This window comes from Hypanus sabinus, chromosome 28 (genome assembly GCF_030144855.1).
Source record: "Hypanus sabinus isolate sHypSab1 chromosome 28, sHypSab1.hap1, whole genome shotgun sequence".
NCBI lineage: Eukaryota > Metazoa > Chordata > Chondrichthyes > Myliobatiformes > Dasyatidae > Hypanus > Hypanus sabinus.
In genome coordinates, this window is record NC_082733.1 from 22,047,483 (window position 1) to 22,191,661 (window position 144,179).

At 39.5% G+C, this 144,179-nt stretch overlaps 1 long non-coding RNA gene across 1 annotated transcript; it reads left to right on the top strand.

Moving 5' to 3' along the window:
• The first annotated feature begins 19,841 nt into the window (after positions 1 to 19,841).
• LOC132382345 (uncharacterized) lies at positions 19,842 to 94,779 on the top strand. The gene is made up of 3 exons (XR_009508287.1): positions 19,842 to 19,967; positions 72,129 to 72,315; positions 92,864 to 94,779. It is a non-coding gene; the product is annotated as an uncharacterized LOC132382345 (long non-coding RNA).
• The last annotated feature ends 49,400 nt before the right edge of the window (positions 94,780 to 144,179 follow it).

Here is a 144,179-nt window from a genome sequence, read left to right on the forward strand (position 1 = left end):
TTGTGCCCATTATAACCCTGGTAAGAGCACAAATCCACAGCTGGCAGATCAACCACAGCCGAGGGGACCCTGGGAAAACATCTAGATGGACTTCACTGGGCTCCTGCCAAAAATCAGGGGGAAACACTACTCTCTAGTGATTGGGGATCACTTCAACCAATGGGTAGAGGCTTTCCCAACAAGGGACCGCACCACCAGCACCGCTTCATGGATTCAAGTTCAGAAAATCCTCCCAAGGTAGGGAACCCCACTTCAGGTTGATTCAGATCGGGGAGCACACTTCACAGGGAGAGTGATGAAGGAAATGTCAAGACAATCCTTAGAGATTCAAGAACGGTTCCAAGTATACTACCCCCCTCAGAGTTCAGGGATGGTAGAAAGGATGAACCGAACAATCAGGATCACCTAAGCCAAAGCGACAGCTGAGACGGGAAAGACGTGGGTTGATGTATTGCCAGGAATCCTGATGAGATTACGAGAAACTCCTAACTGCACGCTGGGTTCCAGCACCTATGAATTATTGATGGGGTGAGCGATGTGACTCCCTTATGGGGTGACTACAGGTTGAGGGGAGGCTGGGGCTTACAGGGATAGAATGGCACAGTATGTGAAAGGCCTTTGTAACTAGCTTAAAGAGTTCAAGGACTAAGCAAAATAATAACAGCATATTGCTGATCACAGAGAGCTGGAGGGAAATGAGATAGTCCTCCCATAGCCGGGCGACCAATTCGTGGTGAGGGTGCTGCCTGAAAGCGCAGGGTTTGCTCCCAGATTGATAGGACCACGGGTGGTACTTTTTACAAGTAACACTCGAGTCTGTGTGCAGACTCAGCGAGGCAGCCAGTGGAAACACTGGACTCAGGTTAAACCACACGACTCACCTTCTCGTTAAGAGGGGGATCAAGTGTACCCAGTAACTATGTAATTATGGAGAACCTCTGAGGCGAACACCAGCCGGCCACAGCAGACCTGACCACAGTTGATGAAAACACACCCGCAGGAATCGTGAATTCAGAAGACACTGAGAGCATGCCAAAAAACCATGAACAGCATGCTAAAGTGTAATGGTAATGGTACTTCGTAATGAAGACTGGTTGCTGAAGGTAGGTGATTAGTTGAACAGCATAGAACAGAAAAGATATTGGGGGGAAAATAGATGGGGAGGGATTTAAGTTAAAGCAGAGTCAGCAAGTTCCACAACTTCGATGACATTTCAGACTGAGAAAGATACTCAGATGACTGCATCTGAAGGCAGTCACCCCCAGCCTGAATGGGGAGGGAATACAAATGAGCTGGGCCCTGTCAGCAGTCGGGCCAGTGATTGACTGGACAGTTCAGAAGTGGGGTGCCACCGGGGAGAGGTCCTTGCTGTCATTCAAATAGAGGCCACCCCAACTCCTTCCTGTATATTGATGAGAGGTCCTGTAAGCCTGATGCACTTACCTGCTGGTGGCCCTGGAAAGAGAGAGTTTTAGCTACAAGAGAATCAAGGGCTGAAGACAAGAAATGTGATTAAGCTGCACTCAGCCAGCAGGAGAAGAGCCAAAAGGAGTACAAATGAAGCCGCATTTCAAAAGACTGTTGTTCAAATTTCTGGAACGATTGCTCTGCTTATCATTTTGTAGGTAGTGATTAAGAATGATATGGCAGTTGTAGATGCACATAAATTAATTGGGGGGGGGGGGCATTTTTACTGCCCTATTTGAATAGATCCTCTTTAAGGATGGCCTTTCTTGGTACAAATTTACTTTTGTCCAGGAGGGCCAAACGGAGGGATTGTTAGTGATTTTTGGGTTTAGGACATAACCACTTAGCTACCAGTCTTCACATCTGAAAATGTATTGTGGATTTAATTTGGAGTGCAGCTCTGAACAATGGGTTCCGAAAAGCCGTGAATCCCAGACCAGACAATGCTGATTAAAATTCATTTGGAAGTCTGTGGTGTGGATGTGAATCAGGAGGTGTGAAGGTTGTATGTAGTTTCAAAGAAAGCATTGTCCATACATTGTAAATATGGAGTTGTCCTTTGATATTTGGCACATAAAATATTGAGCCCACGTTGGGCCAGCAGCAAACTCAATTGTTAAATACATATGTCCTAAACCCAAAAATCGCTTCAACACTCGTAAACTAGTGAAGGTAACTTCACACACCTCAACACTAAACAGATTCCACAACATATGGGCCCACTTTCAAGGACTGTACAACTCATGTTTTCAATATTATTTATTATGTATTTCTTTTTATAATGATCATTTTTTTGCATTTGCACAGTTTGTCATCTTTTGTACATTGGTTGTTTGTCCACCTTTGTGTGTATTTTTTATTGATTCTTAGTATCTGCTGTGAATGTCCGCAAAAACAGATTTTTCAGGGTAGTATATGGTGACATTATATATATACTTCGATAATAAATTTGCTTTGAACTTTGAATAAGAGGGAAAATTGATAGAAATATATCAAATGATGAGGGGTATAGATAGGATCCATGCAAAGAGGTTTTGTTCCACTGAGGTTCGGTGATACTGGAGCTAGAGGTAATAGGTTGAGACTTAAAGGTTAAATACTTAAGGGAAACCTGACAGGGAATTTCATCATGCAGAGAGTGGAATGAGATTCCAGAGGAAGTAGTCAATGCAGGTCTGATTTCAACACTTGAGAAACATTTGGGTGTGTGCATGCATGGGAGGGGTATGGAGGGCTATGGTCCAAATGCGGGTCAGTGGATCTAGGCAGAATAACAGTTCAGTACACTAGATGGGCTGAAGAGCCTCTTTCTGCTTTGTAGTGCTCTATGACTTTGTATAATTATGACAGAGATGAAACATTAACTGTTTCTCTTTTCACAAATGCTGCCTGATCTACTGAGTGTGGGCAGCATTTTCTGGTTTTCTTTCATATTTCCTCCAGTGATAATTTTTAAACATTGTCAGATATACAGTACCTTCAACAAGTAAGATTTCAAACACTACTAATGCATGAGAATGAATATGGATGATAAATAACAAAAGGTGATACAGGTTCTTGGAGAAAACTTTGGAGCATCACAAAAGGCACTGGAGGATCTTCATGGGGTCACACTGCATCTGTGGAGAGAAATGGACATTTGATGTTTCAAGTCTGGAGAAAATGGTGGGTTTTAATCAGAATCTGAAAGAAAGAGAGGGATGAGGAAACAAAAAATGTATAAGTATTTAACAGAAAGTGTGGTGTAGACAGATGAAAGCACAACTAACAGTGTTGATTCAAAGTGAGTGACATTGCATTAGAAAGAACAGAATGTTTGGGAAGAATAGGCATTTGTTAAGATGAGCTGTAGAACAATCAGTCCACAATTAGCCTTCACCATCTTCCCTTATCTAATTCCATTTTCATAAATCCTTATTTCTTCTGACCCATGTGTTTACACTGTTTTCTATTAAATGCAAATATACTATCTGGCTTTTTCACTCGATATGGCCCATTTGTGAATTTGAATACACTTTTATCAGCCAAATGTAGAATGCTGCAATTGCCGTGAGTCAGGAATAAAGCACAAAATGCAGAGAATACTCAATGGTTCAGGCAGTATCTATGGAGAGAGAAGCAAAAAATTCACCTCAATGACCTTCCATCAGATTTCATAGTTATTTGGAACAAAAACATTGGAAATGAAAAAGCATTTTTCAGTGACAGATGGACAAAGAGCATATTGTTTCTGGGCAAGGAATGGAAGGTGTTAAAGGAACTGGGAATAAGGGTGGAGGGACAATTCATCGAGGAACTGAGTTATTGAACAGAAGTATAGGATCTGGGAAGTTCAAGGCCAGGCTGAGAGTTTGGGAAGTGTTACAACTTAAGAGAGAAATACTATTCAATAGACTTTTCAACATGGTGGGAAAAAATAAGTAGTTTGGAATGACACACCAAGCAAAAGAGATGAAAATTCATGATACCTATGCTCTCCCTCACAGGTAGTAAGCGCATTACAAGTATTGATTTGATGCCATAATGATAAAAAAAGCAATGGACAAACAAGAGTTAAGACTACTATTGCACAGCAATGACAATTGACATCTTATACGTTTCCAAAGACGTGTTTAAAGCAATTTAGGCTCATGCATTATTTATTGATTCCATTTAAATCTATTATGTTTAAAGAAGCTAAAAGTTTCATTAAATACAAGCTAATGGGAAACTACATAATGATAGCTTCACTCTGATCATTTCAGTAAGTGTTTGCAGATAGCATAGGCTAGGTATAGAGCACCAGAAACTCACAGTAAGATGGGGGGACTGGTGGGCTGGGGGTGGAATTATCAACATATTTTGACAGTTGCCCCAAGGGGGTAAAACAGCATGCAGTGCATTTGTGAGATACAGTTCTTATCTGTTAATGGAAAAGAGTTGTTTAATTCACATTACATCTGCAGCAGATGCAAACACTTGTTCAGTGGTTCACAGCAGTTGTAATTAATTAACACGTACCATAGGTTACACACATTTACTGTGGCGAAATTCCTCAACAAAAAAGAAATGGTAGGATGCCGTCTTTTCTCTGCAATTAACAAACTGCTAATAGAAATGTGTTCATGGAAATTACACATTTCCAAGATACACATTTCCGTAATTGATTTACAGATCATTAATTACAAGGAAGTGCAAGACTTCTTCCTATTTTTCTTAATAGTGGAATCGTGGCCTTAATTTTGTTTCATTATATTTTGGTCAAACATATCCTACCACTGTTGAACTAGATTTTAACTTGGGGGAAGCAATATTATCAATTTGAGTAAAGAATTCAGCCAGGGTAGAGAGGTGTCAGGTTTAACATCAGGGCAGTGATGAGTTCCTTAAAGATCAAAGACTGGCCAGAGTTCTTGCCCCTTACTGGTTTGTTGCAACCTACCTTGGGGGGGGGGGGGCACACATCTGTGTGAATTGTAATTGAGGACATTAACTGATCAGGATCATACACTGATAATGGCTGTTTTGTCTTTGGTGAGAGCGGAAACTGAGTGAATTGGAAGTAACCCCCAAATACACCTTTGTAAGAGAAAGGTGGGGGTGGTGAGAAAGAGAAAATTGGTGGAGAAAAATTGGCAAGAAAGAAAAAGATTAAAAACTGGACCCAATATGCAGTAAATAGCCTCAAAATAATTGCATTGGTGGACTTCTCAGATCATGTGACCTCACAGGAAATTTCTGAGATGAATATGTTTCACTTCCTGTCACTGTCTGTCCCCTCACACACTCTCAAGGACTCAGACAATCTAGTTTTGTAAATAGAACTGTGCTTTATATTTCTCTATTACCTCTAGCTGGCCATATCAATAATGCAGGAAACGCATCTGTCCAGCGAGATGAGATTATTTTTCTGATTTCGGCTGACAGTTATGGTAATAGTTTGGCAAACAATCTACTCCTTCGACAATGACCGCAGATTACAGCTGTTTTTAAATCTCAGCAGCTCATGAAAGCCTATGATTGATTAGACTCTTGGAGACAGAAACATACAGCCTTCACATTTCATGAATGTTTAACCCTTTCTGTGATTTATTTTGGCAGCTGTAATTCAAAAACATTTGCTTGTTATTATTTTGAAATTGGCGACCAAATTAATTACTGCTCCTTTTTATTTCTTCCTCAATATTTCATTCTTAATTTTTCATATTAATCAGACACTTTGGAACCATTGCTAGGTTGGGTTAAATGATAGAGTTCAAGCCCACCTGGCAAGACGGCTCCAAGATAGCTGAAGGGGGTAAAGTGAGCTAACCATCCAATTTTGACTACTCAAAAGCACCATTACAAAATTTATTTTTAACTTTTTACTTGGGGGTGGGTGTGATTGCCTCCAGATTTGAATACAAGCTGATCTGGGTAATTGCTACTGTAAAACTAAGTAAGGCATTGCAGTTTTCCTCAAGCTCTGCAGAAGTATTTGCCTTTGAACAAGTGTGGGTATGAAGCAACCACAGGAGAAAAATGATTTACTGAAACACAAGATATTTGTATCACAACTGTTATGAAAGATACTGAAGGTAAGTCCTTTGACAGATGACACTAAAAAGAAATCACTGGCTTTCTTATCATCTGCTTTTTCCTTGGGTAAGATCTGGATATGGAAACTTTCCATTACTAGCTGCTGGAGACATTTTTTATCATTGCCTCCAGTAGGAAGTGGATATTGAGCACCATGGGATTTTTTTTATGCTTTCTATCCAATTTCAAGTGCTGTGGCTAGAAAGTGTCTCACTTTCAATTAAAGTTACATAAACCACATAAACCAGAATAGGGTCAATCCATCTCCTCTAACTTTACCAGTAAGTTTCCTTACTATAATGCAGAACAATAATTTACTGGTGATGGCATGGAACCTGCAGTGGTGCAATTACATCATAGTAAGTATTGCTATTCAGTGTGACAGTTGTGATACCTATAACCAACTGATACTCCTACCTCACAGGCCCAGCAATCTATGTTCAATCCTGACCTCTGCTGCTGTGTCAGTAAAGTTTGCAGATTCACGCTATAAATATGTAGTTTTCCCTGTATTCTGTACATCCAAAGATGTGTGGGTCGGGTAGACTAGCACATACAAAGTGCTGGAGGTACTCAGCAGGTCAGACAGCATCTATGGATCAATGATTCAGGCTAAGACCATTCATCATGAGCCCCAAAGAAGGGTCTTGCCAGAAACATCGACTCTTTACTCCTTTCCACAGATGCTGCCTGACCTGCTGAGTTCCCCCAACATTTTGTGAGTGTTACTCTGGATTTCCAGTGTCTGCAGGATCTCTTAGTCTGAATTCGGAAGTTTAACTAGTGACAGTAAGTTGCCTTTGCTGTAAATGGCTTGTGTTGCACTGACGTACAAAGAGAGAGAGAATGGGTTTAAGTGAATATAGGGAAAATGGGATTGTTCTGGGAGTCAACATAGACTTTATGGGTTGAATGCCCTTGCTCCATCTCACAAGGAAATTTAAGGAATAAGACATGAAATTATATGGCAAAGTCATTTTGGATTCTCATTATGTAATGGATTAAATTTAATTCAATAATTGTTTCAATAATGGGAAATGACCATGAAATCTATCAGATTGTTTTAAGACCCAACCACATCACCAGCATTCATCAGGATAAAGAAACTGCTACCTTTGCACAGTTTGATCTATACGAGGCTCTGGTCCACAATCTATGCTTATATTGTAATGTCTTCTGAAACAACTAGGGAAATGACTGAACTGTGAAAAAAAAATTGCTGGAGCATCCACCTATGCCTTCTCAGGGCAACCAGAAGCAGGCAATAAACAAAACTATGGCTGCTGTACCTGCAATGGATTCAGGTTAATTGCACCATTGTTTAAACAGGGCAGCCTTTTATTTGGGACAGCTCTTAATGAACAAAAACTGATTGATATAATAGCTGGAATTCAGGTAATTTATTTGGAACACCATGCCACTTAATTGGGACAGGAGCCTGTTGCTGAAGAGTTCCTAACAATCGTCAGTCGCATGCATTTGTGCGGCCATTAGACAATGCACTGTGCGTGGAGCAGTTTTTAAATAGCATCAACTGCATTTATTTGTGCTCAAAAAGCAGTGATTTTTTCTCACTGATAGTTGGGAAGAAATAAGCAGTAAGACAATTCAGAACCGTTGTGCTTACTGCAGTTTTTTAAGCTTTCAGGTTTGGAGATGCCAGAAAGAGTCAGATGTGAAAATGAAATGATTTCTCTACTTCAACAAGTTAGGAATCACAAAAAATTTCAAGGTATCAACCATTACTGTGAATAGTGCAATAAAATTAAAGATTTGGAGGATGCAATCATCAATAGAATTGTATGAAGGCAGTCCATGATCTCTATTAGGTGTCTATGCTCATTTTAAGACCATAAGACTATAAGTTACAGGAGCAGAATTGGGCTATTCAGCCCATTGAGTCTGCTCTACCCTTCAAATGACCGAAATTTCTTTACACCTCATTCTCCACCTCTCCCTGTACCCCTTAACACCTTTACTAATCAAGAACATATTCTACTCTGCCTTGAATTCGAATATAGGAGCAAAATTGCTGCCACAAGGAGGCTCTCTGGTGGTCGGGGTCGAGCACGGATGCTGCACCTGAGCTGACTTTGTTGAAACACAATCTAGTACGCAAGCCAAGCCAATATGATATGGAGAGCAAGGTACTGCCTGTGCAGTATGCTCCCCTTCTCCATGCACCTTATAAATCCAAAGGAACAGCAGAGACTAATACAGTCTGGCACCAGCAGCAGGGCAGGAGTGGCCAGTCAGCTTTGAACTTAGCGTAGGACTGCCACAAAGACTCCAGCTCTGAATTTTTCCTCAGGGGTTTACTACTGAAGCCTTCCCCGTGAGTGAGTATAGCAGCATAGCAGCAGAGGTTTGAGATGAGAGCCTTCATTCTCCTAAATGAGCTGCCAGTCATGGCTGATGAACTCCATCTGATTTTAAGATAGCAGTAACCCACCCTTGCCCCTTCTCCTGTGATTAGAAATGATTCCACCAAACTTAGTAGCTAAGTCACACATGATGGGCAGAAGCTGGAATTAACCGCCAGAGGCTATTTGAAACGTACATCACTGGGAGCAGTTAGTGAATAGTGGGAGTTATCCCCATTACTCATCTACCCACCTCCCAGGTATGACAAACTTGAGGAGCCTCTGCCTTGTTCTTTTACATTCAATCAAAAGAACACAGCAGTATACACTAAATGAATTTCTCCGTTGATAAATATTAGGAACGAATACACAGTTTTATAGCACTGTATTGGTATAAGTCAATAGACAATAGACAATAGGTGCAGAAGTAGACCATTCGGCCCTTCGAGCCTGCACCGCCATTTTGAGATCACGACTGATCAACTACTATCAATGCCCGGTTCCTGCCGTCCCCATATGCCTTGATTCCCCTATCCATAAGATACCTATCTAGCTCCTTCTTGAAAGCATCCAGAGAATTGGCTTCCACTACCTTCCGAGGCAGTGCATTCCAGACCCCCACAACTCTCTGGGAGAAGAAGTTTTTCCTTAACTCTGTCCTAAATGACCCACCCTTTATTCTCAAACCATGCCCTCTGGTACTGGACTCTCTCAGCATCTGGAACATATTTCCTGCCTCTATCTTGTCCCGTCTAACTTCCTGGTTACATCCTCGAAAAACTCCAACAGATTAGTCAAGCATGATTTACCCTTGGTAAATCCATGCTGGCTCGGCCCAATCCTATCACTGCCATCTAGATATGCCACAATTTCATCCTTAATAATGGACTCTAGCATCTTCCCCACCACCGATGTCAGGCTGACAAGTCGATAGTTCTCTGTTTTCTCCCTCCCTCCTTTCTTAAAAGGTGGGATAACATTAGCCAGTCTCCAATCCTCAGGAACTGATCCTGAATCTAAGGAACATTGGAAAATGATTACTAATGCATCTGCAATTTCCAGGGCCACCTCCTTTGGTACCCTAGGATGCAGACCATCTGGACCTGGGGATTTGTCGGCCTTTAGTCCCATTATTCTTCTCATCACCGTTTCCTTCCGAATGTCAATCTGTTTCATTTCCTCTGTTACCCTATGTCCTTGGCCCATCCATACATCTGGGAGATTGCTTGTGTCTTCCTTTGTGAAAACAGATCTAAAGTACTCATTAAATTCTTCTGCCATTTCTCTGTTTCCCATAACAATTTCACCCAATTCATTCTTCAAGGGCCCAACATTGTTCTTAACTATCTTCTTTCTCCTCACATACCTAAAAAAGCTTTTGCTATTTTCCTTTATATACCTGGCTAGCTTGCGTTCGTACCTCATTTTTCCTCCCCGTATTGTCTTTTTAGTTAAGTTCTGTTGTTCCTTAAAAATTTCCCAATCATCTGTCCTCCCACTCACCTTAGCTCTGTCATATTTCCTCTTTTTTTTAATGCTATGCAATCTCTGACTTCCTTTGTCAACCACTGTGGCCCGTTTCCCCCGTTTGAATCCTTCCTTCTCTGGAGGATGAACTGATTTTGCACCTTGTGCATTATTCCCGAGAATACCTGCCGTTGCTGTTCCACTGTCTTTTCTGCTAGGCTATCCATCCAGTCAACTTTGGCCAGCTCCTCCCTCATGGCTCCATAGTTTCCCCTGTTCATCTGCAATACTGACACCTCCGAGCTGCCCTTATCCTTCTCAAATTGCAGTTAAAAACTTATCATATTGTGATCACTACCTCCTAATGGCTCCTTTACTGCAAGATCGCTTATCAAATCCTGTTCATTACATAACACTAAATCCAGAATAGCCTTGTCCCTGGTCAGCTTTAGTACAAGCTGTTCCAAGAATGCATCCCGTAGGCACTCTACAAACTCCCTATCCTGTGGTCCAGCACCAACCTGATTCTCCCAGTTCACCTGCATGTTGAAGTCCCCCATAACTACTGCGACATTATCTTTGCCACATGCCAATGTTAACTCCCTGTTCAACTTGAACCCAATATCCATGCTACTGTTTGGTGGCCTGTAGACAACACCCATTTGGGTCCTTTTGCCCTTACTGTTCCTCAGTTCTATCCACACAGACTCTACTTCACCTGACCCTATGCCCCCCCCCCTTGCAAAGGACTGAATCTCGTTCCTCACCAACAGGGCCACCCCACCCCCTCTGCCCACATTTCTGTCCCTATGATAGCACGTATACCCTTGTACATTCATTTTCCAGGTCTGATCTCCCTGCAGCCATGTCTCCGTTATCCCAACAACATCATAGTTACCCTTTCGCACCTGGGCTTCAAGCTCATCCGCCTTATTTCTGACACTTTGTGCATTCAGATATAGAATTTTTAACCCATTTCTCCTCTCTCCATTTGAATCGCTGCCTATTGTGCTTAATCCAGCTCCCTGAACTCCCATCGGGCTATACGCCCCTAGAATTTTGTTGTCCTTCCTAAGTTTACTTATTCTTTCAACACATTTAACTCCATGTTCCGTCAGACCATCCCTCTGTACATGTGTCCACCATATCACTTGTTCCACCTCACCTTTCTCTACTACGCACTTAATATTCCGGAACCGTGTAGTCCCCATCTGTCCTTTATTCTTCCTCTCGCTATCCTCTCTCACATTCTGGATCCCCGCCCCCTGCAAATTTAGGATAACCCCCCCCAAGAAGCACTAGCAAACTTCCCTGCAAGAATGTTAGTACCGCTCCAGTTCAGGTGTAAACCGTCCCTTCGGAACAGATCCCACCTTCCCTGGAACAAAGCCCAATTATCTGCAAACCTAAAGCCCTTCCTCCTGCACCATCCTCTCAGCCACGTCTTAATCTTTATAATCCTTCTGTTCCTTGCCTCACTCGCACGTGGCACAGGTAGCAATCCTGAGATTGTTACCCTGGAGGTCCTGCTCTTCAGCTTCGCACCTAACTCCCTGAACTCCCTACGCAGGACCCCCTCACTCATCCTACCCATGTCATTGGTCCCTACATGGACCACAACATCTGGATTCTTGCCCTCCCTCTCGAGAATAACCTGCACCTGATCTGAGATGTCTCGGACCCCGGCACCAGGGAAGCAACATACCATCCGAGACTCCCGATCTTCCCCACAAAATCTCCTATCTGCCCCCCCCCCCGACTATAGAATCCCCTATCAATACTGCTCTCTTCTCTTCCCTCCTCCCCTTCCTAGTCAAGGGTCCAACCTCATGCTTTGATTTGTTCTGCAGTTCTTTTAAATACATAACTTATTACTCAGTTAACTGATATTTTGTCAGTTTTATACCCTTTGAACTATTCCCATGGAACCATGACTAATTAGGGCTATTGCTTAATTGGAGCAAAATGTACTGGTCCCAATGTGTCCCAATTGTCTGGAATTCACTGTACTTCTAAAAAAAAATAAATTTTGAAACATCTATTTTGTGGACAGGGCAGGTCCCAAAAGGAATCAGCTTACGGAAGAATTGTTATCATTTTTATATATTTTATACATTTGTATATTTTCCTGAACACTGAAAAACACTGAAGTGACACATACTTCAACATGGTAAGAACAATAATTTACTCGCAGTTTGCTACACCTCTTTTCCAAGTGTCAAATCTAACTGCCATTGGTCTTCAAGGTTCTGAGATAATTAAAACCTGACTGTGGTGATTCTTTATTATACTCTCATATAAAAATAATTAAGAACACTGGTCTTTTGCATGCTTATTGATCAGGATTCTGCTCTTCTTGATATTTTGAACATAACATTTTACACATTTATCCCAATAAAATGGGGTGGCATGCTAGTGTAGCGTTAGCCCAATGCTTTACAGTACAGATGACAGCATTTCAATTCCTGCTACTGCCTATAAGCAGTTTGTGCGTTTTCCCACCATGATTTTGTGGGTTTCCTCCCACACTCCAGAGAAGTGCCAGTTGGTAGGTTAATTGGACAATATAAATTGTCCCATGATTAGATTGGCATTAAAACTGGTGGGATTGCTGGGTGGTTTGGCTGAGAAGGGCTGCACAATGGCCTGCTTCATGCTGTATATCAAATCAATAAATAAGTAGATAGATAATTTAATCAAATGTCCAAAAACAATGCTTGGAAATACTGGGACAGAAAGGGCTATTTATAAATGTAAGTGTTTGCTTTATTTTCCTTGTGTGATTATTTTGCTTAAATATCCTAATCATCAGAGCAGTATAATATGTCTGATTAGGTCCAAATTCAAATATCTGAAAATGGTTTGCAAAATCTACATTCAAGTTAGTTTTCAAGTTTTTTTGTCACTCGTTCTTTACAACCTCACAGTTCTTGCAAATAAATGTACACAGTTTCATACTGTAGTTAAAAAAAAACAGTTCCGTTTATGCTATTTGATTGTGAATTCTGTTGCAAAATTGCCATGGATTTAGCTTGTTTTGCTCACTATAAAATAAATGTGTTTGTTTAGCCATCCTAATTAAATAATTAGTCTTTTCTGTTAAATAATCAATTAATTTACTTACAACACACTTGGCATAAAAGCACATGGGAGTTGTACATCGGCTGTCCTGGGTTTATGCACCATTTACAGTTACTTTGTCATCTGCAGTACAAATATCAATATAGATTAATCTCTTCCAAATACTGTCCAATAAATGATTTGATACAACCTTACTAATGTGATACATTTGGAGAAATGTGTATGCCTGGAAATTCATCACTGGTTGGTGGTGCTAAGTGCGTTATAATCCATATCAGAAATTCTGTTCCAATGAAGTCGAAGGGATGAATTTGAAAAAACAAAACATAACTTGCTGATATGATAAAGAATGCTCAGTTCTATCATCCAAGGCTGAATGTTAGACATCTTGCTGATTTAGAGAAGTTCAGTCAGTAAGTTCTAGAGTGTTTGACATGAATAGTGACCAAGAGTGATTAAACAATTTGGGTTCCTTTGACATCCATATCAGAGGCACTTGTCCAATCTTATTATCACAGCAGGGCTTGACTGTCTGCAAACATATTGAGCTGTGAAACAGAGTATTAATTTAAGAACATTTATCCATCATAATGATCTCTGGTGGTTGACAACCATTTGTTAAAATTACCTAGGAATTAAATTCTAAACACAGGCTGTTTGTCTTTGTGGGGCATTGACCTTCTATGTCCATAATTGTCCTAATTCCATGTTCCTTTTCTCTCTATATTCCTTTATTCTCTTTCTTTTTAAACAGCTATTTAACTTATTCTTAAATGCTGACACAATCTCAGCTTCATTTGCTAGCTCTGTAATGCATTCCACACACAATGCTCTCTCTGACCTCTCTTAGATGTAATTTTATAACCAGTAGCAGCCAGTTTCAACTCTGCCTTGCAACACTATTTCATAATTTCAGACACTTTTTATTAAATCTCAAACTGTTGTGAAGAAAATACCCTTTATATACATATTTAGTATCATAGGAAGTTCATTATAGTCCTCCCCATTCTTGAAAATGCTTCCAAAATTATGAGCAGTGCTTCAGTTACAGCTTCACCTATTCACAATAGCTGCTACATTTCAACTTTTAAATTCTATAACCCACGCTATTGAAAGGCAGTATTAATTAGCTTTTCTTAATGGCCTGCACCTCATGAGATTCTCCTTTTAACGTCTTATCACCCTGAATCCCCAAAATCCTCTGCCCTTTCATATAACCCAACTCTCCCGCATCCCAAATATAATCAAGTGTTTGAAGCTAAATGACATAGAGGCCCTTATGATTATTGTGTGTAGAATTCAATGTGATTACTGTTAACCCACCTTGGGAATGCTGCAGGTGAGGTTTCAGAGCAAGAAGCATGCAGCTGCCAAAATTTGTGCTATTATAGAAAACTCTGTTCTTGTATTGTATCCATAGTTACACTTAACCCAGCTGCCCCATAGGAATGACTGAAAACTACAGATGTACATCAGACCCAAACGTACTTGTGCTGCTGTAATGGATAAAATAGATCATCTACAATGATAAAAATGTAGTTAGAATTAATCTCTCAATGAAAGAATCTGGAACATTCTCAGAATCCATCCTTTAGTCAGTTAGGTTGCAAATACAAGACCGTGGGGCTTTTTTTTTGTTGTTGATGAACAGCTGCAACTTGGTCAAAGGCAATGGACCTAACTATAGATGCCACATGAAGCACCCTAATGAGATATTCATTGTCAGAAATCTCACTAAAAGCTATTGTTTAGTATAAGAAACATAAGAAATTCTAAGCTGTAGAAATGATGGAAACTTATACTTAAGATGCTCAAAGCAATGAGTAAGGATAGTGTGGTCATTCTCTCAGATCACATATTGGCCAATACGGGAGACCAGTTTTTGCAGGAATATTATTGGAAATCACAAGAAGTTCCCTCAAAAAAATTAATCCTCTCTTATCCACATGGAACATTACTTCTCTGGATGATAAGAATTCAGAGATTGGACTTTTTCATTCAACAAGAATAGATCTATGACCTCTCAATGGAAAAATGTAGGGCATTTTTAATGACTTTTACATCAAGTTATTACTGTTAATTAACATCATTAAAGCCAGAAATTAATTTAGAGTAACTATGGAGAAGAAATAAGAAGATGGTTTTAACATACAGTATAACTCAACACAAATGGTCATCTCTGAAGATGAAAAAGAGAGAGAAAAAATGCCATGCAGGTAAACAATAAAGTGCTGGATGATACTGAGGTAGACTGTATGGCCAAGAGTCTATCTTATCAGATACGAGGTTTACTTTACTTATCTCCAACAACTTCTAATTAAACAACGTTATGATGTCAAAAAGAGAATATGTAATAGATCTGTGTGTATCTGTAAGCTGGTTATATAAAGGCACAAAAAAAATCCAAAATCATGGATATATTGTGAGTTGTATTTTACATTGCAACATTTAGGAGAGAGAAAAATTGTAAACTAAAGCAAAATGTTCAGCTACAACAAGTAAGTATCATCCATTCCCATAAATCCTTATGAGAGAACTCTTTGTAGTGTTGCAGATGACCCTTAGACCAGAGAAAACTGTACTCGAAAATCAAAAGAAAGCAGTGGTATGAAACAAAGTGCAAGAAATGCTCAGCAGGTCAAGCAATATCCATGGAGAGAGAAACTGAGGTAACATTTTAGACTCTGTCAGATTTGCTTTTATATGTTTATGTTCTTTCATTCATGTTCTCTCTCATGGTTTATTAACCCATCAACTGTGTGACTTTGTCTCTACGGAAATCTTAACCTCACCCTATCAGGGACATACCCACTGCCCTGCTCATTACTCATCTACTTTTTCCACAACTTACAATTTTCTTCCATCCCCTTTTTTCCCAAAACTGACAACAGGGCTTAAACCTGAAATAACCCCATTTCTCTCTCCATAGATGCTGCCTGACCTGTCCAGCATTTTCAGCTATTTTCAGAGAAGGATCATTGAAACCAAACCTTTGTGAATAAGGACAAAATCTTATGAGAATTATAGCTAAAATGGAATAAAAACAGATAAGTTAAAAACAATCCATCATCAGCCATAGAACAAAGGGTTCCCTATCTCCCTTTGGATCATAAACACATCTAGAACATTTAAAAAAAAATCTGTGAAGCATTAGTCTGCTTTAGAACAGATAGTGTGCTCCATTCCCACTTTAAAAAGAACATGATGATTTTATAATCAGTAGAGCAGTTAAGATTATATGCTTTGGATTGGAACTAAAAGCAAACAAGATATGAGTTATGGAAATCTAACTTGTTAGTTACTCTATATTATAGACTAGAGTTACAGTGAAACCCAACTAGGACCAGAATACTGTATACTTTCATAGAAATCAGCAATTCAGCCTTCAGCCTAGATTGATAAGGAGTCGAGAGTTATCACTTACCAAAAGGACGAAAAGCAGAAGCAATTCAATGTTAATTCAGGATGGCTGATGCAGACATTCCATGTCACTGTCTGCTCTCTGCTACACATGATCCAAGCAGAAGAGAAGGAAGTAAGGAATGAAATAAGACTCCGTGAAAAAAGAACATTTCAGCGAAAAACAAAGGTGGAGACCATTTAATACCATATTTCCTTCTGTTCTATACCATGTTTTCAAACGATATTTCATTTGCTTTAACTTTCATAATAAATATATGTAGTCAGAAAAGATCAGGTCAGGCTAGAGGACTCGAGTTCTTACGGAACTTGTGGCAAGGACATTGAATTTTTGTTGCTGGTCCAGCATAAATCAGCTAATTGCTTGTTAATCCAAAATTCAAATGCATATGACTAGTTTTGATATTTCAAAATTCAGGATTGTTCAGTATCATCTCCAATATGCAAGTATAAAGAAGATTTAAATAATTGTTACTCTGGATCTGATGCAGCATGAAAAAATCTAATAAGATAAAGAGCACAATAATATTTAAAAAAACAATACATATAAATAGACAAGATAGCTTACATACATAGATAATAAATTTACTTTGAACTTTGAACATTAAACTTTGAATTGATCTTGTTGTTTCAGGATGGAACATGATTAACACGGTTGCTAGGTTGGATTGCACAGGACTACAAATTGGACTAGGCACTCTATTGTGTATCACACATGTACTACTCTACTGTTTTCAGTACACAGAATTATGCCATTTCCCAGCCCATGGTCTTCAGAACATCTCCTGGAGGAATTGACCCACATGGCTTCAAAGTAGACCTATCATTAGGTACTTTTATTCGATTAAGCTTTAATAGCACAGCTTACTCTGCAGTATCAGGATCCAGGTTTTATCTTTTTGGGGGTGAGGATGGTGTTGTTGCTCCTTGGACAGATTCCAATTTAATACTAGTAATTTGGTGGTAAATCCTGTTGGTGGTTTTCTTCCAGACAACCACTCATTGTTTTTCCTATGAACTCCAGCACCTCATTCACAGTGCAAACCCTCACCCGAGCATCTCACCTCCGCAGCCCATGACCTATGGATCTTGGAACTCTCCAGGCCTCAGGCATGCCATTCAAAAACCCCAGTCAATCAAACTGATCTCCATAGCTATTAATGCAGGTCTAGGAGTCACTACAACCTCTCAGGCGATTCTCCTTCCAACTTAAGACACTCTCTGAACCCTTCTCTCAGGATCAAAACCAGGTTGTTGGAGCTTGGCAGCAGTAGTTCCCTGAGTTGTGAGAGTGTGTTTCAAATGCACAATTAAACCAATTAATGTGCAACCATTGGTGAATTTCCATCCCTAAATACTTCGACAAAAGAAAGGGTCCAAGTCTAATATGTACACAGAGTCAGATTAGATTACACACCTTATAAATAGCAGATGGAAAATATGAAGACAGATATTCTACTGAGAAAAGCCATGCTTATTTTCATAACTAAACATCACCAGTAATTTTCCCAACTAAGGGGTAAACAACAATCAAAGTCTCTCAATGCAATCTGTATGTGCAGATGCATGGATCATCAAATGAATAATATTTCAGCCAAGGCTAAGCTCAAAATAAAGAAATGCAGCAATCACTTGAAGTTTTGATCAAACATTGACCCTCTTACAACTGCAATACAGGATATTTATTATGTTGTGTATTCTTGAAAATAAAATTTCCACTGAGTGACAATTGGATCAAATCCAGCTTTTTTATTTCAGAATTGAAAGGGAATTCACATGGGAATGAGCACTCTGGGGAAAGAACTCCCAAATAAATCTGCAAACCTTTTTGGGAGAGATTGTTAGTACGCACTGAGTTTGATGATCTTATCCAGGAAAAGCCTGTCTTGTGCTTTTGGCTTTGGTGCTTCTGGGTTTGTGGAGGCACAAAACCAGCCTTGCCTCCAGCACTTGATCTGCAGACAATGACAGCTGGTGAAAATTGGATGCCTCTAGATGTTCAAATGAAGTTGGCTGGGATCAGTAGGAGTCAGCATCTTCTGGGAACGAAGTGCCAAATCAGCTTGGAAAGGCCCACTCGAGAAGACCTCAACTCAAAGAGTTTCTCTTTACTTGTCATATCTAATAGGTTCCATTTCAGATGATTGTTGTCCAGTAAGTCTGCAATGACTATTTCTTCAGCTTCCAAGTAGCCTTACCCTTAAAATATTTATTTATTTATTAATTATTTGAAATTATTTATTTGTTGTTTATTGAGGTACAGCATGGAATTGGCCCTTTCATCCCTTTGGGAAGCATCACCTGGCAATTCAGTCCTAGCCTAATCATGGGACAATTTACAATGACCTACCAACCTACCAACTGGAACTTCGGACAGTGGGAGGAAACCAGAGCACCAGGAGGAAACACATACAGTCACATGGAAAACATACAAACTCCTTACAGGCAGTGGCGGGAATTGAACCCAGGTCACTGGTACTGTAAGGCATTATACTAACCACTACGCTACCATGCTGACCCAAAAATAATAACATAGAAGTGGAATGGAATAGAATATTCTGACTTTATGGTTTGGAAGCAAAACACCAGAGAGCCAAGACATCCAAATCCATCTCCGTATTCTACTCTCACAGGCAGCTATTAAAGAGATGGGAAATACAAGTAAAAGAGGCACTTACTTTAGTTCCATTCAATAGAACTGTTCAGTTATGTTAACCAAGAGAACCTCTTCTGATTGACAGATTTAACAGAGATTTCTCAGGCTGATTTCAAGTTGAAACAAGGTGTCTTTCTCTAAAGACCACACTTAACTTTTTTACATCATGAAGCTGGTTTACTTGTTCCAGTCTGAGATTGAACCTAATAGGTTGTCACAGGCTGCTTTGGAATATGTGCTAATGCAAAGTGTCTGTGTGAATAAAAAATCTAAACCTCATATAAGTGTGTGTGTGTGGGGGGGGGGGGGTAGGGGATAAAAGCTTTCTTCAATCCAAACAAACCAAATTCAACTAAGTTTCTATTTCTGTTTTACATATATTGTTCATCCATCCATAAGCACCAATTAGTCTGCACAATGAAAAAGGGTGACAAAATTAGTTATGTAAAGGGAAACTTCAATTTATGGCTAAAGCATTCATCTATACTTCTGAAACCATTCACTACATGAATGCCACAATGTTAACTGATGCACTGCATTCAATTTTGGAAGAGCTTTTTTTCATTAAATCAAAAGCAAGTTTGCAGCTGGTAGGGTTAAGAAGTGAATAACTGCCATTTAAAAATAATCTGAGTTAGACCCAAGCAATGCTTGGCTTTGATCTGGTCCGAACGAACCATCTAAATTTAAATTAGCTCCAATTTCTGGCCTGCAGTTTTAGACATCCCTAATGTTCAATGAACCAACCATAAGTGCTTGACCCCAGAATGAACTTTGCATTAAAGTCAACAAACCCATTGCTGCCAACCTTGGCACATTACGTGCAGAGAGCTTTTAGAAGCACAAAGAAGGAAATGAATTACAAGTCTACTGGAATACATAAAGATAGCTTTATTTTCAAAGAGTGGAACAGAGGGAAACAGTAATCCCGACTTCAGAGCAGTGAAACTTGGCAGGTTTGCAAAACTTAACAAGTTTTAAGATATTTTATTTTTCTTTGAATGTTTTAATATACTCCTCAAGTTTGTTATAAGGTATCATAGGCTCCTAACTGGACAGATTGTCTCCAAAGTCCATGTGCAAAATATCATTGCACCATTAAAAATTTAACAGTTACAGCAAAATAGATCACTTTTGGGTCAAAAGTACATCACAGCAATATCACTGAGCATTAGCAGATCTTTTACTGTCATGCTCCTGAGATTTTGAAAGAGCTCCAACCTCCTGAAGGCTTAGTGCTGACAGCTTGGTTACAAATGAAAAAAAGATCAACAGTATTAGCTCCATAAAAACAGAAACCGGAATTTATTACAGGTGAAATGCAGTCAGGTAGGTGTCAGAGCTCTGATACATCATAAGGCATTCATCCACTTAACAGCAAATAACCATTTAGTACGTAATCACCTGCATTAGATGTATTAAATAGATGTACATGTTTTAATTAATTTTGGTACTCCTTTCTGTTGAGTACAGATTTGAGAACAACTTTTTTTGGGGTAGAGGTTCAAGGTAATGATTGTACACAAATACACACCCCTAACATTTTTAAGTATTATCATTTAGTCCAAAGTAAGTAGTTGCAAGCTTCTTACTATTTAGAATAAGAATTAGGTTTAATATCCCCAGCATATGTCATGAAATCTGTTGACTTTGTGGGAGCAATACAATACTTAATAATGGAGAAAAAATATCTGTGAATTACAGTAAGTGTATGTATATAAAATTAAATAAGTAGTGCAAAAATAGAAATAAAAAAAGGAGTGAGGTAGTGTTCATGGGTTCAATGTCCATTCAGAAATCAGATGGCAGAGGGGAAGAAGCTGTTCCTGAATTGCTGATTGTGCCTTTAGGCTTCTGTACCTCCTTTCTGATGGTATTAATGAGTACAAGGCATAACCTGGGTGATAAGGGTGCTTAATAATGGCATTGCTCCTTGAAGTTGTCCTGGATACTACGGAAGCTAGTGCTCATGATGGAGCTGACTAAGTTTACAGCTCTCTGCAGCTTACTTCAATACATGATTGCATTTGATTAATACCTTTATTCTGTTAATTTATTCAGTCTGTTAGTTCATTCTGACATTCATTCTTTGTTATAGCAGCTATTCAATGATACATTTTACGGTTGTAGGAATAGAATACAACTTCCTGGGTCACATAGCCCATCATACATGGGTTACGTGTCCCATCTGACATGCCATGGATTGAGACCAGTAAAGTCCTACTGGTTAAAACTGAAGATTCTGAAACAATAGCAACATTTTCTGTAGGTTTAAAACAAACATGATAATTAGCTGAAAAAGTATGCATAAAAGAAATAATTGCAAATATTATGAGTAACATAAAACATATCAGTATTAAAAAAGTGCATTTTCTGGTAAATGGATACATCACTCAGACATTATTCCATTAGGCAATACTTCCAGGTCAGTGTTGGGGCTATGGGCATTGAGATTACATACACGGAAGTCAAGGCATTAAGAAATGTCAGGATTGGTATGGAAAAGAGACCAGAGCTGCGACAGTGGATAATGAAGCAAAGTCTTCATAGTGCAGCAGTCAGAGAAGGTCAAACCTGATATTGTAGCTGTAGTGATGCTGATGAGGCCTTGCTTCAGAGAGAGTATCACAGGAGGTAATCGAGGTCAAGGACTGCTACTGCACCTGACTTGAAGAAACTGACTTTTGATTACAGTTCAGTGGAGAATTGAAAATTTCTTCGAGGACATATTTAAATTTTAAATGCTGAGATAATTGAATATCAAATGTACCTGTGCCTGAATGTGTTTACCCAGGACATCTTTTACAGCTGTACAAGTGTAAACTATGTTGATGTTTCCTCCCCACTGCTCCCCTACCCTCACCCACTTCTCCCCCCACCCCCCCAGCCCCAAATCTCTCAACTTTCAGTAGCCCTTTCCAATTGAGCCAGATAGTCACACCATGGGTTTTAACTCTGGTATATACTGAATACAGCAAGAATTTTAATTTGTGTTTTATGAAGACCTCAGATTCACTAGGCCAGGTAGAGGAGAAACACAATAGCTGACATATATTATTGAGCCATGTTAATGCACTGAGCAGTATTTCATGAAATTTGGAATATTAAAGGATGGGAATCAGCAATAATTGAGAATATAATTAGACTGTGTATTATGGGTTACATTAGATTTGTTTTTGATTTGTTGGCAAGGCAGTAGTTAATCTGATTTTGATTAATTTATCTTTTGATAAGTTGTTTGTAAAGTGAGGATGAGATTGTATATGACTGTGATAACTTGGAGATTTGAAGAACTTGCCAAGACAATACTAAGACAGCAAAACCACACAACAATGTGAACCACAGTCAAGAGAGGAGATTGGAGGCAAGGAAATGTTAAAAGGAATATTTCTTACAGTCATGTTGAGAAGCATCTAGTACTGAGTGGTCTGCAACATCTTTAAAAAAGACAAATTGACCTCCCGAGTCCTGTGTTAACCTCAGCTAATGTTACTGATATCCCCATCTATCATCAGGGATTCCCACTATCCGGGTCACGCCCTCTTCTCACTGCCATTGTTGGGCAGGCAGTATAGAAGCCTGAAATACCACACATCAGGTTCAGGAACAGCCGTACTCCAACAACCATCAGGTTCTTGAATCATCCTGTACAACCATAATCTTACATTAACAATGAAACTATGGATCACCTTTGGACTACCATAGATGTGTCTCTGACCATGTACTTCGCACTAATATCATTTTCTACAGTCATTTTTCTTCACTGTCTTGTATAATTTATGTTCTGTGTGTTGTCTGAATCAACATGCCTACAATGATGCTCCAAGCAAGTTTTCCATTATACCTATATCTCACCATACTGATGCAAATGACAATAAAATTGATTTGGCTTGAAATGCTCTTTCCCTTAAAGACTGCCTGCTGCTAAAATATGCACTTCCTTACCTTCTAAATGTTTTTACTATTATTTACGTCAGCTTTATGATGAACCTTCATTGAAGTAAGAAAAACATTATTTATTTGTATAGTGGTCTGTTGTATGCACATGTTCTTTTTGTCTTTAGAACTGAACATTACCTCCAACACATACAGCAAGGGCTAAACTGATCAATTCTCCAAATAAGGGATTTTCAAGATGGTGGCCAATCGTTTCAGCACTGAAGAGAAAGGCAACACATGATACATAATGATGATATTAAAGTGCCCCCATAATAGTACTCATTAAAAATTAATTAAAATTAAATAAAACACCAATTAATGCTGAAGTTACATAATTGGAATATTTTGTAAATAGAAAGCATTCTAGTGAGCAAGAACAACATCAAAATTGGAAGACAATGCACACTTATTGGCAAAATTATAAATTATTTTCTATTGCTCCCTGCGGAATATCTTCCACCAGCTTTGATTTGCACTGAAGCCATTCCCTAAAGTACAATACATGGGTAGCATCCAATGTCTGGCTTGCAGTTTTGAATGGAAGAGAATTCTGAAAGGATTTAACATCCACATCTGAATTCCAGGGAAATTAACTTCAGGAGTGGTAGGTTTTGTACTTCAATAAAACATTGTACCAGGCTGGGAGGTCTCTAAAAGTACGCTTACTACTTGTTAGCTGGTATGGCCTAATTCCTTTCATGAATAAATAAAATGTCCCCTTTTCATGTTCCCAGGTCTCTTTTACTATCGGGTCATATCACTGGAAATGTCAGTTATAATCTAACAGAATATTCATTTTTTTTTACCTTCTACAATAAATATTCTTATGATAACACTGCAAATACTTCCTATGCCTCCTTATTTTTGTGCTGATTCTACCCCAGTTGTTAATTCATATGAGTGAGTCATATTCCACCAGTATAGTTACCCCGAAATCTCAGATCATTGCACAATAAAACAATGAATTATGTCATCACTTAAATTAAGCAATGTATAGTAAATAACAAACAGGTGGCTAAAAACACTCAATTATCAAATAATTTTGAAAGCAGCAGGTTTGGGATACGAGGGGTCCACTTTAGATTTTACATTCAAGATCAACATGTTCAGTCTACAGTAATGCATTAAACAAAATATATGATCTCTGCTACAGAATTCAGTGCATTGAGCTGGAAATGCAAGCTTTCCAAAATCATTAAAAGGATAAAGCAGCAAAATAGTTCCCTGTAAATACGATTGTCAGATAAGCACAGAAGTGCGAAATTGTAGTCACAAAGCTATTTAGAGCAAAGAAAACAGCCTTATTACCCTGCCATTTTTACTGTTTTGTCTGACATTAGAAAGTCAGGCCTGACATACATTTTTTATGGCTTCATAAAGTCGTCCTCTGACCAGGTCACCCTCCTCATAACTAGGGAGCAGTACACTTGAAAAACCCATTAATCACCGTTGAAAGGAGCCCCTTCAATATGCACAGTCTGGCAAGAATTGTTCAGTGCAAATGCTAAGTTACTTGTTCTCCAATGCCAAATGACCCATTCATTTCTATTAGCATGGCTGCTGTGAAGGGCAGGCTTGCTTGCCACACATGCACTGTCTTATGGGAAATATCTTGGCACAAAGACAGCACACCACACAAGATCATTCATATTCATTTCCTTTCATGATGAACCAACGTAGAACCTTCATATTGATGTCAGCCAAAAAAAGAGGTTTTTTTTGTTGTTATTGCCACCCTGTTAGTCTCCATTAATCAGAAAGAACATTCAGTTTAATCTGAATGTTGTATTGAGAGGGCTAAAATGTTAATAAGTAAATTCAAATATGAATCTTGGATTCACATTTAAAAGGACTGGATGACAATAAGGAAGAAATTCTCCCCTCCATCTCATGGGGGGGGGGGGGGAGGGTGGGCTAAAGGAAGGATGGATACATATTGGTACTGAATTGGCCTATTTTAGGATATCATGCCACTGTTGAAAACACACATCATTATGTTTCTGCTTTAGTATTAAACTGACCATGCCTTGCATGTTCATACATAAGAGTGTAAATAATCAGCCATGAACATACACACCACTTGTGCTTGGTTGAATCACAATTATAAAAATCCTAAGGCCTACACAAGCAATTCAGAGATCTGAGTTCAAATCTTGTGAAATTCAAATCTAACCTGAAATCACTGGTAATAATGACCACAAACTGCGAGGTGTAATAATCCATAAGATAATGCCCTGCAGGGGAGGACATGCGTCAAGCTTTTCCAATGAGATGTATATATGACTTAAACTATTAGTGTGGTTGACCCAGCAAACCATTTAGCAATTGTGGTAACATCCATCGGTCTCGAGAGACCATGGATCTGCGCCTGGAGTTTCCAGGGCGCAGGCCTGGGCAGGGTTGTATGGGAGACCAGCAGTTGCCCAAGCTGCAGGCCTTCCCCTCTCCACGCCACCGATGTTGTCCAAGGGAAGGGCACTAGGACCCATGCAGCTTGGCACCGGTGACGTCGCAGAGCAACGTGTTGTTAAGTGCCTTGCTCAAGGACACAAACACACTGCCTCAGCTGAGGCTCGAACCAGTGACCTTCAGGTTACAAGTCTGATGCCTTGCCCACTAGGCCACGTGCCAACACAATTAGCAATTAGGGATGGGCAATAAATGCTGGTGTTGGCAGCAGTGACCGGATTTTAACAAAAAAAGTAAGAAACACAATTGTTTGGTACATCATTTGGAATCAGTCACAGAGTCATGGAGTCATAGAGCATTGCAGCACAGAAACAAGCCCTTCAGCCCATCTAGTCCATGCCAAACTATTAATCTGCCTTTTCCCATCAACCTGCCCTCCATACCCCTCCCATCTATGTACTATCCAAATTTCTCCTAAATTTTGAAACCAAAACCACATCCACCACTTCCAGTGGCAGCTTGTTCTACTCTCTCACCACTGTCTGAGTGAAGAAGTTCTCCCTTATGTTCCTCTGAAACATTCCTCCTTTCGCCCTTAACCCATGACCTCAAGTCTTATACAACAGTAGAAAAAGCCTGCTTGCATTTACCCTATCTATGCCCCTGAATATGTTGTATACCTCTATCAAATCTCATCTCATTTTGCTGCTGTGTGGAGGCTGGAAGCTGAAGACGATGGTCTATCCTGGGGTTAAAGTACTGTGTATAGGGGTGGGAACATATAATGGCGCTTGTTGTGTTTTGTGTTATTCCACTAAGCATACTATGTTAGTGTCATAATGAGGGGTGACACTTACAGGCTCCCCCAGCTCACCCTCAGAGGTGTTGGTTGTTAACACAAATGACACTTTTCACTACATGTTTCGATGTACATGTAATAAATAAACATGAATCTTGAACCTGAAGGTGCTGAGTTTCCCCCTTGAAGCAAAGAACTTACTATTCACTGTTAGTCAAGTTCAAAGAAATAACAGAACCAAATACCTGTAACTAGCTATGCTGCAGCAGTAACTACTCTATTCTCTCTTTAAAACACATCTTTTTTTAAAAAAACTGAGTCAGTATTGAAATCTAGATAAATTTTGCTTACTAATGACAACTCTTCTTATTCCATGAATACAAAATTGTAGAAGTCTGTCACTTGTTATTTCCAAAAAGCTCTGTAATGATGCGATCTCAGGGAAAATTAATATATTTATTTTAATATTATTTTATAAATGTTGCGAAGTATCTTTAAACATGCTTCTTTCATTGAATGCTTCTGTATGCTTCCATTGCAAAAATGGACAGGAGAACCATATGGTGTGTCTCTCTACAGTAACAAAACGGTGCTAGAGACTACGGGTAATATTCAGTTAATTTGCTGAAAATCTCAACATGTAAGTGGTACAACTGTGTTATTTTGCAAATAAAATGTGATCTTTTTTGGATATGCAAAGCCTTTCAGATTTTCCTTCTGGAATGCTGAAACACATTAAAGACTTCTGCTTGGCAAATGTTCAGCAAATCTGTTGTACCAAAACTGATTTTATTTTGGTGTTTACATGTGACTTCTGCTTGCTTTGCCTCTGGAGCCCTGGTCTATCAATAAAACTACATAACATAGAAAGCTACAGTAACATAGAGTGGTAGCAATGATTTAATACTGGATTGTGATATGTACCAAGTTTAGCACTAACACTATTGAACAGCAATGAGACAACATAGCTGCCCACTGGGCAAAACTGGGAACCTCCAAAGTTCAAAGTAAATTTATTACCGAAGTACATTTATGTCACTATATCTGTATAGCCCTGAGATTCATTTTCTTCCAGGCATTCTCAGTAAATCCATGAACCATAATAGAAACAATGAAAGACCACACCCAACAAGACCAGTGTGCAAAAGACAACAAATTCAGAATCAGAATCAGAATCAGGTTTTATGTCACCGGTACATGTCGTGAAATTTGTTAGCTTAGCGGCAGCAGTAACATCATAATATAGGAAAAAATAAATAAGTAAACCATTTATAGTATATATTTTCTTTACACACTGTAATTCATGGGTTCAATGTCCATCTAGGAATCGGATGGCAGAGGGGAAGAAACTGTTCCTGAATTGTTAAGTGTATGCCTTTAGGCTTCTGTACCTTCTTCCTGATGGTAACAACTAACTCAACTAACTGGTATATCTCCTGTACGCCTTTTGTCTCCATTTGAGATTCTTCCAACAATGGTTGCACCATCAGCAAATTTATAGATGGCATTTGAGCTATGCCTGGCCACACAGTCATGGGTATAGAGAGAGTAGAGCAGTGGATCCAACTGCAGAGGAAATTATGGAGATCCAGATTCCATAGCTTATCAATTAGGACTGTAGGAATAATAGGGATGATGATGTTAAATGCTGAGCTATAGTCAACAAACAGTATGGGTGATGGATGCCGCCTTTCTGAACACTGCTCCTTGAAGGTGAGATGTCTTGGATACTACAGAGGCTAGTACACAAGATGAAGATGACTAATTTTACTTTTTGTAGCTTCTTTCGATCCTGTGTAGTAACACCCCCCCCCCCCCATACCAGACAGTGATGGAGCATGTCAGAATGCTCTCCATGGTATATCTGTAGAGGTTTTCAAGTGTCTTTGGTGACAAACTAAATCTTCTCAAGATTCTAATGAAATATAGCCTCTGTCTTGTTTTCTTTATAGCTTCATCGATATTTTGGGACCAGGTTAGATCCTCAGAGGTCATCAGATCCTTAGAGTTCATAAGCACCACTTTGGTCTTACTGATGTTGAGTGCAAGGTTGTTGCTGTGATACTACTCAACTAACTGGTATATCTTAATCCTGTACACCCTCTGGTCTCCATTTGAGAGTCTGCCAACAATGGTTGTATCACCAGCAAGTTTATAGATGGCATTTCAGCTACACCTGACCATGTAGAGCAGCGGATCCAATTGCAGAGTGAGTTACAGATGCCCAGGTTCCTTAGCTTACTGATCAGGATTATAGCAATGATGGTGTTGAATGCTGAGCTATAGACACACGCAGCATCCTGATATAGGCATTTGTGTTGCCTGGGTGATCTAAGGCTATGTGAAGAGCCATTTAAATTGCCGTAGACCTATTGTGGCAGTAGACAAAATGCAGTGGGTCCAGGTCCTTACTGAGGACTTGGCCATGACCAGCCTCTGGAAGCATTTCATCACTGTAAGTGTGAGCACTACTGCATGATAGCCATTAAGTTAGCTCACACTACTCATCTTGGGCACTGGTCTAATTGTTGTCCTTTTGAAGCAGGTGGGAAATTCTGACTGTAGGAATGAGAGGTTGAAACTGTACAAACACAGAAGTAAATAAATAGATAGATAGATAGATAAATAAATAGACAATAAATATCGAGAACATGAGATGAAGAATCCTTGAGAATGAATCCATACGTTGTTGGCTCAGTTCAGTAATGGGGCAGTAAAGTTGAGTGAAATTAATTTACGAGTTGATAAGCCTGATGGTTGATGGGTAGAATATGCATAATCAATATTGAGAACTGTTCTACTTGAATATTGAATCATTGGATATGTTCTTCCAATATAACAATATGCTTGTGGCTAAAGGGGAATGCAATACCATGAAACCCCATAATGATATGATATGAACGAATAAAAACAATAGTCCTATAGAGATTAGATCCAAACCAGAGACAAATCTTACACCATACCATGCAAGACATGTCTTGTTTAAAAATATTATTCCAGAACAACAACAGTACTGCTAATAGACACAGCTAAAAGCTACAAAGGTAGGAAAAGGATACCAAAGTAGTTTGAGGTAATCAGTGAGTGCAATGTTTCATTAAAAAGGTGTTCTTGCAATCCAACATGGGTGTCTTTCTAGGATGTACCATATGCAGTAGGTTTACATGGGAATTCATATATGATTAATTCAGTTAAGCTGTTAACATTAAGAATTGCATGAAAAAGTAGGCATAGAAAAGAATGTTAGAAAATGTTCTCTATTTCAAGTGATTGAATGACTACAAGAAGCCATAGCAAAATCCAAGTCAGCAAATTCAGTCCTCAATGTGGTGAGTGAGACCAGAGTAGTCCCTTCCCTCCAACTTTTCCCCTTCCTTTCCAGTCTTGATAAGGGGTCTTGGCCCAAAATGCCAACTGCTTACTCTTTTCTACAGATGCTGCCTGGTCTGCTGAGTTCCTCCAGCATATTGTGTGTGTGTTGCCTCAGTATCAATAGTGTTTTTTCAAGGTGATGGCTATTACTTACATCAGTTCTCTTCATTTAGAACAGCTATGTCTTCACTTGCTAAAAAATTTTAACAGCCTAGACTCTCAAAGCTAAGGCAAGCTGCAAAAACAATTTCTGTGGTAACTCAAGATTAACAGAAAGGAGGACTTCATTGTTTGGAAATGTATTTGGACTATGAGGAACTAGAAATATACTGTATCTGTGCAATAGGCTGTAATGGAAATGAACACAAAGACATTTGAGTAAAGGTGTTAATTAGCATCAAGTGCATTGGCATGTGAATTTATACTGCTGAGACTGTCAGATAATGAGTCACTACTCTTATTCTAGCAGGTTTAGCCAAATTACTGAATGGAAAGCACTATCACATGGAAAACTTACTCTGGTAAAGCTTTTCTAGGTATTATAGGAAAACGTGTTCTCAGAGCAATGCGATGAACTGTATACAGCCACATAGCACTGTAATGAACAATGAAAGTAGGCCAGCGTTAATGGGAAAGGACTGGCTGAGACAGTTTAGGCTAGATTAGAAGAACACTTATAGCAGTGGGGCTTCAAAGCTGCGTCTTGACAAATTGTTGAAGAGGTATGGTCTTATATTTCAAGGCAGCTGCACTGGTGGAAGAGGGTTCAATGCATTCATTTGCATGAAACCATTGGAAGCCGAGACTACTTCATTACATTCCAATGAGTCAAGTTGAGATGGCATTAGATAGAATCGGAATCAGAATCAGGATTAATATCAGCAGCATATGTTGTGAAATTTGCTAACATTGCTGCAGCAGAACAAAGCAAAACATGATAATAGAGAAAAACTGTGAATTGCAGAAAAAGTAGGAAGAGAGAGAGATAAAGATAAAATAACTCAGTAATGCAAAAAAAAAGGAAATAAAAGAGTAGGGAGGCAGTGTTCAGAGTTCAATGCCCATTCAGAAATAGGATGGCAGAGGGGAAGAAGCTATTCCTGAATCACTGAGTGTGTGCCTTTGCACTTCTGTGCCTCCTTCCTAATGGTAGCAATGAGAAGAGGGAACGTTCTACGTGACAGGGAACCTTAATGATTGATGCCAACTTTCTGATGCACCACTCCTTGAAGACGACCTAATACTACAGAGGCTAGTGCCCATGACTGAGCGGGAAACTTTTACAACTCTCTGCAGCTTACTTCGATCCTGTGCAGTAGACCCACTCCACCCCATATCAGACGCTGATGCAGCCAGTTAGGATACTCTTCAAGGTACATCTGTAGAAAATTGCAGGTGTTTTTTCTGACATGCTATATCTCAAGCTCCTAAAGATAGACTTGATCAAAAGAAAATTGACCAGAGTGGATTACACTGATAGTAGATATGCCTGAAGCAGTCAAAATGGTGTGGCTGTGTGAAGACCATACATGGTGGCTGTCATTTTGAATGCGTGAACTTGTATCATTGCTAAGCAAATACCACATTGGCTAAAGATGTAAGATTACTCCACCAAAAACCTCCTTCCAGCATCGGCATCGAGTCACCAGTGAAGCAACAGTCCTCGAGGAAAGCTGTCCATGTATAACAACATTCCCTTTGGTATCTATAGTACCTCTTTCAATGTCATATTCTTTTCTTGGGTGATCTTCAGCCCTAATAATAATAAATTATTTAGCAGTATGGATAGTCAATCACGTTGAGAAATTCTCATGGCTGGCCAACCAAGATGTAAAGAGCTTAAATATTTAATTTTTTTGGAAACATTTTAAAGAGTGTAAAATAAAGATTGGGGCATTTGGAAGCTGACATACCCTAAATTTTAAAACATAAATTAATAATTAATTTGATTTATAGGAGAAAGGATTTTGTTAAGAAGTAATTATAGCTTAGTGTGTTATTAAAACACTTCATTCAACAAAGTGTAATATTTTCAGGCTTATTTTTACAATCCGAATAATTCATGAATAATTGAAGTGCTTGTCAAATCATTGTTTTCTGCTGATTACCCCAGAAAGGAGTGCAGGAGTGCACCTTTTGGAAGAGCAGTGAATCGTGGAATTTAGCATTTTACTCTCAAAGTTACTGCCACATTTCCTCATTATTACTGCAAAGGCAGACAAACTTACCAATATTCTCATCTCAAATTGTAGGCAATTTAGCCTGTGATTTCCCGTAATATACACCCTTATTTCTGAATCAGAAACAGAATCAGATTTATTATCATTGACATGTTGATGAATTTGTTTTGTTTTGTGGCAGCAGTCTACTACAATATATATAAAAATTTAAATTTGCTATAAGCCATCCTCTTTTCATCTTCAGCTTTTTTACAGACGGTGTGATGTTTGCTTCCAGAATTTGCTAGTATTTAATTGAATTCATTCTTCCCTCTAACAGTGAAATGTTTCCTGTGCCAGTGGCTGCAACACAAGCCCAAAGCATGATCGATCCATCCCCCTGCTTAACAGTTGGAGAGGTGTTCTTTTCATGAAATTCTGCACCTTTTTTTCTCTAACCGTACCTTTGCTTATTGAGGCTGAAAAGTTCTATCTGAACTTCATCAGTCCACAGGACTTGTTTCCAAAATGTATCAGGCTTGTTTAGATACTCCTTTGCAAACTTCTGATGCTGAATTTTGTGGTGAGGATGCAGTAAAGGTTTTCTTCTGATGACTCTTCCATGAAGGTCATATTTGTGTGTCACTGCACAGTAGAACAGTGCACCACCACTCCAGAGTCTGCTAAATCTTCCTGAAGGTCTTTTGCAGTCAAATGGGTATTTTGATTTGCCTTTCTAGCAATCCTATGAGCAGTTCTCTCAGAAAATTTTCTTGGCCTTCCAGACCTCAACCTGACCTGCACCGTTCCTGTTAACTGCCATTTCTTAATTACATTATGAACTGAAAACACTTTGCTATCTTCTTATACCCTTCTTCTGCTTTATGGGCATCATTTATTTTAATTTTCAGAGTGCTAGGCAGCTGCTTAGAGAAGCCCATGGCTGCTGATTGTTGGGACAAGGTTTGAGAAGTCAGGGTATTTATAAAACTTTGAAATTTGCATCACCTGGCCTTTCCTAATGATGACTGTGAACAAGCCATAGTCCTAACAAGCTAATTAAGGTCTGAGAATTTGATAAAAGTTATCTGAGAGCTCAAATCTCTTGGGGTGCCCAAACTTTTGCATGGTACTCCTTTCTTTTTTCTCACTCTAAAATTGTACAAAAAAACAACACTAATCTTGCTTAAAATGTTGAAAAGAATGTTTCGTCTTTAACTTTATGACTTTTGGAGATCAGTTCATTTTCTATTCACTTAACTATTCACAGTAACAGAAATTTTGACCGGGGGTTCCAAAACTTTTGCATGCCACAGCATATACAGTGCCTCTAAAAAGTATTCAACCCCACCCCCCATGGAAGTTTCCGTGTTTTATTGTTTTACAACATTGAATCACAGTGGTTTAAATTGGCTTTTTTGACGCTGATCAACAAAAAAAGACCCTTTCATGCCAAAGAGAAAATAGATCTCTGCAAAGTGATCAAAATTAATTACAAATATAAGACACAAAATCATTGTTTGAATAAGTATTCACACCCTTTAATATGACACATCAAATAATTGCTGGTTTAACTAATAGGTTTTAGAAATCAGACAATTAGTTAAATGGAGATCTGTCTTTGGAGACCTGTATGCGGTCAAGGTGTTTAAATTGAATATAGCAAAACTACACCTGTATCTGGAAAGTCCAACTGCTGGTGATTCTGTATCCTGGCAAAACCTACACCATGAAGAAAAAAGAACACTCCCAGCAACTCCACAAAAAGGTTATTCAAATGCACAAGTCAGGAGATGGATGCAGGAAAACTGAATAGCTCTTGGAGTTCTGTTAAGTTAATCATAATGAAATGGAAAGAATTTGGCACACCTGTAAATCTGCCTAGAGCAGGCCGTCCTCAAAAACTGAGCGACCGTGCAAGAAGGAGACAAGTGAGGGAGGCTACCAAGAGACCTATGACAACTCTGGAGGAGTTACTAGCTTCAGTGGCTGAGATGGGAGAGACTGCGCACACAACAACTGTTACCTGCACCATGTGCAGCTTTATGGGATGGCGGCAAAGAGAAAGCCAAAGTTGCAAAAAACTCTCATGAAATCTCAGCTCGCGTTTGCTAGAAGGCACTTTAGAGACTCTAAAGAGTTCTGGAAGAAGATTCTATGGTCTGGTGAAACCAAAATTGAGCTTTTTTGGCCATCAGACTAAACGTTATGTTTGGTGCAAGCCGAAATCCACACATCATCAAAAGCATACCATCCCTACCATGAAGCATGGTGGCGACTGCATCGTGCTGAGGAGATGTTTCATTGCAGTAGGCCCTGGAAGGCTTGTGAAGGTAAAGGGTAAAATAAATGCAGGAAAATACAGGGAAATCGTGGAGGAAAACCTGACGCTGTCTGCAAGAGAACTGCAACTTGGAAGATTTGTTTTTCAGCATGACGATGACCCCAAGCATAAAGCCAAAGCTACACAAAAGCGGCTAAAAAAACAACAAAGTTAATGTCCTGGAGTGGCCAAGTCAGAGTCCAGACCTCAATCCAATTGAGAATTTGTGTCTGGACTTGAAAAGAGCTGTTCTCTCAGGATCCCCCTGCAATCTGACAGAGTTTGAGCATTTTTGTAAAGAGAATGGGGAAGAATTGCAGTGTCCAGATGTGCAAAGCTGATAGGAGACCTATTCATAGAGAATCAAGACTATAATTGCTGCCAAAGTTGAATCTACTAAATACTGACTTGAAGGGGATGAATACTTATACAAACAATTATTTTGTGTTTTATATTTGTAATTGAGATTACTTTGTAGAGTTATGTTTTCACTTTGACACAGATGATACATTTTCTGTTGATCAGTGACAAGTAGTCAAATTAAATCCACTGTGATTCAATATTGTAAAACAATAAAATATGAGAATGTCTTGCGGGGGGGGGATACTTTTTAAAGGCACTGTGTATATAAAAAAGTGAAAAAGAGCAAAATATTGAAGAAGTGATTCTGGGTCTAGAAATCTGAAGATGGAGGGTAAGAAACCATTCGTGAAATGTTGAGTATGCCCCTCCGTCTCCTGCACCTCCTCCCTGATGGTGGTTATAAGAATAGGGCATATCTTGAATGGTGAGTGTCTTTCATGATGGATGCCACCTTTTAAAGATATCCTCAATTATTGGGTGGCTAGTATCCATGATGAGCTGACATTCTACAACCCCTGGCGGTTTCTTTATCCTGATCCATCCATTGGAGCCTCCACACCAGTCAGTATTGCCACCAGTCAGAATCTTCTCTACAGTACGTCCATAAAAATTTACTAGAATCTTTAGTGACAAACCAAATTTCAACTTTTAATAGCATTTCTTCTACATAATTGCATTTATATGTTGAGCTGAGGATAGATCCTCTACATGCAGGAACTTGAAGCTACTCACCCTTTCCATTGCGGACCCCCTCAATGAGGAATGGTGTGTGGGCTCCTAACTTCCCCTTCCTAAAGTCGACAGTGAATTCCTTGGTCTTACTACGTTAAGTACAAGGCTGTTGTTGCAACACCGCTCAATCTCACTCCTCTATAGCACCTTGTCGCTATCTGTCATTCCGCTGTGCCTAGCTCAAATGCAATCTATAAACGCCATCTCTGTAGAGAGAGTAGAGCAGAGGACTAAGTGCTTATTCTTGAGTTACACCTATGATGACTGTCAGTAAGGAGGAGTTGTTATTTTTGATCTGCATTGACTGTTATCTCCCAATGGGCCATTTGCAGAAGGAAACACAGAATATACATATGGGGGAATATGAATAATTCATCCAGACAAACATTCCTAGCTGAGAGACATGGGCTGAAGAAGACACTAGAAAACTAGTGGAAGAATTCAGTTTTCAAAACTGTTTCACTTTGATTCACATCTTTTAATTTTTTCATTTGTTTTCCTTGAACTTAAAGTGGGTGGTAAACTGTATTCAATGATCCTCTGTGGTAAATTAATGCATTTGTGCATTGTCCATTAGCTTTAACTTAATAAAAAACAACTTTGTTTTCTTATAAGAGAACATAATGATAAATGGAACACTTTTTTTTCAGCTTTTGGCCTTCTCCAGAAGCACTGATTACCAAAAGAATAAGAGTTTCTTTTAACTATTGACAGCTCTTCAGTTTCATAAACTGACTCCCTACTTATGCATCAAGTCCTTCAGTGAAGGTGGGTGACTGGACTTAAAATCAATTGACCTTGGGATAGGGATTCAGTTGACTCTGGAATCATTTGCCAATTTGCATTTCTCTATAGATCAGAGAATCACGGTCATACAGAACAGAAACAGGCCCTTCAGCCCACTAAATCCATGCTGATCATGACCTATTTACTCTGATCCTCTTTTAATCTCCACATGTTGCTATCAACTCCTCCCACATTCTAACACTCATCTAAGTGCTAGAGACAATTTACTATGGAAAATTAACCTGCCATCCTACATGGCACTTTGATATGGGAGGAAACCAGATCATCTGGACAAAACCAGGAGCTCTCCAGAAGAAACTCCACATAGACTACACCAAAGGTCAGTATTGAACCCAAGTTTTGGAGCTGTAGAACACCAGCCCTGTTAGCTGTGCCACTTCAGTTGATCCTGGAGTAGGCAGTAATTTGACTCTGAGTCACTTAACCTTAGGGTAGTGGGCCATTTGACTCAGGGTCAGTAGTCCATTTGACCCTGGAACTGAAGTTTATTCAATCTTGGCTTGAAGAACAGTAGGACATTTAATCTTGAGCCAATGTCTTACTTGTCTTTGGGACACTGGACCATTTGACCCTGGGTTAGATTATTTGACCATGAGTCAGATGTTCCTGAATCTATAAGCTCTTTGAACAAGTCATTCAGCCATTTGATTATGGGTTGCCAGCTTGTTGGTACATTTCAGCTGAATTGCAATTTCCCTGTACTGCAGAAAGCAATGAATGGCAAGAACAGACTGATAACAATTATTCACCAGTCTAGTAATTGAGGCCAATTTTGACAGCTTGACTGCAATCCCAGTTGAGTTCAACCAACTCAGCACAGATCAGGCCCTAACAGCTCCTTGTTTCTCATGGAAACTCTCATCTGTTCATTTACTCACTGCTCAACCGAGGGAGGAAACACTATTTTTAATGCATAAAACAACATTTACTAACACAAGCTCTTAATTATTAATCACTGTATCATCCGTGACCATTAGTATTGCGTAATTGACCTTAATATTAAATTGACCTCAAATGTAAATGCAAGGAAGGTTACACAATTTTTTTTAAAAGATACATTAAAGCTTGAATACACAAGTTTGGATTTAATTAAAAATTTATTTTTGCCTGGATGTTCAGGCCATCTGGATGGCAAATATAAATTCCTGAAGTACGGTGAATTCATTGCTATCACATACATTTCCACATCCTGAATGAATCTCTGAACTTTAGAAGGTCCATGTGCAACCGAAAGAAGGCTGTAAATAATTTATTGACAGTGATAGTCACTGAAGAGGAACAAATAGTGTTTCACTAAGAACCCCCAACCCCTGACCTTCCCTTTTGCTGGAATACCTGAAGTGAAAGCTTGATTGCATTAGTGAAATATTTATTTGATGGCATTTTAATATTCTGTCTTGATGACTTCTTAGCAACATTTAGTTTCGGGGGTCTTATGTGCTTCCTCCTAGGAAATGAAACATGTCAAAACTCATTACAAAAATCAAAATTTAAATACTTGAGCCACATTAGGTTTATGTGCTCAATCCCAGTAGCACATAAACACAGTTCACAAGTACTCATTTGCTTGCTCAACTCTAATGAATGAGTTTGATGAAGCATGTTGGGTCATAAACCATATGCTACTAATCTAAATTAACCTATTACTTGCTGCCACCTTGTAGATCACAGATAAATATTCTCAGAGCAATAGTGGGTACATCAAGTACCTACACAATTGTCTGGTAGCAATGCACGGATTGCTAGTTCAGCATTCATTTCTTTGCCTTTCACAATTAATTACTGTATGGATCAATAAAGTAAATGTTCCTATTGCAGTCAATGTTTAATACAAACATACTAGAGCTGGGATTTTCCAGTATAAGTCCCTTAACTTCGAAGTAATTGATTAAGCCAAAGCATTTAATTCTATATGTAATATAAATATATGTATATTCACTCTTCTAATATGCAGCGATGTAGCATACAAATTGTCAGATCATAAATGTTAAGTATGGCATGCATATTTTATGTGTGCAAATGGAAGTAGAAAAACTCAGCTTATGCCAGCAGAAGGTCACCATCACTAGGACCTGTATGAACATTTTGAATAGGGTTTTGTTTAGGTCTGATGCCCGTTAGAACAGGGGTGCAGTGCTCCTATTATGCATTTCCTTTAACTTTTTTTTTTACGAGCAAAACTGAATGTTTTCTTTATTAACCTCCATACAAAAATGCTCTGCCACAAAAGTCTGTGACCATAAATTCTGAATTTGAGTTAAGAAAGTGCATGGACCACTTTTGTGAAATGGACCACTTTTCAATCCTCATCATTTTTTGAATGATCTAAGATAAGGGCACGTTTTGCATTCAATCTATCAATTCATTAACAGCCATTTTATGAAATAGCATTTCATTTCTTAAATCAATTGCATCTTTACACAGAACCCACTGTGCAGCTGCTTCTTTGATCTCTTATTTTGATGATGCAGCTGGAATTATAAATCTATTACATCAGATGTTATTCTCATATTTGCAAACCCTCAATGGAAATCAAGTTAATGAACAGATGACTAGAAGACTGTGGACCCACGCAACTAGTAAAAATGCCAGACAAAACGTACTCAAGCATTCTAGCCTCATGTTTGCTTGACACTACACAAGATGTCCGTATATCCAAAAACTATGATTTTAAATGTCAAAGTTAACTAGTAATACAAAAAATTCCTCAATAAAAGCTGCTGGGTTCCTTTGCTGCAAGGATACAAAGGTGAAGGTTGCATCATATTTGAAATTTGGTGGAATTTAAAAACATTTAGATATTAGAAGCCACCCAGGTAATAAGCAGCAATAATTAAAATGCAGGAAAAAAATGAGGCTGATGGAATTAAAAAATAACATAGTTCATTGGCAAGGGAATTGGTGATGGCTACCATTAGTCAGACTTGCTCCTGGATGGCGTGGTAGCATAGCTGTTAGCATAAGCTCCACAGCACCAGCTGCTGGGTTTCAATTCCCACCATGGCTGTCATGAGTTTGTACATTCTCCCATGACAACTTGGGTTTCCTCCGGGTGTACTGGTTTCCTCCCACTTTCCAAAGATGTACAAGTTAGGGTTAATAAGTGGTGAGCATGCTATGTTGGTGCTAGAAGCATTACAACACTTAAATGTTGCTTCCAGCGCATTCAGACTGTGTTTGTCATTGATGCAGACAATGTATTTTGTCAAGTCATGTTTATTGTCATTTAACTATCTACATGTATACTGTCAAATAAGACAATGTTTCTCTAGTCCAGGGTGTAAAGCACAATAGTACACATAACACACTGTAACTTAGTAAAGTAAGGATAAAATGTGCAGATGAATTAGGCATAAATCAACAAAGTGCATAAATTAAATATTGTAAGGTACAGGAAAGATTAACCAGGACATTTTGATTGTGATGTGGCAAGGAGTTCAGAAGCTTAATGCCCTGGGGGAAGAAATCATTTCCAATCCTGACCATTCTTGTTTTTACACATCAGTCTCCTGCCAGATGGTAGAAAGTCGAAGAGGATGCTGGATGAATGCTGGCGAGATCCTTAATAACACTATGTTTCAATGTTCATGTGACAAATAAAGCTAATCTTTGTCTTTCTGTCTCGCTTTTGTTTTTAATTTTTTGCACCATTACTTGCTGGAAGTATGACAACACAATGGCAGAGTGAAGGCAGCTGCTGCCTCTCAGTTTCAGGAACACATGTTCAATTCCAACCATTAGTACTGCCTATGTGGAGTCTTCACGTTCTCCCTGAAACTACATAGGTTTCCATCAGGTGCTTTGGTCTCCCAAAGCCACATGGGTTGGCGGGTAGATTGGCCCATTAGTAAGTGGGAGAATCTGAAGTGAGCTGATGGGAATGTGGGGAGACTTAAGTTGAAAAGTCACTCAGTCAGGTGGCAGTGCAGACTTAATAGTATGAAAATTATTTTGTATGCTTCTATCCATGACTCTATGAATGACAACAGGGTCTAGGTGAACACTGCAATTGTAAAATGTGAAATAGAACAGGCCTTTTTTTTTTAAAGGGAGAAAAATACTACATCCATCATCTCCATAAGCTCATGATCTTCTGATTGACTGAGTGCTTCATTACTTATGACCTAAGTGTTGCTGCTAACTTTGATTATATGGATTGCAACAATAGGTCAGCCTTCCTTCAAGTATACTGTCATTCCTTAGTATACAGTTCTTCCCCTAATTATTGATATCTTTATTCACTCAGTAGAGAGTGAAATAAAAAGCAGAATGTAAATGCTGGGAACTCTCAGCAAATCCCACAAGATCAGCCGAGGACAAACCACAGTGATTGGGTTTTGATCTTACAGTGCCAGATGATATCTGTGTTTCTCCCAGACCGTAATTACAGTCTAGGAATCCCAGAAGTTGCTCCTTGGATCATTACTAAAGATTTCTTGTTTTTGAGCTGCTGTTCTCGCTCCCTTTTGCTCTGCCTTATTAGGAGTTCCAACATTTTCAACAATCTGTCTTCAGCTCACTGTCTTTAAAGTTTTTAGATACCACAGCATCTACAAAGCTCTTTTGCATGTTACATTTTTATTTAATATTAACTAATCTCCTGTCTACAATTGGCTGCTTTGTAAAAAACTGGAGGAATTTCTAGGACCAAAACACATACATTACTCATAGCTGAGTGATTTTATATGCCCGACATTGGGTTATTCTTCTGTAACAGGAATTTATGCTAATAGTTCTCTGCATATGCTTAACTCACATATCTATATTAAAGTTAATAGACTGTTACATTACTTCTTAACCCTGGTTCCATACGCAATTAGCTTTCCTGATTTTTCTAAAACATTAACAACTTGGAAATGTAAAGCATCATTTTATGCACTTTTTTACTGGCTACTAGAGCTGCAAAATTATTTGAATATTTAATTAGTAGTAAATAATTATGACAATTCAAGCAGTTCTACATGAACTGTAGTTCCTTCTCTCTTTGACACAATTCAGAGTGTGTGAAGTATTTTCATCAAATTATGTTGATTGCATTACACACTTTTATGGCCTCTGTCTCATCAGAAATGTAAATACCTTTTGGACGTATTTGGAAAACTTATCTCAGGATAGATGAAACAGGACACTGATCTCATTCCCATTGGCAGTCTTCCCTTCACAGCTTCAAAGTCATTATCCCCAACCTCAAACAGCCTGCTTCTATCTCCCACTGTTGGACCTAGAGTTGTTTGAATCCAGAGGTTCTTTGGAGGTCAAGAATAAGGCACAAAACTTGGTAGTTACGGCCACTCATAACAAAAAAAAAACGACAGTAACCCACATACTCTTCTGTAAGGAAGGGAGAGAACAAAGAACAAACATAAGAAGATCAAAGAAATATGAGAAGAAAGAACAAAAGTTGTGGTCATCAAGCTAGACAGATATGATGTTCCATTAATAAGAGGTAACTTAAGAGATAATCAGGTTCAGTGTCATGGCACAGACTGCAGGGGAAACTTCTACAAATGTGCAGAATCAGCGATTCCAGAAAAATATACAATTTCACACATTAAGTGATTTTATTAAATATAAATAAGCAAAGGAAAAGTTAAACTATGCAAAGAATAACAATTTCACACTCTAATCCAACATCACTAAGAACCAAAAGCAGAACTATATCAGTATATTTTTGTTTCACAGATATTATCCTTGTTACTTTGTATTTGTCTACCCATCGGTCTCATCTCACGTACACATGTACCTTGCAGGTCAGTGTGGTGTTGCATCTACCCTTAAGGGTTTCTAGTGTCCTGGCCTCAATCATAGCATTTTCACTTTTTCTTTTCTGAATCTCCAAGTACAGTTATTGCCCACCAAACACCAGGCTCCTGAACTGGTGTGGATATTCTGAACTGATTCTTCAATCTTCAGACTCACTTTCAAACATGCTTTATAACTCATGTTCTCAATGTTATTTTTATTTTCAAGATCATTTTTTTTTGCACATTGGTGCTTGCCAATCTTTGAATATGTATGTACAGTTTTGTTATTGTATTTCTTTTTTCTCTCTAAATGCCTGCAAGAAAATGAATCTCAAGTTAATATATGGCAACCGAGATACACTTCGAAAATAAATTGACATGGAACTTTGAACTCTGTGCCTCAACAGGATAGCCAGAGGGCCCCTCATTCATTCTGGAACACATTTCCAGTGAGTTTCCCTCATCACTACCATTTACTACTTTTCTGAATCCGTTTTCACATGGCTCTATTCCCTTAGCTATGTCCAAATAAATTATGTTGCCATGTCCAAGCTCTGTCTGCTGCCCATGCATGAGTGAGTGACATCTGAATTGTGTCATTGATGCAATTGAAATTTACAGCTAAAAGTGTCCAGTCATATGCTATAGTGCCTCTCTTATCTAGAAAGGTGTACAACCCTTTATTTTTGCAGAGCAAACACAGTTTTATGAATGATCAGTTTGTCAAATTTATATTTGTGTTCTAATAAGTAGGTTGGAAGGGAGTGAAGTAGTAGAGGTAGTATATTTGGATTTCCTGATGGTATTCAACATGGTGCCACAGTACAGGTAGTTAGATAAAACTGCCTATTCCGGGAAAAGATTAATTGTATTCATCCTACCTATGCCACTTATGATTTTATACACTTACTATAAGGTTATCACTCAGCATCCTACGCTCCAAGGAATAGCTTCACACTTATCCAAATTAAATTCTTTTTGCCATTCCTCGGTCCACTTACTCCAATTGATCAAGATCCCATTGTCATTTTTCATAGCCTCTTCATTGTCCACTATACCACCTAGTTTATGGCGTTTACAAACTTACTAAACATGCCTTGTACATTCTCAAACAATTCATTGATATAGATGACTAACAATGGGTCCAGCACCAACCTCTGATGTTATTCCTCAAGCCTCCATTCCAAGAAACAGCCTTCCATCATTACCCTTTTCTTCCTATTATCAAGCCAATGTGTATACAATGAGTCAGTTCCATGCAGTCTAACTTTCCGTAGCTGCCTGCCACATAGAATCTAATCAATGCCCTTACCTGAAATCCATATAAGCGAGATCTACTGCCCTGCCCTGGACCATTTTGGTCAATTATCAAAAAACTCAATTGTTCATGAAACATGATCTCCCGTGCATAAATCAATACTGACTACCCCTTATTAATACCCGTGTTTCTAGATGTACATAGATGTATATCTTATCCCTTAGAATCCTCTCATGTAACTTACCTATCATAGATATTAGACTTACTGAACTATAGTTCCAGGATTTTCTTTGCCTGTCTTCTTAAATAAAAACACAGAATTCAGTATCCTCCAGTGTACCAGCAACTCAGTTATGACTGATGATGATACAAATATCTCAGCCAGGGCAATTTCTTCTCTAGCCTCCCACAGTATTCATGTATATTCCTGGCCAGGAGCTGGAGATTTGTCTACCTTCATACCCTTTAATCAAAATCATCTTTAACATCACCAGCATATGTTGTGAAATTTGTTGTTTTTGCAGCCGCAGTACAATGTAATACATAAGAAAAGGAAAAAAATGGTAAGTATATATAAAATGGTTAAATAACTTGTGCAAAAATGAAAATAAAAAGGTACTGAGGTAGTGTTTGTGGGTTCAATGTCCATTCAGGAATTGGCTGGCAGAGGGGAAGACACTGTTCCTGAATTGTTGAGTGTGTGCCTTCAGGCTTTACTACCTACTTCCTGATTGGAGCAAGTAGAAATGAGAACATGGTATGACCTGGGTGATGGGGGTCCTTAATAATGGATGCCACCTTTTTGAAGCATCACTCTTTGAAGATGTCCTGGATACTATGGAGGCTATTGTCCGTGATGGAGCTGACTAAGTTTACAACTCTCTGCAGCTTATTTTGATCCTGTGAAGTAGCCCCCCCACACCGTCACCATGCACAGGCCATACCAGATGCTGACACAGCCAGTTAGAATGCTCTCCAATGTACATCTGTAGAAATTGACAAGTGTTTTTTGTGCAATACCTAATCTCCTCAAAGGGAGAAGTACAGCCTCTCCCTTTGTGGCTGCATTGTTATGTTGGGTCCAGGTTAGATCCTCAGAGATATTGACTCCCAGGAACTTGAAGTTGCTCACTCTTTCCACTTAAGATCCCTCTATGAGGACATCTCGCACCTTATTTATTATACTGCAGACTACCTCCAAGGCCTCCCTTTTCCAAGCTCTGATATCTTCATGTTTTCATGTTGAAAACAGAGAACTAATATTTGTTAAGGAACTTGTCCATCTCCTGTGGTGCCACACAAATCCCTTTGGTCTTTGAGGGGCCCTCTTCCAATATATTGAAAAGTTGAACATGAATCAGAGAGACAAAATTAATAAGTCATTTCCAGATTAGGAATCAGGGTCTAATGAAGTGTCTGAACTATATAGAACCTGTACTGATCACTTGGACAGAGGGACCAAATGCACCATATCCAAATTTGCATGTAACTCAAAGAGTGATGAGAAGGATATACAGAGTCGGGAAGGAGTTAAAGGCTGGTTGAATAGTGAGCGTGAATATGGTATATGTCGTATAAAGTGAGAAGATGTGAGGCTATCCAATTTGCATGAAAAAGAAAGTTATTAAAATGAAGTGGGACAGCAAAGGGATTTCACATCCTAAGAATCTGAGGCAGGTGTATCCAGGACACAAAGATCAAAACAGTGCTGCAGAAGAGCTCTCACCAAAGAGCAATGTAATTCAGAAAGACTTTGTTCTGCAACTTCCTTGGAATAAATGTCAACACATTATCTACACTCCTTATCCCTTTTTGCCCCTACTTGTCTTCCTGAACGTACACACTTGGACCCATCAGTATATGAATTTTTACTACTTTCTTGCTGTTTGAATGTTATTCTGTTTTTTCTATTCTGACCAAAGTGAATAACCTCATACTTTCTACCATTGTCTTCTCATTGGCTTGCTTAATCAATGTACATCCCATTTGTATGTTCACTTTCCCACATAACATTGACTACCAGAAAACATGCATATATGTTGCACTCTACAATGGAAGTTAAAGTTTGGAGAATTACAGTATGTTTAAAACTGAAGGTCAGGATTTGGAATCTCCTGAAATGTATGTAATAACCTTCAAAAGCAGAGAAACAGTTTAAAATATTTCAAAGAGCTTAAAAACACTATAAGTGCTTAGGATCAAATGTAAAATTTTGCTTCTGGGATAAAGCGCTGTTTCTTAGCCAAGTGAGGTATTTCACCCTTCCATTGAAAATATCCATCCATCACAAAATCTGATTAATCATTGAATAACTTCAGATGTTTTGCCTCCACTACTGTATTTCAGTCTTCCAAGCATCAATCACTCAGTGTGAAGAAGAGCTTTCTGAGGCCACCCCCCCCCCCCCCCCGCCTTCTTCCACTAACCCATGTGCTTTCATTCGTGCTGTGGAAAATCTAACACTGGTCAATACTGTCTTGGTCGACATTATTCTAAAAGATTCAAAGTATTTCTAGAATATTTATACCATGCTGGAAAACAAATGCAAATAAAATGAAGGTGTAATTAATAATTTGATTATTCAATTAATCAATTGCAGTTAATCAAGCTTAAAACAGCTTTAAATGCCCCAAACCACAATATTAATTCTGCTAAGAAATTTCCATGTTGACTTACCATTATAATTAATAATGAGATATAGCTTATAATTGATTACTTATATACTTCTGCTTGGATATGCGTAGTAAGCATGCACCAGCAAACCACATTTATGTTAATAAATGCACTTAAATATATGTATTTTTGGACAAAACATGTTGTCATCCTCAATCAAAGATTGCCTTGTAAATTCATGAATATTGCAAAGGTCGGACATTCTAAGGGAAATTAGAATTATATACAAGGAGTGTAAATGACAAAGTGTAATATAAAACACTAAAAAATGTAAATAATTGAAATAAATTGAAAATTAGATTTATGCCAGCTCAAATACAGAATACTTATTATTCCTTTTCTAAACTCCCTCTGATGCTATCACTAGAGTAAGAATTATTTTGCAAAGGTAGATTTATGTAAGAAGTTTGAATATGCCTTCTGACCGAGCTATCAAAAAGGTAATTGTGAACTAAATATTCTGAACGTTTTAGTGCATTTCATTTAAGTAAAATGCATGCACGCACCACTGTGTCTTTTAACCAGCTATTTGGTTGTGGGAACTGGATCGGACTATTACTTCAACACTCTTAAGAAATGTTTTATAAGTAGATGATCTTTGCCATTGTTCTTTCCTCCTTCCACCTTGCTTAAATTCATTGGCTCCTGCAAGTGGCCTATCTGAGAAGAATTTTCTGCTTACAATCTGGCAAGGAAGGTCTGCATTCTAACCTACAATATAGCTGACAATCCACCATTGCACATGTCCAGTCAGTGACCTGTAATCTGGTGAGGTTTAGAACTCCTTTAACGCAAGAGCAAGATATAAAAGATGACAAAGCAAAATGTCGGCTTAATTGTTTCCACTATCCAGTCCATTCGAAATTGAGATTTTGATTTATTTGTGTGATATTTTTTCAAAGTACTTTGGAGCATGACAATTGTGATCCATTCTATTGTAAAACAACTTACATGAATTCATGTCTACTTGGAAAAAAAAAATCACTAAAATGCCTAATGTTCTGTGCTATTACTTAGTTTTGTATTCCCATTCTTGACCTACAAATTATTCAGTTATTTTCTTTGAGTACATTTGCAGAGAGAACATCTATTTCACTGTGAGTACAAGAATGTGTAGTGTATTAACAGATATCACCTTACATTAAACATTTGAAGGTAAGCCTGTCAGTTGTGAAGGGAGCCTGTATTCCCAATTGGCTACATAGTTACAAAAAAGCTAAAATAATTCAGAGTAAAGCCCATCAGTTTGGTTTAATTTCTTCTGTAATTTATCAGACATAACGTCAAGCTTTTGGCATCAAAATGACGGTCTCAAAAAGCTGAATTTCCGAATTGGAGTGCCAAGGAAAATGACAAATTGTCCTTGTGAGCAATTAGCTGCTGGAGATGGAAGAATGTACTGTAGCATAATGTTTGGGAAGGAAAGACACAGAAACGTGTGCTCACTGTACATTGGATAGTAGCTCACATGATGCATAAATATCATTAGATCAGCCTTTTTACTCTTTTTGATACTAAAATATAATTTGTATGCAGTGTAGTTATTCTATGAAGTTCTAAAGTTCTGAAAGTCACAATGTCCCAAGGCGATTCATGGAAATCTTTGACAGTCTTTGTATAAGAGCTTTCAAAAAGTTCTACACATTTTCTTGATCCCGAGTAACTTCAGGACCTCTAAATCTATGCAGTCCTCTCAAATCAAGCAAGGTGACAAAGGGTAGCAGCAGCAAATAAACTTCCAAGAAAATGGACAACAATATCAAAGTAAAGGAACTTGTAAAGAATGTGTATCAACATCCAAAAAATATTATTTGCACATTATGGATAGACAACCTCCTGAAAGCAGACAAGTTTAGGTTCTATAATAGCAATTTATGATCACATTTTCTTTCCTAACAATTCCAACCTTGCAGACAGTCATCTTAATAATCAGCATTTTGAAAAAGATTAAATACAGTGCATAATTGTCATTTTACAATAAATGTCATGTTAAACTTGTGTAGAAGTATTATACATTGATTTTCTAAAACAAAACAGAAAGAGATTTCTTTAGAAAGACTTTGCCTGATTTTTTTTTTTCACTTTTACACATACAGCAAACAAAAAAAGTTAATTTCCTCATGTTAATAGAAAACCTGAATAACATGAAACATTCACTTTTTCATTAAAGTCAAAACTACAGTAACTGGAACCTGTATGTAACTTTAAAAAACTATTTTAATAACACAATGGGAAAACACCATAGCAATGTATATCTACACTGGAATATTTTATAGCTCTGTTAAAGATATCTGCATGACAGACTTAAATTCCTCCTGCTTGCATTTGCCTCCTCAGCAATCCTAATGGAATTTTAGGACATGTTAAATAGATATTCTGATTTTAAGAAACTTGTGATCTGTCCGCTAGAAGTCTGAGTTGTCATTCAATTCATCTTTGGCTGCTTTGCTTTACTTTGCAGTTGGCATTACATTGACTGCTGTAGAGAAGCAGTGGGAAAAAATTTCCAGCACAGATATAAAGTGATGTAATCACAATTAATGTAGTTGTATAGATTAATATAAAAAATAAAAACAAAAGAATACTGTGAATGCAGGGTTTGAGAAAACTCCTTGAATTGCGATGGAAATAAAAACACAATGCAATGAGTTTTGATGGAAAAATAACAGCAAAGTACTAAAACCTGATTATAGCAGAAACTAAATGTCTTTGAATATCTAATATATCAGCCTGTTCACCCTGGATCCCTTCCTCCTTCCCATTCTCATACAGTCCACTCTCCTCTCCTATCGTTTTTTTTCCTCTCCAGCCCTCGACCTTTCCAACCCACCTGGCTTCACCTATCACCTTCCAGCCATTACATTTTTGGACTTACATTTTTACCGTTTTACTTTCAGCATCTTCCCCCTTCCATCCCAATCCTGAAGAAGGGTTTCAGCCCAAAAGGTCAGCTGTCTACTCTTTCCCGCAGATGCTTCCTGGCCTGCTGAGTTCCTCCAGCATTTTGTGTGCATTGCTTGGATTTCTAGCGTCTTCAGATTTCCTCTTGTTTGTGATAGCATTTTGTGTGTGTTGCTTTGGATTTCCAGCATCTGTAGAACCCCTTGTGTTTATGATGCATTTAGTCCATCATTTTCCAGTTTCTCTGATAATGTGAGAATAGAGCCTGATTAAGCACACAGAATGCTCCAGGTGTATAGTCATTAGCTAAATATAAAATATAATTGTATAATTACCATAAGATTTATTTTGTTTCTTTTACAGTAAACCTTTAGTTTTGTCCTGTTTTCTGAGACTGTATTTGTTCTTCATATGTATCTGCACTGATTTTCAAGAACAGTAGATCAGGAGGGAATCTGCACTTCTCACTGTATTATCTACGTTAAAGGATTTACATTATCATTTCATAAGAAAAAAACATAAGGTGACATCTGCCCACCACCAGCCTCGGTCTTCAATGGGACACATTCATCAAAAAAAGGACTGTCCCCTGAGCTTGCAACCATATGCTGTTTGAAAATGTCACCGGTTAAAAAGGTATTCATTTGCCATTTTCAAAACTCCATTTGATATTCATGTGTTCCAAGTATTTCAGTGTAGATTTCTGTAACTCAGTAAGATCCAATACCACACAGGAAATCAGACAGCTGTTGCTTATGCTTTCAAAAAGAATTCAGAGCTAAAATAATTAAAAAGAAACAACAACATTATTGGCTGCTGCTGGCATTTGGCTGAGCTAATATGTTTATTACTGGTACCATTCACCAAAACATATGGACTTACATTTGTTACAAGTCACAGCAAAGGGGTGTCAGTGGAAAAGTTCTATCGCAATTATTAAGGTGCATTTTAATAAAGCTTAACAATCAAAATAATGTGGAGAATTCCAATTAATTAATTCTAAGGATCTTTGATCACATGAAAAACTGAACTTGGTTTCTAAATGATTTAGAAAAACTGGACTGGCTATACAGTGTTGTCCAGTTAATGCACAGAAATCTGGATCACAGAGAAAGTTTTGACAGTGAGGTGAATGAAGGTAATTAAGGTTTTAAAAAAAAAATAAAATGTCCTGGAACAAGTCAAAATAATCAATGCACTCCCCAAGAACTGTGAAGGAATATTTGAGTGTTCCATTCTTCATACTCTCAACACAAGAGCTACTGACTATATTATACATTTTTACAATAGTTTGTAGTGTGGCATTTAATTTACTGGCTTCACCAGATGTGGAGAATGACTGAAGAAAATCTGGTCTGTATAACACAACTGTTAATTTTGTTGAAGCTGTAGACAATTTATCAAAGCCAGATGTGCCAACCTACTTCCATCCCCTTCTAAAACAGCAAAGGTTGGAAGCCCCATTGGCTACCTGGCTAATTTTCTGTCAAGGTTAAATGTCCTTACATTTAATACAGCCACAGTAGAAGGCATTTGGCTTGCTTGGTAAGAATGAAGTTGAAATTTAAAAAAAAATATACAAATGAAAATACAACTGAGAACTTGTCCAAGATTAATTAACTAGGAAGCATGGGGAATGAAATATTTGCACAGGATAAAGTACATTGCAGGTGTCAGAAACAAGAGTCCAGAGACAGAGAGAGATTTGTACCAAGGTAAGCAATTTCTTAACGCAAGTGAAAGAACCATTACTGGAGAGAGCATCCACATCAACAGCATTAATTAAGAGGGGAATGGGCTCCCAGGACAAAAGCTGCAGAATTTTCAGGAAGTTGTTAGAGAATAAAATTGGATTGAAGAAGAAAAACTGAAAATTGCAGGTCAGTTAGTCTCATCTTAAATTGAGAATACATGTCCTCAGGGGAAATATCTATAGTATATTGAATTTAAGTTCAGCTTTAAGAGACAGCAATTCATGTGCAGATTGTGGAGCATTCCACATTATACCTCCCCTCTATCCCCATCCCATCAAGCCTCTTCCTGTCTCACCAGTAAAAGATCTGCAGACCTTCTACTGGACTGTTCTAACAATTCTAAACCCATAGGACTGCAATAGAAGTAAGTCATCCTCAACCCTGAGAAAGGAATTTGAGTACTTAAATTTGAGGATGGTAGAGAGGTGTATTTATTTGAAGTGCTACCTCAGAACTCCAGTGACACAAGCTCATTCTTTAAAAAAAAAATTATTGAGTTTTCAATGATTACAGAAGAAAAAAAAATTATCAACCCTTCCCCCCTCCCCTTAACCCCTCCCCCCTAACATATCCCTATAGAAAGAAAGAAGAAAAAAAAGAAAAGAAAAAGAAAGAATGCCTGGATATCAGAAGATCCCCATATGCTCCATGGAGTTCATAATAGCTTTAGTATGTATATTTATTTCTTTCCCCAGATAACCAGTAATTTTATCTTCAGAGCACCTATATATTTAGTCCTATCTTTTGTAAATAAGGGTGCCAAATTTTCAGAAATGTTTCATATTTATCTCTTAAATTATAAGTAATTTTTCAAGCGGAATACAGCTAAAGATTTCGTTCTTCCAATGATCTATACTTAAGTATGAATCCGATTTCCAAGTAACTGCAATAGCTTTTTTGGCTACTGCCAATGCAATTTTTATGAATTCTTTCTGATATTTATTCAATTTGGGTTTCAGTTTTAGCCCTTCAATATCGCCTAGTAAAAATAATATTGGGTTATGTGGAAGTTGTGTTCCAATAATTTGTTCCAGTAAAACTCTTACATTTGTCCAAAAAGGTTGAATTTTAAAACAAGACCAAGTAGAATGTAAAAAAGTACCAATTTCTTGATTACATCGGAAGCATTGATCAGATAAATTTGGGTTTAATTATTTTTTGTGGTGTAATATGTGAAGTAAAAAAATCATATTGCACTAATCTTAACCGGGCATTTGTTGTATTTGTCATACTGTCAAGACATAGTCTTGACCAACTTGTTTCTTCAATTTTAATATTCAAGTCAGTTTCCCATTTTTGTCTTGACTTATGAATTCCTTGTTTAATTGCCTGTTTTTGAATCAAACTATACATACAAGAAATAATTTTTTTGATTTTTCATTTTTGAATTAAAGTTTCTATTTCATTAGGTTTTGGCAATAACATTGTTTGACCCACAGTACTGTTGACTCAAGGAACTGAGCCTCGGCCCCCATTAAGGAATGGTGATCAGGGGGTCACCACAATTGAAATTATCTTCATTAAGAGCTCCCAAACTGCATTGTATCACTGCAATAATTACAGGAAATACCATCTCACAATTTCTATTTACATACGAACAACAGAAATGTAATTCCAACAAATTCTGGAAAAGGAACACAAACTGCAGCCCATTTTGTGTAGAGGATCTGGGGCAGGAAACCTATCACCAAACAGTTGGCATTTGGATAATAGATCAAAGATGCAATCAAAACCGAATCCTTTTAATGTAAGTCTATCAATTCACGCCAGACTAATGGTGCCTTTAACACAGAGTCATAGAAAACTACAGCATAGAGAAAAAGGCCTTTTGGCCCATTGAGTCCATATCAGACCATTAAGCTTCCTAGTCCCACTAACCTGCACCGAAACCACAGCCCTCCATACACCTACCCAAACTTCTCTTAAATGTTGAAATTGAAATTGTATCCACCAATTGTCGCTGGCAGCACATCCCACACTCTTAGCACCCTTGGAGTGAAGAAGTTTCCCCTCATCTTCCCCTTAAACATTTCCCTTTTACTCTTAACCCATTATGTCTAGTTGTAGTCTCACCCAACCTCAGTGGAAAAAGCCTCCTTGCATTTATGCCATCTATACCCTTCATAATTTTGTACATCTCTATCAAATCTCCCCTTAGCCTTTATATTCTAGGGGATAAAGTTCTAATCTATTCAATCATTCCTTATAACTCAGGTCGTTCAGTCCAAGCAATATCCTTGTAAGTTTTCTCTTTACTCTTTAAATCTTATTTACATGTTTTCTGTAGGTAGGTGACCAAAATTGCATACAATGCTCCAAATGAGAACTTACAACATCAACATCTCATCCTTTATAATCTTTTCAATAACTTCAAGTTATTCAAGTTCCCTGACCCCTATTGTCTCTTTTTCACTATGGATTCCCAGTCCCTATACTCCTCCATTCCCATCAGGAGACCCTCAGCTCTCCGCTTCATTCTTGACAATGGACCTAACCGGTACCCCTGCACCACCACTCTCCTCTGTCTGGTGGAAATGGTCCTCACTCTGAATAATTTTTCCTCCGGCTCCTCCGAAGTCCTTCAAATCAAAGGTATAGCCATGGACAGTCGTATGGGTCCCTGCTCTGCCTGCCTTTTTGTCGGGTCCAAGTTCCAAGCCTATACTGGTACCATTCTCCAGCTCTTCCTACGTCACATTGGTGACTGCATTGGTGCTTTTTCCTGCATCCATGCAGAATTTGGCGACCACACCAACTTTGCCTCCAACTTCAACTCTGCCCTCAAATTTACTTGATCCATTTCAGACACCTTCTGACCCTTTCTCAATCTTTCTGTCTATCTCTGGAGACATTCCATCCACTGATATATTTTACAAACACACTGATTCTCATAGTTACCTAGACTATACCTCTTCCCACCCTTTCACTTGTGAAATATACATCGCCTTCTTTCAATTCCTCCATCTCTGCTGTATTTGCTCTCAGAATGAGACTTTTCATTCCAGAAGAAATGAGATGTCCTCCTTTTTCAAAGAAAGGTGCTTTCCTTCTTCCACCATCAACCTGCCCTCACCTGCATCTCTTCTAATTCTCACATGATTGCCCTCATCCTATCCACCTGCCACCAACATCAGGGATAGGGTTACTTTTGGCCTCGCCTACCACCCCATTACCCTCTGTGCCAGCACATTATTCCCTGCAACTCTTATCATCTCTCAAGGGTTCCCACCAAGCACATTGCACCTTCTGCTTTCTGCAGGGATCGCTCCATATATGACTCTGTTGTGCATTCGTCCCTCCCCACTGATCTCCCTTCTGAAACTTATATTTGCAAGCGGAACAAGTGCTACACCTATCCCTACACCTTCTCCCTCACTACCATTCAGGGCCCCAAACAGTCCTTCCAGGTGAGACAACACTTTGTGCCTGTGTCTTTTGGGGTCATCCACTCTATCCAGTGCTCCCAGTGTGGCCTCCTGTATATCAATGGGACCCAATATAGATTGGGAGATCACTTTGCTGAGCACCTGTGCTCTGTATGCCAGAAAAAGCGGGATCACCGAGTGGCCACCCATTTGAATTCTACTTCCCATTTCCATTCCGAATGTCAGTCCATGGCCTCGTCTCCTGCCGTGATGAGGCCACGATCAGGATGGAGGAGCAACAACTTATATTCCGCCTTGGTAGCCTCTAACCTGATGGCATGAACATCCACTTTTTGAACTTCTGATAATTTGTGCCCTCATGATTCTTCACCAATCTCCATTCCTGTTTCCTTCTCTAACTTTTTTCCTTATCTGCCCATCACCTTCCTCTGGTGCTCTTCCTCCCTCCCTTTCTTCTATTGACTTCAACCTTCTCCTATCAGATGGCTCCTCCATTGCTTTATCTCTTTCACTAATTAACTTCCCAGCTTTTTATTTCACCCCTCTCCTAGTTTCCTATCACCAACCAGCTTGTACTTCTTCCCCTCTCAACATCCCCCCACCTTTCTTACACTGACTTGTCATCTTTATTCCCCCAGTCCTGATTCAGTGTCTCAGTCTGAAAAATCGAATGTTTATTCCTTACCATAGATGCTGTCTGCCCTACTGAGTTCCCCCAGTGTTTTCTGTGTTGCCTTGGATTTCCATCATCTACAGATGTTCTTGTGTTTGGCACAATACTCCAAATTAGACCTCACCAAAGTCTTATACAACTTCAGTTTAACAACCAAACTCATGTGCTCAATACTTTGATCTATGAAGCTCAAGGTGCCAAAATCTTACGACCCTATCATCTGCGATGCTACTTTCAATCAATTAATGATCTGCATTTCAGATCCATTTGTTCTGCCACACTGTGTAAGACTTTCCGTAGTTGGCCCTCCCAAAGTGCAAGACCTCACACTTATTCGTATTAATTTCTGTCTGCCATTTTTCAATATATTTTTCCATTTGGTCCAGATCCACTACTAGCTTTAATAGTCTTTCTCACTGCCCACTACTCCCTCAATCTTGGTGTCATCTGTAAATCTGCTGGTCCAGTTTACCATCTTATCATCTAGATCATGAATATAGATGACAAACAACATCCAACCCAGCATTGATCCCTACGGCACTCCACTAATCATAGGCCTCCATTGCAGAATATCCCAAAGCAATTTACAGAGGCATTATTAAACAAAGTTTGACCTATTTTAAACAAATATTATTATTTTATATTGAGCAATAATATCCTCAATATAAATATTGTAACCTTGACTTAAGCCAAACAGGGGTAACTCTCATGACTATAACTTGATTACTGCTGGCAAAATGCTATTGATCAGTTCTCAGTATCATCAAAATTAAACTAGCTTTTCTTAATACTAAAAATGATATCTAGTTCATAAAGAAAACTAAATTATTCAATGTTGTAATTGATCAATACGCTAGATGTATTTTAAGACAATATTTCAGGAGCTGAAGTAGTTTGACCTATATCGCACAAATCCTTCTGAAGACATCTTGATTAAGGCTTTCAACTCAGACACAGTGACATTGCTTCTCAGGCATCTTATTTAAATTTTGGGATAATGTCCAACCTCATCTTTGTCCTTCAGCCTATATTACTTTAAAGGCACCCTCTGTAAAAGTTGTGAGGAGTGTAACATTTTGAAATATTGGGAAGAGTAAAATTACAAATAAATATTTCATTCCTCCAAGAGCAAACGTAACCACTGGCTATATTGGAAGATGAGGAGCAAGACAGGAGGACAATGGGTGAGGAACCACAAGCCTCCACAAGAGGACAATGGATAGGGAACCAGTACCATCCACAAGTGAAGAAGGAGCAGATAAGCATATTCCTTGTCAGAAGACTTACATATTTCCCAGTTACAGCTCTCCACCATATGCTTTGTGATCCCAAAGTCTTTGATCTGAAGAGATCTGAGCATGGGGAGCTCCTCTTAAAAATATTCTCTGCCTTAGAGTGGAGGTCGCTGGCCATGTAATATGTCACGAATATTTTCCAAACAAAGCCCTAAACCTGGTGCCTGACTAAAACTGAAAGACACAGAAGCAGAAACTGGGGAATATAAAATTCTTTATTGACACAGCAAACCTCCAGAGAAAGAAGAGTGTTCAGGAGAATTCAAGAAAATCACTTCTTCAACACAAAGATAATAATATATTATTCCATTGCTATATCTACCTACTTAACTTTAACATTTTGAATATAGACAGGTAAATTTACAGAATTATGTATCTTAAATTGTAACACATCCCAATTAGCAGAACCTTATTTGAATATTCAAATTCTGTTCTGAAAGCACTGCTATAAACTGTAGACACCCAAAACATACCCCTTTTGTTACAGTGCGGAGGGACGGTGCCATGAATATACAGCTAACCAGACCTTTAAATGACCAAACAGATCTATCCTGAACCACAGTAAATGGCTGAGGTACACCTTTAACAATGTGCTGATAGCAGGAGCTTTTATGCCTTCTCCTCTGTAGCAATTTCCCAAAGTAAATTTATTATCAAAGTACATATATGTCACCATAATATACAACCCTGCAATTCACTTTCTTGCAGTTATGCTCAGTAAATCCAACAAACATAACAGAATCAACGAAAAACCACACTCAACAGGACAACAACCAGTGTGTAAAAGACAAAAAAAAAAGAAATAATAACAAATAAGCAATCAATATCAAGAACCTGAGATAAAGAGTCCTTAAAATTGAGTCTATAGGTTGTGGGAACAGTTCAGTGATAGGATGAGTGAAGTTAAGTGAAATTATCGTCGGTGGTTCAAGAGCCTGATGGTTGAGTGGTGATAAATGCTCCTGAGCCTGGTGATGAGAATCCTGAGGCTTCCAGATGGAAGCCATGAGAAGAGGGCATGACCTGATGCAGGAATTCCTTGATGATGAATGCTGCTTTACTGTCACAGCACTCCATGTAGATGGGGAGGGCTTTTCCTGCAATGCACTGGGCCATATCCACTACTTATTGTAGTACTTTCCATTTGAGGCCATTGTTGTTTCCATACCAGTCAATATACTCTCCACCACACTTCTATAAAGTTTGTCGAAGTTTTAGATGTCATGCCAAATCTTCAGAAGTTTCTAAGGAAGTAGTGGTCCTGTAGTGCTTTCATCATAATTACACTTATGTGCTGGGACCAGGACAGGTCCTCTGAATGATAACATTGAGGAATTTAAAGTTGCTGACCCTCTTCACCTCTGTTGGCTCAAGGACCTCTGGTTTCCTCTTCCTGAAGTCAAAAATCAGCTTCTTGGTCTTGCTGACATTGAGTGAGAGGTTGTTATGGCACCACTCATCCTGATTTTCAATCTTCCTCCTATCTGCTGATTCATCACCCACGGCCAATAACATTGGCATCATCAACCAATTTAAATGTGGCATTGGTGCTGTACTTAGCCACATAGTCATAAACGTAAAGTGAGTAGCACAGGGGGGTGGGTGGGTGGGAATGCTAATCTCACAGCCTCATGGTGCCTCTGAGCTGATGGAGATTGTGGAGGAGATGTTATTGCCAATCTGAATAATGGGAACAAATCCAAATGTCCCACATCAATGATAGCTTTCACTAGCCATAAAAGATCAGTTGGGAGTTAAATTGGCTACAGGTTTTGTTTCTTGAAGACTGGTTCTTATTTTAGTTAATCCATGATTATGTTATCCATAAGTCATAATTCCATAATGACCTAACATGGAAGAAAAGTGCCTTCAGTGTGATTGTGTACATTTTTGCCATGGGAAGCATACCATAGACTCAGCTGTGTGCTTTAGGGACTCAGAATCGACCTGCGGCAGCACTTAGTCCGAGAGCAAAATTCAAAACACCTGCAATTGTGGGATTGGAATCTAGCAAAAAAATCATATTCACAATTTCCAAATCAAAATCAGAATGTTTCTGAAACATTCAGATAAGAATCTATGACTTAGCAGTGGAAAAAAGTTCCAAGTTAATGTACAGCTCCCATCATCCCCAGCAGTTGATTGGAATAGTGCAGTGCATTATGACCCTTATTGAAATCTCAAGTTGCTATAAGGAGCAAAGTCATCCAGAAACAAAACTGGATTTCCTTTCCTGAAATTTCATTTAACTGGAATCTTGACAGGTAATCAGACCACAAATGAACCAGGAAACAGGAACCATTGTAGTCAGTTTTAACTATTTAATGAAGCTAGCTGCTACATAAAACAATGTTTTTATATTTTCTTACTTGATTTTTTTTTTTCTTTAGCATTTTGATTTTGTCATCATGAAGCTCCAGCTGAGAATACAAAGAATGGGAGAGGCAGATTCTTCTGCAGTTTTCAAGAATATGCATTTGTTGTAAAAAGTAGATTCGCACCTGTGCTCACTGCTTCCACCTAACGCGTTTCACACGTGCAAGTTCTGAGAATAAAATGCCATTGCTTCACCAACACAGTTCCATTATTTAATTCAACAAAAAGAACTCACCACGAGTAACTTTATTGAACTATAAAAAGGCCACCTGCTTTGGAAAGAGTCTTGCAGTTCACAAGGATATTTTAATCTCTTTCATTAATCTTTCACTGCAGCATTAACTCTATGAGATTAGTTAGTTATATGAAACTATCCCTTGCAGTCTGATATTGGACATGCAACATAGCATTTGAACCACCAACTGCTACATGGAACATAATCCATTTAAAACAAGTGAACTTTTTTCCCCAAAATGAACAAACAAGGCAAGCAGATACCACTAAAACTATGATACAGCTGGAAGATTTTATCACCAGTCTTTTAGGTGTCATTTGAGACTTATCAACAATATTCACAGCTCTGATCTTCTTATTGTTTTGAGAAGTCCTTCTAAACTTATTGAACAATTACTGAAGGTGCTTCACAGTCATGATCTTTATGCAAAAATGTTATAAAAGCACTTTCCCCAATGTAATATTTTTATGTGGACTGATAGCATTTGGTTAATAAGTGGTGAATTAGTAACAGTTTAGATAAAACAGAGCCTATCAGATTGAGTCATACTGGGTTAAAGAGCATAAAGGAAATGTCTGCAAATTCAAATGTCTGTTCAAAAAGCATACTGTTACAATGGAATTTATCCCAGAGCATAGAATGGTTTGTGCATAATTATCATGAAATTCAGTAAATTATGGACATTTATTTTGTGCCTTTATTTTAAAATGGTGGCATATCTAATATGAGGAATCACAAATTCCTCTGCTTAACAATAGTATTTGGTAATATCGAAGAAAATCATCACCAACTTGGATTAATTTTTCTGTACTAATCTAATAAATTATAATCAACTCAAACACAAGAGTTTGCTGGAAACTCAGAGCAACACTCACCAAATACTGGGGGATCTCAACAGCTCAGGCAACATCTATGGAAATGAATAGCCAATGTTTTAGGCCAAGACCCTTCTTCAGGTCTGGAAAAGAAGGGGAAAAATGCCAGAATAAAAGGGTGGGGGGAGACTAAGGATTAGAAGCAAGAGGGTCTATATGTTCAATGTAGTTTCACAAGGAGATCTTATCATACCCACTTTATCTTATCAAAATAAATCAATGACTGAAATGATGTTGTACAATGTTTTTTGTTCTGGTCCTGAAGACAATATAGGTATGACTGAAGTATTACCCAACCCTGTAAAGGAAAGGGTGGGATTTCTTCACACAGAGCAGCTTTAGAAAACCTTCAGTTTTAGAAACTATCCAGGTAGAACCACTAGACTCACGTATAGGTCAATCCAGGTAGGAGAGAGGTTTTCTGTCCAATTTATGGAGAACCGTAATCAGCCATTCCATTACAATGAAAATATATCGTTCATGATTGGGATAGAGGTTATCTTTTTTTCCCAGGTTTGTCGTCAAATTTATTGACATAGGAGATCATACACAAGCTGTAAATGCCATGAAAATTTACTTTTATCAGCAGCAGTACAGGACATTACAAACATAACAAGCATAAATTATACAACAAAATAAAGAAAAATAAATGTAGCAGAATGAATGCAATTGAGAGAAATGTAGTCTGACTGAAAATATAAGTTTGTCAGTTCATTCCAGAAACCTATGGAATTTGGGAAGAAGCAGTTGCTGAAATTAGAGGTGTGAGACTTCAACCTCCTGTACCTACTGCCCAATGGTGGCAATGAGAAGGGGGCATAGCCCAGATATTGTGAGCATTTAATGATGCATGCCACCTCCCTGAGCCATCTTGTAGATGACCTGAGTGGTGGACAGGAATGTATCTGTGATGGGACAAGCTGACCCCACTGCAGCCATTCCTGTGCCTTGGAATTCCCATATCAGGTTGCAATGCAGCCAATTAGAATGCTTTCCAATGTGCATCTGCAGAAGTTTGGCAGAGTCTTTGATGACATGCTGAATCTGCTTAAGTTTCTAAGAAAATGGTGCATCTTCTTTGTGGATGCATCTATGTGCTAAGCCCAGAATATATCCTACAGGATATTGGCTCTTATGAAGTTGAAACTCCTCGCTCTTCTAACCTTTGTATGGTTAGATCTCCATTCTTTTTTAATAGAAGTGCTTAGTTCCATTCATGTTTCCTCAATGAAAGAAAATTATTTATTTGCATTTAACTAAGAAAATCTGTGAATCTAATTTAATACTTTAACCAGTCTATCAAGATCCTATATAAAATATTATAATTAAAATCTATGTATCCTAGTTTCATTTCTTAACCCTCTGAACCCTAGCAATGTTCTAGTTGTAACCCTCTCACTGGGCTGGTGTACTGACTTTGCTCATTAACAGCCTCATGACTCAGGGGAGAAGGTCACCTTACATAAGCAAAATACGTCTAGATTAGGTATGATTTGGTGTTCAACCAAACCGGAAGGTTGCGATTTTCTAATTAAGGAACATAGATTTTAGCCAATGCTGTGTAAATATTGACCCCTATACAGTTATTGGTCGACAAAAAATGACAGATTGTACAGCAGAATAAACTTATAAAGACAATATTTACCAATTTTCAACTTTATCAAACAGTTAACTGGAAAAGGAAAGAAAAATAAAAAGGCCGACTACAGTTAAACTAGACCCATCTGCACATAAACATTGGAGCTCATTTCTGGTGTATCGCTGTACTCACGTGCTGAACCCACATTCTGCGTGAAAGGGACCTGTCATGGTATGAACTTCCCTCAAACACCATGTCGAATGAACTGGGTAACTCGGGAGTATTGGCACTTCTTCCTTAGAACCATTAGTCTGCACAACGCACTTCACAGAGTGAGCTCACTCCTTTAAGCGGCATTCTGCGAGCATCTTAGCTTGAGCCCTGCTCCACAGCTCCTGCCAAAAGACCTCAAACCAGACTACTGCCCTTGAGAATTCTTATCCCTCTCAGCTCTCTAGATCTTCTTTTGCATCCCACTGGGCAGAAAGTTTCAACACTTACATTTGCAGTCCTGATTGGCTGACAACCTAATTTGGGCAACATGGCTCCTTATCGTTAGCCGAAGCCAAGACAGTCTTACTAGTGGGACACGCTGCTTTTACAGAAATCTGCTAAATACAAATACCTCACAGCATAGCATTAGAAATTTTATTCATGCTATATAGTGAATTTAAGCTATATCCATTCTATGGCTGATATACCTTACTTGTGGTGTTGTGTCCAGAATTGATGCCAATACTTCAGATGGAATTCAAAACTTTTATGCAATGGATAGTAACAATGCCTTTAAAGAAAAACAAACTACAAGGGGATTCAATGCGTCAGGCAGCATCTGTGAAATCAGAGGGACTGTTAATGTTTCAAATTGAGGTCCTGAATCAGGACTGAAAATGTATCATGCTGATGATCTTTCTGTCTCCACAGATGCAGACTGACCTCCAGCAGGTTTGTTTTCTCACTCCATGTTCCAGCCTCCATAGTCTCTTACATTTCTAACAGTATTATTATTCACCAGCAGATTGTTAAATTCTCCAATGAGGTGAACTTTTACTGCCAGTTCCCAAATGATCATGATCACTTTCTTGGAGAAATTCAATCCATTTAGTGAAGATTTAACCACAATGCTCTTGGATAAGGATTCCAGGACTAGAAACATAGAAAATAGGTTCAGGAGTAGACCATTCGGCCCTTCGAGCCTGCACCGCCATTCAGTATGATCATGGCTGATCATCCAACTCAGAACCCTGTACCTGCTTTCTCTCCATATCCCCTGATCCCTTTAGCCACAAGGGCCATATCTATCTTCCTCATAATATAGCCAATGGACCGGCCTCAACTGTTTCCTGTGGCAGAGAATTCCACAGATTCACCACTCTCTGTGTGAAGAACTTTTCCCTCATCTCGGTCCTAAAAGGCTTCCCCATTATCCTTTAACTGTGACCCCTCGTCCTGGACTTCCCCAACATCAGAAACAATCTTCCTGCATCCAGCCTGTCCAATTCCTTTAGAATTTTATACGTTTCAATAAGATGCCCCCTCAATCTTCTAAATTCCAGTGAGTATAAGCCTAGTCAATCCAGTCTTTCTTCATATGAAAGTCCTGCCATCCCAGGAATCAATCTGGTGAATCTGGTACTCCCTTTATGCAAGAATGTCTTTCCTCAGATTAGGGGACCAAAACTGCACACAATATTCTAGGTGTGGTCTCACCAAGGCGTTGTACAACTGCATTAGAACCTCCCTGCTCCCATACTCAAATCCTTTTGCTATGAATGCCAACATACAATTTGCCTTTTTCACTGCCTGCTGTACCTGCATGCCCACCTTCAATGACTGGTGTACAATGACACTCAGGTCTCGTTGCATCTCCTCTTTTCCTAATCGGCCACCGCTCAGATAATAATCTGTTTTCCTGTTCTTGCAACCAAAGTGGATAACTTTACATTTATCTACATTAAATTGCATCTGCCATGAACTTGCTCACTCATCTAACCTATCTAAGTCACCCTGCATCCTCTTAGCATCCTCCTCACAGCTAACACCGCCGCCCAGCTTCATGTCATCCGCAAACTTGAAGATGCTGTATTTAATTCCCTCGTCTAAATCATTAATATATATTGTAAACAACTGGGGTCCCAGCACTGAGCCTTGTGGTACCCCACTAGTCACTGCCTGCCATTCTGAAAAGGTCCCATTTACTCCCACTCTTTGCTTCCTGTCTGCCAACCAATTCTCTATCCACATCAATACCATACCCCCAATACCGTGTGCTTTAAGTTTGCACACTAATCTCTTGTGTGGGACCTTGTCAAAAGCCTTTTGAAAATCTAAATATACCACATCCGCTGGCTCTCCCCTATCCACTCTACTAGTTACACCTTCAAAAAATTCTGTAAGATTCGTCAAACATGATTTTCCTTCCATGCTGACTTTGTCCGATGATTTCACCTCTTTCTAAATGTGCTGTTATCACATCTTTGACAACCAACTCCAGCATTTTCCCCACCACCAATGTCAGACCCATCGGTCTATAATTCCCCGGTTTCTCTCTCCCTGCTTTTTTAAAAAGTGGGGTTACATTAACCACCCTCCAATCCTCAGGAACTAATCCAGAATCTAAGGAGTTTTGGAAAATTATCACTAGTGCATCCACTATTTCTTGGGCTACTTCCATAAGCACTCTGGGATGCAGACCATCTGGCCCTGGGGATTTATCTGCCTTTAATCCCTTCAATTTACCTAACACCTCTTCTCTACTAACATGTATTTCCCTCAGTTCCTCCATCTCACTAGACTCTCGGTCCCTTACTATTTCCGGAAGATTATTTATGTCCTCCTTAGTGAGGACAGACCAAAGTAATTATTCACTTGGTCTGCCATGTCTTTGTTCCCTATGATCAATTCACCTGTTTCTGACTGTAAAGGACCTACATTTGTCTTGACCAATCTTTTTCTTTTCACGTATCTATAAAAACTTTTACAGTCCGTTTTTATGCCAGCTTTCTCTCATGATCTTTTTTCCCTTTCCTAATTAAGCCCTTTGTCCGCTGCTGGTCTCTGAATTTCTCCCAGTCCTCAGGTGTGCCGCTTTTTTTTGCTAATTTATATGTTTCTTCTTTTGACTTGATACTATCCCTAATTTCCCTTGTCAGCAATGGGTGCACTACCTTCCCTGGTTTATTCTTTTGCCAAACTGGGATGAACAATTATTGTAGCTCATCTTTAAATCTGATCTTTAAATGCTTGCCATTGCATATCCACCGTCAACCATCATTTGCCAGTCTATCTTAGCTAATTCACATCTCATACCTTCAAAGTTACCCTTCTTTAAGTTCAGAACCTTTTTTCTGAATTAACTATGTCACGCTCCATCTTACTGAAGAATTCCACCATATTATGGTCACTCTTACCCAAGAGGCCTCGCACGACAAGATTTCTAACTGACCCTTCCTCAATGCTCAATACCCAATCTAGAATGGTCTGCTATCTAGTTGGTTCCTCGACGTGTTGGTTCAGAAAACCATCTCGCATACATTCCAAGAAATCCTCTTCCTCAGCACCCTTACCAATTTGGTTCACCCAATCTATATGTAGATTGAAGTCACCCATTATAACTACTGTTCCTTTATTGCACGCATTTCTAATTTCCTGTTTAATGCCATCCCCAACCTCATTACTTCTGTTAGGTGGCCTATACACAACTCCCACCAGCGTTTTCTGCCCCTTAGTGTTATGCAGCTCTACCCATATCGATTCCACATCCTCCAGGCTAATGTCCTTCCTTTCTATTGCGTTAATCTCCTCTCTAACCAGCAATGCTACCCCACCTCTTTTTCTTTCCTGTCTATCCCTCCTGAATATTGAATATCCCTGGATGTTGAGCTCCCATCCTTGGTCACCCTGGAGCCATGTCTCTGTGATCCCAACTATATCATATTCATTCGTAACTATCTGCACATTCAATTCATCCACCTTGTTATGAATGCTCCTCGCATTGACACGCAAAGCCTTCAGGCTTGTTTTTACAACACTCTTAGCCCTTATACAATTACGTTGAAAAGTGGCTCTTTTTGCTTTTTGCCCTGGATTTGCCTGCCTGCCACTTTTACTTTTCACCTTACTACTTTTTGCTTCTATCCTCATTTTACACCCCTCTGTCTTTCTGCACTTGTTCCCATTCCCCTGCCACATTAGTTTAAAGCCTCCTGAACAGCAGTAGCAAACGCTCCCCCTAGGACATTGGTTCCAGTCCAGCCCAGGTATAGCCCCTCCTGTTTATACCAGTCCCACCTCCCCCAGAACCAGTTCCAATGCCCCAGAAATTTGAATCCCTCCCCCTTGCACCATTTTTCAAGCCACATATTCATCTGAAATATCCTCCTATTTCTACTCTGACTAGCACGTGGCACTGGTAGTAATCCAGAGATTATTACCTTTGTGGTCCTACTTTTTAGTTTATTTCCTAACTCCCTAAATTCACCTTGTAGGACCTCATCCCATTTTTTACCTATATTGTTGGTATCTATGTGCACCACGACCACTGACTGCTCACCCTCCCATTCCAGAATGTCCTGCAGCCGCTCAGAGACATCCTTGACCCTTGCACCAGGGAGGCAACATACCATCCTGGAGTCTCATTTGCGGCCGCAGAAACACCTATCTATTCCCCTTACAATCAAATCCCCTATCACTATAGTTCTCCCACTCCTTTTCCTTCCCTCCTGTGCCGCAGAGCCACCCATGGTGCAATGAACTCCTGCTGCCTTCCCCTGATGAGACATTTCCCCCAGCAGTATCCAAAACAGTATATCTGTTTAGGAGGGAGATGACCCCAGGGGATTCCTGCACTACCTGCCTACCGCTACGCTGTCTAGTGGCCACCCCTTCCCTTTGTGCCTGTGTAGCCTTTACCTGCGGTGTGGCCAATACACTGAATGTGCTATTCATGATTTTCTCAGCATCGCGGATGCTCCAGTATGAATCCAATCGCAGCTCCAGATGCTCAATGCAGTCTGCCAGAAACTGCAGTTGGACACACTTCCTGCACACATAGTCGTCAGGGACACTGGAAGTATCCCTAATTTCCCACATGCTGCAGGATGACCAAACCACGGGGCCAATCTCAGCTGCCATGACCTACTCAATACTTGCCTCAACTTTTGAAACTTTCTCCTTTGAAAGGAACTTACCCAGCCTTACCTCACTTGGAGTGAAGCTCGTCCTCAGCCTCTTCTCGTCGAAACCTCTCGAGTCAAAGCCTCAAATCTCCACTCATTCACTGGCCACTTTCCACAGGCTGCTCCACTTGAGATAACCCTGTATTTATTTGTTTGAACTTTCCAAACTGCTTGGCCACCTGACCTCAATTGCCCAATCAGCTGCTTTCTGCTGAGTCTGAGCTATTCAAATCTTGATTACCTAATCAACAGCTTTCTGCTGAGCTATTCAAATCCTGATTTACTTGATTGCACAGTCCAACTGCCAAAACTGCCAGAATCTCTCGAGTCAAAGCCTCAAATCTCCACTCCTTCACTGGCCAACTCACTCACTGGCCGCTTTCCACAGTGGGTAAAGTCTAAGTGGGTAAAGTCTAAGTGGGTAAAGAATGGCAGCTGGTATTTTGAACCCTCACCACTACAACAACCTATGTTCAATACTGACATTGGCATGGACTGTCTGCAATTGCATGTTCTCCTTGTGACTGAATGCATTTTCCCCCAGATGCTCCATCCCAGCAATACTTGGATTTGTAGGTTAATTGGCCACTGTGGATTGCCTCTAGTGCACAGGTGAGATACAGAATCTGAGGGGAGTTGATGGGAACGTACGAATAAAATGGGATTAAGTGTGAATGGCAGATTCACACTTTATCCCACTTCCTGCACCATTTACCAGTGATGAGTTTCTCAGAGGAAAAATTTTAAAAAATAAAGTAGGAAATTCCAATGAACTCTGGCCTTTGCTGGTTACTCACATTCGGGGACTACATCATTGGTGTAGGGTCATCGAGTCTAACAAAGTACTAAAGCAGGGAAAAAGGGCCTTGAGCTTGACTTGTCCATGCTGACCATTGTGCAACCTAAACTAGCCCCATTTGCCCACATTGTCCATATTCTCTAAACAGGGGTTTCTAACCATTTTTATGCCCTAGATAGACCCTTACATTAACTGATGGGTCTGTGGACCCCAGGATGAGAACTCTGCTCTAAGCCTTTCCTATCCAGAAATACCTGCATCTTTGATCCCCTCTCTGAACTCATTCCATCAATGCACCATCCTTTGTGTGACAAAGTTATGCCTCAAGTCCCTTTCATATCTTATCCCTCCCACTTTAAACTTGTGCTCTCTAGTGTTTAGTTCCTAGCCCTGATAAGACCATTAGAACATAAGATATAGGAACAGATTTAAGCCAGTTGGTCCATCTAGTCTGCTCCACCATTTTGTCACAGCTGATCCATTTTTCCTCTCAGCCCAATTCTCCAGCTTCAATAAATTTAGTGCATCATGGTACAATCTCTGGAGTTGCTACCCAATATTCAAGAACAGTGATGTACTTTATAAGGTCACCTGCAAATTTTACTTCTTACACTCCTGAAAAAAGTTGGGTTTTTTGTTGATTTTGACATGGTTTCATTGTCGAGGTCGAACACCGCATCCGAGCCAGCTAGCACACTAACTATATTTGCCAGTACTTGCGTGGCTTACTGGATGAGGGTGGAAGAAGGATCAGTCAAATTCAAGGAGAATTAGCTCTCACTCAGATAGAATATAAAACTAAGTTTGTAAGAGTCTCCATGAACTATTCTGAGAAATAATGAAGATTATTCCTGATGTCTGAAGCAATATTTATCTCAGTCAGTACCAGAAAAAAAAATCTAATCACTTGTACTCAAGTTGATTTCCTACAACACAATGGTCACTATCTTACAGAAGTACATTACTGGCTGAAAAATACTTTGTCATAAATATAAGGCCATCAAATGTGCCTTGGAAAGTTAACAATGAGATAAGGCATGACAGGGCAGCTCAGCCAAATGGGATACATATTTGTGCCAAGAGGGAAGTTGTGGAACTTACAGAAAATGACTCCAGCAACAGCAGATTTATTTCTGTGATTTGAAGCTGGCGTGGTGCTGGGAGTAACTCTAGCACATCCACAAGGCTGGGGATTTGTCACTACGTATAAGGGCAGTGATCACAACACAGCTTAGGAGTGGGGGATTGAGTGAATGTTTGGAGGAACAACAGAGTGATGGAGTCATTCTTCCACCCTCAGCCAACAGACCACGCAAGCACTGGTAAATAGGATTACTGCAGTTGGCTAGTTTGAATGTGTTTTTTGACTCTGACCATGAAAATGTGAAAATTAACAAAAAAACATTCTGCATGAGAGCAAGAAGAAAGCAATAAAAATTGCGGGTGATTTTATAAAGTGAGTATATTATGGTACTTGAACATTGGCATCAGCTCCAGAGATCCAGGCTAAGAATTGTAAACTAGAGAGCACAAGCTTAAGGTGGGACAGGAAAGATTTGAGAAGGAACTAAAGTGTAACTTCTTCACACAGAGGGTGGTTCGTGCATGAAATGAACAGGAAATAGTGAGGGAATAATAACTGGTTGGAGGAAGAGGAAGAATGAGAAAGCAACAGTGATGGGGTATTCAATAGTTAGGGGAACAGAAGGTTTTTTCCCGTGGCCATGGACTTGACCACATGATGTTATTTTGTGTCCATGGTGCCCAAGTTAAGGATGTTGTCAAAAAACTGCAGAGTATCTTGAAAGAGGAAGGTAAAGAATCAGAAGTTATGGTCCAACTAAACATCACAGGTCAAATGAGGCAGGAGGTTCTGCAAGCAGATTTTAGGGAGTAAGGAAAGAGAAGAAGCTAAAGGAAAGATTCCTAGGATATGTTCCAGTGCTGTATGTTGACATGCACGTAAGTAAGAGGGTGAAGCAATGATGTGTGCCTGGAAAGCTGGTGAATGTGAAAGGCTTTAGGTTTCTGGAAGCACTTCTGGGGCGTGTGCGACCTGCACAAGCTGGTTGAGTTGCACCTCAAAAGTACCAGAAGAAATATCGTTGCAGAATTGTTCACTCTCATTTTTGGAGATGGTTGAAACTAGTTAGACGGTGAGATGGGAAATAGAGTCATGGAATCATATAGGCCATTCAGCCCAACTGCTCCTATATTACAAACAGCAAGGTTCCCAACACTAATCTCTGTGGGATACCACCAGTCACTAGCACCTAATTAAAACAGAAACCTTCTGCCGTCTCTGAATCCGATTACAAATTCAATTTTGGCCATAATTTCCCAACTTGGCCTGGATTCCCTGGGCCCTAACCTTTTGATCCAGTCTTTCATGCAGGATCTTGTCAAATGTGTTATCGAAGTCGATGTGAAGCTGTCTCTTTAATGCCCTCCTCAGTACACATTGTTACTTCTTCAAAGAATTCAAAATTGGTCAGGTAGGATCTTCTGTTGACAAATCCACAAAGTTCAAAGTAAATTTAGAGTATATGGATTATCAAATTAAAAATATACCACCATACACAAACCTAAGATTCACTTTCTTTCGGACATGCTCAGAAAATCCAAGAAAATTAATAGAATCAATGAAAAATCACATCCAACAGAATGTGCAAACAACAAATGAGCAAAAGGCAACAAAGAAAAGTGAAACATAGAAACAACAATAATAAACAAGCAATACATATCAAGAACATGAGATGAAGTGTCTCTGAAAGAGAGTTCATAGGTTGTGGAAATATTTCAGTGATAGAATGAGTGGATAAGGACCATCCTGATGTGTGCATCTTTCCTGTTCAGATGTTCTATGATTGAGTGAAGAGCCAATGAAATGATATCTGCTTGTGCAAGTAAGCAAATTGAAGTGGATCCAAGTCTCTGTCTCTGATTAGTCCCTTCCCTTTCCAAGTCATCACTAAGCTTCTCCCACACTTCTTTCACTATCACTCTTATCAGTGATGGAAGGCTCACTGGTCTTTTCCCTGACAGCTTTCATGAAAAAGGGACCACGTATATCAATCGTCCAGTCATCTCGTAGTTCACTAGAGCCCAATGGGACCTGTGTAGCGTCCAACCTGATGACATGAACATCAATTTCCTGAACTTCCAGTAATTTGCCCCTGGCTCATTCTCCTTCACCATTCCCCATTTCCATTTCCTCTCTTACCTTTTCTACTTACCTGCCTATCACCTTCCTCTGGTGCTCCTCCCCTTCCCTTTCTTCCATTCTCTTCTATCCTCTCCTATCAGATTCCCCCATCTCCAATCAAATTCCCAGCTCTTTACCTCACCCCTCCTCTTTTCCCTGTTTCACCTATCACCTACCACCATGTACTTTTTCCTCCCCTCCCCCACCTTCTTACTCTGACTTCTCATCTCTCTTTTCCAGTCCTGATGAAGGGTCTCAGCCCAAAACGTTGATTGTTAACTCTTTTCCATTGATGCTGCCTGGCCTGCTGATTTCCAGTGGCATTTTGTGTGCACTACTTTGATTTCTAACATCTGCAGATTTTCTCTTGTTTGAAAACTTAATAATCTAAGCCAGATCTCTAGTAATCTCTTCTTTTGCCTTGCACTGTATTCTGGGATGAATCCCAACTGGTTCTGGAGATGTTTCAACTTCTAAGCCCACTAAGATATCTAGTGGTTCCTGTTTATATATGGAGACTTGAACTAGACTGTCACCTAATTTTTAATCACATGGTTTGATGTTTTTATGAATACGAATGAAAAACATTCATTTACCTCCTCCTATACCTTTTGGCTCCACTCACATATTGCCATGTTGTCCCTGTTGGGCTGTTCCTTACTCCTTGTTTATTCTTTTGCTGTCAATACACTTACAGAATGCCTTTACAATTGCCTTAATTCTGACTGCCAGTGATTTTCTTTTTAATCCACTTAGCGTTCCTAATTTATTTTTTCATTGGGGAAAGGAAATTAGAAATGCTAGTGGAAATCAAAAGAAATCATTGGATGTCATGGCAAGTATAAAGCAGACCCTTATTTTATTTGAAGCCTTGAGTTTGTCTCCTTCTGCTCTTATTCTTACTTGTTTATGGCACTGGAAGCAATCTAGAGATTACAACCCTTGAGATTCTGCTCTTTAAATAATACCTAACTCGGAAACTCATATTGCATGACTTTGTTCCTTCTTTTCCCAATGTTGTTGATACTTATGTGAGCCAGGACTTCCAGGATATCTACTTCAGAATATTCTGTAGCTGCTCTTAGATGTTCTTGATCCGAGCATCAGTGAGGCAATATACCAACCTGGAGTCTTCTGCAGTTACAGAAATGCCTTTTTGCCCTCCTTATGATTAAAATCCCCTATGACTATCACTCTCCTTGTGCTGACTCTCTCTTTATGTTTAGCGTCTCCCACCACGATGCCATGATCTGGGTTGTTGCTGCATTTTTCCCCTGGGAGGTCATGCATCCAACAGTATCCAACACAGTATACTTATTGAAGAAGGGACAGGCCACAGGAGACTCCTGCACTAGGAGAGCCAGGAGAGTGAGAGAGAAACAAAGCTAGAAGTTATAAATGCAGTAAACAAAATGAATAGGCAGTAGAAACAAAGGCAAGCTAGCAAATGGGTCAGACCAGGGTAAAATAAGAAAAGGCCAAATTTAATGGCATGATATCTAAATGCATGATGCATCTGTAACAGTAACAGTACAAATCATCATAAAAAGTATGGCACATTTGCCACTACAGAAATGTGCTCGTAGAGATAACAAAGTTGCAGTCTAAATGTTCCAGGGTATTGAACATCTGGTGCAATACTACTGTTCATAAAAGATGACATCAGTATGGCAGACAAACTAACAACTACTTTTCTTCTGCTCTTCAGTGAAGACAATAAAAGGCCTGTTAGAAGTACCAGAATATTGAGTCTTGTGACAAGTAACTAAGCAGGAGTTAAAAAAGTACTAGAGAATATGGTGAGAGTGAAAGGTAATAACTTTAAAGAATGCGATGGTCTTTCTGCAAGAGTTATGAAAGAGATGGCCATCGGGACAGTGAATGGTCTTGTTATCATTGCTAAAACTCAAAGATCCCACAGTTATTCTTGTGTGACTGGAAGGTAGCAAATGCAACTATTCAAAAAAGGAGGAAAAAATAATGAAATATTAATCTCTTAGCCAAATGTCAGTGCATATCACAGTTTGATAGGTGCCTGAAGAATAAAGGAACCTAGAGAAACAGGATAGGGAAGAAAAATGGGGTCTGAAGTATATTATTGTCATAATATTGTCAAAAGAAGAAGGCTCAGGGGTGGGGGGGCAAATGCCTTTTTCCTGCTCTTATTTCTTATTGTGGTTACAATGTGAAAACTTGTTTATCATATATGTGTTTCCAAGTTTTAAAGGAAAATTTAACTGTTCCAATGTGCACAATGAAATTCATTCCTAGTTATTGATTTCAGGACAAGATGAGCAAAGGTTTGGAATAGTTGCTTTCAAAGAGCATCATTTGAAGAACTCCACCATCTCCTGATTCCCACATCAGTCAGCACTGAACCCACAAAACTGGGATGAAAGTAAGGCACTCTCGATCCCAAGGGGCTGTCGAAGAAGCTGGACAGAAACTGAGAAAATGAAAAGAAATGAAAGGTATCCGTTCAATTTGTAAGGAGTTACTGTTAATGAAATACACACATTTCTTATCTGAACAATACAGGGATTAGCAATTGTAAAGTTGATGAATGGAGCTCCCCAGGGAAAAAATCTCAGGAGTTCTCCTTTTCCATAATCTATATAAATAATCTAGGTTAGGAAAGTGCACTAAATTTCTAAATTTACAGAAAACAGTGGATTGTAGAGGATAACGAAAAACGGTTAGAACCCATTCTGTTTAAAAATGGCTGCAGAGGTGCTGTGAATGGAGAACCAAATTCAATACAACTAATAAAAGTGTTAATGCAGAAGAAAGTAAGCACAAACTTTATCACAAGGTATAGGGTCAGGCATTTACGAACGTTGAAGAGTGGGAGGATTTCAAACAGCCTGTAGCTGCAGTATGAGATGCCAATTAAAGCCAAATGCGGAAATGTGTGAGGTGTGCTGTCACAAGCAAGGTCTGTTAGTCAGAGGATACGGCATTAAATCAGTAATCAGTAATTGGTAGTGCAATATTCAGGGCATGGCACGTGGACCTCAGGTGGAGCATATTTAAAAAATAATTATCTTTTATTTATCACACTAAAACCAAACGAAGTTCAGAATATCCTTGTTAGGTATAAAATAAAAGCATGTCTGAAAACTTCTATATAAAAATTGCAAAAAGATCATTCTCAATAAAGTGATTTCTGGTAGAATGTATTTGAAAAGAAAAAACGGGGAAAACAGGTAGCAGTGACCTACCAGGTGCATGACCTGAGGGTTAAATTAAACCAAACCCTTTCAGAGGATTTCCATAGTCCTTCTGGTGAATTACATCATCGCCATGCCTGCTATCTAGTTTCACTTTTTCTCTGAGAACCACAACACCTCAGGTCAAACAGTATCAGACTCAATTTTCCTCCCCCCCCCCCCTTGTTTTGTTTCATTCCGTTCTTTTTATTTGCCCTCTTAAGGGCATTTTCCCATGCTCTGCATCCACCAGTTGGACAAAAGCCACACAAAAGGAGCAGAAGGGAAACAATGCACTGTGGCAAGGGTCCGTACATGGTCAGGTAAAGCCTGGATGAAGCTAGATGAAGCTATATAATCTGCCACGTTTCCTCCTCTGCAATACACCTGGTGTCATTCAACTCTGACTCATTTTCCCTTTCGTCTCAAATGCTGTGTTGTTCATTTGTTTTAACTCGGTAATTTTTTTATTCACTTATTCCATGAAAAAGAATCCAGAATTGTTGTGGCCTTTGCAATTTTTAAAGATTAGAACTATGGAAAAACTTCCCATTCTCAAAAACTTTTACTTTTTTAAAAAATGGAAGCAAAGAAATTAGAAATAAGTGGTTCAAACAACTGAACGAATCTTCACAGATGGCTCACAGTGCAGAAGATACTGTAAAATTTTGACAGCCAGATATTAATTAAAGTGGTGAGCTTCAGCTATGAAAACTGAAATGATGCAGAATCTGATTAATATCTTTTTCCAACACCCGAAAAAAACTTCCAGTTTTTCTAACGAGCCTGATAAAGGTCAATAAGAACCTTGTGCATGATTATTTTTAATAAGCTGAAAACCTCACATAAGCAAGCTAGAAAAAAAGGAGACATAATTTTTTTGGGGAACCTTGATGGATGTTTATCATAACTTTTTTTTAAAACAATAACATATTCTTTCCTATTATAGGGTGTGAAAGAAAAAGAATTCCAGATGATCCAACAGTATAACACTGGGCTAACTCCCCCAACCCTCATCCATTAAATTACTGACAGGTTTTGTAAAAATATTATACCAAACAAAAGTGAAGCAGCTTTCATATGCACTGGTGTTTATTTTTCTAGTAGATCTGCTGACAGAAAGTCTCAGGATGTGTTGGATCTCATGTTTTTCCTCCCTTAACAATAGGCCGAGGGACAGAGGCATAGTCCCAGTAGTGGCTGCACCTCACAAATTCATTTCCTTATATTTGAATCAGACATCCCTCTTTTGTTTTTTCAGTGCAGTTTGAGCACGTGTCAGGCAATGGCCCTCCAACAAATATTTTTGCTACTGCTGGTGCATAGACAGTTTCCTGAGGACGCAAGGTCACAACTTTTACTGCTGGCCGTGCACAGGAAGAGATAGGAGCCTGCGGCTGTATGCACGGCACCTATGAAAGGCCCATCAGCATACTGCTTATGAGCAGCACTCAAAAGAAGTGTTTTAATGGGTTGGTAATACAGATTTCCTGTCAGCAGTCTTGAGTCCCGCTGCAATATTCAATCAATGACACAGAAACTCCCACACACACACAAGGGAAGTTCTGTGATGGAAGATAAAGATTGTGCTTTCTTGTGGCGGCTGTAGCACAACTTTATAATTCTGAATTCTGATGGAATGTCTTCTTGCATTGAAAGCATGCAGCCTCACAGACAGTTTTTCTTGTATGGCTCACAGACTATTGAATGCAAAGCATATCAAACTTGAAGTACATCGTATATATTCAGAAAATGAATATAGTAAAATGCTGCACAGAATAAAAGAGAGATATTCCTTACAAATGCCATCTTTCTACGTTCTGGATGCAGCCAGTCTTTGCTTTTGATTTAACTGAACACACCGGTTAACCCAAGGTGAGATAGACTTATCTTTACCGAGTAGAAATATTAATATGGTTGAACATTTAATCAGAATCTTTCCTTACCACAACTGAAGCACCTGAGAGAAAAGGTGTGGCACAAGAATTTTTTTCCAGCTATTGAACATGACCGCTCCACAAAATATGATATACCTTATATTGAAACCATTCAACGTCACAAAGCACCCAACCAACGGTAGGTACAACTTCCCAAAGACAGAACCGTGTGAAATTAAATACTTCTCAGTAAATGAACTCAGTATATTCTAATCAACTCTTACCATTCATATTCCACAATACATTTCTTGGCATAATGGTTCTTTTTTTTTGTTCCAGGAGTTTAATTGGCAAAGAATGAACTGATCTAATTTCACGTTGTAGCTACAGCTTGTCCATTTGGTGCTAATATCCTTTAGTTCTATGATCATCATCCAAGTTAAATAACCTGCTTCCATCTACATTAGCCATGTTTTTTCAGCTTATGGATATACAAAAAGGGCATGGAAGGGTCATACACATTAGAATGCATCATACACATCAAAAGCTAATAAAACTCACTCCTCAGGGAGGTAAAATAAGATAGGAAAAATACATAACAATAAACTCTGGGAAATACTGTCCCAACTCCATAAGCAAACTTCAAGAGACACTTATTGGTTATGGCAAAGCACATCAGGAACTTAACTAAACATAAGTAGCACAGCCCAATGGCTGGCACTTAGTTGTCCTATTATAAGTTATTACAACATACTCATATTTGCCACATTTACTAGTAATCTGTTCCATGTTGTGATTAGGTTCCAAGAAAACTAAATTTTCCTGGCTTCAGAAGTAAATCCCTTGTCCTTATTTTAGATATGCGTAGTTTGAGAACAACAAATATTCAAGTATCAAAACAAAGTTCTCCTCATTAAACTATTTATAGATTTACAACATGTCTTCAAAATCCAGATTTAGGGCTAGCTTTTATTCCCAATTTTCAGATTGTAAAGACATAGGAATTTTTCTTTCCACTGTTTCTTTTCCACCTGAAAATGTCCATTAGCTACACTTGCTGGCCCCACTTTATTCAAAGTATGACTGCCAAAATCACCTACATTGCCGCAGATTTGAGCTCTATTAAGATATGCTATTTGGAGTCTACTGGCATCAGCAGGATTCACTACTATATAGACCATAAGACTATAAGACATAACTGCAGAATTAGGCCATTCTGTCCATCGAGTCTGCTCCACCATTGAATCATGGCTGATTTACTGTCCCTCTCAACCCAATTCTCCTGCCTTCTCCCTGCAGCCTTTGATGTCCTTACCTATCAAGGAAATATCAACCTCCACTTTAAATATACTCAATGACTTGGCAGTTGGTGGCAATGAATTCCACAGATGTATCACCCTCTGGTTAAAGAGATACGTCCTCATCTCATTGCTAAAGGGACATTTTTCAAATCTGCAGCTGTGCCTTCTGGTCCTAGAACCCTCCATTATGGGAAACATTCTCTCCACATCCACTCTATCTAGGCCTTTTAATATTCGATAGGTTTCAATGTTTTTATAAATGTTATTTACTTAATGTTTTAAATATTCATGGTGAGGTCCATACCCAGAGGGTTCTGCCGAACACCAGAATGGGGAAGAAATGTGATCTAACTGATTCTGACCATGGAATGATTGTTGGTGCCAGACAGGGTGGTTTGAGTATCACAGAAACTGCTGATCTCCTGAGATTTTCATGCACAACCATCTCTAGATTTACAAAGATTGGTGCAAAAAGCAAAAAAAAACTTCCAGTGAGCAGGAGTCTGTAGCTTTATTAATGAGAGAAGTCAGAGTAGACTAGCCAGACTAGTTCAAGTTGTTAGGAAGGCAGCAGTAACTCAAATAACAATGCATTACAACAGAGCTGTGCAGAATAGTACCTCTGAATGTATTACATGTTGAACCTTGAAGTGGATGGACTACAGAACATACATTCTGTAGCCACTTTATTAGGTATAGGAGATGCCTATTAAAGTGACCATTCAGAGTATAAATACAACAACAACCTGACCATAGAAACAGGCCATTGCAGCTATTAAATGGAAGTCCAATCCTTTGCTTCATGGGTCCAGAATTAATTTTACAAACTTGTTCTATCACTAAATTAGTATTATTCTGTTTTCTCCCTAAGTTTCTTATATCAGCCTGTCGGTTGTGACAAAGTTTTCAATGTTTATACAACAACTTTCTATACAAAGAAGTCACTCACAATGCTTTTCCTTATTCACTCATTAACTACATTACGGTGATAAACCAACCCCACAGGCCGCACATCTTCTCATTGTAACCGATACCACTCTGCAACCAGAGGCTTTCCTCAATCACTCTTTGACAATTGAAAACAGACTATATTTTCACGCTGTACAGGGGTGCTTTATAAATTGTAAGTTACTTGGAGTTTGGCAGATGCTTCTAAGTTTCTAGCCCAAGGGTGAAAGGAATTTGCAGAAATTCCCTAGCAGGAACTGTATTTCTAAATTACTTTACGCTGAAAGGTCGCAGGATTGTTAACACTTCCATGTTGAATCACACCACTTGAGGAACTTAACTGGAAATTTAAATTTAAAAGCTAATTGGTAGGTTGGTGAATTGGTTCAGACCTTGTGATTTACTCCTCAGTGCTCCATGCAATTTCGACACTTGTACAGGGTGGTGTCATTCATCCATCAAACTTCATTTCTAAAGTATTGCAGCAAGGATCAGACAAAATTGTCCCAGGAGTGGCTGTTGTTGGAGATCTGTGGGACAAAATGATTCAGTACATAGCCCTGGATTGAGAAAGCTGCTTTCTAAGGTTCATACTTACCTCTGAAGCTGGTATCATCCATAACTCCATACCTACAGTACTGATTACCCCATTGCACAACAATCTTGGTAAAGATCATTCGATCTCACTCCTCACTCCAGGCCTATCAGCCACGGACCATAATATCAGTTGAGGCCCATACTGGTGATCCTGATCTCCATGACTCCAAGCCAATTTGCTTGCCTACCTACCTAATGGTCAACCCATCCCAGCACTAAAAAAGCACACTGCACTCTCCACACGACTGACCTTGCAGCCTAACTGACACAAAAGGTCTGGCACATAGTCTGTGGCCATTGTCCCTCTCACTGCTCTACTATATTCCTGTACCCAAGTCACTCTCAGGTGGACCATTTGTAACTATGAAAATTCACAACAGTGACTCCACAAATTATACAGATCCAGTGAGGTTCCAGATCCATATGAGTATATTAAAATTTCTAGGCACCTGATTTCAGTTCTGCTTTATTGTGAATTGTATAAATCCAGGAGTGGTGTTTCATGCTGATATTAAGATGGAATTTCTTTCTGAAAGTAAAGAGTTAAAGTGTTATTCAGTGTTCAGTTGTCATTTCATCAGCAGGATTTAAAATGAAGATATGGTTGATATTCTGAGGTTGTAGCTTTAAAATACACAACATTTAAAGTTTGTTTTGTCCCTGATGATTACCAGTAAAGTCTAATCCCATACTTCTACCTCTTTTTCTTTTTAAACTGTTAACTGGCCATCATTGTGCCAGGGTAAACAAAGAAAGCAGGTGATTAGAAGCATATTGAACTCTCTAAAGTAGGTATTATTTTAAAAGATTATATCCTACCTATTTAGTCTAATGAAAGCCTTTTGACTTGCTAGTCTTCAGAAGCCAGAGGGACTATCTCTGAGCAGCCTAGTACTCAGAGTTAAGGGGCTTACCTCAAGATATCTACTCTTGCCCTTCTTTGGTGCTGAACCCTACCAATTGTACTTTTCTACCACGCGTCTCTGGAACATCACAAGGCAGAGTTAGTGGGTACTTAAAGGGCAATCTTCCCAGTAGCATACTCAGTGGCTGTACAAAGATGTTGGCTTCAGTGCTGAATTTATTCAGAAGGTAGTCAGTGACAATATATTTTCAGAGCAACACAAAAGAAAATACTGGAGGAACTATGTAGGTCAGGAAAAATCTATGGAGTGGAATAAACAGTTGAGCTTTGGGCTGAGACCCTTCATGAGGATGTTTATTCCCCAGAGTTCCTCTAGCATTTCGTGTGTGATGCTCAAGATTTCCAACATCTGCAGAAGCTCTTGTGTTTAATATATATTCTGCCTCAATTACAGTCCGGGTTTCCATGAAAGTGTCTCAGTGGAAGACATTCATACTCAGATCTAGGGCATTAATGGCAATGACATGTTGAAGACGGGTGTGCAGACTGCAGGATCTATGAAACAGAACTTGGTTGATGGTGATATTAAGTGTTATTCCTTGCAATGGGAGGGCCCCCTCTGTTTGGACATGGATTTGATAAATGAAGAATGTAACTCTGTGCCTTGGCTGCAGGAGTACATTTCTAGCTCAGAGCTGAGGTTTGTGGTACAGTAAAGTACACTATGCAGTCCAGATTGTTTCATTTCCTCTTTTCCTCTTCACTTTCATCAGCATCTGGAAGCTCCAGTGTGATTCCACAATTTTATAGATCAAAAACAAAGCCATTTCTGCCTGATATTTACAGCGACTGACAAAGTAGGACTCAAAATTCATCAGCAGCTCTTTATATAAATATAATAGAGAAAACAAAGTTATGGAGGCTTTCTTTTAGTAACTTTGTTTCATTCCCACCTGACTAAAAGTGTTCTTCTAAAAAAATTCTGAGCTGCAGGATGCAATTACAGTTCTCTCTGCACAATATACTTCTGTAAATGTCACATGTAAGTATGTTTTATTTACACAGATCTTCAGTCATACCGCTTCTCTAAATCAGTAAAGTGCTCCAAGGATCTTACTGCCATTCCTTTTTCTTTGCCCTGTCTGCTTTCAGCTAATGTGATTTGTTGAACAAACTGTCCCATTAATCCCATCCTATTTGACAGACTGAGAAAATGAGCACCAAATGGCAAGAATCACAAGAAGCTAACTCTCTGTCTTCCTCAAGGTAAATAGTTATTACATTTGTGTGTCAAATTAGTGAAAATGATGTGCTTTCATTTTAAAACTGTAAATGTCACTCTTGCCAGCCAGTTCAAAGCTGTGTAGTGTGACATCCAGGTGACAAATGAGGCAGGGGCAAGGTGGATATCTGTAAAGATTCCCGATTCTGTCACACGTGGAAGCAGTTGCTACATAGTTCACAAAGCTGCGATGAAAGTTATAATCTGCAATCAAAAGTACTTGTATAATGACCTCAGGTTTGATTATTGCAACTCTGCAATTTGCTAATAGTAAAATTACGCGTTGTTATCTTTGGCTATAAAATCCAATACATTAATGCAAGTAGTGCTGGAGTGAGCACTTCAGGCTTTGGGAGATATTCTGACTGCAGACACTATAATTCTTATTTAGACTGTCCACAAAGCACACCAAATCAGCCTGAAGAGTAACCCAGATGTCTGAGCCATCATTAAAGAACACCAAGGGCCAGCAATGAACGTCATATCCAGCAAGGGCCTCACTTCCATCGAGCAATGGTGTTGTACTCAAGGCTGCATGGAAAGTGAGTGCAGATTCTGTAAGTAGTAGGTAAAAGGCCAATCAGCAAACAACCACAGGTACCTGGGATAAAACTGGGGACAGGGGGCATCCTACGAACAGGACAAACCAGTTAACGTTTCAGAACGGGGACTTTTCCTCAAAAGAGCCTTTCTGAAGAAGGGCTGAGCTCTTCTTGCGTTCTCCATTTTTCTGTTTCAGATCTGCAGTTTTATTTGTTTTGCACATGAGTGCAAACCTTGTAGGATCAGACATCATGGAGACGACATCAGTGACAAAACAACAGTGAGGTCAAAATTCTGAACATCAGCACCAGAGAAATTTCAGCCATTTCAGTCTAGGAAAGACCCAACAAAATATTGAAACTCCCAAACTCAAACAAAACTCAATCTGTTATTGCTGACTTTAAGATGACTAGTAATAACTGGCATTGCAACACTACCAGTGAGTTAGGACAATGGGCAGAGGTAGTGTAAATGACTGATTGATCCTTACACTCCATCAATTGTCACCACTGGAAGCCTGATCTGATCATTGTCAGCAACATCTGCAGAGTCCAAATCTACCAGATGATCATAGATTTAATCGCACACTTCAAGCATTACCCCATGCCAATACAAGTCTCTCTACTGTGAAATCAAAGGCAATGTCAATCCAATGTTGCTACAACTTCCAAAAGCCTTCCAGACATGAAACAGAATCTATCGTGAACAAAGTAATGGCAGACATCATACATAGCCCACAAAACACTGAAGAATTTGTCATTGAAGTGCAAAGAAGGCCCACAAGCTCAAATAATTAACTACATACTAGAACTCACACACAAACTGAACTTAATGGATTATTATGGCATCCAACCAACCATGTTGTGAAATGTCATGCAAAGCTCAATTTGCCAGTGAGACAATTGTCTTGACGTTATGGATACCCGTGTTCAAGGGACCCAGCGTAGCATGGCAGCAATCCTATAATCTTCCCCTTTTGGGATTAGTGAAGCACTGCACCAGACAGTTTCAGTGACTCCCAACAAAGTGCAAGGCTGTATATGAACTTGCAACAGTAGCATTACTTATATGATAGCTAGCACAATGATCTGCAGCCACTTTGGAATGGATTCAGTCCCAGGAGGACCAACAAGCCAAATTTTATACGCACATGCCAATAGACAGCCAGTCTATAAACCAATGAGAGTACAGTTAACTATGGGTGGATCTTCAAGGAAACTATACTTCTGGGTTCTTGTTTATCCACCTTAGATCTTCCTCTACCCAGTCCTGTGCTGTGTTTTCTTAACCAAAATTTTCATCAGGATTTGTTTGACATCAACCATTTGATGAGTTTATAAACTCTTTGTGTACCATGTAATATTGGTATGTAGTTACATCAGTTATTTCAATAGGGTTTAATAGGTACAGTTAATGTCAGAAATGTATTCAACATACATCCTGAAATTCTTTTTCTTCGCAAACATCCACGAAAACAGAAGAGTGCCCCAAAGAATGGTTTACAGTTAAAATGTCAGAACCCCAAAGACCCCCCAACTCCCCCTCCCATGCACAAGCAGCAGCAAGGCAACGCCCCCTCCCCCACCAACAAGAAAGCAACCGCACCCCCCACCGAGCACTCAAGCATGCAGCAAAGCACCAATAAAGACACAGACTTGCAGTATCCCAAAAAGTTACTCGTTCACCTGGTAATTCAACACGCCACAGGCTCTCTCTCCCTAATAGAGGAAAAAGTGGTGTCCCCATTTCACAGCGAGAGGGGAGACATAACAAACAACTCACTAATTTATGATGTTAAAAGTCTGTTGTGTTGCTTTTTCTGAGCTCTACACCCAGAGGGTCAGCATCAAAAAGTCTCCGGATAAACAACTCCCTGCAGCTAACCCACTGCTCTTCATGTTCCATTTACCTCTTATTTGAGTGCTTATTGCCTTCCAAAAAAAAACAATAATTTTTTTGGTTGTTCTATCCTTGTCATTTGCTTAACTAAATGACAAGATAAAAGGGATCTCAGAATCCGTGTAATACACTTATGAGGTACAAAATTAATTGTTAGGGTGACAGTATTACAGCTTGGAGCGATGGAGTTCAGAGTTCAATTCCAACACTGTCTGTAAGGGCTTTGCACAAACCTCGCCGTGGATGTGTGTTTCCTCCAGGTTCTCTAGTTTCCTCCCACATTTCACAGACGCTCGGGTTGGTAAGTTAATTGGTCATTGTAAACTGTCCTGTGATTAGGCCAGGGTTAAATAGGTGGGTTGCTGGGAGGCACAGCTCGTTGGGCCAAAAGGCTCTGTTCCGCATTGTATCTCCACAATAAAAAAAAGTAAATCTCTGTGAGTGGAGTTCATTGATTCAAAAGTTATCACCTGGGTTTACATCCATCAGAATAACAAAGTGGTAGTGTTGCCTCTCTCTATCAAGCAGATTAGATGAACTAAATGATTCCTGGAAATTTTTCCAGTGGAATCTTGCCTTCATGAGAATGCAAGGGATGCCATTGCTTCTCAGTTTTAAATGGATCACTTTTTATCTTGCGTAGTCAACCACTATGGGGCAGGCAGACAGAGAACTAGCTAAACTAGTTGAATATCTTGATGACTTTGTGAGACAAGTAGCTAAGTGGTGCTGGAACAAACACAATGCAAGGTATATGAACTTCACAACTCTCTCCTTAGAATTTGGGATAAAGTCCCCATGGGAACCGAAAATATACCTGGAGTCTCAACTTGTTGCACCCAATCACTCAATGACTTCAATGTTTTGGACTTCACTTTTAATATGAACATCCTTTCCCCTATGAATGCAAAATCTTTCAGCATGACTTCATGTGATTTTCTTTTGATGGGCGAATGGAAAAACTGAATTATTGAGAATTATTCTGTTAAGTTAAATAAGGGCATCAGCTGGACAGAGCACCACAACTCCAACTATTTCACTACTTTAAAGTAAAGATAGACTATTCCAATATTCTGAGAAATATTTACCGTTGGCAACTGATTAAGAGTCAACTGTTTCATCATGTTGGAACTGGTAGGATCTTGCTGTTCACTAAATAGCAACAGTGTCTCCTACTTTAGCACATTGTCCTTAATTGACGGGTGGTTTCTTAGCTCTAAAGCTTATTAAGGAATCTAAAGGTGATGTAAGAGTATTTATAAATGTAGGTCTTTAACATAAAACTTTAAAAAAATCATATGTAACTTGTTCCAAAACAAGATACGTACAATACATATGTAGAACTATCAAACATTAAAAAGTTCATCATTTACAAGTTTGCTTTGGTTGGTATCCATATGGATCATTTCAAGATACAAGTACTTAGAAGTTGTACAAAAAGCAATAACATCATGCAGATCTACCTCATAAAGTGCTCACTGAGTGTAGATTCACAGTCTTCTGACTTTGTAGCTCATCCTTTTCAAGTATGATGTGTTGTGCATTCAGAGATGCTCTTCTGCACACCACTGTTGTAACACATGGTTATCTCAGTTACTGTCACCTTCCTGTCAGCTTGAACCAGTCTAGCTATTCCCCTCTGGCCTCTCTCATCGACAAGGTATTTTTGCCCACGGAACTGCCTATCACTGGATCTTTAGTTTGTTATTTTTTTACCATTCTTTGTAAACTCTACATAAATCCCAGGAGCAGCAGTTTCTGGGAAATTGAAACACTCCATCTGGCACCAACAACCATTCCACAGTCAAGTCACTTAAATCACATTACTTCCCCATTATGGTATTTTGTCTGAACACCAACTGAACCTCTTGACCATATTTCTATGCATTGAGTTGCTGCCATGTGATTGGCTGATTAGATATTTGAGCAGGTGTACAGGTGTACCCAATAATGTGGCTGCAGAGTGTGTGCAGGTAGATAATGAGGTGCAAAAGGTATGACAAGTTAGAGTGTGAGGTCAAATTGACCTTGAGACTGGTGGTGTGTGATTTCAGGCTTTTGTATCCTCAGGAAGGGGGATGTGGGGGATGTGGGGAAGGGGGAGGGAGGGGAGGGAGGGGAGGAAGGGGGAGGGGGAGGGAGGGGAGGAAGGGGGAGGGGAAGGGAGGGGAGGAAGGGGGAGGGGGAGGGAGGGGGGGAAGGGGGAGGGAGGGGGGGAAGGGGGAGGGAGGGGGGGAAGGGGGAGGGGGAGGGAGGGGGGAAGGGGGAGGGGGAGGGAGGGGGGGAGGGGGAGGGAGGGGGGAGGGGGAGGGAGGGGGGAAGGGGGAGGGGGAGGGAGGGGGGAAGGGGGAGGGGGAGGGAGGGGGGAAGGGGGAGGGGGAGGGAGGGGGGAAGGGGGAGGGGGAGGGGGGGAAGGGGGAGGGGGAGGGGGGGAAGGGGGAGGGGGAGGGGGGGAAGGGGGAGGGGGAGGGGGGGGAAGGGGGAGGGAGGGGGGAAGGGGGAGGGGGAGGGGGGGGAAGGGGGAGGGGGAGGGGGGGGAAGGGGGAGGGGGAGGAGGGGAAGGGGGAGGGGGAGGAGGGGAGGAGGGGGGAGGGGAGGAGGGGGAGGAGGGGAGGGGAGGGAGGGGGGGAGGGGAGGAGGGGGGGAGGGGAGGAGGGGGAGGGGGGGGAGGGGAGGAGGGGGAGGAGGGGGAGGGGAGGAGGGGGAGGAGGGGGGAGGGGAGGAGGGGGAGGAGGGGGAGGGGAGGAGGGGGAGGAGGGGGAGGGGAGGAGGGGGAGGGGGAGGGGAGGAGGGGGAGGGGGGGGAGGGGAGGAGGGGGAGGAGGGGGAGGGGAGGAGGGGGAGGAGGGGGGGAGGGGGGGAGGGGAGGAGGGGGAGGAGGGGGAAGGGGAGGAGGGGGAGGGGGGGAAGGGGAGGAGGGGGAGGAGGGGGGAAGGGGAGGAGGGGGAGGAGGGGGGAAGGGGAGGAGGGGGAGGAGGGGGGAAGGGGAGGAGGGGGAGGAGGGGGAGAGGGGGGAAGGGGAGGAGGGGGAGGAGGGGGGAAGGGGAGGAGGGGGAGGAGAGGGGGGAAGGGGGAAGGGGAGGAGGGGGAGGAGGGGGGAAGGGGAGGAGGGGGAGGAGGGGGGGAAGGGGAGGAGGGGGAGGAGGGGGAGGAGGGGGGAAGGGGAGGAGGGGGGAAGGGGAGGAGGGGGGAAGGGGAGGAGGGGGAGGAGGGGGGAAGGGGAGTGAGAAAGGGGGAAGGGGAAGGGGAAAGGGAAGGGGGGAAGGGGAAGGGGGAAGGGGGATGATGGGGGATGGGGGGATGGGGGATAAGGGGGAAGGGGGGATGGGGATGGGGGGAAGGGGGGGATGGGGATGGGGGAAGGGGGAGGGGATGGGATGGATTGGGGGATGGAGATGGGGGATGGGGTTTGATGGGGAGGGGGGATTGGGATGGGGAGGATGGGGGATGGGGAGGGAGGATGGGGAGGATGGAGGATGGGGAGGATGGGGATGGGGAGGATGGGGATGGGGAGGATGGGGATGGGGGGATGGGGAGGGAGGATGGGGGGATGGGGAGGATGGGGGATGGGGAGGGAGGGTGGGGGGATGGAGAGAGTAGGGGATGGGGATTGGGGGGTGGGGAGGGGAGAGGGGGGTGGGGGAGTGGGGATGGGATGGGGGAGGGGGATGGGGGGAAGAAAGAAGAAAGACCAACCAGGGATGAAGGGCTCTTCGGCAATTTAATGTATGCAAAATGGCTCTTACATTAAAATCATTCCTAAAATATGTGTGTACATTTGTTTTTTTCTTTTGTGCAGTAGTTCAACAATGAAATATTAACATTCTCATAATAGATGGAACTTTCATTTATCCAAATTAAAAGAAACAGGTAGAAGAATACAGTTAAGATTCTTTCCTATTTGTTAGTACAACAATAGAGTATTAATTACTTAAAACTAATGTAATTTTCACAGCTGGCTTCTTACTTAAAATTATTATCAAGGCTGGATATAGTAACAAGAAATGGGAAACACATATTTATCATTTCCAATTAATTTAAAGTTAGTCATTGGAGAGATCTAAGCCTAATACCAGCCAAAGTTAAACCTCGGGCATTTGCTGTTGCTACTTGTTAAACTTCACTTGTGCTCAGGTTGGTCAAATTCAGTGCTGTTTAAATTAAGAAAATAAAATACATCATGAAAATACAATTGATCCTTTTGAAAATATTTTGTATAGTCTTATTTTTCTGCTGGATACCCTTGATCAGGATTTTGTCAATTCAGTGTATATGTGTACAAACCTCCACATCAGCCAGCTACAGTCCAAGTAATTAATCACCTGCACAGAGGAATTTATACCATCCAGATGGGAAAGCTATCTAAAATGAGAAAAATAATAAGACTAATTAATTCTTATCTGCATAGCACAATTAGATAAACGACCAACAGCTCTGTCACCTATGGCTAAGACTTGGATCTCAATAAATTAACTGAACTGTCCCCCTTTTATAGTGCAAGATCTTTCACTTTAAACAATAATGGGACTGAAAAATGGAAAAGGAGACAAATTATTACTTGGATTAATTTTAGCCTGTACAGAAGACCATATGAGGAACAGTGTCTGATGCATGGATACATTGATATATGGGACCTAACAAGTGGGTTGGACCTTACAGAACACAATTTAGATCTATAAGTACTTCGCACTGATTATTTCTTGTGCTACTCCAAGAAGATGGGTGATTTGAATATTTACAGAATAATTGATACTGTTGCAGTCTAATGAGTCTCTTAATTTAATTGTTTTATTTTAATGATGGTATTTTAGATTATAAATATCGATATAACCCAAGACTAACATCAGACTAAGCTTTACTAGAACAGTGATGAGTCAGCAGACTGTTGTTTTTAATGCAACTATCATAATGAGCAGATTAATCTTTTTTTTTAAAACTCAAATATAAATTTAAACATTCACTAAATTTCTTAGACAACAATTTTACAGTGTAACCTACCAGAGTCTTTAAGTAGCTGTGCCTAAGATCAGAACATACCAACTTGATGGGCTTGATATGCAGATTTCTGTCTTCTGAAGCTTTAAAAGCATTTGAATTAATATTTTAATTGAAAGATTTGTTGCAGGCCTTAAAAAGTAAAAGATAACTTTACCAGATATTTTTATGGTAAGAGAAAAAAAATGTCAAATTATCTGAAATATTTTGGAAAGACATTCACAGCAGCTTAATATTCAATTTTAGGGTCAAGATTAAAAGGATTTTGAACCTTTTAATTGCAAATATTCTTCAGTGTCCACTCCACATGATATCAATGCCCTATGAGACCACTATCCCAGGCACAATCTTAATCTTCAGTATCAATGGCCATTCTAGTTCTGACAGGAGCAAACATATTGTCAAATTAGGGGTGGGAGTGTATAGGATACTAGATTGGTGCTACTTAAAAACAAAGCTAAGATTGTGCATAATTTTGCTTTTTAAATTCAATGGCACATGATGAATTTGAAAGAGTCTGCTTGCTAGAAAGACGGACACTGTTCAGTTCCGATACAATAGTCACAGTGTTAAGGTAACAAAGTATTTTTGTTACTTTGTGTTAGTTAATCTAAGGCGAGAATGACTTTGTTGAAGGTCTCATTACTGAGAAGCTGTGTCTCACGCCCTGTCCAATAGACGATCCCTCATTAAGCCGTGCCTTGTTAAATTACAGATTTGGGTAAACGGTGGGTGATATCCAGACTTCAGCCTGACAAAATTGTTTGCTAATGCCCGCAAGCCATATTTTTTGCTGAGTCTAACACCAACAACGCTTAGCAAGGTAGGAACTTCATTAACATTTTTTTTCACAACCAGTGCATGGTTTCTTATTAATTCATTTGTACCTATTACTGAAGAATTGAATATTTCATCCTCTGACTGTTTTTCATTTTTTTTGAAACTATTGGGGCTTAATGGTAATACAGTAAAATTGGACTGCTTTCATTGCAAATTGCAGCAGTCAATAGCACTTTGCAGCCCTCCTCATGAATAGTGAAATCCTTTAATGCTAAGATACTTCATTTTTACAGTAGTCTGCTCTTGTTAATTTGCCTGCAATTACATTTTCTTTTGAGTATAATAAATTACGTGCAGATATTCTTGTTTAAATTGAATAGAGGGGCATATGTGTTCCGCAACCCCCCCCCCCCCCCCCGCCACCTCCCACAACAAACTGGGTGAAGGATTGGAGCTCACTGGGGCTTGGAACCATGAGCTGTAGCCTGTATAAACACTGTCCTAGATGACAGGCTTGGCTCATTCACAACCCCATCTGCAGCAGTAGGGGAATCCATTATTTTTATAATCCCCAAGGGAGGGAAAGGTCTCTAGCATCATTACTTCTAGGGAAATGTAAGTGACTTCACAGCACACCCTAATTTGCTCACCGTAATTATAGGTCACGCACTCCTTTGTAATTTATAAAACCTTTGTTCTTATCAATAATGAATGGCCATTGCCAAATCATACAACTATAATATTTTTATATTATGAAAATGCTAATGTGCTGCAGCTGAGCCTTATCAGCGGTCAGGCGCTCTATTAAGTAGTCACCAGTTAGTTCACGCAAATTGGTTATGTTAATGTCCTGCAACCAGAATGTAATACTTGGACAGGATGAGGTTTTGGCAATTAATTTTTTTCAGTCACCAGACAGACAGGCAAATTTATTTTCCCCCACTCTGGGAATAGGCTAAGAGGAGGTGAGGTGGAAAAACCACTTCAGAGAGATATGTGACCTAATTGAATGCTCTAAATAAAGCAGAAACAATGGGAAGGATTGCATCCTCATTCATTCAGCTGACAATGTTTTGCAACTTAAACCTGTTTTATTAATTATGTTTGACATTTCCTTAATTAGTTTCATTTACATCAAATCAGCCCCTACCAGACTATTGCACCATACATCATTTCTCAGAATCTGCATACCTACAGAAAGCCAGCTCGATTTAATTATACATAAAAAGAGTCTGTATTATTCTCTGTGAGAAGCTGCAATAGAGGAACGGGTAGCAGCTCGAGTGCCATTACTTCTCCCCATTTATCTTTTCTGCACATCAAAAAAAATCAGGCCAAAAGGCCCTGGCATCTTATGCCCATCTCCAGGGTTGTGTCATAAAGCATTATCACAAAGGATGCGCTGGAAATGACAAGCATGGAGATTTTAATGTTAGAGTTTATTAACTGTCACAGACTGCCGTTATGCTCTTTCAACACATTGCGCACCTGAGATAAGCAGACACCACTAAATTAGGCTGATAGATGGATGGACCTGACAGGCATAAGCAGCTGGTGTTGAACAACTTAATCACCCAGCGTTTTTGTAAGAATTTGAAAATCTATTGATTCATTTACAATTGAAAAGGATTAAGAAAGAGTCATTGCCTGCGTATAAGTTATAGAGCTCTCATGAAAAAATTGTGTCCATTAAAAAGTAGTTATTTAATCAAAATTGCTTCTATAGTTTTTTTTCTGTACAATCTGAAATGACTTGTTAATGTAGGAAATAGCTTTTCTTTTCATCTTTGTTTTAAATTAATTCCCATATTGTTGTGTTGTAAAAACCTGTGTTATTAAATGTGCACATCCTTTAGTAAGTAAAACTTTAAGAAAACAGCAAAATTAATTAATAAATTAAATTAGCTTATTAGTCCTATTCGGAATTGCAATTGGCTTGTCATTTGTTAAATTTTCCTTTAATGTACCTTTCCATGCTTCCTAACAAATATTTCTGACTCTGGAAATATATTCATAAACCCCTCAGCTCCACACTCCTTTAAACACCACTTAAATCTCTTCAAGCAACTTTTTGGTTATTGCTCCCGATCTCTTTCTTTCTAGCTTAGCTTTAATGTTCCAATGTCTCTTTGTAAAATGTTTTGGGATGCTATGTAAAACAATAATACGCATCTTACACAAAAGTTACGTTATAATGCTGAGTCTTTAAAAGACATTAGAAAGACCTCACCTGGAGTACTGTGAGCAGTTTTGGGCACCTTGTTTAAGAAAGCTTGTGCGAGCATTGGGGAGAATCCATAGGAGGTTCACAAGAATAATCCTGGGAATGAAAGGGTTAACATACGAGTGTTTGATGGCTCTGGACCTGTACTTGCTGGAACTTAAAAGAATGTGGGAAAATCTCATTGAAACCTATCAAATAGCAAATGGCCTAAATAGAGTGGATGTGGACAGGATTTTTTCCATTAGTGGGGGCATAGAGGGCATAGCATCAGAATAGAGATGGGAAGGATTTCTTTAGCCAGAGGGTGGTGAATCTCAGGAATTCATTGCCACAGATGGCTGTGGAGACCAAGCTATTGGGTATACTTAAAGAGGAGGTTGACAGGTTCTTGATAAGTCAGGGCGTCAAACGTTATGGGGAAAAAGGCAGGAGAATTGGGTTAAGCGAGATAACAAATCAGCCATGATGGAATGGTGCAGCAGACACAATGGGCTGAATGGCCTCATTCCACTGCTATGTCAAATGGTCTTATATCATTGCTTGTAAACAAAATGGTCTGTCCATATAGAACTACATGCGTTCACTGCCACAATCATAAAAACATGACATGTTGCTAAGATTTTCTTACAATTTACCTTACATCTTATTTAAGAAACTTTAATGCAACCAAAGACAAGACTGCAAATGTAAAAACTGAAAATGCTAGAAACATTCAGGAGGTCAAGTACTATCTGCAGAATGAGAGATATTGTTTCAAGCCTGCAGATGTTGCTTCTTCTGAAGATGTTGATTGAGATTTGCTGATGTATCGCATGCACATCAGAACATATAGCGAAATGCATCATCTGCATTGACAGCCAGCACGAACTAAGGGTGTGCTGAGGAAAGCCTGCAAGTGTCCCCACACATTCTGACACCAACGCAGCCAGCTCACAATGATCGGCAGAACAACACAGAACACAACAAGCAACAAAAGGCCCATTTCCTCCCTCCCACCCACCCACACAGACAACTCTCCCATTCCGGGACGAGCCGGCTCCTCACTATGACATAATTCAACATCGTCAAAGGGCTCCTGGTTTGAAATGCTCTCATTATTTCTCTTTTCGCAGACGCTGCCTAACCAGCTGGGCATTTCCAGCGTTTTCAAGTTTTACTAATGCATTAGAGGTGAAGTGAGCATAACCTTCATCTAAACTGCTTCCAGGCAATATACTGTATTTTGGCCACAGTATTGCACATGTTTCAGAAAAGAAAGTAACAATTCAGGAAAGCAACAATGAAAAATAAAAACAATAATACAACCCAATGAGCTTAAATTCCCACATGAAGCTTATTTCACAGATAACCACCAGAGAAGTGATATAGATGCTGAAAATGATTTGTGCATCCCTACATTATAGAGGAAGTAAAATAGTTTCTGACTTACGATCCTGATCCAATTCTAGTTTCTATGTACAATTAAGTTTTATCTACTTTTATGGATACAATTAAGCCCTACAAGATCAAGTAGACTGCTGAGGTATGTTGGTATGTGAATAATGGCCAGAGAAGAGATGACCTGGAATGAAGGGCACAGTGGTCTGCGAAAGTGTATGCTGTCAAGGAGTCTATATCTTCAGGAGCAGAAGTAACTATATATGGCCAGGGAAGATAAATAAGAATCAATCACTCTACTGTATAAGATGATATTTAGTCCAGAAATTAGGCTTTTAGCAATTGCACGTAAATCTTGCAGAATATGATGGAAAAATGAAGTTTGTGTAGGAGGAAGGGTCAGATTGACCTTAGAGTAGGTTAAAATGTTGACACATCATCATAGGCCAATGTTCCATGTTCGATCAGAGTAAAAGTTGTCCATTGTAGAAATTACATTAAAATTACGTTGCCTTTAACAATATAAAATGCCAAACCTTAAATTTACAGTTTGCTGTCATTTTTAAATACTTAATGTGCACAAAGGAGACTATCAGTGCGATTCTACACCTTGTAGCCTGACCCTGTTTCTATAGCAGCACTTTGCACAGCACAGGGGAAATTCTCTCACCGTCATATACCTCTTGCTCAGACAAGGCAGAGTCAGATTGCGATGTATGGTTGGCACCTTGACATCAAACTAAAATGAGTTCATTTTCAAGTGCAATCAGTAGTCGATTCCCTTTTATACGAGGGGTGTTTGATAAGTTTGTGGCCTTATGCAGAAGGAGTCAATTTTAGAAAACCTAGCACATCTTTTTTTCAACATGGTCCCCTCCTGCATTTACACACTTAGTCCGGCGGTCATGGAGCATACGGATCCCTTTCTTTGTAGGAGTCGGCATCTTGGATCTCCAGTAAGTGGTGAACAGCAGGGGTGATTGATAAGTTTGTGGCCTAAGGTAGAAGGAGATGAGTTATACAGCTCTTGTTACTTGCACGTGCAGTTCAACTCTTTGAGTGATTATGTAGAAACTATTTATTAGAAACTATGCTAATAACTTCTGTGGTATTTCTGTTTCAGATAATTGAAAATTGCAAGTAAGCAGTCTGAGAAAATGGATAACATCAGCCTTCGTGCAGTCATCCGCTACCTCGGTCTCAAGGGCTTATCACCCAAGGAGGTCCACAAGGACATGGTGGCATCACTAGGGGAGGGTGAAAAATAAATGTGCTAAGTTTTCTCAAATTGACTCCTTCAACCTTAGGCCACGACCTTATCAATCACCCCTCGTATTACATTAAAATAAACACAGCCGGTGGCTCAATGGGCAGAGAGTACTGCTACTCCGCTTCAAAGGTAGCATGCACGTGTGCACAATGCTATTACAGCTCGGTGGGGTGGGGGGGGGGAGTAGGGAGATCACAGTTTAGTTTAGGTACTGTCTGTAAGGAGTTACTACATTCTCCCAGTCACCGCGTGGGTTTCCTCCAGGTGCTCCGGTTTCCTCTCACGGTCCATCAATAGATTAACTGATTGTAAATTGTTCAGCGCTTAAGCTAGTGTTAAGTACCGGCGGGTTGCTGGGCAGCACTGACCATTGGGATGGAGGGCATGTCTACACTGCACCTCTAAATAAATAAATAGATGAACTAAAATAAGTTGGAAGGAATTTTATTGTGGGATCTAAACTGAGGGGATATGGTGCTTTGCATTAATTGCTTGAGCGATGAACACATTAAGTCACTCCCATCTATGCTAATATTAAAACTCCTTAAAATTAAAAGGATGTTTAACCAAGTATATGTCCACCTTATAAACCAGTTCTGCTCTGTACAAGAGGTTGTGCTGTTGGCTACGCTTTATTTCATTCTTGGCTGCTTGCAGCATTTTAATTTATTTATTGAGATGTAGTGTGGGATGGGGCCCTTTTGGCTCTTTGAGCTCTACTGTGTAACAATCCATGGATTTAATCCTCACCTAATCATGGAACAATTTTGGATGACCAGTTAACCTGCCAGCCAACAAGTCTTTGGACTGTGGGTGGAAGCTGGAGCACCTAGAGGAAATGGATAATGGGGAGAACGTGCAAACTCCTTACAGGCGGTGGTGGGAATTGAGCCCGACACTGGTGCCGTAAAGAGTTGTGCTTTAAAGTTTTTAGCCAATAGCAGAGGATATCTGTTTAAGGTGAGTGGAGGAAAGTTTATGGGAGAATTTACACAGAGACTGACAGGTGTCTAGAACTCACTGCTGGGGATAGGAGTAGAGGCTGATAAAATAGGGACTAAAAAAGACTGTTCGATAGGCACATGAGTATAAGAAAAACAGAGGGTTCTGGGCTGTGTAGGGGATATTAATCTTGTAGTAAATTTCTATAAGTCAGCACATCATGGACCGAAGGGACCATACTGTCCTGTACTGTTCGATGAAAATGAACACACAGAAAGAATTAAATAACCAAAGCTGATAATCCCTGTACAGATCAGCAATGGAGTCAAAATGGACCTATACTCGGATAAGCATCCTTTTAATTTTATGGTGTTATAATATTAGCGTATTACATTTGTCTCTCAAGCAGTCAATCCACAAAGTCATTACCTGGCTCGGGCCTAGTTTTCATCAAAGGGAATTAAAATGAAGAGTAAAGAATCAGTGGTCCATTACCAGTAACAGTACTTTCCAATTAATCAGTAAGTAGCTACAAGCTGTAAAAAACAGAATCAAATGGCTTACTGCATCCTAAAGTACAGAATTCTTTTTGTAGGTGACATGTTGAGATGTAAATGAGAAAGAAAACTTACATGGGCAACTGCAGCTGTGAATATTCACATCATTTCATTGTTCATTCATGCTCATCAGATCCCACAGTGGATTATTGTAAAGTGCATCAGTTAAAACATGTTCCTTTATACAATTACATTTAAAAATGTCAGGTTAAATAACAGAATGTAAGATTGTATTAATTCAGTTTTGAATGTATGACTGTACTAAGGAAAACAGAACAGCTGTAAATGGGATACAAATAAAGGAACTCAACCAAGATTAAATTTATTTTCTTAATGTTTCAGTCACCACTTCAAGTCAGAGAATAGGTTAGTAAAGGAGTATTGTAGATTTCAAATGAGTATTGATGGGGGATTTTGCTTAATCATTTAATTTTGCCACATTCTAAGTTTATTATGAATTCCTTTGAAACATTTGGTAATAGGTCTTCTTGTACTATGGCCTTCAGCAATTGAGATTTAGTGTTTCCAAAAAAAAAACATACATTAGAGGGCTTTCATGATGTGATGTTAATCTTAAGACAATTAAAGTCCTCATAATTACTTTGGTTGTTCTTCAATCAAATCTTAGAAAAATACATTCATTCCATGAGTGTCACCTTTTAACATTCTGCATTTACCATCTATGTTTTCTCTTTGCTTTCCATGAAACAGAACCTCCAAAATGATTTTTTAACACACTTTATCCATGAACTTTGATAAAAGTTCAAACAGCATGAAGTTGAACCTCGAACAATTCACACACTGTAATACTATAAGTGCATATATAAACTCCAGCCATTAAAAACTATTAGCAAATTTTTATTGCTGCTGGTCTTAAAAATAACTGATCCCACCTCCCATTTTCTGAAATTAAACAGTGAATTCAGTATCCTGCTAAAATTCGAGCACAAATTAACCCTTTATTTCACCCACTTCTTCCCACCATGGAAACAAGATATACTTTAAGTTGATCACTAAAAAGAGAAAATCTGCAGATGCTGGAAATCCAAGTAACACACACAAAATGCTGGAGGAATTCAGCAAGCCAGGCGGCATCTATGGCAAAGAGTCGACACTCTGGGCTGAGACGCGGCATGAAATGTCAACTGTTCTTTTTTCCAAAGATGCTGCCTGACCTGCTGAGTTACTTCAGCATTTTGTGTGTGACACTTTAATTTGACCTAGCTTTTCAAAAAGTTTTGAGCAGAGACACAGTCTCTAAGTTTGCTATTTACAGTAATGAGGACAGCAGTAGGTGATTGAACTGTCACCAGTCTAAGTGAGGACTGGAACAGTACCAGTACAACAATAACAGTCTTGAAAAACAGGAACAGTAAGGTAATGTTACAGTTAGATCACAAAATAATGTTTCTCTAGCAACGAGAGAAAGCCAGTGAATAGTGTCCTTTGAAGACTATCTGTTGAGTATCATTTAACATATGTTTATTTGGGAATAAACAGTAAACAGTCGGCCCTCTTTAACCGCGGATTCAACCAACTGCGGATTGGGAAAACCTGGAAGTTCTCTCTCCAGCACTTGTTATTTGAGCATGTACAGACTATATTTTCCTGTCATTATTCCCTAAACAATACAGTATAACTATTTACATAGCATTTACATTGTATTAGGCATTGTAAGTAATCTAGAAATGACTTAAAAGTACAGGCAGTCCCCGGGCTATGATTGAGTTCAGTTCCTGAGTACGTCTTTAAGTCGGATTTGAGGTCGGAACAGGTATATCCGGTATTATTTAGCGTCAGTTAATCAAATGTTTTTCTTAGTATATAGTACATATTTTACCTTTCCATGCATATAAAACACTTAAGAAACATACATATTTCAATAATTAAACCACTGTGTTGCTTAGTAATAATTGTAGCTTTCATCAGGGCAGGGCATTTCAAATGCTCCATTAAAATTTTTCCGATCGTTGACCGACTGTAGCCTGATGCTTTTCCAATGACTGATGGTGTTTCATCTCTTTCCGATCACTTTATTACTTCCACCTTGTTTTTAATCGCGATCGTGATTATTTTCTTGAACAGAAACACAGCAGATTCAGAGCTACACCGGGTCCTAATGTCCACCGCTCTGAAGAAGTTAAATAAAGTCCGGGGTTCCACTGGGTCGTAAAGACCACTGCTCTAATTCAGGTTAAATAAGGGACTTGAGCATCCGTGACTTTTGATATCTGCGGGGGGGTCCCGGAACCAATCCCCCGCGGATAAGGAGGGCTGACTGTATGTCTTACTGTTTTGTTTGTGTGTATATATATATATATATATATATATACACACACACACACATTTTTCCCTCTCCTCCATCCCTTTTCTTCTATACCCCTCTTTGGCCTCTTGCCTCTTCTCACCTGCCCCTCACCTCCCCCTGGTCACCGTCCTCTTTCCCTCTCTCCTAAGGTCCACTCTCCCCTCCTATCAGATTCTTCTTCTCAACCCTTTAGCTTTCTCACCCACCTGGCTTCACTTTTCACCTTCTAGCTGTCCTCCTTCCCCTCCCCCAACCTTTTTATTCTGGCATTTTTCCATTTTGTTTCCAGTCCTGAAGAAGTCAAAACGTCAACTGTTTGTTCATTTCCATAGACGCTGCCTGACCTGCTGAGCTCCTCCAGCACTTTCTGTCTGTAGCTTTGGATTTCTGGTGTCTGTAGATATTCTAGTGTTTATATATCGTAAACACAACATCCAGAGAGATGCTTAATTTGTTGATCTTAGCAGATAAGACAGAAAGTACATGTTGAATAGAGTGAAATGTGGTGATTTCTGTCCTAGAGCTTGGCTCATGAACTGAGTGTGAAATATTATTTGTAGAAAGTCATGGAATGGTAACAATTTTTTAAAACTATTTCTGACTGTAACTTTAATGTGAATGGCTGCCCTCTGATTGGTTCATCGTGTAGTGGACAGGTTACATGATCATTTGCCAATAGGAAGCAATATTTTGATGTAAATGCAGCACAGATTACATTGAATGAGAGGACATACAGGAGCAAGGTATACCAGCTAGTTGAGTGGTGTCGCAGCGAAAATCTTGTACTTATCGTCAGTAAGACCAAAGAATTGATTGTGGATTTCAAAAGGTTTAAGATGAGGGAGCAGAAAACAATCCTCATCAGGGATCAGAAGTGGAGAGGGTGAGCAATTTCAGGCTCCTGGGTATCAATATCTCTGAGGATCTAACCTGGTCCCAACATAACTTTGCAGCTATAAATAAGGCAAGACAACATCTATATTTCATTAGCAAACACAAGGAAATCTGCAGATGTTGGAAATTGATGATTGGCAAAAGGGATACAGAGCTGGAGAAGGGAAGGGATCATGGGCCAGGAGGCCTAGGGAGAACGAAAGGGGGAGGGGAGCACCAGGGGGAGATGGAGAACAGGCAGAGTGATTTTTTTCTCTCTTTCTGCCCATCACTCTGCCTGTTCTCCATCTCCCTCTGGTGCTCCCCTCCCCCTTTCTTTCTCCCTAGGCCTCCTGGCCCATGATCTCTTCCCTTCTCCAGCTCTGTATCCCTTTTGCCAATCATCTTCCTGGCTCTCAGCTTCACCCTACCCCCTCCGGTCTTCTCCTATCATTTTGCATTTCCCCCTCCCCCTCCTACTTTCAAAATCTCTTACTACCTTTCCTTTCAGTTAGTCCTGACGAAGGGTCTCGGCCCGAAATGTCGACAGTGCTTCTGCCTATAGTTGCTGTCTGGCCTGCTGCGTTCCACCAGCATTTTGTGTGTGTAGCTATATTTCATTAGGAGTTTGAGGAGGTTTGGTCTGTCACCAAAAACACTTGAAAACTTCTACAGATGTACCGTGGAAAGGATTCTGACAAGCTGCATCACTACCTGGTATTGTTGGGGGAGGGGGCTACTACCTAGGATCGAAAAAAGAAGCTATGGAAAGTTGTAAAATTAGTCAGCTCCATAGCTCCACTTAGGGTACTAGCCTCCAGAGTATCTAAGGCATCTTTTAGAAGTGATGCCTCACAAATCCATTATTAAGGCCCCCCATCACCCAGGAGTTGCCTCTTCTCATTGTTACCATCAGGGAGAAGGTACAGAAGCCTGAAGGCCCACACTCAGCAATTCAGGAACAGTTTCTTCCGCTCTGCCATCAGATTTCTAAATAAACATTGAACCCATGAACACATCCTCACTTTTTTTATTATTTCTGTTTATTTAACATACATATATACTCACTGTAATTCAGTTATTTATTTTGGATTGTACTGCTGCCACTAAGTTAACAAATTTCACGACATATGCCGGTTATATTAAATATGATTCTGATTCTAATTCTAATTCTGAATTGCAATTTTATCATTCACTTCTGAACAATCTTCGTTTCAAAGGAGCTCAGAAAGCTTCTATAGATAACAAAAATACTAAAACCATGCATAGGTTTTCTGTTACCAAATTCACCAGAATTTAGTGACAGTTTTTCTCTTCATTACAATTTCCTCCTTCAAAGAGAAAACCAACTGTGTAATCTTGACACACCTCAGTTACACCATCTTGCTAATGGTAGTTCAAAAGCAGCTTAGTTAAACTTCAGTTGTCTAGGTTGTCCGACTGAAAATCGAGCTGATGCACCATCAACAACTCTCGGAGACGTGAGGCGAGATATAGGCTTTTATTGGCTAGAAGAAAGAACAAGCAGCAAATGACCACCACACTACATCCTGGAGACTGAGGCCAGGGCTGTGTCTCCAAACGCCTTTATACCGGGGTCCGTGGGAGGAGCCACAGGAGCAGTCAGCGGGGGGAGGGGGGGGGCGTGTCCAGACAGGTATATGTAGTTCACCACACTAGCTAATTCCTCAACTTCCCAAATCACCACTGTTAACATTTAATGATAAATTGTCAAATTAAATCAAGAATTAAAGAACTGAAGAGGGTATATTTGATTTTGAAGTAACTACTTACTTATTTGGACATTGCTCCAGTCCAATTACTTACTCAGCTTTATGCTTGTGTCTTGCGACAGATCTATGGGCTGTATCTCCATGCCAAATAAAACTATGGCTATAGTGTTCATGGCACAGATCCCCCTTTGTTGCATTATCTCGGAAAAATACATCAAGCATAACAACAGTTGCACCCTTTTTTATGAGTTTTTACAATGCAACAAAACAAAACAAAAACAAACAATAAAAAGGAGGTTTATACAGTACAAAACAAACATATCAATGTACAATTCATAACAATCAAGCAAAGCACCCATAGTAGAACCATGTAAAGTTAGTTACCACCCCACCCTCCCACTACCCAACTCCAAGCCAACTTTACAATATATAAAAAAGTTAATCAGAACTATATCTCCTCAGAGCTGTACTTATAAAAAGGGGTATTGCCTACTACGTAAACCATAATATACTTACACATCAAAAAAAACCCATAAATCTTAACTGTAAGATGTTGGAAGTAAGAGATTTAAATGCAAAAGAGAAAAAGGGAGTGATGCACCCTTAATCTAAACAGGAATTACGAAAATATTCAAGAAAAGGTCCTCACACCTTTTGGAACTTTATATCTGAATTAAGACGTGAATAATGAATCTTTTCAAAGTCTAAGCAGGACATAATATCTCTCAGCCATTGAGCATGGGTGGGTGGGGCAGCATCTCTTCACCTAAGAAGTCCCACCCTTAACTTGATGAAGCTGTTGATCCACAAAAATATCCTTCCAACACACTTTGCTAAGATTCAGAAAGGTACTAATGCCTTTGGAGCTCATACTGAGATACTAGCAGCACTTGATGCAGTCCATGTTACCCGAACAATATATATGAGAATAATTTTCTGCAATTGATTCCTTTTCTATTTTTATTAGAAAATGAACTTTTTTGCAATAAAATTACTTACAAGAATAAACCATTCAATACCATTCTTTACAGACATTGTCAATACTTTCTATACTTTACCACCCCACCCTCCCACTACCCAACTCCAAGTTTAAATACTTCTGCCACTCATGTGGTACTCTGGGGTTTCATATTAAGACAATGCCATCATAATTTAGGGGCTTCCACCCCCCGCACCCAGCCCCTCCCTTTCCAGTGGGAGAAGAACCCTAAACTGTGGTCCTTCCCCACCAAGCCTTTGTGGTGGCTGCACCAAGTTTCAGTGTGTCCTTTGGCATGTAATACTGCAGCCTAAAATGTGCCAGTTGGCTGCATTTTGCCGTAGACACCTCAAGGTGCTGGTAGACCATCAAGTTTCAGGCCAACCGAAGAATGTCTTTCACCGAGTTGCAGATCTGCCTGCAGCACCTAATGATTGTCTCCATGTGTGTCCCTGGGAACAGCTCATAGATCTGAGAATTCCCTGTTGCGCAGTTGCCGGGGATGATATTTGACACAAGCCCTTTTATCTTCTTCCACACCTTCTTCGCAAACCCACAGTGTTCAAAGTAGTCAGTTACAGATTCCTCCCCATTGCAGTCACCCTGTGGGCCTCAGGTTGTGAAGATGATGTTACGGGCATACAGGAGGGATCTGACTGGGAGGCCTCCTCTCACAGCCAGCCAGACTAGATCTAGGTGTCTGAGAATGAAGGATTCTGCCAGGTGACCTGGACAGTCTGCTCAGGGAAACACTCCACTGTGTCTATCACATCCTTCTCCTGAAGTGTCTGCAGGCCGTTCCGTGTTGACCAATTCCTGATGGCCTTGTGGTCAAAGGAGTCAGGCTGAAAGAACTTTTCCATGAAGGACAAGAAATGTGACAACACCCAGCTGACTGTGCAGGAACAGGGCCAGATCTATCCTTTGTAACATGGGGGAAGCTCGGCACGTAGTGGTACCTGGTGCCAACATATTTAGGTTCCAAACACAACCTGATGCAGCCACACATGAAGCTGGTCATTAGGATGAGGGTGACATTGGGTACATTTTTGCCTCCATTGTCCAGGGATTTGTGCATGGTGACCCATGTGACCCACTCCACCTTAGATCCCCAGATGAACCTGAGGACGGCTCGGGCGATCTCTGAGCTGGAGGGATGGGATTGGGCCACAGCTGCGTCAATCACAGCAGCCCTGAGAGCATCTCACACCCAGCGACCAGGTTCTTCCCCACGGTCCCAGCTTCTGTTTTACCGTCCCAGTCCACTCCAGGCAATTCTTATCACATGCCTCGGCCCCTCCGAACCAGTCCTCCTTCATGCAATCAGACATGATGGTGAAGGGGACATCGGGTCAGGCAGGCCAGTTGCCGAAGAGCATGGCTCCGCTCTTCGTGCGGTTGACCCTGGCCCCCGATGCCTGCTCTAACTGGTCATAATTGCTAATCAACCTGCAAACTGACTTAGGATCAGAGCCAAATGTATAGGGGGGTTTTCACCCGGGTCCCTCCACTGCATGGCAGCATCACCCAACTTACGCTGTCATCCTTCCTGATAACTTCAGCGATGGGTTCTATACCGCACACAAACAAGACGGGAGAGAGGGCAACCATGCTTGACTCCAAACTTGATGGAGAAACTCTCTGTTTCCCACATGTTGACTTGAATTGCACTACTGATATCTGTGTAGAGCAGTCAGATCCAATTCCCGATTCCCTCGCCAAATCGTATTTTAAAGAGTGCGTCCATCACGTACATGTGTGATGTTGTGCGCAATTGTTTTCCTTAACATATAACATCACTAATTGCACTGATCACTATTCACCACTTAGTGCCTTCCTGCTGTCTGACTGTCCACCATTCAACCCGTGACGAGTTAAAACTTGTCTAAATTATTTTGGGCAAGCTCTCAAGATTCCCAACATTTGCAGATCTCTTGGTTTACAGTCCAATGCAGAGAGCAGTCTTAATATTATGAATGTGTTAATTAGGTCCTGAAGGCCACAGTAAAGCCTCACCCTTCTCTGCCAAGAAACACAGAAAATGTAGTGCACTGCCTGTGTTGAGCCAAGTGGCAGATTGTTCCATCCCTGCCCATCATCACTGTGACCAAATTCAGGAAGAGGCACGCAGAGATGCAAACACATCCTCTCCCTACAGCCAACCCCAATGAGTACCTCTCCAAACCAGTATTGTAAATCCCAGTGTGTAGACATGCAGAATGTAAACGACAGTGCTGTTGCTCATTTATGTCACGTTGAAAGAAACCCACACTAAATCATAGGCTGCACATATCAGTCAGGCCCCCAACCCCACACCAGTTAAAATTAAACAGTGCCTTCTACTGGAGAAGTGTAGAGTGGCTGGCAGTAGCCCTGTACGGTATCAATATAATTTGGGAAGACAGAGTACAAGCTGAGGATTTGGAACTCATATTTCTTCGAAGTTCAAAGTAAATTTATTATCAAAGTACATGTATATCAGCATATAAACCCTGAGATTCATTTTCTTGCAGGTGTACTCAATAAATCCTTAATAGAATAATAACCATTATAGAATCAATGACAGACTGCTCTAACTTGAGCATTCAACCAGTTCGCAAAAGAAACAACAAACTCGGCAAGTGCAAAAAAAAACAAAATAACAATAATAAACAAATAATATTAATATCAAGAGTATGAAATGCAGAGACCTTGAATGTGAATCCTTAGGTTATGGGAACTTTTCAATGATTGGTAAATGAAGTTGAGTGAAGTTATACACTTTGTTTCAAGAGTCTGATGGTTAAAAGGGTAATAACTGTTCCTGAACCTGGTGGTCTGAGTCCTGAGGCTCCTGTACCTGTTCCTGATGGCTGCAGTGATGCAAGACCATGTCCTGGGTGGTAGGGGTCCCTGAGGATGGATGCTTCTTTCCTGCAGCAACGTTTCATGAAGATGTGTTCAATGGTGGGGAGGGTTTTACCAGTGATGAACCAGGCAATATCCACTACTTTTTGTAGGATTTTACTTTCAAGGGCTTTGGTGTTTCCATACCCGGCTGTGATGAGGTCAGTCAATGGTGGATAACGTGAAAATTCAGTACAGAACAGAGAAGTCCTCTGTCACTGAAAAGCAGAAGACTATGATACACAACACAAATTTGGGAGTGTATAACTGTTGAGGTCAGTACCTGAGTGAAGTCCCAGAAGCTTACAATAAGCTCCCATGTTCTATCCTACCACCTACACCATTAGCTTTAGCCACTACCTTCAATCTTGACCCTCCTTGAAGAGCACTGCACAATTTATTATTTGAAGAGCTACATTCGAGTCACTCACCTTCCAGTCAATCTGCCAAACAGGACACATATCTAACAAGTATTTGTTTTACCTCATGCTTATGTGTCGTTACAAGCCTCACAGCTAAATCTCGGACCTTCACACACAGCCAACCATTCAAAGTGAACAAACAAATCACCGAAAAATTAATGCAGAACACTTACTGACGTACATTGTTTTCTCCAACAAGAAATGTTGTGTAACCAACGGCAGCAAGAACTAGAAAGAAGGGAAGAATTCTGGAGCTTCTCTGAGGGACACAGTATTTGACTTCATTGAGATTGCAGGGAGCTGTTAGGCTGAAACCAGAAATAGTGACCACCCCCCTCATATTAAACACTTTCTTATATCGTAAGTTCTCCTCACCACGGCCTTAATTTTACACTTCTTTGAGATAATAAAAGCATTCAGGAAATGGAGGAATGCCAGAAGGAGAGACTGATGTGGTGAAATGCTCGGGAATTGAAAGATATTTAGTAAGATTTATTAAAAAGTCAAATTTGTTGCAGTTCATCAAACATTATGTTGGAAGACTCATGACATAGAAATAACTGTTGATATCAAGGCCTCCTTTCATTGCCCAACTCTGGTTACCCCTGGACTAAAGGGAGTAAGTGTCAGCCACATAAGAGTGGACAGACCCTGCCCCAGCAAAAACCCTTCCCTCTTGTTCTGGGTGGGTTATGTGGGAAAGAGGGCAATAGTTTGAAATGAAGGACTGAGAATTAGATGGGGAATTCGCTACTTGGGTCAAGACTAGAAAGAGAGGTAGAATACTCAGGGCTGATCAGTGAGCAGAGGTGGAGAGGCAGAAAGGATGTAACAGAATCAGTGTAGGAGCATTTGTTTTCTATTTGCATTGTATTCTGTGTTGCACATTTAATATGTTTATTATGGTAACTAGTCACATGAGGGGGGTGTGGTAAAACCAAACAGAATAAGTTACGTTTTTGAGCTTTGTTCTGGGCAGCTTAGAGCTGGAGATGGATGGATGCCATATATTTTGTTGACCACTTAGTTACACCTAAGCATATTTAAGTTTCATCGCTTTAAAAATTTATGTTTGATATTGCTAATAAAGGATCAATATATATCTTCAATTTTTTTTGGAAAAATCATCATTGAAGTGATTGGAGGGCATTTCATACAAGTATAATGATCTGTGGGCATTGTCAGCAGTGGTATTGGTTTTGTCCTGCTGAAGGGCTTTGCCCTGAAATGTTGACTATACTTTTTTTCTGTAGATGCTGCCTGGCCTGCTGAGTTCCACCAGCATTTTGCATGTGTTGATTGGTTTGTTAGAATTGCCACTACATTCTGGAAGAAGATCTGGGTTGTTAGTGGAGAAGTCATGTTCGAGGCTAGAGGTCAGGGTTGAAACTGAGATGTCAGTGTTGCGATTCATTGTGGGGGTGGTAAATGGTGGTTATGGAGGGGGGGGGTGTGGAATCAGATCAGCAGGTTTGCAGCTGAGTTCGGGTAAGGCCATGCCAGCCGGTTCCCTTTGAGTAACACTCAAGCAGGTCAACAGTGGTCTACTCTGCATTAGTACATCAGATGTAGTTCCAGGAGAAAGACTGCAGCCTATTCAATCAGCTATACATCAAGTACTCCAGCACAAAAAATATCATCACAGAAGAACAACTGTTGGAAATCTAAAATAAAAACCGAAAATACTGAGAATACCCAGCAGGTCAGACTTTAGTCTGATGAAAAGTCATTGACCTGAACCTTAGCTCTTCTACTGTTCCCATGGGTACAGCCTGACCTACTGAGAACACCCAGCATTTTGTTGTTGGTTTTTTTTTGTCTCCCTTGCATTTTATTTTTCACTGGAACAGAAATACTTAAAATAGAACTATGTTCCAACAAGATGATTACATTCACAGATGTTGGCACTGTGCCCGTCTTCCATGGTAAATTCAAAGGTGGGCCAACGTGTTGATTCACCTGGTGTGAAGCAGTGCAAACCAGGACACGGTTTAAGAATAGCTTATGGAAAGGTAAAGCCACATGTGTTTAGTCAGATAAGGAATTTGAAGGGATAGGCTGTGAATAGACACAGCTTAAAGCACAGTGCATGGGAACATTGCCAGGGATAAGAGTTGCTAAGTTAAGAAAGATGAAGAGCCTGGCACCAACTTGGCACAAACTTCCATCCAAGGTTTGGAGCTCATCCTTTCCAGCAAGAAAGTGGCCAACACAGTAGCGGTTGTAGATTTGACAATGATGCTGCATTTGTAGTTGGCAATTCATTTTCCACCACAGCACAAAAAGATGGAGCACCTCTCTGGAGGCTTAGACTCCTCTCTAGTAAGCTCAGCTTGTTGTTATTATAGTTGAGGATAACACTGCTCAAAGGCACCTGCAGGGCTTCACAGAAGTCCAGTAAAGCCGCAATGAATGATTAGAATTTCTGAGGTGGTTTATAGTGATGGCTTTATGAAGAACAAGCCTATTCTGCTCCTTCAGGATGGCAGGATTCATTGTTCCAGATCTGCTCCTCCACTTACATTCTTGTTGTTAGTGTCCTCTGCCTATCTGGGACTGCTGTTACTTGAGATTATCCTTCAGGGGTCTCTACGTTCCCTTCATAGGCAGGCTTACAATAGTCTTGGTGTGGCTACTGGGATAAAGAGTGCAAGATCACCAGCACATCGAAAGCAGAGAGAAGACAGGGACTGATGAAACACACTGTCTGATAAGTTTGTGTTTTATTATGATTTCACAATTACTATTTGTTTACAATATTTATGCTATGATGATTTTGACTCTGATATAGTGTTTACACGAAAGCCGTAACAGAGGGTACGAGGTATGGAACTGCTTGGGAATAGGAATGGTGGTTGTCCAGGCTGTTGCTTCCCTGCCCCGGCTGTCACTATTGCTTGCCTGCTCAGCTTACGCTCATGCATTGCTAATACTGGTATCAAGATGAAATATGCCGCATTTAATACTGCAAGTGGGTGTGCAAACTTCCAATTCCATGAGCATTTGCAATGTCTCACTAACTTAGCCACCACTTTTATAGGTCTCTTGACCTCATGCAAAATGAGAAATAAAAACATATGCAAAAGAAAATACACCCAAATTTTCAGAAACAGAGAGTTAGGTGAAAACTCGTAAACATTGGTAAATATTTCATAATGCTTATTCAATCGAAACAGTTTGACTGACTTAGTCACTGCAAATCAGCAGTCTGGACAATATTTAGTTATGAAACAGCATACCTTCAGACCCTTTGTAGGAAATACCATGGGATATCCACTAATAATGTGACTGCTGATTATTTTCACATTTTCTGTATATTGAATTTCTTATATTATTTACCTAGGGATGTCTGCCACATTTTAGATATCATTTCAGGGCACATCCAAGTTCACGGATAGACCACCTTCAGGCAAAGGCATTTTAAAAATTAATAATAAATATTGCACAAACTTGATTTACACTTGACATAACTTGTTTAAAATTTTAAAGTTGTTCGCTCTCCTTTGGCCAATTTTAGTGGACAAAGAGAAGTAGTAAAGAGTCTGGGTCCTTATATTCTGTCTCATTACTAGCAACTTCACTGCACGTAATGTTACACAAACACAGGCACATGAACATTTACTGCCCATCAGACCCCAGCGTTAGACTTCCTGTGTCACATGTCAGATGTCATATGCCTGACGTGTGCTGTCTGTACAGGTGATACACCTGACTAGTTGGAATTTTTTCCTTGTGCAGTAGCAATAAATCACAATTAAACAGATGGATACAATTTGGACTGAACACATGCAAAGGAAATGGCTAAATATCCAGTAGCTAGTTACATGTAGGCCCTAATTAATTTGGAATTACTGCTGATTGACTATCAGGTACGTTGGAAGTATATTCCACCCATACTGATAAATAGTACTAGTGTAATAGGCAATAATGGACACAGTAACATTTCCCCATGATTATACATAGAGCATGGGGTTGGCCTGTCTAAGTAGGAAATGGTTTGAGGTAATATTGTATAAAGGAGTACCAAGTCTCTGATTATCAGTGATCACAATGCTGCAATTTCTCTGGAGGAAACTTTCCAAACACTTCACTGACAGATGCTTTCATCTTGAGCTTAAAATTAAGATCACTGCAGAATATTCTGAAAACCCTTCTCATCTTGACATATCCTTCATGTCTACCAGCCCAGCCCCACGCCATACCACCGAACCTCCCTACCACCTTAAAGTGGTATTTGGCATGTGTTATTTCTACACAGTGATACAAACAACAATTTTCTTCATGGAGTAGAAGTTGAGGACCTCTTCTGATAGTTTGGCCAGAATCTGTTTTTAATTCAAATGTTCCAACAGTGCCAGATTCCAGGATTATTGAAGAAACCTTCGGGACTTATGCTGTACATCACAGTTCCCACCACACATTGACTCCAGCCAAAGCTCAGGCCAATGCCTTTAACCTTGAATCCTACCTCTCTTAAGCCATTATTAAAAAATATAGTGTCATGGAAGATACAACACAGTAACAAACCATTTGGTCCATCATGACAAACATCAACCACTCATATACATTGATCTTATATTCATCCTATTTTGTTATCTTTTCAACATGCTCAAAGTTCAAAGTAAATTTATTATCAAAGTGCATGTACATCACCATACAAAACCCTGAGATTTGTTTTCTTGCAGGCATACACAGTAAATCCAAGAAAATTAATTAAATCAATGACAGACCACACCCAGCAGTTCGGGCAAAAGACAACAATCTGTGATAATGCAAAAGAGAAAAAGAAATAATAATAATAATTAATTAAACCATAAATGTCAAGAACATGAGATGAAGAGTCCTTGAAAGTGAGCCCATAGTTTGTTGGAATATTTTAGTGTTGGGGCAAGTGAAGTTATCCCCTTTGGATCAAGAGCCTGATGGTTGAGAGGTAATAACTATTCTTGTAAATTCTTTCTGATGGCAGCAGCAAGAAGAGAGTATGGCCTGGGTGGTGGTGGTCCTTGATGATAGGTGTGACAACACTCTAAGTAGATGTGCTCAATGGTGGACAGGGCTTTACCCAAGATGGACTGATTCATAGCCATTATCCATTGGTATTTCCATACTAGGCCATGATGCAACCAGTCAATATGTTCTCCACAACACATCTACAGAAGTTTGTTAAAATTTTAGATGTCATGCTGAATCTTTGCAAATTTCAAAGGAAGTAGAGGTGCTGCCTTGCTTTCTTCATATTTCCACTCACTTGCTGGTTACAGGACTGATTCTTCGAAATTATAATACCAAGGAATTTAAAGTTGCTGACCCTCTCCACATCTGATCCCCTGATGAGGAATAGCTCATGGATCTCCGGTCTTCTCTTCTTGAAGTCAATAATCAGCTCCTTGGTCTTGCTGATACTGAATGAGAGGTTGTTGTTGTAGCACCATTCATCCAAATTTTCATTTTCCCTCAGAAAACTGATTCTCCACCACGTTTGATTCAGCCAGTGGCAGTGGTGTTGTCAGCCAACTTAAACATGGCCTTGGAGCTGTGCTTAGCCTCACAGTCATCAGTACAAAACAAGTAGAGAAGGGGTAGAGTACACAGCCCTGTGGTGCACCTCTGCTAATGGTGATTGTGGAGGAGATGTTGCTGCCAATCCAAACTGACTGGTCTGTATGTGAGGAAATCAAGGATTCAAAATGCACAAGGTTAAGGTCTTGAAGCTTATTGATTAGTTGTGAGGGGATGATGATATTGATTGCCAAGCTGTAGTTGATAAAGAGCATCCTGGTGTAGGCATCTTTGCTATCCAGGTGTTCCGGGGTTGAGCCAATGAAATGGGACCTGCCATGGACCTGTTGCGCCGGTAGGCAAATTGGAGCAGATCCAAATCACTTCTCAGGCAGGAGTTGATATGCTTCATCACCAACCTCCCAAAGTACTTCATCACTGTGGATGTAAATACTACTGGATGATAGCTATTGAAGTAGGTTGCCACATTCATTCTTAACAACATTTCACATGTTTCACCATTCATCTAGATTATGGAAGTAACTTACAGTCTCAAATTAAACTAGTAAATTGCACATCTTTGGAATGAAGCAGGAAATTGATGCAGCAGGTGGAACCTCACAGTCTCAGGAAAATATGAAAATGGACAGCACCCCAGGTCAGGTTCAAACTCAGGTATCTGGTGCTACTGAGCAGCAACTTCTCTGGTTTTGTTGGGTCAACTTTTATTGGGTTCCGCTTCTCTCATGTTTTGTCTTCTGATTTTTAATTTCTTTTCTGCCTTTGCACTGCAGATAACAAATAGCAACCCGGTCTTTGTTTAAGTGAACTATTCATGTTTATTTTCTAAACTGTTTTTAATGACTTTTGTTAGGGTTTATTGGGTGATGAGGTGGAAGTATGTCTCTACCAAAGGAGGTGTAAGGCACTCCTTCCCTCCGCTAGCTTGCAGGTCACCCTTGGGCAAGGTGTAGCACCTACTTAGACCACCGACTTGGCTTCATGAGAAGCCATGGGAGCAGGTGGTGGATGGTTATTTGAGCAGCTGGTGCCTATCACAAATCCTGGTTATGCAACCACTGATCCCAGACAAACAATCTCTGAAGGGGATGGATAATGAATGGGGTCACCTGTCTTGTAAAGACACTGCCCAGAAGAAGGTGGTGGAAAACCACTTCTGTAGGAAAACTTACCAAGAACAATCATGGTCATGGAAAGACCGATGATCATCCACGTCATATGAAATAACGCATAATAAACGAACCGTAAGCACAAAGTACACTGCAGATGCTGTGGTCAAAGCAACATGTACAACACACTGGAGGAACTCAGCAAGTCGGACAGCATCCATGGAAACGAGCTGACTGCTTGTTTCCATGGATGCTGCCCGACCAGCTGAGTGCCTCCAGCGTGTTATATGTGTTACATAATAAATGAACAATAGTTGAGAGGGGTTCATTTCAAATCACAGATTTCCCTACATCCATCACCAAAGATAAGCAAAGAAAACAAAATACATAAGGTGCTCCACAACTACTAGATTCCAGAGATGAAATATTGCATGGTTCTAATATTCAAAGTCCTTTAGCTGAGCTAGGAATGAGTCAAGTATTCATCAAAGTCCCTTTTAGGGAAATGTCTGTCAAGACCAGGATCTTAACCTAAACATTTTGCTTGAATGGAAACATTTATAGTTGGAATCCTTAAAAAATATTTTTAATATTTATCTATGATCCTTCTTTGCTTTTATTATTTATTTGGTAATGCTCCTAGTAAACTGCTATCCAGCCTACTTTTCCCCCGACTACATTTTAGCTGACATTGTTAAACATTCTTTCTTTTGAAATACTGATTCTTTTCCTCAAACCAGCATGATCATATATCTCCTCAAAGAACAACACTCCGTCCCTTGGTCTCTGTCAACTATCATTCCATTTTCAAATTTGTTTTCTTACTTGAATTTCAGTCCTTGAATTGTGTGTGTGGCTTTCTGTATTCTGCCATTTTTTTCCCCAGAATTTCTTGTCTTAGGGTTTTGATGCATAACACAGTGTTCTTCTCAAAGTCTTCGATAACATCAAATGAGATAGTGACAAACGTCAAAATCTGTTTTGATCTCTGGCACAGAAGGTGCCTATATCCTCCAACACCTCTCTAACTTTGTCCAGCTGATTGTGAACTGGATCCATTGCTATCAATAAAGTCATGCACAGAGAATCAACTATGATAGCTTATCCTACACCGCCTCTGTTACTTCCAAGGGTCTCCAACTGGTTGCCTCTGACTTCTCAATTTTGTGCTGCCCTTTACAACATTGTCACTCAAAACTCTGCTGCCTATGTCCCAACTCACAATGTTCAACCATCAATTTTTTGTATCCGTACCTTTGCAATTCTACAGCTCTACAGCTATTTCCTTAAGCTCCTTTGGCTCTTGTTGTCTTTAAACTGTTCCAAATGCTTACCTGCTTGCCCAAGCTTTTCATCATCTGCCTTAATAATGAATAATTACTGAAAGTTAAGTCAGGCTAGTTTATTTGAAGTCATAAAATTGGCTAGTTTGATAAGAAGAAAGAGCAAAAGAAGTGGAAGCAGGATAGGCATGAGCTTATTCAATTAGGCCATGTCAAATAACTTGTCAGCTGACCGAAGTCCACTTTTTCATCAGACCTTAAAGTTTGGAGTCTAATATAGGCCAGATGAGAGCAGATAGGTGGAGGAACAGATCGGTTTATAGAGGCACCAAGTCTGCAAAAGGATGTGGACAGGTTGGAAAAGTGGACAATGAAAAGACACATGGAATACACCACACGTAAGTGTGAGGTAATGCACTTTAGTACAAAGAGAAAAGGTATGGACTAATTACCAAATGGGGAGAACATTCAGAAATTGGATATGCAAAGGGTCTTGGAAGTCCTCATTCTGTATACCCTCAAAATTAAATCATGGGTTGGGTCTGTAGTAAAGAAGGCAGATCATTTAGCAATGCTTATAAGCATGCAAACATGGTCAAGAGGTTCAGTTGTTGTTCAGAGCAAACATCAGAATGGGGAAGAAACATGATCCAAGTGACTTTGACTATGGTATGATTATCGGTGCCAGATGCAGTGGTTTGAGTATCTGAACAACTGTAAATCTCCTGGGATAACAAACCATGATGCCAAAAGCAAAAACTGATCCTGTAAACAGCACTTCTGTGGGCAAAAATGCCTTGTTAACAAGAGTGGTCAGAGGAGAATGTTCGGACTGACTGGTTCAAGCTGACAGGAAGGCAACAGTAACTCAAGTTACCACGTGCTACAATAGTGGTGTGCAGAACAGCACCTCTGCATGCACAACATATCAGTCCTTGAAGGGGATGAGATACAGTAGCAAAAGACCACAAACATACAGTGACTGGAGGCACCTAATAAAGCAGCCACTGAATGGATTAGTTATTAGACACAGATCAGACTATATTTGGAATATTTTGAGGGCACCACAGCGGAGTAGCAGTTTGTGGACGATATTACAGCTCAGGGCATTGGAATTTGGAGTTCAATTCCGACATCATCCGTAAGGAGTTTGTACATTCCTCCGCATGAGTGCACAGGTTTCCTCCAGGAGCTCCAGTTCCCTCCCACATTCCAAAGATATGCTATTTAATGGATTAATTGGTCATTGTAAATTGTCCTGTGATTAGGCTAGGGTTTAATAGATGAGTTGTTGTGTAGTGCGGCTCGTTGGGCTAGAAATACCTATTCTCACTGTATCTCAAAATAAATAAATACATTTTGATCTCTTGTATTGAAGGAAACATATACTGGCTCTGGAGAGGGCCCAGAACAGGTTCACAAAAATGTTCCCAAGATTGAAAGGCTTAACAAATGGAGAAAGTTTAATATCTGGGCCTGCACTCAATGGAGTTCAGAAAGATAAAGGGGCATCACATTGAAACCTACCTGATGCTGAAATTCTTGGATGGAGTGGACATAGAAAGAATGCCTCTATTATTAGGAGAATCTAGGATCCAAAGGTGCAACCTTTCAATAAAGGGACATCCCATTAAAATTGAGAAGAGGAGGAATTTCTTCACCCAGTGGGTGAGGAATTTGTGAAATACCTTGCCACAGAGGGTTGTGGTGGCCAAGTCACTGAATGTAGTCAAAGCAGAGATTTTTAGGTTCTTGATCGGTAATGGGGTTAAGGGATATTGGGAGTTGAAACTAATATCAGCATGACTGAATGGTGGAACAGGCTCAATGGGCCAAATGGCCTAATCTGCTTCTACAATATGTCTTATGATTATGGATTTACGAAGTAAGGATGTCAGATTTCTGTCTCAGACAGGCATTAGTGAATCATGTAGGTTTTTACAACAATCTATTTGATTCATTTTACTGAAACCAGTTTTTTTTATTTAATTCCCAATTTATTTAATTACTTGATTAAATTCCTCAACTCGCATGACAGGATTCAAATTCATGTCACTGGATCAATGGTCCACCTCACTAGAAGCTAATCCAGTAACTTAACCAATATGCTACTAACCCTGTTTTAACCTCATATTGTGTGATATCCTTTAATGTCCACAAATCTATTGACCTCATCTATAAATTTATTCAAGGATGATGCATCCACAACCCCCAAGGGCAAGAAATTCCAAAGCTTCACAGCCTATTGAATAAACAGCTGTCTTTTCATCCTGGCCTGAGCCCTTATCCTACGAATGTGCCCTCTAGGCAGAATAAAGTGAGCTTTACTATGGAACTAATTCAAGCTATATTTTACCCAGGTGTCCTAAAAGCAGACAGCAGAAAAGTATGCATTTTAATGTTGACATCCCTCATCTCAATAGGCACAGAAGTCATTACAGAAACTGTAGCTATGATTGGCCTAAATGCAATAGAATTATTTCAACAATGCAACTTTGCACTCACTTCAACACAATAATGCACATATTCTCCCAGGCAACAAGGGTCTCTGGGCTCTGAGATTATAATTACTTATAAATTGGAGAAAACGTATGGTGTGAACTCATTCACTAAAAATAGTAAACATTAGCAGACTAATATTTTACTCATTACTCTAATATTCATTTATAGAAGGCATATCTTGTTAATCATCACTGAACTATAAACTGCTGTTGCATCCAAAAGCACCAAAGGAATTTAAATAAAATGAGAAAAAGTCTGTCTACTTTATTTTTATTAGTGTTTTATACATTCTATTTCTTTCTGCTTTGTTCTTCATACAACTGCCCTTTTAACACAAACAGCCCCTGACCCTTCTAATGCCATTTCTTAACTGCTTGTGGGCTGTGGGAGGAATAAAGAAGAACACTTCAGCTGGCCTTTCTACTGCAATTCAGGATTCAAAGGAGCCTCCTCTGGGCTTTTGGTGTATCAGAAATAACGTGCGTTGTAAGCTTCATTCACTTTAATTGAGACCTCATCTAGTTGTCAAGGCAAAGCAATAGAGTCAGCCTTGGCCCTTCAAATTTTCAGAGGGAGTGAGCTATTTTTAGATGATCTTGACATCAAAAGTGTTTTAAGCAGAAATCTGACCGAAGCAAAGGAGACAACTTAACTTGGTCCCTAATTTCCATCTTGTTAATACCTTATGGAAAACTCTCTACGGAATAGTGAAGCATGCAGCTTGAAGCTTTCCCTTCCTTCTGTTATGTGTGTTAGTAGTGTTTCCCAATGCACAATGAGAATACTACCCAGGAATGAATACAAAAACAGCCTCTGCTGATTCACTGATTAGATTCAGCAGGTTATCTGTGTCAGCTTGTAGCTCAGATGAAAGCTCCCCATTGGCTCGAGGAGGACAGCTTACTTCTTGTAACACAGTATAAACCTGCACATAACCAGCCTGAATAAATATGGATTTAAAACAATTCTAAAACTGACTGAAATCATAGTAATTCTTTCATTTTTAAGCACATAATGTATGACTCATTCTCATAAAAATTTATATCTCCATTCTCTGCTTTAATTTATGACCATCCTTGAGGCCAATATTATACGAACATTAATAAAAAGCTTGTAGATTCAAAAACATCATATTGTTCCATTGTCTGATATAATTTCACAACAGTCAAAATAGTGTTTTATTTTGCTTAATGCTCATTCATGACAGAGGTCCATCTCACAATACTACAATTGAATAAAAAAGTAGAAAATTACATATTGTCTTAATCATTCTAACAATTTAGATTTCCTTTATTAAATTTAATTAATTTTTAATGATCAGTTCTGCACTATGTCACATAATATGCTATAAGTTTGGTACTTTTTTCATTTTTCAGTTTATTCAGATCATTAATAAAAGTAATGCTATTTTTTTAATCGTCATTGTTCTCAATCATTCAATTCACATCTTATTTAATTTCTGCCAAATACAGATGCAGTGACTAATTCTTACAGCTTAAATTTTAATATTAGCAAAGAAAATATTAAAACATTTATAAGATTAAATTCTTACATCAGAACTATTCATTCTGAAACTTTTTTTAAAATTCAACTTACGTGGCCACCATCGTAGCAAATTTCTGTTCACTGAGATCTTTATATATCGCAAGAGATTAAAACCAAGAGCTAAGGGCTGTTAAGTTTCAATAGCCGCCATCCAAATACTTGTTGAAAATCTTCCAACCATAGTCCCCTTTTTAATTAAGCTGTATATAGTGGAGTCATATGACATCTATGAGATTCCCATTCTAGCTTCCTCTCTTCCCTATATTTTCCCCTTCATCAGTTCTTTATCTGTACGTTTTTTTCCATTCCTGTTATTTCCTTAGACATTTTTACTTTCTGTTTTTGCGGATTGATTTTATACAGCAAAGTAACATCAGCCCTGAGGATTGATAGATCAAGTATAGTGGAGATCAGTGGAACTCCTTCACACTCCCAAACCATGTACCTTAACCCCAACCTTTGAAAAAACACCCTGGTGCTGAAGTGGAACATTTCTATTTGGCCTCCTCAGGTATTGCTGAATTGTCTCGGTGATTAGTGGTGCATTACACCCCTGGTGGCATCTGGGTAGAGACTACTAAAACTCATTTCACATTAGGGACTTTCATCTCATCAAGCTGGACTGAATTTGAACTCTTGTTTCACAGATGCTGACAGCATTCCATTATTTTGCTCTGGCGATGACATTTCCAGTGTGAATTTAGGCAGTGACAGTTAACAGGTTTTTGTACAGGGAAAGGAGGTGACCGGGGTTATTATACCAGTTATCAGCCAGAATTCATATTTGCATCCTTCAGCTGGGGTCACTCATTAAAAAAATCATCACCCACCATAGATAATGTGATTTGGCTAAAGTACAGATCAGTCCTGATCCGGATGATATTAAAAACTATTTCTTAAATTAGAACTGACACTTTTATTAGTGAGGAGTAGAAAGAAGGAAGAAATATCAACATTTGCATTTTCTTCTATATGATGATCAAAATTTCCAGCAAGATATCATCTATGAGAGGATTAAATCACCAAACTTTAAAGCATTTCAATATCAAGTTAATTTTGAAATGGATATGTTGTTTCAGCATCGCTTGAAACATTGGGGTTACGATGTAGACAGCATGTTCTGATTACTATACCACATCCCGTGGAAAGGTAAGAATAACAAGGAGTGTTTTCCGTTTTTCCACTCAACAGAACCAGAGGTCACTCTGCCCATTGAGTCAAATTTGGCTCAGAGAGCAATCCTATTCCTCATTCACTTTAGTTGTTACCTGATCTCCCCCATGCATGGGGGTCGGTGGGGGTAGCTCACAGAGGCCAGTTAACCCATTCATCATTTGCATGTGGAAGGAAACGTATGTATTCCTAAGGAGAACATGGAAACTTCACACAAACAGCACTGGAGGTCAGGATTCTGCTTGAGTTACACAGAACAACAATTTTTTTAATGGAAAATATTACTTCCTCATAATTTTTACTTGTTCACGACAGACCAGAAGCTGAACACAAATATAATTCCAGACTATTGTATCAAGTTGGAATTTGGAGAACTTTTGTTGAATACATTTAATTGCATTATAGTGCTGACACTTTGCAACAGCTCAACTAAACTTAAAATGTTTTCTTGATGATTTTCATTTGTACTCAATGTCTGTGGCTTTTTCTTTTAAGTGCCCGACAACAATCAGCCAGCATTGATGGATTCCAGTTGTCCTAATGCCATTTCTCCATGACCGCAATATCCTGGTGAAACCTTTCACCATGCTCGTCACTGACAGAGCCAAGATTTGCAGAGATGACATCTGAATGGAATGCTGAAAATGAATCTATAGTGACCTATTGCACCTACATGGTTTTGTATGCTTGAAGCACGTTGTCAACCTGCTGCATGAGGCCGGCAAGAAAATTTTGAACATCTTTGAATGCCTTCCATGTGATTTTCTCCAGTCTCACCAGAAGTTCTTCAAATTGCCTGTCATTGACGATCTATTTGATTTAGGGACCAACAAAAATGTCTTCCTTAATCTTGTCATCAATTATTCTGACTTGAATTATGAGTTGAAATAACAAATATAGATGATTTCAAAAAAAGTGCTGCACGATAGGAAAATTATATGTAGCTATTGGAGCTTGAAGCAGTGGCTGTATCCATTGTGTTATTCTGCCACCCTCATCAGCCTTCTCAACTTAAAATGAGAATTCCTCTGGTCAGAAATGCATTCATGCATGTTTCCTTTACTTCTTATTTTTGCAAGATTGTAAATATGGTTTGAAAGAGTACTCAACAAATCTAGCTGGTGAAAATCAACCAGCTCAATGCAGTGGAGATCAACTCCACTGATTCTTGATTAAGAATCAACCAAACGGTACTAACGGTTGAAACAAAAAAAATGAAATTACTCAGCAAGACATGCAATGTATATAGAGACGACACATTATTAATGTTCTTTAAATTGCACAGAAAAGCAGTAGAGAGAATAAAACATCAGAGGACTAAAGACTGGAAGAGTTGAATACTGGAAGTGTTGATGGAGCTGGCTGAGAAATGATGGGAAATGTAGATAAATAACAAACGGTGAGTCTAGCATAGGTCTAACTAGAAGGAGATGAATGAAATGTACAATTACAAAGGGAGAAGAAACTGAATGCTAGAAATACAGTAAGCTAGGCTGGAATGACTAATCGTCCAATACCATTGAAAGCAATGTTGAGTCCTGAAGGCTGTAATGTGACTCATCAGAAGCTGGAGTGCTGTGCTTCAAGCGTGCATTGAGCTGCATTAGAACAGAGGAGGTGGTCAAGGTAGACAACTGGAAGCTTTGGGTCACCCTTACAGATTAAGGAGAGGTGTTCGGCAAGTGGTCTCCAATTCTGTATTTGCTTTCCTTAGTGTAATGGAGATCATGTGTTGATCACCAGGTGTGTGGCTGCAAAGAGGAACACATACAAATCAGAGTATTGGAGGAAATTTTTGGCAACAGATACAAAATGCTGGAGGAACTCAGCAGGTCAGGCAACATCTATGGAGAGGAATAAACAGTCAATCTTTCAAGCCAAGGCCCTTTGAAAAAATCTCTCAGTGACAGAAGAGTGGAGATGAAAAGGACAGTGTTATATCTCCTGAGGCTGCATTGGAGAGTGTACGAGAAGGCAAGTATGCAGTATGTATGTTGGTAAAAGTAGATGACCCAGAAATAATGTTTCATTGCAATGCCGAAAGAGGTGTTTACAGGAAAAGATTTTTTACTTTGGCTGCATCACATTGAACATGTTGGAAACTATGGAGAATGGACTGCTGAATGTAAAGGTAAGTGGTTGGCAAGAAGGACAAGTGAGCCCTGTCCCCTTTCCTAGTTGGAGGATGGAAGAGAACAAAATGCAGGTAGTGGCACAAATGCACCTGACTAGTGGTGTTTCAGATAAAAAGTAAGCCTTACTGTATTAGGAGGACCGATGTGATCAGTGGCATCCAGAGAACAGATACAGCTAAGAGACAGTGAAAATAGAATGGAGTTTTTACTGAAACAGGGCAGTGAAAATAGAATGGAGTTTTTACTGAAACAGGGCAGGTGTAGGTAAGGTAGCTGTGGGAGCATTGCAGATTCTATTTGTTGATCAACCACTGAAATAGGAGTTGGAGATTGATGCACCATCAATAACTCACTCTGAGACGTAAGGCGAGATATCGGCTTTTATTGACTGGAAGAAGGAACCAGGAGTGAGTGACCACCATACTACATCCTGGAGGCTGAGAGGCTGGGCATAGGCCTCAGATCGCCGTTATACAGGGGTCTGTGGGAGGAGCCACAGGAGCAGTCAGCAGGGGGCGTGTCCAGACAGGCACACGTAGTTCACTACAGAGATGAAAGAGCAGAGTTGAGGAAAAATTAACTACTGGTGTATTGAATTATTTCAAGGCCAGATGGGTAGAGACACAAGCTTCACTTTCTGAAGAAATTTAGTGAATCAGTTACATTTTTTTTAAGGCAAGTCTTAAATGGACAACTGGCATTATTCTTGTGCAAAACTTTTCATTTTCTGCTTTATTGTATTTCATTTTTAAGGTTTTTACTTTAGAGTTTGAACTCATACCTCCTAAAGACACAAAAATCAGATCTGACGTCCTAAAGTTTTATTCATCTGCACAGTTTTGCATTAACTTTATTTTCTAATTAATGTTTTTTCGTTCTATCATATTGCCTTTCTGTTGTAATGTGAGTATTACTAAAAGTAAGTTAATACTAATAGGGAAGCTGTTGGTAACAAGAGGCGGGTTCCAGAGTTGACGGGGTATATAGTTCCACCACCCTTACTGCACGAGGTACCTGAAAGCCTCTGTATTGTAAATATCATTTGCCGTCCCAGATAAAGATGTTCTTTTGGTCATGAAATTGTAGCATGGTCCTTTTTTAAAGTAGAAGTTACCACACTTTCTTTAGAACAGTTTTTCCCTTCATGGACGCACTCACTTTGTTAAACACAAAGTTGCCTTTCCACAGTCCTCCACACTCTTTTTTGAGGTTCGGTCTGAAGTAGGTCTGGAAGCATTGATTTAATTGGTTTGATTTTATTCGATGTTTTATCTCTTACATTTTGTAACTGGAATGAGCACACAGCCTTTTCCACAATCTTTCCCAGTGAGTGGCAGAAAATACTTCCCACTTTTTGTGTAAAGAGCTGAGCCACCTCATAGTGTTCTCAATAGCTGTGTGTAGTTCCTGTCATTAACAGGAGGTGAGATAGTTTAATTTCTGCCACTGCTGCAATCTGAGTTCTCACACAGACTGTCTAGAACCTGTTTAGTATATGCCATTGGCTCAGTGATAGATTGAAACCAAACTGTGGTATCCATGTTCGGGAACTTGTTTGCTGGCAATGTTAAATTTTGTTCTTTGAACCAGAGGGTCTTTGACTGGTGGCGCTAAAGTAGCAGTTTGGACCTTAGGGCATGTTTTGAAGGCAGGTGAACACCTTGTGAGAAATACTCTTTCTAGGAACTTAAAAATAAACATGGTAGAATGATTAACCAGATCAGTCCCAAGATGCATATATTGTTGTTCACGGTTCCAACTCTTTGAGTTTGACGGATGGTGATCAACCCAGACGGAGCACACTAATTTGCAGCAGAGACCTAAGCAATAAGAACGACCATCCCTTTGGAATTCAAAGAGGGAGCTGTCACACACACTATATATATATATAATAACTTGATTAAAATATTTTATTACTGAGAAATAAAAATATCCATTTTGGTGACCAAGTTACTCTATGCCAAATCAATTTATACATAATTTGTCTGACATACAGTATAACACAAGATTTGCATTCAGATTGCCATTGTAGAATACCTGTTTCTGGAAAAATAACTACTGAGAAGAGCCATGTTAATGAGCAGTCACTGAAAACAGCAAAGAACTTGCAGAAATAATTCAACATAATAACAACAATTTATTGATTTTGATTTTTTTGATTAATTGACTCATCAGACTAATTGTGTAAAGACTTTGGTCCTGCTGCTGCGTAATTAAAAGGGAAGTACTGTGTTTTATTTCAGGTTCAAGAGAGCAGGGAGTTGAGATAAGCCATGAATAAAGGGACTTGAAGAAAGGTGATGCACATTGTGAAGGTCAACTGGTCATTTGCTCCCCCAATGGCCACTTAAACATTGCTGCCTGATCACTTTGAGAAATATATATATAGTGATTGTTTATACAAATGCTAACAAGATTCTGAATGGGAGATATAGGAGATTGAATCTCTGTTGTTTTAAATATACTGTAATAACTCTAGTACAGTTGTTTTATAAATTGCTGCTATTTTTTGGTTTGTGAACTCGTGCAAACTACACACAACATGACTGCAGACCAGCTAGGCATCAATCACAAACCCTTTCCTCCATCATGACTGGTACAAGGCAATATCTGGCTCTATTGATTAGATTTTAATTAATCAATATTTTAATGCTTTTTAGTTCAATAAATTGCCAGATCTATTACAGCAAGAGTGATTATTCAGTGTCTGGTGAGACTATAAACCTCTGTAGGGATTGCTAATCAGAAATTATTTCTGTTGACTATAGTAAATTTGGATTCATTCCAGTCCCCACTAGAAGGCTTTCACTTCATGTTCCATGTAAAACTAAGCAAATAGATGTGTCCCTGACACACCATTGCCTAAATAAAAGCAATACTCTATTTTGAACTCAGCTGAGAGAAGCCGATCCATTTAATGAGGTTTAAAATAACTTTTTCTGATTTCTTACACATTTTACTTGTTTCTGTTGGGTTCTCAAGTCATATAATACCAACTCATACTTTATTAATTAACCACCTGATACTTTTTCCTGGATAATTAGGTACCCATTAGTTCTAATCAAGTAGTTACTTAATTATTTCAGTAATTAGTCTAATGGTCTAGCAAATTGAAGCTTTATCACTTTTGGATACTTAATGTTCTTGGCAGGAAGGATCAGAGGTGTCAGAATTTTTGCTCTGGCAATCAGGCAGAAAAACTGTTTTAACAAATAGCTGAACTCCATTAAAGTTGGAAGAAAAAGAGAAGAAGCTTCTGAGTTTCAACATATTAACACCTAGTATAATAACAACATAGTACATCAACTTGCATAAGATGTTTCACTAAACATGATTATTATCTGCTGTTTCTGCTTGTCTATGGAACAGGTTGAGGAAATATGTCAGAAAGAAATGCAATTGGAAAATGTTTATTACATTTAGTAATGAGATGTGACATAATGGAAATAATCATGTTAATCAAAATAGCAACAAAACAATTCCCTAAGTTCTGAAAAATCTTCTTGTTTCTTCATTTTTCCGGTACATAAATTATTATTATTAAAGAAACAAAAGAACAGGTACAGTCTTTCATTGATTATCTTGTTGCATTTTCACAAATTCCTCAGCATGTAACAATTGTGCTTTCAGAATTACAAAATACAAATGATCTGTTAGTAACTATTTATCTTTGATGAATGTGGCTTCTATTTAATTAAACTGTTATTCATTCATTGGCGATAACTCTGAGCACTAAAGGAAGATTAAAATTAAAGGAAACAGCATTAAAGACTGAGATACAGGGTACATCCATGAACACCAGGATACATCAAAGCAGTATTATGTGGGATTGAGCACAGCACCCATCAAGTCATAAAGAAGTACAGCACAGAGACAAGCCCTTCAGCCCAACTAGTCCAAGCGGAAATATTTCAGTTGCCTACTCCATCGACCTCCATTGGGACCTTAGCCCTCCATACCTGTACCATCCATGTACCTGTCGAAACTTCTCTGAAACAATAAAATCTAGCTTGCATGCACCACTTACATTAGCAGCTTATTCCACACTCTCACAACCCTCTGAGTGAAGAAGCTTCCCCTTGTTCCCATTAAACTTCTCACCTTTCACCCTTGAGCCATGACCTCTAGTTATAGTCCCATTCAACTTCAGTGGAAAAAGCCTGCTTATATTTGTCCTATCTATACACCTCATAATTTTGTAGACCTCCGTCAGATCTCCTGGCAATCTTTTGTATGCCACAGAATAAAGTTCTAACCTATTCAATCTGACCTTACAACTCAGGTCCTCCAGACCTGGCAACATCCTTGAAAATTTTCTACATTATTTACAACTTTCCTGTAGGTGACAAAAACTGCACACATATAATTTTGAAGTATGTTGCCTTTCCTTCATGATCACTGGATCTCCCTTCTCTATAGCACTGAAGACATACCTCCACAGGTTCATGAAGGCAGCTCAGCACCAACCCTGCCTTCTAAGTGGTAATTCAGGCCAGTCAATAAATGACGTCTTTTTGAGCAAGCACGATTATCATGAACAAATAAAATTTCACAAAAATAAATGAATAAATGACAACTGAAGTCACCATTAGAGAGTTCCATATGTGTTCCTGATCTAAATAACTCTGTCTAAGCTGCTAGACAGAAAATATACTTTCAGGCCATTGCTAATATAGAATGGTACACATAGGTGATCTGATGATGATCTCTTCTTCCAGTTTTTATTATTCCATTTGTTTCTCGTCTCTCCAAGGAAGTGTGTGAGCACTCTGTAGTCAATGCTTATGGACTGCTGTCATTCAATATTGCAACTTTAATATGAGATTACCAGAGGAGGCCACATGTCACAATAATGTGCCTCTCATATCACATTACAACATTTTATTTGTGTCCGTTAAAAAGAACCCCATGGAGTTTGTCCATTCATCACAGGTGCCACTCTACAGAGCAGATCTACCATGCATGGGCATTTTCTAAGTGTATGGATCTACTTAGAAATGGAATAAATATTTCACAATTACAGTTCTACTCTCCAAGATTTAGCTCATGTTGCCAGAAAGCAAAGCCTGTTATACATTTTACACTCATCTTTACCCATTATTTGAATAAGGGTAACGATGGCTGTCCGTCATGTCCAATGATGACAGGAAAACCTTAAGGGACACTTTTTAAGGCAGAAAAGCTGTTGCATTGGGGCAGTTCCACTCTCTCAATCTCGGAAGTCTGGGTCCAGCGGCACAAATAAGTATCACAACTGGAGTCTTCCTCGGTTGCAATGGATGATCATGACTTCTCCTGTGCCTTGTTACGACCTCCTCTCTCCATGCAGCATCACAGAGCCACCTTCCTGGCTGTTAGATTTTATTGTAGATCTCCGATGCCCAGTCCACCAGAGCTGACCTCACAAGCTAGGACAGACACGTCCTTATCTGACCGGAGTATGAGGCCCCAGGCTACTCTCACCTGGTTTAGCCCACCTGTCAAAGTGATATAATGGGATATGGCTGCTGTTGCACGCAAACAGCTGCTTGGAGCCACAGGTGAGAGCTGAACGTCCGATGGGGACAGAGGTGAGCAAACTTCCCCGGAATGAACACATCAAACTACAACCCCTCCCTGGACACCACATAACCCCAATAAAGATAATATGTGCCAGCAAATTAAACTGTTAAACATAGGTAGACATAATTGTTATTGGTTTATTATTGTCACATGTAACAAGATACAGTGAAAAGCTTGTCTTGCATACTGCTCATACAGATCAAACCATCACAGAGTGCATTGAGCTAGAATAAAGTAAAATAACAATGCAAAGTGTAAAAGCTACCAGAAATGTGCAGTGCAAGTAAACAATAAAGTGCAAATTCATAATGATTTAGATGGTGAGGCAAAGAATTTATCTTATTATACTCTTGGTTAGCTGTGCAATTCAGTACATGAACAGGTAAGATAAAGTTAGCAAAAAAAACTGTTAGAAAAAGTATATCAAATAGGGAAAAAACTGAAATAAAGTTGACTGCCTTCATTATTTTCTTTACATAAGTCAAGTTCAAGTAGAATCACTCCCCAAATTAGGAACCAAATTTATGTCTTTTAGTCATAAAGTTCTCTATCAACAAGATTAAATTTGAAAACTGACCGACATGAAAATCCTTGCAAGATGGTCAGTCATTTGTTTATGGGTTTTCGTGCTAATCAGGATGACTGACAAATAGGCTTACTAGTACCTACTTAAAGAAAGTGGTGCTACAAGATAACAGACATTGTGTAACACATAAAAAAAGAACACTAGTTGCAATCAAGAAGAGGAACTGTTAATCAGGGGGGCAGTGCTAATTTTTTAGGTGCCAGAGCTGACAAAATCCTTGCCATTTCCTATAACCTCTCTCTATATATATGTCACACCCAATTTGACTACCTGCTCATTTCATGTACTGGGCAACTTCCTTGCCCCATTCATGTAATGAGCAGATACACAAATTGGGCGTGACATATAGATATATATATCTATATGTGAATAGGGCATCTTATAATGTTAAGCACTAAACCAAGATGAAAGAAATATATGAATTCCAGAGCTCTACAGAAATATAGTGGTAGTTAAGACATTAACAAGATTATAGCCTATCCTTACATTTCAGTGTATAACTGTTACAATAAAACATATAATACTTAATTTAATAATATGACAAAGTATTGCATGGTTGCACTCGCTAATTATCATAAAATATAATTATCAAGCAAATAAAGAATAAAATGGTAATCGTGTATTTTACCAATGTAAATGTAATGATCTACTTAGCAAATGCCACCAATGAGATGTTTCAAAATAATTTACACAAAAGGTTAGGCATAATGTGTGTTCAGGGGTCTGAAGCAACTCTTGTCCTGGTGTCATCTGCTTATCTGTGGTACCACAGCCATGATGTGACATATGGCTCAGGATTCCACTGAACTAGAGGAGGTCCATGTAGTTTAACAAACATAGCCAGCTATCCCTTACTAGCCTTAAACTCCTCCCTCTCACTCTCCTCAACCCCCTCACAGTAGTGCTCATAGAAGTTAAGAGCTTTTTCATGCATAATTTGGCCATCGACAGGGAGATGCTTCTGTGACATGTCCTCTAGCCACACATGTAGTGCTTTCTCAGTCTTTGCAAGCACTTTATCACAAACTAGAGAGACCATTTTTGCCATTGTAGGGGTAGCACTAACATTTCCACGAACTTCAGCTTCTTTCTGCTTTATTGTGTGAATGCTCCATTCATTCTTACCAACCTTACAGCCCACTTCGGAATGCGACATGCCACTTTTCAAAAGATCTAAGATTTTTATTTTCTCGGGGAACAATGCTCAAACGAGTGCTGGAGAGAGTCTGAGGATCTGCGAAATGGTGGGAGGCTACAGCAGGGTATGCTGAGCCAACGGGTTGAGCGAGGAGGAATTTCACAAATACCTAAATAAAAAACAATCACCAAAAACGATCAAATATCCTAATGTTATTAGTGGTATTTTCCTCGCCAGCCACTATCCCCTCTTCCCAAACCCCGCTTCTGTACAACTCCTTCTATTTAAAATGCAGCCGCTGTTAAATTCCCTGCTTGTTTATTTTGATCTTTTTTTACAGAGGTGCTGGAGTGGTGTTCTGGTGAGCTCTGGCAGCACTGCACCCCTGCTGTTAATGTTCAAAATCTCTGTTAGAAATGCTGAAAATATAGAGGAAATCGGTCAGCATTTGAACTGAGAATTCATTGCATGAAGTGTCATCAAAACCACCGATACTTACCAAAATTAGATTCTTTATACAAAGAAATAATCTTTCACTTTTTTCCGTATCGATAAATATTGAAGACACAATTTTTATCAGTTAACTTTTTTTCTCGTAAATTGTTAAATAGATTTACACTTAAGTCACATGTAATCCAAGTAACAGACATTGTAAAATATAATTGTGGTTTCAAAGTTTGTTTCAATGTGGTTTTCTACTCTATGTATCAGGATAAAATCAGGGAAAAGAAAGCCCCGTGATTATGTAGTGCTTTTCAGAGTCTGTGAGCACCCTATGGCTGACGAACGAGCTTTGAAATGTAGTTATGATTGTAGGACACACTGTAGCCAAATGCTACACAGCAAGCTCCCACGATGGGCAGTTAATTTATCGACTGACCTTGATTGAGGACTAAATATTGGCTGGGCCAGCAGAAAATATAAAGTGTTAAATGTTATCAGTGGTGTATACCAGATTTATATCAACTACCATACATTGATAAATCTTGGACACCACCTTCAAAACCACTGATCTGCCAAGAACGTCCTACCTCACCTGTAGCAGATTCATATTTACCTTATAGAGTCACAGAGTCTTTCAGCACAGAAACAGTCCCTTCTGCTCACTGTACTCTGGCTAATGATCATACGCAATTTACGAGCTTTTGGGTTGAAGCCTCGTGATCTTGCATCCAAGAGTTTGCCTAGATGCTTTTTAAATCCTGTCTCAGTACCTGCTCTCCCCATCTTCTCAACCAGTGCATTGCACATTGCCACAACTCTATTGATGGTTTTTGTTTCTCAATTCCTCTCAAATCTTCCTCCTCCTTTTAAACAAAAGCCCTCTAGCTTTAGAAGTTAATTTTTCTGGGGGAAATATTCTTCACTATCGAGACCCTCTATTCTCCTGATAGTCATGTACAACTCTATCAGATCCTCCCTTTATGTCAGGGGTTCCCAACCTGTTTTATGCAAAGGTCCCCTATCATTAACCAAGGTGTCCTTGGATCCCAGAGGTTGGGAACCCTTGCTTTATACTCTCTAATCCAAGGGAAACAAACCCAGTCTCTCCTGAATCTCTTTCTAACTGAAATATTCTGTCCTGGCAACAGCCTGGTAAGTTTCCCTTACACTTTTTCCAGAGCAATTACATCCTGTCTCTGGTGTGGTGACCAGAGCTGCCTAAAGTAACAACCAGCTGTGGCTTAACCAATGTTTTATAAAGTTGTACCATGACCTCAATACTCTTGCATTATATATTGTGGCTAATGAAGGCCAGCATCTTGTAAGCCTTCTTCTTTATGTTCAACCACTTTTAGGGATTTAAAGATTTGCCCACTATGTCTCTGTTCCTCATAAGTCACATCAAAACCAAGGGAATCCAGAGCTGAAGCAAGTCATACTCAGAACAAGTGACCATCTAAACTGAGAAAGACACTTACAGCCACACAGTTATCATGTGTTTAGCTCTTCCAACCATGGGTAAGTTTTCAAGCAATTTCTTTTATCTAACACAAAGTTCCTCAGATTGAATAGCATTCAGCAAAAAAGTGACAATGACCTTTGTTTGATTATAGTTCCGTTATATAAAGAACACACATTATTACATTAATCTGCAAAATCTAAATATCCATTATTAACAGGTGCCTTAAAGATCACATTACCATTAACTGATCTGTTTTATTCTATTTTGCAATTTCAAGATAGCAAAAGTGCAAAATTTTAAGCAAGTGCTGTCATTAGAAAATAAAGCTGTGAGCTTAATATCTGTACTTCAAAAGCAAAAGATCAGCACAAAAAGAGGTTTGGGAATTAGGGAATCTTACTGCAATGGCTGCAGTTATTCTAATTAACAATCAATTAATTGACTAATCATTATCTAACGTATATACACAGCTCACCCATGTAAGTTCGTTAACCAACAAAGAGGAAAATATTTTTTTAATAAAATAAGTATATAAGAAAGTGTTTCTTCTAAGGGCTCCAAGCAAATAGCCAAACAAAAAGTGCTACCATTTTCTCCTCAAGCTTGTGTTCAAACATATTTCCATATTAGAAAACAAAATCTGCTTCAGGCCAGTGTAATTGGCTAGTGTTTCAGAACAAAATTTGCTTTAGGAAATATTTCTTAATACACTGAGCAATGATTAGTTGGAGCAATGTGATTAATACAGCTCAAAATAGTTTTATCACAAAAAATGAGCATTTTACTTGCTATCCAATCCATCACCTGTTTAAGTAATTAATTTTAAATAATAGAAAATGTCTTTAGACATATACATTAGTATGCTAGGTATAACAGTGCACAATCATTAGTTTCATAATAAAGGATACATAAAGCATTTAGAATAAGCATTAAACACAAATGCTGGAAATCCAGAATAACACACACAAAATGCTGGAAGAATTCAGCATCTATGGAATGCAATAGAAACAACATTTTGGGCGAAAACCTTTAATCAGGACCTGATAAAGAGTCTTGGCCAGAAAAGTTGACTTGTTATTCCTCTTCACAGAATATGTTTTTTTAATAGATAGTTTTCTTAATAGTTAGCTCCGCAGAGATATAGAAGCTCAATTTTGTTGGAACTTTCAATACCAATCAATTCAATGTTAATACTTTCGAACATTATACTCACAAGTCAGCAGTCTTTTGCACAGCTTCAATCAGATCTGGATTAGTTGAAGCAAAAAGCTTGAGCAACAATTCAGGAATTCACAGCAGGAACTTCAGCCACTCAGAATAAATGAAATAAAAATCTTGAAGATCTTTCAGTGCAATGAGAATGAAGCAACAGTGGGCCAACAGTGTATGAATGCCCTGTTAAACCCTACACTTTTGAAGTGACATATTTCAGCTTGAATTCATTAACTACTTTCTTGAGGTATCACATGTTTAACTTCAACTTTTGCCACCAAATCAGCCGAGTGAGCAACAGACGTGCAACAGGACACTTCGCTTTAGGCGTCCTTCATTGGTCCAACAACAGAAGTCCATCATACAGTTGCCAGGCTCTGGCATGGCTGTTGGTCTTCAACCATCACGCTTCAGAACTTGTGTGGATAACTCCACTCACCTCAATTCTGAACTGATTCCTGAATCTGCAGACTCATTTACAAGGACTTCACAATTGGTGTTCTCAGTATGATTTATTTATTTTTATATTTGCACTGTTTGTCTTTTTGTGTCCATCGGTTGTTTGATGGTCTTTGTGAGTAGTTCTTCATTGATTCCATTATATTTCTTTGTCCTGCTGGGAATGCCTGGAAGAAAATGAATCTCATTATTGTATATGTATGGACTTTGATAATAAATTTAATTTTATCTTTGAAGTTTGACTTTGATATGCTATGAAAGCAAAGTGGATGGGGGTAAATCTAGTGGTATATCTTGTCTCAATAGTGCTTTTAACTGGGGTTCTGCAGGGAGAACTTTTGAGGCTTTCCCACCAGGCAAAGGCAAGACATGAAGATGAAATTTAATCTTATGTGGATAAGTAGGTGTACTCCTTCAAACCCCATGAGGAAAATATAGTCTCCCCTATATCCCTGGGCAACTTGCTAGTAGTGAGATAACAAGGCATCTGTTTATTAGAAGTTGCCCAGCATTTATGATGTGATCAATAAATCCAAAGATAACAGCTCTGGTGCTTCACAGCAACCATAGCAAAGCTCCCCCTCATAACATGACGTTCAGTATTCCTGAGGGGATCCAAACATTGGTGGCTTTCTGATCTCCTCAGTATTATCACTTGTAGTATTGAGCAAGGGAAGTAAGTAATATTTCAACATTCGATCACAATTCTCAAACAAGTGCCTTCATTTGTACATCTGGCCACCATTCAGTGAGGATTCACTGTGTCAGGTTAGGGGAAAAAATGAGAAAAATAGACATTAAAAAATACTGATGTGTATGAACAATAGAACTGCTTCAAATCAGTTTCATTTTAAATGGATTGACTTCAATGTCACATAAGGTCACAAGCAAAATCAATCAAAATTATTTCAATTCTGCACTAAAATTGATCTTGATAAAATTAAACTATCATGGTAGGTCACAGTGAATGCACATTTGTGGCCCAATCCAACTATGACAGATTTTAGTGAATACATAGTCATAATTTTCTCTGCACCTAACATAATTCTTCCATACACAATTGGCTTCAAGTTATATTTAATATAGAAACAAACAGCTTGTGCAAACAGCTATATGCACGATGAAAGCTACTTTATCCACCCAAGGGACAAAAATGTCATTAATTGCAAGTTATGCTCAACAAAATCCATTGGTAACAACACATGTCATTTTGCAGATACTTGGTAATATTTGCCTAAACTCATGTTGTACTATGGTGCCAGTTCAAAACAGCTATACATTATAGGCTAAATTAGAAAGACGATAATGGTCTAAGATCACCAAGCATGAAACTGGGGCTACCTTATAATTAGAAGATCCATTATTCCGTCCATTTGTGGTGTATATAGGTTATAAATATGCAACAGATTGAAAGGTCCTTGCTGATAATCTAAACTGTTGAGAGCTTTATTTTCACACGTTGATCAAATGTTTCAAGTAGTAGAGGAAATACATTAGTTTTGTACTGCTACTCTGAAGTGAACTGCAAATATTTTGTGAACTACTTTTTTTAAGGGTCAGAAAATTTGTGGTTTCTTCTTCTGCATATTACGGCACCAAAGGGTAGAAAGTGTTCCCTGCCAAATATTAGTGCACCTGACCCCTTGCTCCACTGCAAAAGACAGAGTTGAGTCCAACGGCAAAGCATACTGAACTAAGTAGTTAAGGATGGAGGGAGAAAGGTATGGTCAGATGCAGTTCATATCTTTCCCCTGGGCATTATCCAAATAGCAATAATTCACTTGTCTGGCCTGATTGGAAAATGTAACCAATTCCTAAAATTGTTTATTTATATAAATGTTTTATGTTAATTGTGTTTAAATGAATGCATCTTCTTACAATTATTTCAATCTATTTTGACTCTTTTTAATTTTTTTCTGATGATCAAAAACACAAAAGCACAAGAAAATGGAAGCCACCATGTGCACAGTTCTGGTCACCCAATTATAGGAAAGATGTCAACAAATTAGAGGGAGTACAGAGGAGATTTACTAGAATGTAACCTGGGTTTCAGCACTTAAGTTACAGAGAAAGGTTGAACAAGTTAGGTCTTTATTCTTTGGAGCATAGAAGGTTGAGGGGGGGACTTGATAGAGCTACTTAAAATTATGAGAGCGATAGCTAGAATTGACGTGGATATGCTTTTTCCATTGAGAGTAGGGGACATTCAAACAAGAGGACATGAGTTGAGAGTTAAGGGGCAAAGGATTAGGGTAACACAAGGGGGAAACAACTTTACTCAGAAAGTGGTAGCTGTGTGGAACAAGCTTCCAGTAGAAGTGGTAGAGGCAGATTCGATTTTGTCATTTAAAAATAAATAAATTGGATAGATATATGGACAGGAAAGGAATAGAGGGTTATGGGCTGAGTGCAGGTAGGTGGGACTAGGTGAGAGTAAGCTTTTGGCACAGACTAGAAAGGTCAAGATCGTCAGTTTCCGTGCTGTATTTGTTATATGGTTATGTGATCATAACCCACAATTCCTTGATCTTTCAAAGATTTATTTATCTCCACCTTAAAAAAAAATCAATATCTACCTTGAAAGGGCTAGATAGAGAATATGTTTTCAATAAGGGGAAGGTCTAGGGCCAGAGGGCACAGCCTCAGAATAGAAGAACATCCTTTTAGAACAGAGATGAGGAGCAATTTCTTTAGCTAGAGAATTGTGAATCTGGGGAATTCATGGCCACATACGGCTGTTGAGTCCAAGTCATTGGGTATATTTAAAACAGAGGTTGATAGTTTGTTTATTAGCAAAGGCATCAAAAGTTATGGGGAGATTTCTGGAGAGTGCAGTTTAGAGGGAGATAAATCAGCCATGTTTCAATGATGGAGCAGACTCTATACATCAAATGGCCTAATTCAGCTCCTATAGTCTTCCAGTACAAGTTTTGTCCTGAAGCATAACATGAGATTCCACCACCACTGTTTGCCAAGATAGCTGTCGCAGCTTGATTGGACCAACACGGCCACAAAAAGATGAGTGTGTTCTTGCACAATAAGTAGTGTGCAAACACTGGACCAGGGCCAAGTCGAGTATGATGCATGCATTTTATTAAGTATGCTCATCTATCAAAACTCTCAACACAATTCCATCTGGAATAAAGCAAGTGCTTCTGGATTTGTACCAAAAGGCAATGATGTCAGAAGTGTTGATTTGGAAATGCCTTTCCTCTGGTTTTTAACATTTGAGTGTGCTTACATTCTTAGACGGAAACAAAGGAGGAAGCATTAGAAGAAAACAAATTCACTTCAAATGCTCTCCAAATTGTTTGGTGCGTCATAGGCTTCTGGCCAACTTTAAGGTGAGACGCGCCACACCTCTTCATTCCTCTTCCAGGAACATGACACTAGCATCTTCCCTGCAATTTAGAAGTAACTTGTTTTCCCCACATTTCCAGTTCTGATGAAGGTTCTTGTTCATGATGCAACAATTCTGTTTCTCTTTCTACTGTGCAACCTGGCATGATGAGTTTCTCCACCTTTTTTTTTACTTTCATTCCAGCATATGATATTTTTCAACTTAGAGTAAGACTAAGCACAAGAAAGTCTGCAGATGTTGGAAATCCAAAGCAACACACACAAAATGCTGGAGGAACTCAGCAGGTCAACTAGCATCTATAGAAATGAATAAATAGCCAGAGCTTTGGGTCGAGACCTTTCTTCAGGACTGAGAAGGAAGGGGGATAAAGTCAGAATAAAAAGTTGGGTGAGAGGAAAGAGGCTAGCTGGAAGGAGATAGGTGAAGCCAAGTTGAAGGGAAAGGTCAAGGGCTGGAGAAGAAAGCATCAGATAGGAGAGGGAAAGGAAAGGAGGAGGGCACCTGGGCGAAGTAATAGGCAGCTGAGAAGAAATAGAAGGTGAGAGTGGGGGAATGGGGGAGGGAGAAATTTGGTTACCGGGAGAAGTTAATATTCATGCCATTAGCTTGGAGGCTAACCTATAAGGTGTGGCTCCTCCACCCTGAGGATGACCATATCTTGGCACAGAATGAGGCCATGGACCAACACGTTGGGTCAGAAATGGAAACCATTTAAATGTTTGGCTACCAGGAAGTTCTGCTTTTATTTAGACCTGGGGTGGGGGGTCACCTTGGGGACCACAGACCTCTTGGTTAATTGTAAGGTTGTATGGCATAAAAACATTTGGGAATCCCTGATTAAGACAAATAATGACAAAAGATTAGGTGGAATAATACAGTATGTAGAGCATCAGAGATTTAATCTGTGGCAAGTTTCATGACACATGCCAATGATAATAAACCTGATCCTGATTCTCAGTGCAGGAATCAGCCAGGTTTCTGAAGACTGAATTCAGTCTTAGTTTGGGCTCTGATAAGGAAGTAAAAGAGAAATCTCCCCAGTAGAAAACTATAAAAGACACCAGTATTCACATGGCAAATTCTCCAAAGGCCTTAGTTCTTGCAATAAATGGAAATAGAGTTTTCTTAAAACTAAGCTATAAGCTTCTTAAGTTGTCAAGTATCACAGAACCATAGAGAGCCCTTCAGCTTATTGGTTCCATGCCAGCTATCAAGCTCCCACTTACACTAATCCTATTCTAACCCATTCTATTCTCCAAACATTCCCATCAACCCCTCTAAATTCTACCAATCCCCCAGAAAAGGGACAATTATACTGACAAATTAACCATCCCAAACATCTTATTTTTTGGATAGGTTTAAACCAGAGCCCCGCAGACCACACAGTCAAAATGGTGGGTGACGGTTGTACTGGGATCACTATGGTTGTGAGGTAACAGCTCTACTTGTGTGGCATCCTCTACATTTGGACATTTGTTATTGTTTTCTGATATTTCAATCTTGCTTTCACTCAAAAACCAAAACAACATAACTTTTACCCTAACTGGTAATACAATGGGGAAATCAGCCTTAAATTTATAGTGCAAGTCTCTGAAGCCCTTGCTGCTAAAATTAAATTTCATTTAATTTGTTTCAAGCCCCTGTTAAAAATGTTGATGCCCTTTTGATTGCTTCCTCTTTAACTTTCACGACCATAATAAATAAAACCTCTGTTTAGCAATACCTCATCATAAATATATCCTCCTATTCTCCAATATCATTCACGTATAACTGCAGTTCACCTTTTTCATGTGTTCAATATATCTTCTGGTAATAGCTTGCTGAAAACCAGCATTTCAATTGTGGCTAAACTAAAATGACTTGTACAGATTAATCACTCTCTCTCTCTCTCTCCCTTAAATACTTAAGTTTGTATTTAATATTTACATTTTCGATTATGGTCTTTGCTTGTATTTTCTATGGGTAAATGACTTTCTCAAAAGTAAGATTCCAAGTTGCTCTTTTTCGTACCTTATCAAGTTCTGGGATAACTTATTTGTGCTAGAATGTCCAAATCTGTCTGCTGAAACCATATACTACCTGCCTTTACATGGTGATGAAGTGTCTGACGCAGTTCACCTTGTGTTCAACTTTACTCAAAAGGGAAGTAAAATGTTTAAATAAAACAAGTTTTGCCATCCAGCTGTGGACTCTGCCAGTTTTTGTAGCATTAAAAAAAAACTAAAAAATAGGTAGATCTTTTATCAGAACTGACAAAGCATTTTCAATTTGAAATGTTTCTCACATTACAGATGCTGTCTGATCTGTTGATTGTATCCAGCAGCTTCTGAATATATTTTAGATTTTCAACATCTGCAGTTTTTATTTGATTTTCAGAAATTAAAGAGGAATACAAATAGATTTCAGGAGCACCTCCACTCATGTCAAACAATGATTAAGTTAGAAGCACTGATGGCATTTATCCTGGTTTGCATGTAAGGAATGGCTGGTAGGCAAATAACTAGAATATTGGTAACATCCGGGTATTCAGACAACTCAATTAATGACAAATACCTGGAAGAGGAGCAGCTATAAAACATCAGCAGTATTTGCCTTATAATCTGGATGTCTGACATTGACATAATTGTGTTCACTGAATATTATGGCATGTTTTGGCATGTTTCCATTAAAGTTCAGAGACATCATTATATGCTCCCAGACATTGGCCAATAAGTTTTCTTTCTAATGGTAGAGTTTGTTTTAAAAACACAAGGGACCCTGTAGATGCCGGAAATCCAGAACAACACATACACAATGCTGAAGGAACTCAGCAAGTCAAGCAGCATCCATGTAAAGCTCATATCCCTGGAAAGGAATAAATAATCAATGTTTTGGGCCAAGACCCTTCATCAGGACTGAAGAGGAAGGGGGCTAGAAGCCAGAATAATTCTTCATATCTTGGCTTCCAACCCTCAATGTTTCAGTCCTGATGAAGGGTCTTGGCCCAAAACATTGATTATTTATTCCTTTCCAGGGATATGAGCTTGTATCTTTCTGTTTCAAGTTGGTTCATGTTTCTTTTCAATCTCTCTCTGCTGTGTATTTAAAAATTATTGCTTAGCCTGTTTTGGTTCTACAGCCAACCAAAATATTCACACCTCTCCATAGGCCTGAAATACTGTCTGTCTATTCCCTTCCATAGATGCTCCCTGACTTACTGAGTGACTCCAGCACTTAATAGACATATATTTTTCTTAGCTGCAGTTTTTGGACATTGCAGGCAAAAGAATTTATTGCCCATAGATAAGTTCCCGCAGTTGGTGGTAGTGAAAGTGCTCCCACAATTAGATTGGAGAGGGGCTTCCAGGATTGAAACTTAGCAACAGAGAAATATATTGACAGTCCTTCTAAGTCAGGACAATGTGCACCAACTGCTTTTGATTCCTTGGTAGCAGAGGCTGCAGTTTGGGAAGTGGTCTCTGTGTAGGTGGGCGAGTAATTGCCGTGTATTTTTAATCAGTGCCACGTACTGCAGTATTTGCTTCAATAACAGGCCAAAAGAATGTTTAGCATGAAATCAAGTAAATTGTTTTATTCTGGAACATACCTAAGTATTGACAGAGTTATACTCATACAGAAAGTGGAAACATTTCTATCACATTCCTGACCTGAACCTTGTAGATGATTGAAAGGCTTTGGGGCATCTGGAGGTAATTCATTTGCTGCAGGATGCCTATCCTCTGACTTGCACTGGAGGCAAAAGTGTTTACTTGGCTAGCCCAGTTGAGCTTCCGGTCAGCAATGTCTCGGAATGTTGACAGCAGCAGTCAATGGCGGTGTTGGCAGTAAATGTTAAGAGTGGATGTAAGTGATACGTTTGGCGCTTGGCACTTGCGTAGCTCAAATATTACTTGCTACTCTTCAGCCCATGCCTGTAATTGTGTCAAATTTGCTGCATGCAAGAATGGATTGCTTCATCATTTGAGGAATTTTAGGTGGACTTGGACAGCATGCAATCATCAACAATACCTGATACACATGCACTGTACACCATTCACTCTTTCCTTCTCAAAAGACAAAGTTATTATAACTATTCTAACAAAAATACTTAAAAGCTTGAGATGCTAATCATTTAATATTGTGGAGGTTGTTTCATCCCCACCACATAATGGAGTTCAGTGTGTTACAGTGAAACATGCTGGAAATACATACATACATCACGAGTACAACCCCACTGAAAATGTCCTGACCAGCTCCAGTAAATTCATAATCTTATGATATCATCTGTGTGTATTTCCAACATGTTTCATGGCTACACACTAAACTATACTGCACAGTGGAGATGAAAAAACTTGCACAATATTAAACAGCTAACATCTCTAGGTTTCAAGATTTTCTTTCCAGAACCGATTTAGTAAAAAAACATTAACTTTGTGAGACGCAAAGAGTAAGAGGAGCACAGTACATGTGTATCAGGTATTAAGATAACACAGCAATATTTTTTTCATAAAAGTACACAGCACTGATCAGAGAAACATAATGAATGGTTAGATCCAAAGTCAGCTCCACCATGGATGATCCCAAGTCCAGATATGAAAAGGATGATGTTTGGGCATAGGGCTACCAACGTCATCCTGTAAAAACCCAGAGTTACAGAAACGGCTACAGAAGTTCCAAAGACCTTACCTCTGGGAGAGGAAGGATACACCAAGAAGGTGGGCTACACCTGGAGACAATGTGAAAGACCGGCCCAGGGCAAAGGACTCTGGTGGGCTGTCGTTGATGGCCAGTGCACCAGTAGGGAGTGGCTTAACACATAACAACAAATACAAAGTCAATAATGCAGACAATGGTGTCAATGTACACCGATACCATTGAACCATGAACACCACTGAATCCTGAACAACAGACATCCGTATATTACCTAGAAGTGCATAGCAACATTCGCCGAGCACCTACATTCTGTCTGCCAGGAAAAAAAAAACGGTAACTTCCAGTGGCCACCCACTTCCCATTCCCACATGTCCATCCATCCATCCTCTACTGTCGTGACAAGGCCACACCCAAGTTGGAGGAGCAACAACTTATATTCCATCTGGCTAGCCTCCAAACTGATGGCATTAACATCAATTTCTCAAACTTCTGGTCATGCCCCCCCTTCTTTATTCCCATCCCCTTTTCCCTCTCTCTCCTTATATCCTTGCCTGCCCATTGCCTCCTTCTGATGCTCATCCCCCTTTTTCTTTCATGACCTTCTATCCTCTCCTATGAGATTCCTCCTTCTGCAGCCCTGTATCTCTATCACCTATCCACTTCCCAGCTCTTTACTTCATCCCCTTTCTGTTTTACCTATCACCTTGTTTCTTCCTCCTCTCTTCTCCCCACCTTCTAACTCTGACTCCTCATCTATTTACTACAGTCCTGCTGAAGGGTCTTTGCCCAAAAGGTTGACGGTACTCTTTTCCATAGATGCTGCCTGGCCTGCTGAGTTCTTCCAGCACTTTTGTGTGCTGCTTGGATTTCCAGCATCATAAAATGTTGTCTTGTTTGTGGCTGGCCACATTATTATTCAATTAAGATTGCATTTGGATTAACGTGAACAAAGAATGGAACTGGTGTATTGAAATTTACTGCTTCAAAAAGTATTCTGGCTGGATAGGATACTTAGTTATGCAGGCTGTACTCTACAGGAAGCAGACTGATGCAGATTGTGCAAAGTGAAACTGGCAAACCCTCTATGGACTCAAAAGTATATTAGGTAGGAAACCTCCAATGGGTTGAATAGTTCAATTACATGGCTGGTAATAACCCAAGTTTAAACAATTATCACCTAAATATTAAAATACTGTTTTCACTTTTAATTTATAGTTGACCTGTCACTCCCCTCGAGTTTCAGTGGTCCCAGTATATGAATTGCTTGACTGCCTTATTGCAGCCCAACTGGCTTGCACCTCAATGATTGAGCACAAAGTTTGGAACCTGTCAGATTCAAAGACCAGTTTTATGCATTACACTTTTTAGAGCAGTGCTTAGCTGATTTATTAGACTACGGAATGGATTGAAATGGAAGACATCTTTATATTCACACCAAGGAGTAATTTCTGTTGATGGAAACGAGACGCTAGCATTTGTGGTCTCCAAAAGGGCTTGGTATGGAACATTCAATACACCTATCGACCACAAAGTATTCTACCCTATATTAAATTTAATGAGAAAGTATATATGCAATTAGGAGAAAATGCTGCAGGCTTTTTATTCACTTGGAGAGTCAAACTGATTTGCTGCTATCCTATGATGTGTTTATTGATAGCCTTTCTTTTTGATAAGGTCTATTAAGAGTTAGATACAAGCAAATCCAAAGCAAATTCTCAGTGAATTATGCAGAAGGAGAAGTAAAATATTTGAGATTTAAACCATAATTGGTATGAGTGAATTGAACAAAATTAAGCATTTTATAACATCACTCCAGCAACTGAAGTGTACTGTATTTTACATTTTTCCAATTCACAGCCTGCAGGCAGATTCTGATCCCAGTAATCAGGAGAAGCTGACAGCCTGAAGAGAAGTTGTGCAGTGAGATGGTCGTGCATAATGAAGCAAGGGGACTGAGCTATCTAACGTGGTGCATCAAAGAAATTTTAATGTGCTACTGTTTCAGAGGAGACATTGGATTATGTAGAGAGTAGAGAGAGTTTAAAAGTAGTGAGCGGGAGCAGTTGGTACATTTTGTTAGTCATAGTACTGAAGGAGATAATAGATTGCGCACAATCAGGCACTTGCTAAGATCCAGTAAAAAAAATTTAGATTTCAGCAGAGCGGCTACTCTGAGAGTGGGCCAGTGTTAGAGTGGGGAGTTGAGGTTCTGGCTCATTGAAGCTTCAGTAAGAGATGTAGGCCCTAGTTGATTCTTTTTCCATTATTTATTCTATTTTTCTTTCTTTCATATTGCACATTTAGTACAGTGGGGATGCAATGCAAGATAGTGGAATACTCCTCTTGCAGGATGTAGGAAGGCAAGGAGACATCTAGTATCCATGATGACCATATCTGCAGAAGTGTATCTAGTTGCAGTTTCTAACAGGATGTGTTAAGGAGTTCGAGCTGGATCTAGATGAATTTTGGATCATTTGGGAGGCTGAAGGGTTGATAAACAGGATATGGAGGTAGTTACACCCAAGGTACAACACAGATTGCTGGCTGACTGTCAAAAAGGGGAAGGGGATAGGCAGCCAGTGCAGAGTACACCTGTTGTTGATCCCTTCAACAACAGATATACCACTTTGGATACTGTATGGGAAGATGACCTGGCAGAGGAAAGTTACAGCGGTCAGCTCTCTGGCTCTGAGGCTCAGAGAGGAAGGGGGGAGACGAGGCACGATGTAGTGCTAGGGGATTCATTGGTCAGGGGGACAGAAAGGAGGTTCTGTTGATGAGAATGAGATTCTCGAGTGGTATTTTCCTAAGTGGGAAGGTGAGCAGCCAGAGGTCGTGATTCATGTTGGTACCAATGACATGGGTAGGAGGTGCGATAAGATCCTGCAAACTGAGTTCAGGCAGTAAGGTGCAAAACTAAAGGACCAATTTTAAAGTTCAAAGTATATTTATTATCAAAGTATGCACATATTATACAGCCTTGGAATTCATTTCCTTAAAGGCAGCCACAAAATATACAAGCCCAAAAGAACCCATTAAAAAAAACATCAAACACCCAATGTCAAGAGACAGAAAAAAGATATATCATGCAAACAATAAAAGTAAGTAAATAGTATTCAGAATAAAAGTACGTTCATAGACATGAAACCCTGAGCATCTGGAACAGGCCACAGACAAAGCGTCAGTTTAGTGTAGAGCCGAGTACACATCGCGGAGCAGCAAGCAGAATTGGCCTGACCCTTGCCTTTTGTCCTGACACTCTGCTTTTTCAATCATCTGGCCCAGCGTGTCAATCACCCAAACATTGGGTCTTTCCTCACACTAGGACCCAGGCCCTGTCACATTGATACACTCTGCCATCACGTTTTGACCCATAATCAGCCTTTCCAAATCGGCCTGGCACTTAGATCGATCTCACTGGCGGTTTAGATGGGCAAGCCTCGAATCTGCCTCCCCTCTACTCCAACTTTGCTCTGCTCCACTTGCCTTGACCTTGCATCAAATATGCCTCAGCCTCGTCTCGCACCTGTACACTTTGATCCTCCACTCCGCCTCACCTTTGTTCACTTCCTCATTGTTTGCAGTGACAACTTACTATCAATTTTGCAAGAAAATGTGTTATTAATAAAGTATTTGATTGTATTCTTTGCTTTGTATGCCACCAGTTAGTAGTCACAGGGCTTCACCAGCGCTACTTTAAACCACTGGAAGGATCTCCAGTGTTCTGCTCTCAGGACTGCGACCTGTGCCACATTCTGGGGAGTCCAGAAATAGGAAGATTATATAGATTAATGAGTGGCTAAAGAGATGGTGCAGGAGGAAAGGTTTCAGATTTTCGGATCATTGGGCTCTTTTCCAGGGAAGGTAGGATCTGTACAGAAGAGACAGTTTGCACCCGAACCAGAGAGGGACTAATATCCAGCGGGAAGGTTTGCTGGTGCTGCACAGGGTGGGGAGGGGTTTAAACTAGAGTTGCGGGGAGATGGGAATCCAACTGCCAGAACAGATAGTGGAGTGGTTGTGGAGAAATATATCGTTGAGCCTGCATACAAAGTCGAGAATCAAAATGTTGAGCATGGTAGGACTAATGTTCTGAGCTGAGTGTATTTCAGTGTAATGCATATTGCTAGAGAGGTGGATGACCTCAGGGCATGGATTAGCAAATGGAGTTATCACATTGCAGCCCTTAAAGAGACTTGGTTACAGAAGGGGCAGGAGTATCAGCTTGGTGTTCTAGGATTCCGTTGTTTTAGACATGTTAGAGTGGGAGGGATGAAAGGGGGAGAAGTGGTCTTACTAATCACGGAAAAAGTTGTGACAGTACTCAAACAGGACAGACTAGAGAACTCGTCTAGTGAGACCTTATGGGTAGAATTGAGGAATAAGAAACGTATAATCACATTAATGGGATTATATTATAGACCACCCAACAGTCTGCAGGATTTAGAGGTGTAAATTTGTAGAAAGATCTTTAACTGTTACAAGAAATATAAGGTTGTGATAATAGGTGTAGTACATTTAATACTTCAGTAATATTTGAGTCATGTTGTAAATATATTGATTGATTAAGCATTCTTTGTTTGTTTACATAATTCATTATGGGTTATATGTAAGAAGTATGTGAATAGCATACGTCATTACACCACCATGTCATATTTGAGCGCCTCACTAAAGTAAATTAAAACCAAGTAGACCCATTTCCTGGCTCCCATGTTTTTCTTTCAATTCATTTTTGTAGTTAACAGTGGCAATGAGGAAATTTATTAAATGAAGCTCAGTTGACTACTTATCTGTTGAAGCACAGCTTGTGTTTCATCGGAAGGGAAGAGAGATGGAAGAGTTAAAAAGAAAAGGCAGAAAATGGACAAAATTATGACACAGGTTCATAAACAGTGAGTAAATGAACCAAAACGCAGGAATGGCTGGCTACATCAGAAAGACAGACACGATTGATAGCACAATAGATAACTGGATGATATATTGTGAATGAACTGAGCAGTGCTTGAAAGCAAATGAAATAGCCAATGAAAAGTGAGTGCCAGAGTAACTAAGTGCAGTAGATGGAAAAGCATAGAGTTTGCTTAGAATTTTGTCTGCTCTAACTTAATCAGCCAAATTGAACTTTGCTGATATTGTGAAAGTAATGCAGGAACATTTAGGGCCCAAACCATTATTGATTGTGGAACACTTTAGGTATTATAAGTGGAATCAAAGGGAAGGGGAAGTCCCTTTCAGCTTAAGTGGCTGAATTGAAGAAATTGTCTGAGCATTGTAAATTCAGTGATGGGCTTAAAGATGCAATGAGAGTTTGTCTAGTTTGTGAAATCTTACAAGAAAGCATTCAAAAACAGCTGCTAACTAAATAACAAATCACAGTTAAAAGAGCAGTTGAAATCTCTGTCAATGGATACAGCAGCCAAAGATACAAGGTGCCTCACATAGCCAGGCTGTTGCAATACAATGTTCTCTTCTAAAGTATGACAGCAGAAGAGAGTTGCAGTCAGGAATTAAAGTAAGCGTGAACAAATTTGCAATGTCTGAACAGAAACCAGCCCGGCCAAGCAAATTGTGTTACTACTGTGGCAGGGGCTCACATACACAAGACCAACGTAGACCAAAAGAGTTATGGTGAAACTCACAGAAAATGCAACAAAGTGGGACACATACAAAATGCATGTTGGACGAACTAAAATAAATGGACTGCATGGGGAAGAGAAAACGATAAAAATTCATGTTGCAGTTTCAAAAAGAACACCAATCTGTTGATGAAAAATCTGATAATGATGAGAGTGACACAGGAATGGATAGTTTTGAGATTTACAATGGAACAACTAACTAGAGACAAGTAATGTAGTTCATACCAGAATTGAATAAAATAGTTAAAATGAAATTATGCACTGACTTGGCAGTTTCATTTATTACATAAATTCATAAAATGAGTTTGAATGGCATTTCAAAGATACTGAACTGAAACTTACAGATAACTAAGAACTTATACTGGAGAAAGACAACTCCTGTAGGAATGACACATGCAATGGTGAAATACAAAACCAACAAGCCAAATTGGACTTGTGTGTGGTCAAAACAGGAGGGTGGGCATTGTGGGGCTGAGGCAATTACAAAGTCATTATAGATCCAGCCACAATTTGCATGTCACACTCCCTGCAAAAGAACCAACTGAAGCAAATTAAGAAAGGTACTGGATGATGCCACAGCAGTGTTCAAAGCTGGCATTGGAAAACTCAAACATATCAAGGGTAAAATAGTGTTAAATGAAAATGCCTCACCCAAGTTTTACAAAGCCTGTCTGGTTCTTTATACCATCTGTGATAAAGTAGCTAGT